Source organism: Nymphaea colorata, chromosome 13 (genome assembly GCF_008831285.2).
Source record: "Nymphaea colorata isolate Beijing-Zhang1983 chromosome 13, ASM883128v2, whole genome shotgun sequence".
Lineage (NCBI taxonomy): Eukaryota > Viridiplantae > Streptophyta > Magnoliopsida > Nymphaeales > Nymphaeaceae > Nymphaea > Nymphaea colorata.
In genome coordinates, this window is record NC_045150.1 from 2,199,374 (window position 1) to 2,324,168 (window position 124,795).

The 124,795-nt window shown below is 37.4% G+C and overlaps 6 protein-coding genes across 8 annotated transcripts in view; 3 read left to right on the forward strand and 3 right to left on the reverse strand.

Annotated features, from left to right (window-relative positions):
* Positions 1–9,424: 9,424 nt before the first annotated feature.
* Positions 9,425–12,392, reverse strand: LOC116266649 (uncharacterized). Its single transcript, XM_031647956.2, has 4 exons — positions 12,248–12,392; positions 11,448–11,510; positions 10,241–10,332; positions 9,425–10,085 (listed from the first exon to the last, which is right to left on the reverse strand). The coding sequence occupies exons 1-4, from the start codon at positions 12,338–12,340 to the stop codon at positions 10,064–10,066; spliced, it is 270 nt and encodes an 89-aa protein (XP_031503816.1). The 5' UTR covers positions 12,341–12,392; the 3' UTR covers positions 9,425–10,063.
* A 10,376-nt stretch (positions 12,393–22,768) lies between these two features.
* On the forward strand, positions 22,769–27,221 carry LOC116266969 (BTB/POZ domain-containing protein At2g13690). The gene is made up of 2 exons (XM_031648518.2): positions 22,769–23,660; positions 26,049–27,221. The coding sequence occupies exons 1-2, from the start codon at positions 22,869–22,871 to the stop codon at positions 26,985–26,987; spliced, it is 1,731 nt and encodes a 576-aa protein (XP_031504378.1). The 5' UTR covers positions 22,769–22,868; the 3' UTR covers positions 26,988–27,221.
* Positions 27,222–40,874: 13,653 nt separating this feature from the next.
* Positions 40,875–53,400, forward strand: LOC116267322 (transcriptional corepressor SEUSS-like). Its single transcript, XM_031649006.2, has 10 exons — positions 40,875–41,192; positions 41,868–43,706; positions 43,801–43,920; positions 44,147–44,195; positions 44,433–44,647; positions 44,744–44,812; positions 45,909–46,006; positions 48,300–48,393; positions 50,106–50,175; positions 52,020–53,400. The coding sequence occupies exons 2-10, from the start codon at positions 42,447–42,449 to the stop codon at positions 52,952–52,954; spliced, it is 2,910 nt and encodes a 969-aa protein (XP_031504866.1). The 5' UTR covers positions 40,875–41,192; positions 41,868–42,446; the 3' UTR covers positions 52,955–53,400.
* A 459-nt stretch (positions 53,401–53,859) lies between these two features.
* LOC116266885 (phosphatidylserine decarboxylase proenzyme 2-like) lies at positions 53,860–93,694 on the reverse strand. The gene is made up of 21 exons (XM_031648337.2): positions 93,284–93,694; positions 93,119–93,198; positions 90,586–90,610; positions 83,779–83,838; positions 83,530–83,598; positions 82,401–82,493; positions 82,238–82,288; positions 74,320–74,403; positions 73,736–73,827; positions 72,580–72,735; positions 72,377–72,461; positions 70,463–70,574; positions 69,679–69,779; positions 69,497–69,544; positions 68,218–68,364; positions 56,656–56,751; positions 56,467–56,541; positions 55,708–55,800; positions 54,503–54,589; positions 54,371–54,421; positions 53,860–54,146 (listed from the first exon to the last, which is right to left on the reverse strand). Exons 1-21 carry the CDS (start codon positions 93,500–93,502, stop codon positions 54,030–54,032), a joined length of 1,941 nt encoding a protein of 646 aa, XP_031504197.1. The 5' UTR covers positions 93,503–93,694; the 3' UTR covers positions 53,860–54,029.
* A 3,857-nt stretch (positions 93,695–97,551) lies between these two features.
* On the reverse strand, positions 97,552–107,941 carry LOC116267335 (GDP-mannose transporter GONST1-like). Of its 2 annotated transcripts, XR_004175570.2 has the most exons (12): positions 107,752–107,941; positions 107,524–107,633; positions 106,238–106,414; positions 104,662–104,893; positions 104,308–104,447; positions 102,160–102,289; positions 101,183–101,281; positions 99,948–100,102; positions 98,547–98,663; positions 98,159–98,256; positions 97,873–98,060; positions 97,552–97,803 (listed from the first exon to the last, which is right to left on the reverse strand). XR_004175570.2 is itself a non-coding variant. In XM_031649021.2 (11 exons), the coding sequence occupies exons 2-11, from the start codon at positions 107,532–107,534 to the stop codon at positions 98,002–98,004; spliced, it is 1,218 nt and encodes a 405-aa protein (XP_031504881.1). In that variant the 5' UTR covers positions 107,535–107,633; positions 107,752–107,941; the 3' UTR covers positions 97,552–98,001. The 2 variants fall into 2 exon arrangements, 1 of the variants encoding a protein (XP_031504881.1); XM_031649021.2 differs by having other exon boundaries at positions 97,552–98,060.
* A 12,483-nt stretch (positions 107,942–120,424) lies between these two features.
* The window catches only part of LOC116266582 (uncharacterized), a 5,743-nt gene continuing 1,372 nt past the window's right edge, over positions 120,425–124,795 (forward strand). The window contains exons 1-5 of one of the 2 annotated variants that reach the window (XM_031647842.2): positions 120,425–120,546; positions 121,100–121,262; positions 123,136–123,265; positions 123,845–124,045; positions 124,397–124,564. In XM_031647842.2, the coding sequence (XP_031503702.1) occupies positions 121,129–121,262; positions 123,136–123,265; positions 123,845–124,045; positions 124,397–124,564 (633 nt within the window). In that variant the 5' untranslated portion in view covers positions 120,425–120,546; positions 121,100–121,128. Of the gene's footprint in view, positions 120,547–120,575; positions 120,670–121,099; positions 121,263–123,135; positions 123,266–123,844; positions 124,046–124,396; positions 124,565–124,795 lie in introns of those variants that run through there. The other variant, XM_031647843.2, reaches the window with a different exon arrangement.

The window sequence follows — 124,795 nt, forward strand, 5'->3', positions numbered from 1 at the left end:
AATGTTAAAGGGCACCACTATATATAAATGAGAAAATCGTTTAAATCATAGTCACAAAAAACGTGTTTTAAAAAAAAAACGTGATAAATTAAATGGCCATTTAAAACTGAAAAAAACACATTTTTTACAAAAAAAATGTTAAAAACAAAAAAACACATTTTTTTACGTGGTTTTAACACGTTTTTTTGCATTTTTCCCTTTTTTTTACTTGTTTCATTTTTTTCAATTTTTTTAATGCCAAACAGTTTTTTTTTTTATTTTCCATTTTTTATTTGTTACAAATCTACTTATTGTTATTAGTTTCTCACTTATTTTATTTTTTTCTCATTTTTAGTTTTAAATTTTTTTAAAAAATTTACTGTATTATTCTCGTTTTTTTCAAGCTCGTCGTAATATACCCGATGAAAACATTGTCGTTTAAAAACTCCGAGACATTATTTGTGACTATGGATTAAAGTACCAACATAAAAATAAACATTTTTTGTGAATCTAATATCCGCAAGCTTGCTCTATTAAACCAAGCAGTTAATGGTTGAGGTAGTTGGATCAGTGGTTTAATTCTCACGGGCGGTGACCCGTGCATAAGCCTAAGCAAGCATACCCAAGGGCGGTAAGGTGGTAAAGATACTAGCCTTAGGGTTTTATACTGCTAGAGACAAACTCTCTGGGCCCAAATGTGGGTTTTTCTAATTCAAATAGAACAAACAGAGTTATTCACATATGTATATATTCTGACTATTGTACATACAACTTTTTGTTTGTTGTGTTTGTGAATAATGAGAAGAATGGAAAATGTGCCTATTACCATATAGGTGACACTATGCACCCTTAGTTAACTAACAGCACTAGATAACTACTTTTGTAAAGCGTTATACAATGTACTTAGATTAGATGTGAAGAATAATCGAGAAAGGAGACCATGATTAACAACAGATTGGAATCATATACCTAGTCATCGTTATCCTTGAAAGATATGAGTTCTACAACTCGAATCAAGTACCCCAAGTATAATTCTTCTCTCCTTTGGAACACAGCAATATATGCTCGCGATGGTGCCGCATTTTGCCAGCTTTTTGTCCAATACTTGGGTATTCAAGACAACCTTTTTTGAACCATTATTTTCGGGTGAGCAGGAGGTTAACTTTAAACCACTCTTCCCCGAGTTGCCTTATATCTATGGAATTCGACATTTTGCAAAGGAAGTATGTGACCTCTCATTATATAAAAGTTTAATCTCCTATTAAAGACTCTTAGTTGAACGATTAATTATTTTGGTACCTAGGTTTCTTAGGGCTGAAACCGAAGCTGCTAGGCCAGGTCCGAAAGTGTTAACTAATGAGCCCAAGCTTTGAGTGAAAGTGTGACACATAGTTATTACGAGAACTTTTAATTGTGCGTCAAATGTTCTTGGACAGGAGCAGGAGCAGAGGGAGGGGGGGCCCGCCTTGGCCGTGGCCCCACCCCCAACTAATTGAAAAAAAAAATTACATTACAAAAATTGAAAATTTTTAATTGCATAATGTATTTTTTACATTCGGGTTTAGTTTGGCCCTACCCGAATAAGTTCGTTGGACCATTTGGCTCGACCTTAAAAGGAATCCTGGCTTCGCCCCTGTTCTTGGAAATCTTCTAAGGTTTATAAGGGGTTGAGTAAATGATTAGTTATTCTGCAAAATTTTCGAGCTCGGTGCATGGAGAGTTGCTGGAAAGTGAATTTCGTGGAGCATATTTGGTTGTTCGGTATACTTTATTTCACGTAAAAGTACATTATTAAGAACAATCAGATACATGGCGTGAAAGCTTAGAATTTCCTTCAATAGGGTTGAGGAGAGATCCTACTTTTCAATTCCAATGAATGGAATGGTTGATGGAGGTAGGCTCCCCCACCTTTATTGCCAAGGAAAGAGGATGTACAGAGAAAAACTATTTAGAGCAAAGCAAAAGGAAAAGAGGGATACAAAAAGCCAGGCAGCTTGAACAATGCCCACTCAAGCCCAAAAACCATACCAAAGCAAAGATATTTCCCACATCATTCAACATGGCAAACTAGACTCAGCACAATATGTGACTATCTTCACAATGCCAACTAAGATTTCATCAATTTGGATGTTCCAGCTGTTAGATTCTTATGCTATTTCCTTCCAGGTATGCCAACGGAACGGGTTCAAATAAGATATACGTTTTACCATATCCGCTTTTCCAGATACCTAGATTTGAATTTATATTTCAATTTGGATGATGAAAAATCTATTCCGTATCTCAATCCGATCTGATTTTTAATTAGAATCCAAATACTAATATAAACAATGAGTATTGGATATTTATTGAAAACAATATCCAAATGTCATTTCTTAAATCTAAATCCAATATGAGTTCCTAACCCGATGTCAAAACTTTTTTCATATCTTTTTTTATTTTATGTGGTTCCTTTGAATGTCATTTCAGATTTATTGACATTCCTTCCACCTGAATGACCATTTTTTGTCTTCCCTTCTACTGGTTTTTAATTTTTGTGTAATCAACTAGAGTTTGTTTGACAACAATAACAATTTGTTACTATTCCATAAATTTACTCCAAAGATGATAAAACTCCGTAATACATTGTTCCATAAACATGGTACACAAACGCACATTTTGATACCGAATCAGGGGCGGAGTGAGGCGTGGTCATTCTGTAGGCAATTGCCTAATAGGCTCACAAAAAATGGTTATTTTTATATTGAAAGTTTGTAGCTGTTTTTTAAATTTACATACAAGTGCCCATTAAAAATCTAAAATTATATAACTAGTGCCCTTATGTTGAAATTTTCTGACTCCGCCTTATGCCGAATACAAATTGATCAACTGATACATGCATGTTGAACCCAATACAAATTGAGTTGATATAGATTGAACCGGTGTTGTAAAAACTGGCCGAGAAGATAGGTGCAGGGAAGAAGGCTGGCCTACAAAAGTTTATATCCATATTGATGCATCAGGGTAATTTTTCACATTTAAAAGTTCAAAAACTTAGTAATAGTGCCCCTAGCCACAAATTTCTTGCTTCGCCATTAAATAGGAGGCAAATCCTTTAGATTCACTAATAAGAACACAATTGTCATGTGTCGTGCATGATTATTTTTTATTTTTTTAGATATAACTAAGGTTTTTTTTATTGTTAACTATTTTTTTTTGTTCTTATTTAATTTATTTCAAATATAGTTATTGATATTTAATAAATTTAGCAAACAGCTGAAGCAACCAATTCTATTCAACATTCAATTTTCATATATATATAAATATATAATGATAAGTTAGCTATCCAAAGTCACCCAACCATTTAAATCTAAAGCCGATGGATGGATGGTTGAGAGAAAAATAAGAAGAAAAATATGTAAACGAATACTAAATGATGAAAATATCGATTATTTGTTTCTTTTTTTTTTAATTGTCCATCTTATTGGATTTGACAACTCTGATTAAATGGTTGGGTGACTTTGAAAAGTTAAAGTGGAAATTAATTATATATATATATATATATATATATATATATATATATATATATATATATATATATATATATATATATATATATATATAATATATATATATATATATATAAGAGTTAAAATAGTAGACGAAATTTTTGGTTACTATGAAAATACTTAGAAAAGAAAACCTTTTGTGAATACAAAAAATGGAAATCAAACAAAAAAGAAAAAGACTATAAAGGACGTTTACTTTTAGAAAATTACCAAAATGTCTCTCTGCTCTTACTGGGTATATGGGTGGCGTGTGGCGCACACAACTGCTGTGGCTGTTGTAAGTAAACACCAAAGCTGGAAATCATGGCTAATAGTTTAGGTAAACTATTGGGCATCAACCAATGAATGATTTAAACTTAAGCCCTGGCAGCTAGAGGTAAAAGTTTGTGGGGATTTCAATTGTGTGGCATCCGTGGGTGCAGGCAGGGGTAGTGCCAAAAAATTCTAGTTAACTGGCATTAATTATAAAATTTTAAATTTTGAAGGGCACCAATATGTAAATAAAAAAAAAAAGACTCAGAAATGTCAATATATAAAGTTTTCTAGAATCCGTGCGGGCAGTAGCCCACACTTTTTTCCTCCCAAGCAAAGTCAAGAAAAAAGAAAAGGAAAAAAGAAAACCTTAATCTAAACATGCAGATACATCCAATCACTAAAATTTTTTGCTTTTTGGAAACTCTGTATTTGCTTTAGTCTTACAGTTAATGCACTCTCTTTGAATCAAATTCCTTGAGCAATATGATTCAATTACTTTATGATTGATCCACAAACTTCGCAAAACTAAATAATTTATGAAAAAAGATGGGCGCCCATGATTGGCATGCTTTTAATGCAAATAAATCAATTAGGATGGCATCTTCCAACTCCAAATGGGACAAAACAAGTATAGTTTGTGAGATGTTCCTAGAAAGTTTGTGATATAAAGCGCCAAAAAAGCACATTTTCTTGTGATCATGGAAGTTTTTGCTTGTCCTTCTCTTATTTTGGAGTCCAGAGACCTTGGTGCAACTTTCCACAATCAATCATTGATCTGTCATTTTGACGGCCAAAGGAATGTCGGCTGAAAAAGTTAATTAGTTTAGACAAGTAACTCTTAACCTTTCTTAACCTTTCTTTCATGACACTGTTTTGGGTTCTATTTTGGAAATATAAAAGTAAAGAAATAGTTGGAGAGCATAGAGATATCTCAAAGAGGCCGAAGCTCCTCTTCTCTTGTCTTTAAGGCCAAGGGCGGCTTCTCGATCATGGTTGGAAGCAAACACTTGTTAACTAGAGTATTGTACATTGAGTGTTTGCAATTTAGAGAAATAGTATGTGCAGAAATCAAATTGATGATTGGACTTTCACTGACTCGTCAGTCAAATCAATTGTGTTATGCCTCTCATGACAAATAATTAGGGAGGAGAGAGAAATGATTTCAAACATCAGCTAGTTGTAACTACTCTCCAACCGAAGTTAGCTACATAATACAGACATCAAATGGAGGGCATAACATAAAAAGGCTCACTCGTAGGCGTGTATTGATGACCTTAAATCTCCTATCCGATGCTGATATGGAATCCTCTACTCAGGAGTGGAGCCAGAAACTTTTCATTAGGGGAACCGAATTAAAGTTTCTAAATTTTAACTAGAGCCAAAATATCATTTTTCAAAAATTTTATATAGAAAAAGTGAAATTTTTTAAAATTTAGATGTAATTTTTAAAAAAAAAAAAAATTATGTGAAAAGGCGGATTTGAGATTCTCAGTTTATAACCAAAACCTCAAATTTGAGGTCAGACAAGAAGCGGAGTCTGACCCCAAATCCTCTGATCTGAGATTATCAATCAGCTTAAATTACTCCGGGTGCCGAATCCAAGGTAAATAAACACTGCCATATGCCTCCTATGTGTGATGCATGCACACCCAGATAGGTCTTATCTTAACAGTTCCTTGGTTTTGTCATTTTTACTGACGTTTTCAGCCCGTCAGTAAAATTAATGTGTTTTTGTAGTATGAATTTAGTAGTAATACATAGGCCCCAACATTGTCTTTTGTTTGATAAAAGGACCACTCAAATATGGATGTGAGATTCTTGTTTAGTAAAATAATACTAATATTGAAAGCAATATCAAGGGATGGTTAGCCTAGATCGAGTCAGGTTTCAGATCTTAGATTTGAGGGTCCCATTTAATGTGGGTCTTAGCTTAAATCTGTGGTTCATAAATTATCAATGCGGATTACAAATTTGAACATGGATTGATGTGAAATAAGGGGGACATCTCCTCCCATTGAGCCATGTGAGTATGATCGGAGTCCAATTGGTAGAGCCAGGGCAAGTCAGGTCAAACTGAAACTGGTTTAGTAGGCTCAAGTCTACTAGGTTAAAAATGAACATAGATTGAAGCTCGACTGAGCTTAGACTCAGGATTGGGTTTATATTAGGCAGGTTCTACAAATTTAAGATACTTATTTAGCCTTAGATCTATTTCATGTAAAAAGGTCTGGATAGGGCTGCACAACGAGTCGAGCCAGCTTGAGTTTGACTCAAATTCATTAATCAAAACTCGACTCGTGTATAAATGAGTCGCGCGAGTTCAAATGTATGTTTGAAATGTTAAACGAGTCGAGTTCGAGTTGTAAGAACTTGATTCATTTAAATTTGACTCAGCTCAACTATATAATCAATGTTGAATTATAATGAGAGAATAGTTAAATGAGTTAACAAGTTAAAAAAAAAATAAGACATGTCATGTTCTATCGAGCTCGACTCTCAGCTTCCAGCTCAAATTTTATGAGTTGAGTCAAGCTCGAGCTGGCCCAACTCTGGCTTGACTGAGGTCGTGTGCAGCCATAAGTCTAGGTGATGGAACTGAGATCATGACATAATTTTTGTACCTCTCAAACAAATGATATTTAATCCTTAACTATAAAACAAGGACTAAATATTAAAATTCAAGATCCTGAGATCTCATGTTACATCAGATCTAAGATCTATTGTAATGAAATGCCGTCATTAGATAAATCAAAATATTCGACTACCTAATTGATTTGGTATCCATTTATTATTGTTCGGAAAAAACAAAAGTCGACTTGGTTTGCTAATCAGATTTGGATTCACTGTGCACTTTCAAAGTCTACCTTACCTTGGATTCAGGTCATGACATTCGACTAATGTCAGGTAAAACTTAGCCTTATGCTCCCCATGATTTCTGGGCATATTAACCGGTTTAGATCCATGATTCCACCGGTTTCTCCGCTTGTGGAAATATGCGTAAACATCATCTTCTCACGTAAGGCATATATTCGTTTGCTTTCTTATTTTGTCATCTTACATCATTTCCATAAAAAACAGAAAATTGTTTGACTATGGGTCAATTTTAGTAATTAAACATCGATAATCTCTCTCTCGTCCTTCCTTCCAAATGTCCTTTTCATGGGGTCGTCTTTGAAGGTTGTGGCTCATTTCTTTTTGGTGGCGCACTTGGAAGGAGCGCAACAACAGAATCTTCAGGTTATTTGGCTATGGTGCCATCTTTCGTCTACTATTGGGTGATTCTGCTGCTCTATCTATCCACTCTCTCTCCACCCCTCTTATTATGTTTTATCGTGCTGCTAACTTGTATATTATGTTCTTCTATTTTAATTTTACGGTTTGTTCTGTAGTTAGGAGACTTTTTGTCCTCAAATTTTATTTTATATTTTCATTTTATTGACTCTCTCTCTTCATGCTTTGCTATTAAGAATAGTCCAAACTCATTGACACCCTTGGGGGATGAATATACAAGTGGCGACTCACTTCCAGGCACAGAAAGCATGCTGGTATTATGCTGGTATTGTAACACATGGAAAAAGGTGGGATCTCTCTTATCACCAGCAAAGAAGAAGTATGATGAAATACTTCTCCTATCCACCCAAAATGTATTTAAAAAAATGGTTGATGTAATTATGCACTTTATTTCATATATTGTTCCAAGCGTAGACCCTTTTCATTATCCTCAATCCCTCGTGAGTTTTTAAATTACATTGGGACTCTCTCTCTCTTTCTATCTATATATATATATATAGAAAGAGAGAGAGAGAGATAAAATTTGAGCTGTCCTACTGGATGATACATATTTGATATTTCCCTTCCCCTCTCTCTCTCATCTTGTTGCAACGGGAAGCCCCGAGGGAGCCCTAAGCCGGGGCTTCCCCTCGCAGCAAGAGAGAAAGAGGAGAGGAAAAGGGAGTTCAAGCCAGAAAGAGATGAAGATAGAGGAGATTTAGCCCCTTTGAGCATGAGTTGGATGGTTAGGATTTGATATTTTCAAATGTTCAATTACAACTAGAGTCCACATAAATATTTTTTTATGATTATTAAAAGGACGTATGAAATTACATACACAAAAACAACCAGTATTGGGAAGGAGGAGGTGGATGCCTCTCCCTCCTGTTGGACACTCCGTCTCTGGCGGGCTGCTGTCACCCAGCCAGTGAGTAGAGTCGCGGTGGAGGGCAGTAGAGGATGACTGCGGCTCCCCCTCTTTAAAACAACGGTGCAAAGGTGAGTGTATATATTTATATATAATAAACTCCAATCGGCATATTCATTGTAGCGTGCAGGAAGGTTCGTATGTTCCACAATGTCTCAACATCCATAATTAGATGTCAACTGATCGGATTCGAGTCATATATACTCACAATTATGTTCATTTTTTCAAACATTCATATACTTGAATTTGAATTTGGGTTTCGAATATGAATGAAGTAAAGTTATGTCTGAATCAGAAACCAAACTTCGATTTCAAAGTCTGGATCTGATTTGTACATTCATATATGAATTCGGAATTTTTGTATTTTGAACCGAATCCGGCCGATTTTAAAGTGTAAGAGCACTGGAAGTAGAACGTTTGTTAAAACTAAATCTGATTTATTTTTCGCCATTGTGACCATGAGTGGGCTGCGGGCCGGGAACGACAGGCTTTTAGATCCCGGCGCAAAGTTTCAGTTTATATTCGTGATGTTTTGTTTTGACTGGACCCAAGATCTGAATTTGAATGCAAAGTTCCATGTATTAGGATCCATTTCTACGTAACTGGATCTAAATAGATCTAGATGCATACAACTGCAACTAGATCCATAGATTCATTTTTTTGTCTATATAAAGGTTCCAAAGGTTCATTTTGTATTGGGGGTCCGAGTTTGAGACATGAGATCCTTTGAGTCTTTGACAACAACTAGTTTTGTGAAGAAATAGGGAAGAAGAATAAGCATGCATATCATGAAATATATTATGAGAAACCCTGGATTTTGAGGAATGGACCTTTCTTTCAATCTATGTTACATGTTGGTCTCGAATACGAGTCTGCTCATCGGATCTGAAAATAATTAGTGATCAGATCCAAGCTTCTTTACTACTCAATACTCAAGTTGGCTAGGTAATAACTTGTTGGTCGTATTGAAAACATATAAATTTAACATATAAACATATATTTTTAATGAAAAATATGTTAAAATGCAATAAATATAGTTTTCATATGTTATAGTTTGGATTCAACTTGAATCCAGATTTTACCAATTTAACTAGTTGATTCTATATTATCAGATCTGAATGGGCACTGAAGTTTCAACCTTTTTTGCCTTCTGAATCAAAGTTAAATTTAACTTGCATAAGATATGACATTTATATGTGATCAGATTGGACCTTCATCTCAGTCCAATGCCTAAGCTTAAGCGCAGATCCCTAATTTTTTGTTAATAAAGGTCGGGAGCCTAAAACCTATTGATATTGAATCTCAATATCCGGTAAAACAAAATATGGTAAATGGTATGTCTGATTCCACATTCTAATGTGAATAAAGAAAATCATTTTAAAAGTAACTAAGAAAATCTTAAAACATGAAAAGGCTAATTAAACTTGACATGTAAATTGACCAAATTTGATTCAAATTAATCTGGCAATTCCGGTGACATTGGTAGAGACACCACGGGAAGGATGAGCAATATATTCAATCTTGTAACATGCGAAATTCCAATTTACATGCTCTCAAAAAAAAAAAGCTTACAAAATAAGCCATGTTCTATGAAGAAAATAAATAAAATCTAACTACCGATGTAGGGCACTCACTATCTCTACATATTTACATGCCGTTTCCGTCTGTATTTCCGAAAGGATCGGATCTATAAAGGTTGTAACACTTTTATTGTACTAGATCCAATCAGGCTCCAACCTAACTAGGATCTCTTCCATCTGTATAACTTTTCTCATGGTGACCAACCTAACACTAGACCTCTTGCATCTACTATATACTTTTTATCGGTGCAGCGGAATGGCGTGCGTCTGTGTCTGTGCAGCAAGTTCACCAGTGGCATCTCCAGGCAAACCCTTGAATCTGTTTTTTCTTCTTCTTCTTCCCCTTTTCCTGTTGCTGGTGCGTGAAGAAGGCAAACCCTTGAATCTGTTTTTTCTTCTTCTTCTTCCCCTTTTCCTGTTGCTGGTGCGTGAAGAAGGCAAACCCTTGAATCTGTTTTTTCTTCTTCTTCTTCCCCTTTTCCTGTTGCTGGTGCGTCTGTCGCTTGTTAGACGCTGTCGGTGATGGTGCTGCGCAGAAAAGAAGGTGATCAAAGGTGCCGTTCCGCTGCCAAGACTGCAATATCGCTAATTGAAAGACAAGGCAAAAACGGATCGCCTCCTAAAAGGGTGCGGTGCAAATATCTCTGGCTGGATGTACATCAATTGTAAGTTTGGAGGACAACCCCAGCTCGTATATTCTCATATGTCTGTCCTTCTTCTTGTTCTTCTTCTTTTTCTTCTCATTTTCCGCAATCGGCCCCACCGGCAATAAACCCTGCACCAGCAAATGCCCCCATTATAAACTATACAAGTACACATACACACACAAACGTTCATAGTACATGAAGCGCATAAACATAGAGCTCAAACTTAGATCAACACACACATGCATGCATGCATGCATGCATAGATATGTGCCGCTCTGTTTGATTGCAGCATCAACAAAATTTGGGCCGACAAAAAGACTAACTGTTAGCCTCAGTTCTGTAATATCATCAGTTCTCAACTAAAAATGAAATACAAGATAGCTCGACCGAACAAGAATGAAGATGCAATAGCAAGCATGTTAATCTCACTGTAGCTTGAGTTGAATCTCTTGAAAACTTAAAAAAAATCTGAAATAGTGTTCAATCGCTAGCAAAAGTGTAGCCTAAGTGGCCATTTTTTCTCCATCCTCTAGCTTCCCTCCCCTTGTTCTTTCTACCCTGAGGCCACCACCGCCATAGTCACAAACTTCGAAACTGTCCGTATCAGCATCAATGACGGACCAAACCATCCTCCATCTACAAGATGGAGTGTTGTCTGCGTTATTCAAAAGCTCTCTTAATATTCATTTATACTTTTTTCCTCTTATTTTTCTTTCAATCATCCATCATAATCAATGGAACAGACTCATAAATATCTTTCAATCATCCATGATGAATGGAACAGTCTGGTAACTAAACTGGATGAGTTTAGATAATCAGAATCACCAAAATCATACAATAAATTACTTAAAAACAGATTCGATTTGAGTTGGCCGATTCAAGTGATTTTGAGCCGACTCTAATAACACTGCCAACATTATGTATGTCTAACTATCCCATAGTAGATCCCTTCAAAACTGAAAGAAAAAACCTGATGAATGTACAGCAAAAAGTTAAGTGCATTTCTTATGTCCTTTTATAAGAAAAAATGTTGTTTTTTGAACTAATTAGGTAGCTATTTGATGAAAGATGAACTATTGGGACTATTTCTAAATTGACCATGTGAAAATTAGTGTGTATTTAAGGATATCAATTCTTTATGTGGGTTTTACTGTTATTGCCAAAATTTCTTTCTGAAATTCTTAATAGATCAATAATTAATAATGATAAAATAATGACAATAACAACAATAATAGTAATATACCTCTGTGAAAATCCTGACTGCTTCCTCCGAACTCTTGGTCTGTATAACACGCAGTGCTTCTTCCTGCAATAAGTCAAGTTCAGCAAACACAGTCACCATCCCCGACTGAACCACCGGACAAACGAAATCTGGATCTGGATCCGGATTCTTCGGTTCACATTAAGGCAGTAAGCCCAAACTAATCGGCACTATCGGGTCCATGACCCCAAACCAGATCCATAACTCATGCAGCTTTTCAAGATTCCCACATGAGGATTCAAAAGACAAACCAAACGGGCATGAGGATCCGAAAAACAAACAAAACACGTCAAGGCAAAATTTTCTCAAAACGGGAAAACTGTCAGAATCGTAAACTACCGAGACTTTCTTAGTTCCCGCTATTTCCAGAATACCAGTTGAGTTCCTAATTCCCACTCGAGGATTCAAAGCACAAACAAACACCAACATCGTCAAGGCAACATTTTCTACGAACAAGGAACTCACAGACTATATAGTAACCTAACCAGATTTTCTTAGTTCCCGCTATTTCCAGAATTCCAGGAACCGCCAAAATCTTAATTTGCCTGGGTTCCAAATTCCCGCTTGAGGATTCGAAACACAAAACGACATGCATTTTCCTTGCATCGCCGTGGCAGATTTTTCCGAAACAGGGATCAAACTTCCTAGACTTTCCAAGCTCCCACTATTTTCCCGAATCCCTGTTCTCCAGGGTCGAGCCCTCGGGACCCCAAGGAATGGAGCCCGAGCAGCGGGGGAGAGAGGGACGTAGAAAAGTCAAAGGCCAAGATTGTCATACTCACCCGAGCGCGCCTCATCTGATGGACGTGGAGCGTCCGTGGCTCCCTATCGATCGACGACATCCGTTGGATGGTTGCCGCCGTTGACTGCGTCATCGCCGGAATCTCGATGCTTGAGGAGAAAGGAGCCCTCTGCCGTCGATGCGAGTCGCCGTCGAGGGCTTCGTTCCGATGGTCACCTCTGCCCCCATAAATAACGGGAGAGGACCCGGTGGAGGTCCAACTTTCAACCGGCACGTGGCAAGAGAAGCAGGTATACGCGTTAAGAGTCGACTGGAGCAACCTACACGTGTCTGCCACGGGAGTCCTATGCCACCACGATACGCTGTGTTTTGGTGTGCAGTCGTCCGGCGCAAACTGTTTCTAAGAAGTATCAATGCGGTGGTTATTGGTAAAAATATAAAAAGTTGAGCAGTTATTAATAATTTTTTTTTACCCAGTGAACTCCATGAGTACGAGGCTCGATCTTTTTTTATCCCTGAGAATTTTAATCATTATATGAAAAAAAAAAAATGATTTCAAATCATCAGTTTATAACTTAGCACAGTTTATAACTTAACACAGTTGGTCAATTTTTTTTGGCAGATGAAGGTAGAATGTTTAATGTGATTCCATCTTTTTCTTGGGATTCTATATGTAAATATATTATTTCTTATTAATAAAGGTTGAGGGTCTAACCCTTGGCGGGCAAGTGGTCGCATTTGTGATTCATGCTGATTTGAGATTCATAGATTTAAGATCGGACCCATCCTTCCCCCTTCCTATCTAACTTTAAATTTATTCACTATATTATTTTTCATGTGTCTTGCACCTAAGGTTAAGTACCTACCACTACATATATTCTAATTTGCTAAATGTTACTAGATGCCTACAAATTTTGAAAAGAACCACAAACTATTGCGTAAAGAACTAATTAGGTTTCTAATGTTTAACCATCCGACAACATCTAATATATATATATATATATATATGACAAAAGAAAAAGAATGGTGAAGAAATATCTGAGTTATAGATTAGGAAGAAGCTACATGTGTCAGAAGTTGTATGGTGCGTGAATGATATTTTTGTAGGCTAAGAGTGAAACCTAATAAGCAAAGGAGTCAAATGTTTGACCCTTTGCTCAGTTGTGTCGTTTTCTTCCTTGGAATCAAGGAGTGGGCTGCAGAAACTTGGACCTTGTGAGGTGGTAGATTTGATGACAACTTGAATTTCGAAAGCAATTTCTGGTTGCCAAATCGTGCACGATCAATAATGTATCTAGAAAGTACTCCTAAATGCTTCGTAAAAAACCCCACATAATCTTTGCACGCAGAAACAAATATAGTGAATAAATGATTACTCTAACTATTCAGATCTTTTTTTTTCTAGTTTTTTTTCTCAATTGTCTATCATCATAGATTGAACAGTTTTCATGAGTAAGCTATGTAACTCTGGCTATGTAGAGTCACGATTCGATTTTCTTATATATATATATATATATAGGCATTTGTGTAGAAGGCCTCTTTTTAGTCTTGTCCCTTAAACAATGTGAACTAGCTCCAAAAGCTGGATAAAAAAATAAAATTTTACAAACCTGATTTAAGTCAAAATGTTTTTTTGAGAATAGAATATGAAATACTCTTCAAAGGAGGCAAAGGTCTGAATTTTTATTTTTTTTAAAAAAATTAAAAAGATCATTTCTAACTAAATGAGAAAGAGAAGAAGTGAAACAAATGGATTTTCTTAACCAGACTCCTTGCCTCCTTTCCTTGAGAGAAGAATAGTAAGTGGAATATAATATAAGCGCTCCTGAACATAAGTACTTAGGTCCATTGATTTTAAGTGCTTAACTTACGGATGAAATGGCTCCAAGAAACTCAGGAATTCGAGGAAAAAAAGCATCAGCTAGGCAGCAACTATGTAAAGTTTTCGATCTTAGACTTGTCCAATTGTGATCTATTTTATCACATTGCCAGAAGATTGAAATTAGTACGCAAAAAAAAAGTCACATTAATTTGTGTTTACATTTTATCAGTAATTAATTAATGATTTTTTTTTCATTGATGTTCTTTTAGCCTTCCATGTTGTTAAAATCGACGGTCAAGATAACTCTTTATGTGTTTCGAATTTCCTTTACATCAACCTTTTTTGCTGCACAAGGATGGCCACCGACGTGCAAGGTGAAGAATAGCGGAGGCACCTTGAGGCGAAATCAGACTCAAAAATTGGGTGGAAGCTTCAGTTTTTTTGTTAGGCAGTTGGAGACCCCGCTCACCTGATTATATGTGCACATATACATGATCTTTAACACTGGACTAAATAACACTAGTATGTTTTTTTGGAACTCTCACAATTAAATATTTAAAAGTAAACATTTATATGTTAAAATATTTTATATAGTCGCCATGTTTTATTACTTATATGGAATGGTGTAGAAAGTTATGGTGATAAAATTTTTGGAAGTTATTTAAAAAAACAAAAATAAATGAAATAAAAATTAAGTTTCATATAAAATAGTTTTTCATAATAATTCAGTTTCTTTCCTTTCCTTGCTATCCAAACAATCATTTACAATAAATGATCGAATTCAGATTCAGATTTGGATTGAATTTAGTTTTAATTAAGTGTCATATATCCATTAATATCCACATTTTCTGAAAGTCGGTTCTTAACCTATTTTACTATATTTTGGATTCAATTTTTAAAAAACAGATTCGGACATAGATGTGAAATTCAAAAATATATCCAAATTGTAAATTCATTTTGGACATGGTATAATATAGTACGTTTCTCCATGCATATTTTTCCAACATATGCATATTCAAAAAGTAATTCAAATATGTTTTCGTATCAAAGGCAAAAATATATATATATATATATTGTTTTGACCACAATACGAGTAGGGATGTCAATGTATCCGATTTGAATCGGATGTCTGACCGATCCGATCCGAAAAAATTGGATATGAAAAAAAAAAGATCCGATTAAGAAATCAGATCGGATTCGGATATACATAAATATCTAATCAGATTCAGATACGGATTCATTTTTAGACAAAATATCATGTATCTAATGCTATTAAATTTTGAAAATTAGCAAAATCCGATTCAAATTATGGATTGAGATATGACTTTTCTTTATTCGAATTTAAATTTGAATCTGAATATGTGAATATCCAAAAAATCATATATGATTAAGGATATATCTTACCCGAATATGATCCGTTGACATCTCTACACCAGATTACTCATGTTCAACAACTTGGAAACGATCCCGCATTCGGAAAGCGGTCTGCTGGAGATTTGGTAGACAAACATCAAGTATTTTTATATGGCAAATACTCAAGTACATATGATCATCAATTGCCGTTAAATCTATGGAAATAATAAAGTTTTTAATAAATATACTTTGCACATGGGCACTTATTATAATAGTGCTTAGTTTTTTAATTCAAAAATTAATTTAAATTAATTTAAAAATAAAACCTGTAAATCAAAAAACTTATATTAGCCCTATACATCTTGAGTCTGTCTTTTCAATTTACTTGGGGGGAGATCACCTCCGGGCAATGTAAAGGAAAGGAAATGGTGGAAAAAGAAGCAAAAGATCAATGTAAATTCAATCCCTCCGAACTTGTAATTTAGCATCTCTAAAGATTTCTCAAATCCAATCTTTGAGGCTTAATAGCACTCTCCGTTGCCTTATACCTCGAGACTGGCACTGTTGTTGCCCGCACCAACCTACAAAAAATTATTTTATTTATACATTGATACTTTTATTAATTCATATGTAATTACCCCTTAAAATTTAAAATTTAAACTATTTATGCTCCTTATCTAAAAATTTATGGATCCACAACTATGTTGCTCTTAAAGCCTAAGCATTGTGAATCTCAAATCTTGTGCTAGGGAAAACTGTAACACCTCATACATCCCACGTCCCATTATTATAGAATTTTAAAGATAATTATCATCAGTATGGAGTAGATAGACCAGAACTGCTCACATTTGCTCTTTAAAATTCTTTCATTTTTAAATAAATGACATCTGTAAATATTCACCTATATATATATATATATAAGTGCCCCCATATATGAATATTTATAAACTGAGTGCCTAGAAATTTTTGTGGCTCCACCAATGCATTGCCCAGTAGTTGGTTTTTAGTGCAGTTGTCACGATGAATAATGCATAAGACAAAGGAAAATTTGCTTTCATTATATAAAAAGCAAATCGGTGGTTGAGTTTTGTGAGGTGGGGAAGATATTGCTAGATATGATGGCAACTTACATTTCAAAAGCATTTAAACATTTGGTAGAAAACCCCACATTATCTTTTTGCACTCTAATATATAGATAACCAGCCATCCAAGCAGCGCTGTCCCTATGGGTGGTTGAAAAAAAAAAAAAAAAATATTGTAAACTAATTTTGCATGACAAAAAATGTCCATTACATTTTTTTCTTGTTTTTCTTTTAGTCATCTATAATGTTGGGCTGACATCTACCAGTTCCATAGTCACTATATATATATATATATATATATATATATATATATATATATATATATAGAGAGAGAGAGAGAGAGAGAGAGAGAGATGCAACCTGCAGGGGAAAGGAAAGGGTCCCCCAACCCTTTTATTGCCAAGAAAAATACAGAGCACAGGTACAAGAGATGGATATACAATCAAAGGAAATCAAAATTGGTCACCAACTGAGCAGGAAGAGAGATCGACCAGAAGGTGTTGGTGGCCACAAAACAAAGTCATGACCTGTTTTCTACTGCACACAACCGTGTAAAGTATCAATAGAGGAGTTGCTTCGGAGAAACACAAATCTAGAACTATGGAAAATGCAACAAGGAGAGGCCATATCTAGCTTGAATGTGATTTTCGAACGTTCTCAGCATGCTTCCTTTCTTTCCATCTGCATGGAGCGGATCGTTGCAAGGGAAGGTATAAATATAATTAATTGTAATAAAACATAAATCGATAAAAGATATATTAAAAAAATATTGTCGGGCCCATCCGAGCCAGCCCAATGTCCTTTTTTTCAGGCCGGAGCCAGGCCGGGTACGGGGTACCCATCGGGTACCCGGCTTGACGCCCAACCTTACCTACCAATAGATGTGTCTTTTGTGAGCAACAGGAGGAACCGATAAATCCCATGGGATTCAGATTGAATAACTAATGATGCCTACACCTAATATTCAATTTAATTGAATTCCTTTTTGTTATGAAGAAAAAAAAAATTGGTAGGTTGGAGCTGGTGAGGACCCTCTTAGTCTATTTTGATTGAATAACTAATGATATCTGAAGGATAATATAACTGGTTGGGTTGGGGACGCGTCAAGGGCACATCTCTATTTTGATTGATTTATGTGGATATTATGTTTTTGGCTTCTGCCTCTACTTCAGGCTTCCACACAATCCTAAGGGGCCCTACCATCGCTTGGGTGCAGGGGGCGGAGACAGAAAATTTTAACAAAAGTACATTAGTTATATAATTTTAAATTTTTAAAGGGCACCTGTACGTAAAATTCAAAAAACAACCATAAAATTTCAACATAAAAATAACCATTTTTGAGGGCTTGTGTGGGCAATTGACCACACTATGCCCACACCTTCCTCCACCCCTGCTTGGGTGGCCTTCAAGCTCACTGATAAATGTACTTTTGGTGACAATGCTTTTTAAAACGAAGCTCATAGGAAATGCCACATTTTGTCTTCTCATCATTTGTACTTGAAATTAGGTGTAAGTTTGGAGACTAAACAATCTTAATGAAGTTGGTGCAACATGGAGGTTGGTAGGCAGCCGATCTCAGTTACAAAATCACATGACATTGGTAGCTTGTGCTACAAAAGAGTGGAGTACCAATATGTAAGTTGAAGCATAACAGGAGCATCATCCTAAGACACCATAAGTTGGAAGCTTCGGCTCTCAGCAGAGCATTAGACATTTAAAGAATAAACTGGCACGGTAGCTCTCCCTCATGTTGCATCTAAAGTTTAGAGAAGAGAAAGGCAACATAACACTTTAAATATAGGACTTATTCATCTTAAATACTTGAAAATTAAAGTCGATAGACATCTTTCATCTTACAAAGTTAGTTGGTGCTTACAAAATAATTGTGCTTGTCCAATATGAACATTTATTTTTTTTTGGTGATGTTAGAGCTACACCATAATGAACTTTCTCATTAACGGTTGCATAGTTTTATCAAAACATTGAAAATGCAGTCAAGTTTGATAGTAAAAATGTATTCACTAACCTTACTGTGTGAAGCATACATTGATTCAACCAATAAAACAAAAGATATTCAACCATGACTGTGGGTTTTTATGTGTTTAAAAGTTAAAAAGTTTCTCCAAAATATCATGCATCTTAACTGAATTATACAAAGTAGAACTCAAATTTATCTCCATACATAATATTGGCTGCAAATGGTTTGCTTGTCCCATGAGAGTGACTTGTGTGAGGCTAAGTTGGTGGGACACTATAAATTCAAAAACAACATGGAGTGTCTCTCGCCATAAATATAGAGCTAGATGTAAGGGAAGCAAATATATATTCTAAGAGGGCATTTGATAAGGAAACTCATTTTTTAGAGCATATGTTTCTTTAATACATGTCTCGAGAGCACCAAACTCTCGTTTGAAGCAATATGATGTGATTTAGATAAGTAGTTGGCAAACTTGTGACTCAAACTCCGATAAGTAGATGACCGGGTCACTGGATCAACGAGCTGACTCGTCGACACGGTTTAGTATTCAAAAAACCAAAATTAACTTGTTGCGATCAATTTTTACAACTTGATTTGTCAGTTTGGATGGCAGATTGAACGGTAGATTTTTGCCGCATCCAAAATTAATCAGATGTTTGTATATTTTGAATTTAAATTCAGATTTGAATGCAAACCGATCAAAAGAGTTCTTATACCGTATCTGAATCCAGATTTAAAAACTGAACTCTCAATCTAACTTTTAAGTCCAATCCGAGTCCATCCTTTTTTAAAAAAAAAAAACAAACAAACTGCAGTATTATGTACTAAAAATCTGCTTTCAAAATGCTTAGATATTGGATATGCAATATTCATCGAAAACCAAATTTTATTTCATTTCTAATTAGAATCCGATCCAACATTTATTGAAATCTGAATCTGACCATATGCCATTTCTTATATCTCTAAATCTGATTCAATTTCATAATTGAATTGTAAATGTTTTTTCATATCTGACTTCTTTTAAGCAATTCGATCCAATTTCTGCTCCAAATTTGATCCATTGGCAATATTCCCGGATATGGAAGGTATAGTTGGATGTTAGAAATTCTTTTTTTTTTTTTTTAATGTCATTGGCTTAAAAATTTCTTCGTCGAACATCATTCTGTTCCCCATTTGTTTTTCTTGTTGTGTTTGGTCTTTTCTTATGCTTCTCATGCCACCAATTTTTTTCCTCTCCACAATGATTATCTTTCTTGGGTGGGCTCTGGCAAGTACTGGACAAATGGTCTAACCCACTACCCAATTGAGCCGGGCCGCGGCTGGACCTTAGGGAGCCAAGAGCCGGGCTAGGTCCACCCCCATTGGCCGGACCTTAGGGAGCCAAGAGCCGGGTTAGGTCCATGCCCATTGGCGACGTTTGTGCATTGGCAGACAAACTGGTCCGGTCCGGCCTGATAATTAGTCGCTGATTCGCCCAACTTGATGGGCAACCCTATGCACAAACAGCGACTTACACGTGCCAAACTCACTCTCAATGAATAATGCCAACATGTAGGGTTTTGTCAAGGGATAGTGTCAAAAAAGTTCTGGTCAAGAAGTATTAGTTAAAGGAATACCAATATCTACATAAAAGTAAGCATTTTTTTTGTTTAGCTATGTGGGCAATTGCCCACACAATTCCAACATCTGCCTCTGCCCCTGATTTTATCAATCAGGAAGAGAGAGAGAGAGTATATTATATATATATATATATATATATATATATATATATATATATATATATATAGCATATTAGATGCAAAAATTTATATCAACTTTGAATCTGTTTGATAATTAGATTTGGGTGTAGCTGGCGATGCAAGGAAAGATGTATGGAGCAAGAAGAAAAAGAGTCAACGCTCATAAATTTATTGTAACATGGAAGATACTATATAGCATGTAAAAGGTTTAAGCAAGAGCAATTAAGAAATAAAGGAGATGTGAATTGAACTTAAAACTTACGCTATTGCCAATACCAAAGTTTAGTTTTCAAGCAATATTTTGCATTAAACACGGTTTTAGTTTTGTTTAAGCAAAATACTCGATCAAATTTGGATTTAATTAAATATCTTATATTCAATATCCATACATTTTAGAAGTCCGTTTTTAACACATGTTTGTGTAATTAGGATTCTATTGTATATTTAAACGTTGGATTCATATTCAATTATGAATTTACAAGTCAGATTTTGCATCTTGTCCGGATTTTCTTGATTTGGAGTGTGGGATCCAAATTCAGAGCCAAACATATGATAAATTGGATGTGGTAAAAGGTATATATAATTCAAATCCAATCAATCATCACCCATACTCACAACTAAAGCGCAACTAGATGGCAAGGCAGCTCATGAAAAAAAGGGTCTGATTTTGAATCTCTATAGTCGTTGTCATGTACTACTTTCTTGAACTGCAAACTATGTATTCATTGGTCCGGAAGTGAACGTAAGTTTTCCTAGATCTTGAAATAGCTTTGAACTCCAAGGGAAAAGGGGAAGAGGGGTTTTGGTAGGGCTGAACAACAAGTCGAGCTAGCTCGACTCGTTAAAGCTCGGCTTGTAAACAAGTTCGAGCCGAATCATTTAGTTAACGAGTTGAGCTCGACGACTCATTCAAATAATCGAGTTGAGTTCGACCTCAACACGTAATTGCCGAGTCAGGCTCGAGCATTAATGGCGTTTGTCGAGCCTTAATCAAGTCTATATATTCAAACGAGTTTACGAGTTTGTCGAGCCTTAATTGAGTCGAGCTCGAGCTCAACACGTAACAGTGAATATCAATTATATTCTTACGAGTTTGTCGAGCTCGATGTGACTGAATTCGGGCTGGTGTTCACCTCTAGGTTTTGGCCTCTCATTGGGGCGATGAGACCCACTCAACAACATGTTTGCCAGAGCAAGCAATTGACACCTGTGATATTTGGACCACTGGCTGCTAGCACTTCTTTCTGATATTTCTAAAAGCTAAGTTAAGTTTATTCCTTTAAATATCCAGCTTTAAATTCATTCTCAAAGTACAGCCACAAACTCTAAAGTAAAAGGTGAGATTCAATCGATCAAACTTTGGTGGTTTCATCTTAAGCATGAGAGAGGAGGAGGAGCACATGGTTTCACACCCTGGAAGTGAGATTCTTGGGAAGCAAGCTGTCAAAGATTTTAGAACCTTGCCTTTGGCAAGCATTAGAATGGCTTCATTACCAATTTTGGGACAATAAATCCATGTTTGACTGGAATTTTTAAGTCCAAATCACGATGTTTATTAACAATGGAAGACTTTTTTTTCTTTTCTTGTCGGACTAAATGTTGTGAATGAGGTTTCGATCTCCTATGCATTGGCCTCTATGGCATCTTGTGTATCAAATTTTTAATTTAATAACTAATTAATTAATTAATATTTTAAAATATTTACTCAAATATAGAAAGCCTTTAGTGTTAAAAAACTATATCATTTTTTAGAGGGATTTAAACAATAGGGCCCCAGAACTAAACCCACCTTAAATTGGCGAATTCAATTGGAACGAGTGGCAAACCAATTCGATCTAAAGGGTGCTTTTACTTTTTTTAATTGATTTTTTGAATATTTTTAAAAATTCTAGCAAATTTCATTAATGTTTAATACATTGAAATATTTTTTTTAATATTTATTTATAGGAAACTACTTTTGATGTAAAAACTCATGACAGCAACTAAACTTAGGATTCCATAAGCCGTCCAATTTATAACATATTTGATATTTACAAAATTAGTTTTATATATAAAATATAATGTAAGAGTGGACGCTGGCAAGAGATCAAATGGCGCTGAGGGTAAGGCATCGTTGCCAGAGTGATACCCTCGAGGCAAGCGTGGGGCCCCCCGTGAATGGATCCAAAAAAGAGAGTGGGACCACGCACGAGGCCCCGCCTGACCCGCTTCCAACCGGATCGAGCCAAGACAGAAACCCCACGACTCGCTCTCGCTCTCCCTACCCGACCCAAAGGTAAAACAAAATATTTCAGTTACGGTCCTACTTCTCTATCATATTTATAAATAAATGCCTTATCTTCCCTAGTTTTCCCATCACCGACTTCTCTTTCTTACGGTAGCCAGAGAAATGAGATATCTCAGCTTAAGTAGTTTGTTGAAGTAAGATGGGAAAAAAATTACATAACATAAGAGTGGTAAAGCAAGAAATTTCTGGAGTTGAAGCTCGTACGTGGAGTTTTAGGTGAAATGATCTGGGTTAAATTGAAACAGTTCCTTAATAATAATAAAATGTAAATACTAATATTAGTTACTAATAATTGGGGGAAGGATGAAATGTGAAATAGCGGGGGAAGACGGAGTGGGGAGGCAAGATCGGAGTGGAGATCCGCGAGCGCAGCTGCTCCGGCGCACTGCCTGCCGCTCCGATGTCGGACTCCGGCGTGCGGCGGAAGTCGCCCGGCGGACGGGCCAAGCGGGGGTTTCGGCATAACTGGTGCTGCTCATCGATGGCCCCCGCTAGCCCGGATGACCATTACCACCATCCGTCCCGCAACCTCCACAGCCACCGGCGGCAACAGAGCCGTCGCCCAAAATCACCCTCCAGCAGCAGGAAGTCCGGTTCCAATCCGCCGGAATCGCCGGTATCCAGCCGACTGGGCCTGGGGTTCATCGACCGCCGCCGGATCCTTTCCCCCGGTAGGGTTTCGCCCATCGAGTCGGCCTCCACGGGTTTCGATCTCGAGCAGGAGCAAGGGTCCCCTACTGCTCCACCTGTTCCGCCGCCTCCTCCTCCTCCTCCTCTCCCTTCTCCTTCTCACCCGCCTGCACCTCCTCAGCCGGTGCTTCCGCCTGTGCCAAGCTTGGATGCCGGGGACGCCTTGGTGCCCCCGACCGCAACCGGCGGGGAGAGCAGCGGAGATGCGTCTGCGCGAGGTTGCGACGTGAGACTCAGCCTGAGAGGGAAGGGTGGGCAGAGGATCCTCATGGATCTGCATTCTGAGATTCTTTGCTCAAGGAGCTCGGTGTTTGCTGCGAAGATCTCGGAGTCGAGAGCGGCGGCGTCCGGCCCGGACAGTGGGCCGAGGAGGTGCTGGGTTGAGGTCGTTGACGTGAGCGACGTGGAGGCTTACAGGGAAACCATCGAGCTCATGTACGAGAGGAACGTTCCTGGGCGGCTAATGAAGGCTGGTGTCTCGCGATGCATCCGCATGCTTGAGGTGATCATCGATTAGGTTTCTTCCTTCTGTTAAGTGATTTTGGTTCTTTGTTGTTGCTGATTCCGTTTCTTCTTCTGATTTTGTTTTGTGGGTTAATTTTTCCTACTTCCATTAATCGTACCTTTTTTCTTTTCGTCTCAATTTCTGTTTCTCTTTACTCTTTGAATTCATTTTGAGCTTATCTAATTAATAAATGGGAAAGGTTTCAACTTCAAGCACGAGTCTTTGCTCAAGCACGGGAACGCGTGGCGATAATATGACTTAGAATAATATCATCCAGTTTTATCTGTTTTGGACGAAATTTTTCCTGTGTTTTCCTCTATCTCCCTCTACTTTGTGTCTTTTAAGTCCCGTTCGTGTCTGCGATCGATAACCTTTTAGCTAACATGGTGGGATGTTCTCAACTGAGCTGCCTTTCATGGTACAATAGGGAATTATGGTACAATAGGGAATTTGCACATCTCAAGAGCAAGTGGAAATCTGTCTTGGCTGCTTCTTCTAGCATTTCGGTCTAGTCAACTAGTCAGCCTAATCATATGGACACACACCCAAAAAACATGGTAATATGTATCGTCATTTTTTTCAAAAATAATGGAAAAGCACAAGAAAATAAAGGAAATCATAACAAGGAGAAATCACAATATTGTGAAACAAAAGCCCAAATGAAAATATCACTTTTTTCCTTTGTCTCAAATTTCTAAAAATATATTTGAAACACTTTATATTTTATTAACTAGCTTGAATTTTTTGCCAAGTTTTTAGGAAAAACAAATAGAAAACTTAATTTTTTCTATTATATTTTTAATTTTTAATTTCCTAGATCCTCATGAGAAAACATGAACTTCCCAATTAATACCTGAGAATAACTTCTTTGGTAAAGAATCTGATAATATAGTCAATCAACTTGGACAGTGACTAGTCCTTACTAATTCTTTTAGGGCCTTGAACAACGGTGCCCATTGTCCAGCGTCAAATATTCACAACTTAGAATAAGACGCAGGTTTCATATACATCTAACTTTTACAAGATAGGGAAATGGCTGAGCATATATTGTATAAATTAATCAATAAGAAGGGAGCAGGAATTGGAGGAAAGGGTTCTTTCCCCTTTTCATAGACAACTGTTGGAGAATGGAGACTGGTTCCTGAATCAGAAGGATCAGATTCTCACGATAACTAGCTTGCACTTGTAAATTCTATCACTTGATGTCAATTCCTTCACATGCATTTAGATGTATTACCTGAGGCTTCTATATTCTGTAATCTGAGGAAGATGTTTAAATTGTTTCGGGCAATCTGTTTAGTCCTTAGTGTATGTTGCTATGAGGACCTATGCAAACATCTTCACTAGGATCCTTCACATTATCTTACACTCCTTTATGGTACTGTCCTTGGACCATTAGTTGTTTCTATGCTACTTTTTCAATTTGCTACTTTATCAAGTTTTCATGTAAAAGGTGAACGGTCTAGATATCTAGACGAAGATGGTATCAGACATATGGGTTTGTCCATTTTCATTATGGAATCAATGAGTAGAGCATGGGGGCCTCTTTTTTGTCATTCATGATTGATTTATTGCTTATGACCTTCTGGACGTCCCTGAAAACTCAAAAATAGCAAAACCTTGAAGCATGCATTAAGGCCTCCTTTGATTCATGCGTGTTTGATATTATTGCCTATGACATTCTGGGCATCATCAACAGCTCAAAAGTAAGAAAACCTAGAAGCATGTTTGAGTAATTGACTCCTTATCTTCAACATTTGTTTCCTACTCTTTCCTAGCCACATTCATCACAATGGTGCTGGTTTCTTTTGTCCCATTCCCAGTTCCCAAACTGTTTCCTTGCACTTTTTCGTCACACTGCATATAGATTGTATGATTCTGTTATTAAGCATGTGTACTGTAGTTGGTGTCTTTCCTTTCCTCTTTTTATAGCTTCTGTCAGCAGCAACATCCCATCCTTTTCATGGTAGCAACTGGCGATGCTCTCTTCATTATTCCATACTTTATACGTTATTTGGAGGATATGAGGCATGATACATCAGCACATGGCTTTTGAGGCCAGTGGGTATTCCTACCGTTCAAACCTTGATTTTAGGAGGTCAAAAAAAATTTCATTGCAATTTGTGAACACAAAGATTTTTCCTTTTTCAAGTTGGCAACTTGGTGCCGTTGTTAATGTGATGAAAAGAAAGTGATCCCCATGCCATTGTTGGTTTCGTTCCCTTTACTTGATGGTGCTTTGTTTTTCCTCTTATCCATCTTCCTTTATTTTCTGTCTTGGCACTTGCTGTATTCACGAAATACACTCTTTCTGTTGCCAAAGTATCCTTTGCACATTTTGTATGTAAGACTTGCTAAAAGTGGCTCTGTTGGGGCTGGCGTTAGGTGTCATTCTCCATCATGTTTGAGCTGGGTGTGAGGTCATGCCTTCAATATCTTGAAGCCGTCCCATGGACTGAGGAGGAAGAAGAAGCACTGCGCAACCTTTTCACTAAACACAAGTTTGACAAAGTGATTGCACAAGAGGTGCTAGCCAGGCTCCATCCACAAGAACCCCCCTCTTGTCAAAAACTTACGATGCGTCTGATTCAGTCCGTTGCAAGTGGAACAGACGACAAAGCAAGAAGGGAACTCAAATCCCTAGTTCAGGGGCTTCTGTCCAAGAGCTCAGTATACCAAAAGGATCCACATGACCTCAACAAGGATGAGATCTACAGCATGTGCAATTCCTGTCTTCAGTCATTGACTGCACTTTTCCTAGAAGCCACCAACTCTTCCCCTGATGACCGAACAACTAAAGAGTCTATGCCCTTGATTGCAAGGATGTCATTGCAGGTTGACAATCTTACTTGGTTACTGGAGATTCTGATAGAAAAGCAAATGGCGGAGGAATTTGTGGGTATTTGGGCGGATCAGTCCAAGTTGCTGATGCTGTATAAAGAGACATCGGCAATGGTTCGGTATGAAGTTAGCCGAGTTTCAGCTTGTTTGTTTCTTGCCATGGGCAGGGGTCGCCTGCAATCTTCAGGTGCTGTCAGGTGCCGTTTTGTGGAGGTGTGGCTGGGGCCAATGCTGGTGGACTTTGGGTGGCTGCAGAGATGCAGCAAAGGGCTTGATATGAAACTCTTAGAGGAGGCAATTGGGCAGACGGTTCTCACGCTTCCGCTGAAGAACCAGCAGAGCCTGCTCATGTGCTGGTTTGAGTGCTTCACCAAGCATGGTAACGAGTGCCCAAACTTGAGCAAGGCGTTCCAGATCTGGTGGCGCAGGTCATTCTCTAAAGCATCAGATATTCAGAGTGGTGTTATGTACGCCCCATGTTAAAGACCCCCCAACCTCCTCTCTCTCTTCCCTCTCTGATATGTCCATGTTGTATCGTTGTGGTGATATGCCACTAAGAAGGTGCGGATTATTCGTGTGGCATCTCTCTCTCTCTTTCAGCCTTGCTGCAATTTCTCGTTGAAAATGCAATTAGCCGACTACCATGTTGTATTTGAACTTTCAGCTGCAATATGTTGTGCCACCTGTAAAGTTCTACATTCTCATGTTTTCCTACCAGTTCTTGGATTGCGCCCGTGAAATGTGTGCACATATCAAGAAATCCATAGAGTTCCTTTTCCAAAATTAGAGGCAAGGCTTGGGCTGCTACAAGGGAATTTCTGTTCCAATGAAAAGATGCTAGGAAGTTTCTGTTATTTTGAACGCTGCTAGACTAGAAAATGAATTCCTGAGCAACTGAATCTCAACAGGAACCGGTGGATGTTCAGTTGTCAAGCTTGCGACTCATTGTTCTTGGTGCTTCTTTACTAGCCTGTTCGGTCCTTCGTTATTTCACAGGTTTATGTCCTCCTCTCAAGACAGGAGCAAGGAGATGATCAGTTCAAGACCACTAGGTGGAGTTTCGGAGCCCGAGCAACAGGAGTGACGGCAAAGCGGCAATCAACCTCGCAGGGGCTTCTGTAATTTGACAGAATCAAATTTCTATCGAGGGGCATTTTCATCTTTAAAAAAAAAACCTTCCCTGCTTGTCCTTATGGGTGCGTTAGTTCTTTTTGCTTTTTAGAAGGGCAATTCTGTCATTTACATACATAGATTTAGAATTCTGATATTAACTTTTTTTTTATTCGTACTTGATTCCGAATATGTTTATATCCGAAAAAGTAGATGAGTTAAGGGCAGTGTCCAAGGGTTGTGAAGCATTTGAACGTCCTTCTAACAAGTTGTGAAGAAAATATTCACCAATTTAGGAACAGAGAATGCAGGACAAAGCTTCAGTTTAGAAAGATGTAGGCAACCTAAGACAGGTTTCAGTAACAGAGATGGTAATAGATGCATACTTGGAGCTTCACCGTGGCAAAGCGTTCCACTCATGAATTTGAAACCACCAAGTATTCTAAGTTTTGGTTCTGGCGAGGAACAAAAAGCCAAGGCTTCCCCTCATTTCCTTGCCCCAGGGTTTAGGACTGCGCCGAGGGGAATCGAAGCACAGACTGGCCTTTTACAAGTCATTGGTCCACCAAACCCCTTGAGACCCAACGCTCTTTAAGTTTTCGTTGAATTTGGAAATGTGCACTTCATGGCAATCAAAAACACTTGAATTTGCAAGTTGCAACCATTATTTTAAAGATGCATTTCCGCAAATCTAATCATTTGATAAGTACTTTCTGGAATCTGTATATAATATCTTTCCGATGTATATTCCAAACTTTATGTGTTTTTATAAATTGATGGTGATGAATCTTTTTTGCTTATGTCTAAGTTAGATATTTTCGCTTCTTAAAGTTTTTTGGGCTGAGAATGACACTCATATTTTGATTTTTCAAGAAACAGTACGTCTATGCTAAAACAACGAATGACGTAATCACAGCATGATCTAAAGACCCTACATCTAAATGGACCATACTCCAAAAAAGAATTTACTATTGCCTAAGTTTTAATTTTAATTTTTGAGAGAGAAAGAGACCACTCATACTTTATTTACTCAAGCTCAACCTTCCAAGAAGAGTAGCCTGTAGCGCCCTATGGAAACCGAACAAGTTAACAGCAGATGTGATACCTTACATGCCCTTCACCCGACCAGTTACAATATGCCCCTTGCTGCACGCACGCAATAGAGAGAGATAGAGAGAGAGAGAGAGAGTTTTAGAAAGTTACAGAAGGCGCTTAACATTTAGGCAAATAACATGTCAATGTGTTTAAAAGCTAACAAATAGGCGACCCTAACTCTTTCAAAGAAATTTACAGCAATAAAAACATTATTTTTTGATATGAAATGGCAAAGTACATCTTATAAATTATGAATCCCCATTCCTTTGGCCAATGAAAGCATATTTTTTATTTTTTTGTTAAAAATTAATAGTTTTGTCAATAGCAGCTCTTCTAAGAATTTCTTTTGAGTGCCTGTTTATTAACTTCTCATCATAAATTCTGATTTGTTATTTGCCCAAACATTAGGTGCCTTTTTGCAATTTTTCAGAAAGAAAAAGTTCACTAAATACAAGGCTGGCCAACAAGCCACTCAAATCTGCAATTTGGTCTGAAATTCTCTCTCCCTCTTTTATATATATATATATATATATATATATATATATATATATATATATATATAAAAGATACGTAATTGGACCTGAGAGTGAATTATGGTTACTTCTTTCAATTTGAGAGCAGTGCTGTCACCTTTTGTCAATCAGCGTCCATGAGAATGGAGCTGATGAACGGCTTCGCATCAGCTTTACCAGCCTTTTGTCATTCAAATGAGTAGTGTCCATGAAAATCGAACTAACGACCCGCTTATCACCAACCTACCAGCCGGATTTGATTAACTCGGTTGATAATTCACGAGATTTTACATTTTGAAGTTGTGGACAGCGGATTTGCTTGTATCGCGGACTTTGTACGTGTACCTGTAGTGACTATGCGCCTTGTAGGAGAGGAGTCGTGCGGTCAAAGTAACTTTGTTTGAAGCATGCAGCAACCGTCTAAATATTAAACGCTCTTTGCTTGTCAAAGTCTGCAATCCTATCGTAGTTAGCAAGTAACTGCCCAACATTAATTATATATATACCAATTAGAATATTCTTCTCTTTTTTCTGTTGGCCGTCCTCGCCCTCCGTTTCTTCTTCTTCTTATTTATTGTCAAAAACTGCATCATAATCGGTGAACCGGCCAGATTGATTGGCCTAATATGAGTTTCTTTGGAGGCCGTTTGGTAATAATAAGACAGTATTCCGTAAGTTGTGTCCAAGTTTTCACTAGTTTTTAGTATGTTTTTATTTTTTATTTTTAATTATTTTGTATGCATTGTTTCACTTAATTCTCTTTTAAACCGACTTTCTATGATTCGGGGAATCGGCATCCTCGCCGATTTGGTTTGTAAACTAACGAATCGGTTTTGTAATATTGCTCAAAATCAAATCATACTTTGGCCACATTTAACTTGAAGACGTTAATATAATCCACCTCGCAGGACACTCAGCACCATTCACGTCCATTAATGAGAGCTATATGACAATAATTTGATTATTGATCGGGATTTGAAATCTACGAATTGGATGTGGATATGATGTGACATGCTTTTACTGATATGGCAAAAATCCGTAGTTCATCAAACTAGGGTCAAACCTAAGCTCCACATTGGATATCTTTATTTTACTTCTTTGCATTGAAAAAAGGTTGGATAGAGGGTTCGATCTTAAATCTATAGATTTCAAATCATGGGGATCTCAACTCCAAAGCTATCAAACACTCTAAAGGTTTTTTTACATATTTTTGTAATTAATAATAAGTTGTTATTCTTTTGAAAAGAAAAAAGGGATACATAATATAGGGCCCATAAAAAGTTCAAATCATATAGTGAAAGACCGTATGCGGTATGCACATATTTGTACCAATGTTGTAAAAATGGGTTTCCAAAACCGAGTCAGTGGTGCTGCCGATTTAGTGAACCGGCCAAAAGATTCAAGAAATCATTTTAAAAAACTTAAATGAAAATATACAATATAAACTACTAAAAATACCCAAAAAAAACTTAAAATTTCTCTTAAAATGGTTTAAAGTTAATATTATGTAAAATACAAATAGAATCAAGTTGAATCATGATACAATGTCCAGACCAAAGTAGGAAGAAGGTACTAAAATTGATGGGAGTTATTGGGCTTAATAAGTCAAGACGATAAGGTTTGATTTTGAAGAAGACCATTATTTTAATCAGCGTAAAACATGTAAACTAAGCCGATTTGTTCATGATCAAATTTGAATACCATTGGAGCCAATGCGTTTTAGTGTATAAATTTTCTATAGTACACATTTTTAATTAAAATCAAACATTGTTGTTTATAAAGATGATCTTTAAATTAAGCCTTTGAAGTCAAATTGATGCATTAAAAAATAATTGCTTGAAACTATATTCAAACTTAAGAATGAAAAATAATGTGACTTGAATTCGACTTGTACAGCTCCGAGTTTTTAAATTATATATGCGACAAATCGAGCACTAGAATAGCTGCGTCTCAACTTCTTGCTTTTCTTTTCAGCAAAATCGATTGAAAGATAAAATTGTCCAGTGGTCATAGTGTTAGTGTGGCTGATCGGGCCGATATTGGTGAAATTTAATGTCATCAATTTGATTTTCATGAGCGTTACACTCATATGTAGAGATGTCAAAAGATCGGATTTGGATTGGATATATCTTTAATCATATCCGTTTTTTCATATATTTACATATTCGGATTCAAATTCGAATTTGAATAAAGAAAAAGCATATCTGAATCCGAATCGGCATTTTTGGATTCTGATCACTAACATTAAGAGTTGTATTTTGATTTTGATTTGCCAACTTCGGTGTGAATTGCATACCTGACCCAATAACCAACTTTTTCATGTGTAAGCCATGGAGCAGGATTTTGTTCAGATCCACTCAAACCTTATACATTTTTAATGGTTTTAGATCCATATTCAGATCTAGATCCAAGAGAGACATGAAGAAAAGAAACTCATCAGGAATTTACGAACTAAAAAATATACCAAATAGTTACTTTAATTGTCATGTACTTGACAAGGAGGAAAACTAAGGTTTTCAGACAAAAAAAAAATGCTCTTTCTTGAGATTGCCCCAGAAAAGTAGGATCTTCAATGAAAATTTTCTCCCAAATGATTTAAAGACGAAGACAAGGTCGCATACTTAAAGGGCGATTGCTGGCATCTTATGAGCATCACGGCGTCCACGGCGATGACTGATGATGATGATGATGATGATGATGATGATGATGATGATGATGATGATGATGGGACCTTGATGAAGGATGATGTCGATGGTGACTTCATGGTCATGAAGGTTAATGTTGCCAATATTGGTTTCCATATCATTTTGAATATCCATATGTTGAAAAATAGTTAAATAGTACTTTTAAAAATTTTGAATTTGAAGAATATTCTCTCAATTGGGTATTGGCCAATATAAATAAGAAGCTTTGAAAAAAAAAAAAAACACATAAGAACTCTAGAATGAAAAATGAAAAGATTCATTAGGTGCATGTTACTTCTTAGGATCCCAGTGTTACAAGTGTACAACTTTAAAGACGAGGAGATGGTTTGGGTCCTAAAAGAAGTCACACCCAGGTTGAGAGGCCACGTTGTTAATTAGCTCAGTGGCATAAAACTTTTGAGGTTATGGCTCTTGCTGAGGGCTGTTCATGAGTGAGTTCGACCCGAGTTGAACCAGCTCAAACTCGGCTCGAGTGTCTTGAAAGAAACTCGAATTCGGCTCGAGCTCAAGTCGAGTTTGATTTCATTAGCATGGGCTCGACTCGGCTCGAGTTCTTAAAACTCAGCTCGACTATGCTTCACATGCATACCAATTTGAAAATTTACTTTTTTTTTTAATAATTTTATGAAACACTTTTTATATATTTTCTTTCTTGTGCTTAAACGAGTTCAACCGAGGGGAACCCACTTAACTCGAGCTCGACTCCTTTAGGTTGTCGAGTTCATTTCTTAACTCGAACTCAACTCATTTAATAAACGAGTCGAGTTCGAGTCAAGTTTATCGAGTGAGTTCAAGTCGAGCTCGAGTTAGCTCGCTGAACAGCCCTACTCTTGCTCCTATGACCTGTGCTTACTTAAAACTTATGCAGGGGTCTGTGCATATGGGAATTGAACCAACGATTGGCCTTTTATCAGTTGACCCAACCAACTAAATCAAACCCCTTTATCGATGATGTGTGTACAGTTATAATGTCGGTATGTCGGGGTGCATAAAGAATAACATATGAGACATTTTGAACTATGGCTGTCCGAGGGGCATAACATAGGTGGTTGGGTAGGCTATCACGTAATGCATGTTGTTAGTTCAATTTTCATAGATACTACTCCTTCGGACTCCAAATAGTAAGTAGGGGAATAGACGGCTCCTCCAATTGGAACGACGCTGGCCACTTGAGTACAACTATGGCAGAAGCAGAGCCAGAAATTTTTCATGAGGCGGGCCGAACTAAAGTTTCTAAATTTTGAGTAGGGTCAAAATCTCATCTCATTTTTCAAAATTTTTATATAGAACAAGTAATTTTTTAAAATTTTTTTTTAAGGTGGGGCGAGGGCCCATGCGGGCCTTACCTTGCCTTCACCCCTGAACTATGGCCTACTCCCACTATGTCAACCCCCTTTGACTTTGGTTATGTATGTTCCGAGAATATATCGGTCTTGTGACGGGCACTTTCTTACTGAATCCCCAAAAAAAAATTTGTCAAGTGGTGAAAATAGTATCTTGAGGCTTCCTTCATTGTCATTCATTAATTTCAAAACATGGGTGAAACCAAGTTTCTAGAGGTGAAAAGAAATGCAACATGGAACTTCAAAGATAGTTGACAAATAGCAAAAACATCTTGAGGCTTCCTATTACCTGGAGTCGCAAAGTGTGCAGATCAGGTGGTCACTAGGGGAGTAGAAGATTGATAGAGTTCAATGATATGATCAACTGTGTGATCTCATGGAAATTCCCTCTCATACTGCAGACAATTCCAAACTGCCAAAGTTGATCAAAATGATCCATTTGTTGATTACCAGAGTGAATATTCCACTCTGAAATCAAACCTTTCTTCAGCAAACATTGCAAATGACTGTGACTAGACATGCTAGAGTTGCCTGACTGGAAGTTCTCCAATGGTGATAAAGTGCAGCACTAGGGTGGTCATTTGTATCATCATCATCATGATCATCAGCATCATGATCATCAGTGGTACTGTTGGTATTCATCAATGCTATTAAATTCAAATCTTTAATATTCTTATCTCTTCGATTAGCGGCCATAACAAATCTTTAGTAGTCTCTTATCTCTGGATTGGCCTGTCATGTCTATAGAAATACCTCAATTTCAGGCTGCCATTATGAATATGTAGCAAATCATACATAATTTTTTCAGTATGATACTTAAGGGTTCGACTTGTTTGATACCAGGGATACTTTGTGAGTGTCCCATGAATCTTTCACAAGCTTTGGGCCATATTCATGGAACACTTATATGTCTCAGGTTCCAAACAATACCTAAGTGATCATGATATTGTTCTAAGTCAAACATAGCTGCTCTAAGCACAGTATCTATCTCTCTTCATTAACTGCTGAAGATAAAAATTTTGATAAGAAAAGATGACATAGTAGTCAAAGTCATAAAGAATAATTAGAAGCTTAAATATGTTTTATGATGAGTCTATTTGGAATAATCAACAAGATTTTGTGACTCAAGTCATTTTAGACATTTTATATTATCAAATCTTCCTCTAAGCACAGTATCCACCTCTCTTCATTAACTGCTGAAAATAAAATTTTCATAAAAAAAGATGACATGGTAGTCAGAGTCATTAAAGAATAATTAGAAGCTCAAATATGTTTTATGATAAGTCTATTTGGACTAACCATCAAGACTTTGTGACTCAGGTCATTTCAGACATTTTATATTATCAAACTTTCTTTTGTTCAAGGTGGCAATACCAAATCTTTTCTGTTCCCAAACTGATTAGACTTGCCAAGGGCTAAATCATACTTTATCTTGGTTTGTACATTCCACCCCTAATTAGCAGGAAAAGAAAATGTAAGCTTTGACCTTGCTCATGTTTGGTACAATTTTCTTTCCATCATGGATGATAATTTTATCAGATTTTATATGTCCAAACTGAAAAATTAGATGGACCTCATTGAATATTATTAAATTGAGGGACCATCCTGATTCATTATGCATTTAGGGATGTCAATGCTTCAAACCCCTCACCATTTATTGCATTCAGCATAGTCAAATCTCCTTAAATTGGACTTTGGTGTGGAGCTCAAATTTGAATTTCTGATAACAAGATTTGTGCCTGACATGAGAAGACAGAAATTTCCCATGTTTTTGTTAGAGGGGTGTTTTTGTAATTTTATAGAAAAAATTCTCCCACAATTGAGGGGTTTTTATTCAAACAACAGGGGTATTTTGGTCATTTTAAGATCATTAAAAATAAATAAATGTTATCTATTTTCATAAATAGATGATTTCAAAGAATGGGCCTTTTGTAAGCCACTCAAGTTCAACCAACTTATTGACTTGTAGGGTTTGGTAGGTCCACATGTGAGTTAGTTAGAACATTCTACATAAATAAATGAATAAATAAATAAAATAAAGTTTTTCCTTATTTCGTCATTATCATGAGGAGTATAATCCTTGTTAAGATTTGTTTTTCATTATTTCATTTTTTTTTCATGAAATAGGCTTGTTTTTATTGTTTTTACGTTCTTTATCTTTTCTTTGATCGCTATTCTTTGTATTCTTTCTCTGATCTTAAATGGAAGGGATAATCTCCGCCCGCTTTGACAGAAAAAACTATACGCAAATGTAGACTCAAAAAATGAACTCTCCTAACTAAAAGTGCAACAAATATGTCTTTTATATATATATATATATATATATATATATATATATATATATATATATATATATATATATATATATATATAGAGAGAGAGAGAGAGAGAGAGAGAGCAACCCGATGCAGCGGGGAGGCCATTGCCTCCCCTCCGTGATGCCAGCGACGCCCGGTGAGGCATCACCGGCAACGCCTTGCTGGCTGTCGTAGGAGCGGGGGAGGGGAGGCGATAGCCTCCCCCCAAAAAAAATTTACCCTGCTTGGTTTTGTCTTTGGAACACAACCTTGAGCCCAAATTACTAAAACCAGGACACAGGCTAGCTAGCACAGTCAACGGCCAAGCCAGGCTCGGCCTGCCTATGTTCCGCCCGAGCCAAGACGAAAGCTATGTGTCCTATTTGGTCTGAGCCCACCCTCACGTCTTGGCATGCTGAGCATTCTCTAAATGTGGAACTTGGTTCGATCTAATGAGATCTTAACTGGGTCCCCCATGCCAGTGTTCGAATTGGACCCAACAAAAGTCAACAGCCTTTGTTTGGACCTGTTCTATGCATGTTTTGAACAGGACGCAAACATCACGGTCAAAGTCAAAATGGGTCCTTTTCAATCTTGGACAATATCAAATTGGTGCACTTTCCGGTCTACAAGGCTGCGGCCTTAGCTGTCGTGGCCTTCTATCGCTTGAGTCATGTCTTTAGAGATGTCAATGGATCGGATTCTAATCATGTTTATTATTTTACCATGTTTGATTTATATGGTATTTGCATATATGGATTCAAATTCAGATTTGAATACCAATGAAGAAAGATGTATACAAACATTTGAACCAATTTTTAAATTCACAATTTAAATCCGATCCAAATCTGATTTTTATACGACAGACTTGCTTCCAAACAACCATGTCTCTATAGACCCAGTTGATTGTATGTCCAACGTACCTTGAGATGAACAAAAAATAGTTTGGAGTTTTGTGTTTTGGATCACGGATCCAAAACACAAAAACATCTTGGTCTAGGTTTGACCCACATTTGGTTCAATTCAGATTCAGATTTTGGATGGGTCTAGGTGCTTTCTCTGATCCGGTTTGAGGATGAATTTGAATTTTGTTGTTAATTGGATTTGAATTTGTTGCCGAATTTTGAGAAAAAAAAATTGAAGCCAATAAATTTCTGGTGTACAACCATTAACTTAAAAGTAACCACAATTGTATTACGAAAAAAAAAAATCAACAACGAATAACTGGCAGGCGCATTTATCACATGGTATGATGTCTGAGTGTTTGATTGCTTTGGATTAGAGATCTATGAATCTGATGTGGTTTGCTCTTGCTGATACGGTAAACGGTTCAAAGTAAAATTCATAGTTCATCAAACTAAGATTTTAAGTCAGACAAAAAATCTACACATAAAATTCTCATTGTACATTTTTGCTCTGGGAAAGAAAAAATCGAATGATAGGCAAAGCAGTGGCGGAGTTAGGATTTTTTTTTATCAAGCGGCACTGGAGCCGCACACTCAGGTCCGGTGTGGGCGCCACATAAACTTTTTGAGTCATTTCAATGTGATCATGAGCCATCTTAGTGAAACATTTTATGGACCCACACCAGCCCATTTGTAGCTCAGAGGCAAAAAGTTTAAAATTAAATCAACGGATCTCAAAAATCGTGACATGTTTGATCAAAGGCGAGTTTGCAACAACTTAGCTCCCACTTTTATGTTTGTCTTAAATTATTTCCTTCAAACATTTGAACATCTGCAACATATTTTTGCTAATGAGGCAAGATATATTCACGCTAAAATCTACGTTCATCATACCACGATCTTGTATCGGGCATTTGAAATCCACTTTTTTTTTTTTTTTTCCATCATAGAAGGTGTGATTCAAATTAGTGGGACAAGGGTCTAATCTTAGATCAATGGATTTGAAATTTTGAAGATGTTAGATAAGAAAATCAAAGGCAATCAAATGTTCGCTAAGATCCTTAGCTTAAAGAAACTGGCTAGGGATCTCAATAGTATAGATTAAAATCCATGCTATATAAAAGAAATCGTGGATTTAAGGTCGGACCAGGGAGAGAGGGAGAGGGAGGTCGACCTTAAATACATAGATATGAGATCCTCAGTGATCTCAAATCTGCAATAAACAAACTCAACCTGAGGTTGTATTTGATTGCTTCAGATCCGATGCTGCATAAAAAGGTGTATTTTGAAAGACATCATCAATTTAAACAAACTGAAGGTGCCAGTACTATGGATTTGAAATCCATGCTATATGTTAAAAACCATGGATTGAAAGTTGTATGGAGGGATGGATTCGATCTTAAATCCATAGACCCGAGATTCTAAGGATCTTAGATCACTACGGATCTCAGATCCACGATGAAACAAACAAAACTTAAAAGTCATAATTCAAAGACTTTAAGTCATTTATGGGCTACATTTTGCATGTCAACTCCTTATTTATAATTTTGTTGTTTTCAAAATTTGGGTCCATGACATGAATTGTGGTCACTTTCTTTCTCTAAATCTATGAGCGGATTCATTGATGATGCTCAAACTAAAATTTTCAATTTCAGCCTTTGAGTTGGTAGACAATGTCACTCAAGCTACCACGAGCAACTCTTTCAAAAGAAAGAAAAATATTAAAACTTAATTTGCCTCAAAGGGTATAGTATAGTCGGTTGGAGTAAGAGACACATAAATGGAACATTCCCACTATGCATCGTCGCTTTGATTCCTATAGGTGCTACTCCCGTAGACTTTAAAAGGTGGGGGGTGCCCCGCCGAGCTAAAGGCAGCGCTCTTCCCACCCAGGTCCCGACGTAACCTCAATAGATCGAATTCAAATCAGATGTATCATATAATTAATCTAATGGTCACATATGCAAGATTTTCAGGTTTGAATTTAAACATAGAAAACAGTTAGACCACATTGGGCTCCGACTTTAAAACTACAACTGAATTGGTACTTTGAAATTCTAGATCTGAATATGATTTTGTATGTGATGATAAAGTTAAGATCGGGCTTGTAAACTCGAGATAGAGATGAACATGCAAAAGATAGCTGGGCATCAACACGAAATCCATTATTTGATCCATTGTATAATCGAATTAGCATTATCAATGTGATTGGTACTTATCAAGTTGACGACACATTAAAACAGTATGACATATTACATCTTTATAGGTCTTAGTGTTTTCTATAATATATTAATTTAATATAGTTTGCTTTATGGTTAACATTCACTTACCTAAGTGGGCTTTAAATTATTTGCGTTAGCTAATTGTCCATTTCATTGATTTAATATTTCTTTGGTTTTGAAACTTGAATCAACCTCATCTAGGGCTTACAAAGTGAGGATCCAGATTTTTCTTTTTTTTTTTGGTTCAATAACGATAAAGATCTAATAAATTCTGTTTTAAGGTATGTTTGTTTAATCTAAAGTATTTAACTTTAAAAATCTGAATATAAAATTAAAAACCACTTTGTGGGTCCCACAAACAATGGATTTCACATCAACTTTGAGTTACCCAACATACTCTTTGAGGTGCATAGCATATAGCATAGATGGTCGGACCGTCATATTCTTGTAAGAATCAACTTTTTTTTTTTTTCTCTTTTTGCCTTTTCAAAATAAAATTTGCATTTTCAATATATATGTGTGCATAGTTTTATATTTATACATTTGAAAGCACGTTTGGATCTGGTGGGGCTGAAATTGGAAGCCTGTTCGGATCCAGTTAAGCCCGAACCGTGGGGTGGGGACGGTGGATCTGGATCAGCCAATTTTATACCCGAGCCGAATTGCGGGGTTATCTCCAGGTGGGGTCCAGCTCATGGCACGTTTGGCTCGTGCGAGTCGCCGGAACGAAGAACGCGAGGGTTGACTTTTCGTTTTTTGGTTTTCTTTTTTGGAAATTTCATTAAAACGAACTTACCTTTTAATTAATGCATATAAATGTGCTTTAGAATTTACAGATACCCACCTCAATTTTGAAATAATTTTAAAAAGGCACTGCTTCTGCCAGCGTTTCGTAAAAGTTGTTACTTTTTCATAGAAAACAGGTTATATGTTATGGTCTCATGTATAATAATAGATTTAAAAACGATTAAAATTTTTTGATAATTAAATAGAAAGTTTTTTTATGACAGTAAAAAAATTAGAAAATTTAATATCCTAACTTACTAAAATGCCCGTCAATTAAATTGCAGGACCTCCTCATTTTAAAGGCATAACATGGAAAGTGTCACACTTTTTAGTGTACCAATTCTTTTTTTGGACAATTCTTGTTACGTATTAAATTCAATTCTAGTTCAACCTTTAGCGCAATTTGTCATACATTTTTTATTTATTCCCAACTTATGTCTTCTTCCCTTTCTCCAAGCTTCAATTGTGTATTGAGAATTTTCTATACTTTAGTCACTCATTAACAAACGAAACAACTTTGCAATCTTTCAAAATGTGAGAGAACAAAAAAATCAACATACCGTGTTAGACACTTGTTAAATTATTTTTTAATATATTGTTTTCCCAAAAAAAAAAGAAAATCAACTGCACTCGTTTCTCATTTGTTGGCCGAGCGAGGTTTGGGTTGCCCCAAAATTTTAGTTTATTTCGTATTATTATTGCTTACATATTGTACAATACATGTGAAATGTCCAATATTTTTTGAAATGTTTAAAGTTTAATTATAATGATGTACAAGTGCTCTTTAACAAGCTACAGCTTAAAAACTAATTGCTTGTTATGGAATTCTATTCATGACGGTGCCACATTTTGACGTGTGCATTTTATTATACCAAAGCTATGTTTCATAACTTGTATTTTTTTTAATAATGGATACCTTCATTCCATGCATTATGTTTTATATACATTTAAAATAAATTTAATTATTACCAAACATTCTCATATTTATTTCTTCTTGAATCTATATCTAAAGAGATCTAAAACTGGCACTGCATGAGATCAACTATTTAAGTAAACATTAGATTTCACATCCATGTTGACAACTCTAATTGTGTCCTCTAAGCAAAAGCAGGGAGTCACACCTTAAATCCATGGAATTGAGATCCATGATGATAACTGGGGAATTTGGCTTTGGCTTGGTACCCACTTGAAAAAGAGCATATGCCCCCCACTTGTAAGTTGAAACAGGGGTTTATTGGAAAGTTATCGTTTAAATAAGGTGTCTGTTTGTAAATTTTAAAATTACAGGCAACTTTAGGAAATGAATAGAAACAAGGGTGTATGTCTGTAATTTTCTTGTCCAAGGGAAGGAGAGGGCGGAAGGCGAATGAGCTCGATCGAATGGAATTTTGACGTCCGCAAGGACCGCCTTCCTGTAGTGAGAGAAACAACGTCGCAGTAGAGAGAGAGAGAGAGGGAGAAGGGGCGCAGTTTTAGTGAGAGATTCTGCTGTCGTCTAGAGAGGGAAAGAGGAGGATCGGTGGTTGAGAGAGCGAGAGGGATGGTGTGCTGAGGGAGAACGAAGTTGGAATACAGAGGGAAGGCGAAGACGTAGTTGGATTTGGGAGAGAGGGAGAGACGGCGGGTTAGAAAGAGAAAGGGAAAGAGAGAGGATGAAGAGAAGGAAGAACAGCGCAGCAGAGTGTGGAGAGGGAGGAGAAGAAACGAGGAGAGGTGAGACTTCATAGGGTTTCTTCGTGCCTTCTGGAAGTTTCCCAAATGATGCCCTCAATTCCTGCCTAGCTACACAGTGCGCGCGCGCGAGCGAGAGAGAGAGAGAGAGAGAGAGAGAGAGTCGTGTTGTAGTTGTTGTTTCAGCCTGGTGTGGTCTTTCGGAGTCGCACTCTATCAGAACAGCGCTTCTCGTTTTCCTTTGTCCCCTTCTTTGGAGCTTGGAAACCCTAGAATTCCGGCGACGGCCGAGGTGTTGCTGGATACTGCTTGCGGGTAGATCTCGGCTAATCGTCGGTTTCTTCGCCGTGAATTCCGTCAGCATTAGGGCGGCGGCGGAACCCCGTGGTTTCGTTCTTCATAGGATTGGCGGGCGTGGTTGGGTTTGGGGGTGAAGGTGGTCCAATTTTCCCTGCTTCGGCTACGTGATGGTTTTTCTAAGAGGGTTTTAGTGATTCTTGGATCAGGAAAAGTCTTTTTTTTTTTTTTTTTTTGGGTTAGCGTTTTTCGTGGGGGTTTTTGATCATTTGGTCGTGTTTGTTTCCTCTCTTCAGGAATTTGAATGGCTTTGCTGCTTGGAGTTTGGTCTCTTAGAACTGCCTCTGGCGATCTCGCCGAGTTTCTCTAGACTTTTGTTCTGTTTGTTATGATAATACCATTTTCTTTTCCACTGATTAGGAAGTCGGATCAAAGGATCAGGATTCATGATTCTTATGACGTTCTCATCCGTGGGGACTATGGCGTGATAGCTGCTTGAACGTCTCTCCTTTTCTTTAAAGTTTGAACTATCAGTTTGGCTGTGGATCTGCTGACCGGGGATGGAGTGGTTGCGTCTTCTTGGTGTTCACAGGCGATTGATGGTGTGAAGATCGATTTGGGTTCTGTTATTACAAGTGTAGTGATTGCTTGCCTTCGTCGATATTTGTCTACGTTGAGCCTTCTAGAAAATTGTTTCGACTCGGGGATTCTGATTTTTGGATTAGATTTGTTGCCGAGGATGAAGCGAAGGTATTCGGAGTTGAAAGTCATGTTGTTTGGATCGTGCTGGTTGTCTCAGTCTTCATCATTGAATAGTTAATTCTCTAAGACATCATCCACCACCTATTCAATTGTTCAGAATTGTAGACAAAGTATCACCATAGGAGATGTCTGAGTTATCAGTTTGCAAGTTAGGCTCACATCTGTGCTAGATTTATTGCTGAAACTGGGATATTCAGCTACCTGTTTGCTGCGGCGCGAAACACATAGGTGTCAAAAATGGTGCCGTCAGGGCCTCCGACACCCGTCGGGGGTGCTCAAACAGTTAACGCGTCGGCTCTTCTACGATCGAATTCTGGCCTTTTGGGAGGCCAGGGTGGATCCCTTCCTGCACAGCCTGCGTTTCCATCCCTTGTTTCACCACGTTCGCCATATGGAAATATGAATTTAGCTGGCAACTTGTCCAATGCGTCCTCTCTTCTTATTGGTGGGGGTAGCTCAGGCATTGGTGTTAACCAGCCTCTAAATGGGGGAAATGGACCGCTCCCTGGTGGTTCAAATCCTGGCCTTTCTGCATCAGGAAACATTCAGAGGGGAGGTATCGGCATGACTGCAGAATCCGACATACTATCTGGCATCAGCAGCGGATTGGGATTTAATCCTTCACCTCTGTCGATCACGTCTTCAAATGCTTCTGGTGCCATTTCCCCTGGCATAAACGGATCTCTCATGGGCGTTGGTGGTGCCCATTTCCCAAATTCCGGTAATCAGCTTCCGCAAGAACCCAACCATTCCCAACGGCTCGAGATGCAGAACTTTCATCATGGTCAACAAGTGCCGGACTCATCTACCAACATGCAAATTCAGTCTCCTCATATGCTTGGGGTTAGAGGGTTGCAGCAGTTTTCTGCTCAGAACAGTATCGGGTTGGGGGCAAGTGGTCAGCAGCAGCACCTGCAGACGCTGAGGGCACTCACCAATGACCAAAATGGACCACAGACATTGACATCATCGCGTGCCCTGCTGCCTGTAAAAATGGAGCCTTCAGTGGCTAACGAGCAATCTGCACAGCAACAATTGCAAACTTTGCGAACCATGGCTCCTGTGAAGTTAGAGACCCAACAGCAGCAGCAGCAGCAACAACAACAACAGCAACCACAGATTGCATCTTTTAGAAGTATTGCGGGAATTAAAAGTGAGCCACAGAGTTCAGACCAGTCATTATTCTTCCAACAGCAGCAACAACAACAGCAGCAGCAGCTTCTGCAAATGTCTCGGCAACCTTCGCAGCAAATGCAATTGCAGGTTGCACAGATGAATCTTTTGCAGCAGCAGCGTCTCTTGCAACAGCAGCAGCAACAGCAGCAGATGTTTAAGACATTGCCTCTGCAACGGTCACAATTACAGCAGCAAACTATGCAGCAGTTTCAACCGCACAATTTGCCTCTTAGATCTGCGATAAAACCAATTATGTATGAGCCAGGAATGTGTGCTCGGCGGTTGACTCAGTATATTTATCACCAACAACATAGACCTGCTGTAATCTTTCTTGCCTTTCCTTGCATGTTTGACCTGGCTGCATTTATGGTTTTTTTTTTTTAATTACCATTGTTTAATCTTTACTATTTTACAGGATAACAGCATTGAGTTTTGGCGCAAGTTTGTCTCTGAGTTTTTTGCTCCACATGCCAAGAAACGGTGGTGTGTTTCTTTATATGGGAATGGGCGGCAGACTACTGGGGTTTTCCCTCAGGCATGCTTTTTTTTTTTCCCTCTTTCTTCATTTATCATGTGCTTCGTCCTGTCATTCGCCTACTGTATTCTCTTCCAGTTTGATGCTTACAAAAATATAGGAGGCAGTTAAGTTCTTGGTGCCTTTTTATTTTATGGAAATGGTAGTATATGCTTTCTAGAATCATTCTCAAAGCAGATTTTATGAAACTTGTACTTTCTGGTGTTGATTTATGCTACTTTTGCAGGATGTCTGGCACTGTGAAATATGCAATATAAAACCTGGACGTGGTTTCGGTAAGTGCTATACTTTTTATCCTTTACGTTTGCAGATTTGTTTCCTTCATTTCACGTATTGCTGATGTGTGATATTTTTTGTTCATGCCCTTCCCTGGTATTCTTTTGGAAGAGCACTGTTAGATGCTAAATATAGTACTGGGTTCATGTGTCATTGATGTAGATGAAAGCATGCCTCCTGGAGTAGCTTTTCTTTGGTTTTTTGTTGAGCTTTTTATTTTTTTTTTCTTCGTTCAGAGACAACAGTGGAGGTGTTGCCAAGACTCTGTAAGATCAAGTATGACAGTGGGACTTTGGAAGAACTGCTGTTTGTGGACATGCCTCGTGAATATCAAACACCATCTGGTCATATTGTCTTGGATTATGGGAAAGCAATCCAGGAAAGCGTGTTTGAGCAATTACGTGTAGTACGTGATGGTCAACTTAGGGTTGTTTTCAATATGGATCTAAAGGTATGGATTATTCTAACGGGTTGTATTCTATTTTTAATTGTGAACAAAAAAATTCTTAAGAGATTTCATTGCCTTGTTGTTGTTGTTGCTGCACAGATATGCTCCTGGGAGTTTTGTGCAAGACGGCATGAGGAGTTTATCCCTCGAAAGCTAATACTATCTCCGGTATTGCATCTTTACGTTGTTAAGATTCCTTTGGTAGTTCTTTTGTTGCCCATGTTCAGAACATTGACAGAAATTTCAACCACATGTTTAACAAGGGAAATCTTATAATGGCATTACCAGTGAAAGTGGGAACTGAGAATCACATTCTAGTGATCAAGTGCCTTGAAACATGGCACTGTCTCCCATGCAACGAGTTGTTAATTTTTCACAGCTTAATTATGGTCTGGGTCAAAGCATGCACCACTATTTATACCTTGCTATTTTAAGTATCATCTTCCACAGATACAGCATTGAAGTTTTGCTCTTTCCCACCGCCAGTCATCATCTAATGTGGAACAACGCCGGTCGGGGTCGAGCTGAAGAGCTTGACCTGTTTCGTAACATAAAAACAATGGGTTTTTATAGTTTAGATCAGGGTCTGACCCAAACCCAATCCAACCCGTACCCAACACTCTCGCGGTACCTGGTTCCACATGCCCGCATACCGGAGCGGGTACGTGGGGTAATCCCACGTATCCATGTCACATAGGGTGAGGGCATTTTGACATCATAATTAACGGTTACTAATAGTTCAGTGGCTTTATGCTGTTTTATTAGCCGACTCTTGATATGCCAGCTATTTCAAGATCAACTTTGTGTTTCTATGTTTAGCCCTTCTCTATTTGTATATTTCGATATTGAATTCATGAAAGTTTGAGAAATTAGTCTCTATTATTCCTTTTCTGGGTTATTTATTGTCTATGTTACATGGATACTGGCACTAGAATTGGTATCCGATGCTTTGTGTGATTGTTGAACACAGCAAAAAGGAGCAGAGGAGGTAGCACCTCTGCCTCTATCTTCTCTTTTCTCTAATTTGATATAAAAGGGAGAGCCTTTCCTTCTATTAAATAAGGAAAAAAGAAACAAGCACAACCATTAGGTAGGTTCAGTGTCTGGAAATGATGGTCCCGGTCACCTCATGCTTATAGAAGTTTTATGTAAGATTGCTTATTTTGGTATTAACTAGCCAAGTATCTGCTCATATTGATGTTCACTATCATGACAGTTTTGCCAGGTTTGTCTTTGAATTATTGATGTTTGACATCATGTACAGGTTAGCCAGCTAGGTGCAGTGGCCCATAAATACCAGGCTTCTACTCAAAATGGATCATCCAATCTTTCAGCCCAAGAGTTGCCGAATACTTGTAACATGTATGGCATATTTCTCTCTAGTAGTTTTGCGGAACTATCTTTTAATAGTTTTTCCTCGTATTATGACAGCACTCTCTCTCTTGCTATCTCTCTGTTTCTGCCTCTCTCTCTGATTTTACTGAATCTAAAACCAGCAAACTCATAAATTTCCTTTATTATCATCAATAAGCAACATTAGTGTTCTTTCTACTTTTTGTGATGTAGACTCAGTTTGATGCATGTGCAAGCATGCAATACATGGACATCCATCAGTCTCTTGTACCTGTTCATACTACGCACTCTTTCTGACTTGATGTTGTTGGTTCCCAGCAGTGTCACAAATACTAAAATATCACAGTATTAATGAGAAAAATGAAAAAAAATAGAAAAAATTGCTTTTTTGGAAAAACGCGAAAAATAAATTGATCGCATGCTTTTCATGTATTTTCTAGTTTTTTGTTTTTCCTCTTTTTAATGCTGATATATCATGGATTCAAGTTTGAACTTTAACTAAATTATTTATCATCATTAAAAACATATTTTTTACTGTTTTATCGAGTGTTTCTTATGCCTTCTTATCAGTTTCTTATTTATTTTACCTTACCTAATTTTTGCAACTCTTTTCATTTTTTTAAAACTTTGCCAAGATTTTCCCAAGAAAAAGAACTTTGCTGAGAAGTACCCGAGAAAAATCTTGCATTTAAAAAACCGAGAATGATATTTGTGACTATGTTCCTAGTTGATCTGGTGGGTCTATCATTAACACTTCTAGCAGATGGATGGTGAGTTCAAGAAACTTTTAGATGTTGTACTTCAACTTTATTAAATGATAAGAAAAAATGACTTTCTGTAGTTGACTCTTTAATATTTTATCCAGGTATTGTAAGATTGATTTCCACAAACTTTTTGCTTATTCTTAGCTTTTGAACATGGTTTCTTTTCTAATCTTTTATTCTCCTTTTTGACAACACATTACCTTTGTGTTTTTCTTTCCTTGTTTGATTTGTTTGTGTCTTATGATTTTGGTTATTCTGTCCTCAAATGAAGAATTTGAAAAGTATCACCTTCATCGTACTTGAGGTATGTCCACCAAATGAACTAGATTTTCTGCTTTGCGAAGGAAATTGTTTTGAGACTTGAGTTGGGTACTTGTTTTATTGAGGACTTATGTTCTCTTATTGGAAATTTATCCTTTGTGGAATATTTCAATGTTCACCAGGCAATTGTAAGTGCTATTATGAAGTTGTACAATTACCTGCCATCAACACCTTTTACCCTTTATTCATTTCGTAGGAAGGGGATGAGAATTTTCTGCATCTTGTAAGAGTTAAAAGCAGATAGATAAACCTATTGGATCAATAAGCAAATCATATCACATCTATGGAATCTTTCAACCTTGCTGGTGGCATTTAATGTTTGTAAATTTGTATTACTTTGAATTTCTAGATATCTGACAGAACCAAATTTTGTTGTTGGGTTGGTAAGAAAAACCAGGCCCAAGGATGGATGGGAATTGACTTCATTATGACATACTTAGAAAGCAAATTTAAAACCAATATTTTGTCCAACTAATTCATGTCAATAATTTGGATAGATTAAAATATGGTGATCTTTAAGTGTAGATTTTGACTGGGGTATTTATACCGATTTAGTTTTGGTATGATATGAGAATATATGTCTGACCTGCATTCAATGATGAACCCAATTAAATAACTTTAACCTTAATCTAATCCATTGAATCCCTTGCTGTATTGTAAGTGCATATATTTCTTAGCTATTTGCATGCAAGTTCATTGCAGATGCCTTGTTCATACGCTCTAAAGCTACTGTGCTTTAGATGTTCAACTGGATCTATTGCTATTGTCTGTGATGTCGTCGTGTTTTTCTGTTTCCTAGCATGCTGAAGTAGGAAATTGTTGGACTCGACCTTGTTTGCTCTTTGAATGCATTGGGAAGAGGAAAGAGTTTCCTAGACTGGTGCATTAAGACAAGCTGGTGATAGATATATTTGGCTTTAGATACATCTATAAATGTGCAAAGGTAAGGACTGAGTGTGTGTGAAACAATAGAAATCTGTCCTAATTGTCCCCTGCATCATTATGTACCAATTATATACCCACCTGAAACATCTACTGCATCATTCCAGTGGTCTTTATTGCTGTCTGTTTTATAACATACTATTTGTTTTCCTGTTTTGGAAAGTAATCATTGTTATTGTTGCTATTATAAGTGTTTCAATTCACCAGAGTAAATTGCAAAATACACATGGAATGGTGATTGACGAGCTGCCCTTGCCCTTGCACTTGCTTTTTAGGTTTGTTGAAACAGCTCGTCGTTTAGTGAAAGCTATGGAGGTTCCCTTGGTAAATGATTTGGGGTACACAAAGAGATATGTTCGCTGCCTGCAGGTTTGCTTTTTTCTATAAATCAAATTGTTATAAGAAATTCTAGAATTGAAACTTTTTTGGCTGTTTCACATGATAGGCCTTTTTTGCCTTCCCTGTTTTTGGTATCACTTGAAAGACATTTAATTGCAATTGTTTTTATCTTGTACTTTCCTTTTGGTACCAAATGTACCTTTGGAACTTAATATAGCAGAGGTTTTCTTCATTTTCTCATATTTTCTGGTATTAGGTATAAACTATTTCACATGGGTGTGGAATGTATACAGGGGTGCAAAGCAATTTCAAAAGTTTTAGAGTGCGGGGACATGACTATATAAAAGATCTGGCCAAATTTAGAAATTTTACATACCAAAACAAAAAATAAGTTGTTTGTTGGACTGAACTGACAAATGTGTGAATTTCTGACTCATTTAACATCACCAAATTGAAATTGAAGTGAAGGTTAATATTCATATATGAGTTGGCTGCCCAACAACCATGGTTTGCGAGTGATTGCATAAAGTTGCTCAGGCAATTAGAGCACGTGGCTATGAACCACGATGTCGGGGTTTCAAATCCCTCCTTGCTCACTTGTTACAGCTGACAATTGTATTTGCTGTGTTGGAGCCGCATTGCCACCTGGTTTGGTATGATATGGGTGCAGTGGCCTCATCGAAGCATTAAGTAACATGCACACAATAGTTTCAATGCGGGTGTACCTGCTGGCGCAGGTGCTCTTTACGAGCAGGACTGACCCGAAAACGAAAAAAAAGGGAGTAAGGAGGAAAGAAGAAAAAGAAGAGAAGAAAAAGAGGAAAGCTACCTGACAGCATGAATGAGAATTTGCAGACGCTTAGGGTTATATATATATATATATATTGTTTTAACCTTTCTTTTATTACCATTTCCAAAAAATTGGCCCATTTTTTAACTTTCAACCATCTTTCTTTAGAATTGTCTTTTTAAGATAAGAGGCTTATTACAAAACATTCCGTATGCATGCACACAGAGACACACACATATATATAGTCGCACCTGCAGCCAAGTTTTCTCAAAAGTGCTGCACCTGTACTTGACACACATATATATAGTCGTAGGCCCACATATAAAAATAGAACACATTGAGACACACACATATATACATATAACAAAAGTGCTGCACCTGCACCTGCGCCCCACAGTACAACATAGTTGAAGCGTCTGTGTTACTTCTTGTAAACATTAAGAGTTGTATGGTAAAGTGTAAGGAAATGCTTTTGTTATAATCTATAATGCCTGTAATTGTTTCAAATCCGAATGCTGTTGGATGGCTAAAAATAAAAAATTTGTCATCAAAAGAAGTCGCCAATGCCATAAGGATGGTTATGGTGCACAATGGTTGAAGGTGCGCTTAGCAACGGTTGATGGTGCTTTAAGGATGGATTTTTAGTTTTTAGCCACCCGGCAACATTCGGAATCTGGTAGATTTGAATCATCCCACACACACACATATGTCGCACCAAAAGTGCTGCACCTGCACCCAACATCCAGGTGACATGGTTTACTTCCTATAAACATTATGAATTGCATGTTCAATTGATCTTCAAGGATAAAGTGTAAGGAAATGCCTTTCATATCATCTTTGATCCCTGTAACTCTTATTGAACTTAATGTTGCAGACTAATCAAAATGCTTGCACAGTATGTATTTTTATCAAATATATGGGCTTGATGAAGTTTCGGATATACAATGTGCAGATATCAGAGGTAGTAAACAGTATGAAAGATTTGATTGATTATAGCAGAGAAACTGGGACAGGTCCTATGGGTGAGCAATGAGCATGTCTTCTCTTTGTATATATTGTATGGTCTATTAGAATGTAAAATCCTATCTGCTTGCAATGCTTATTGGTAGTTTTCTTTGGGTTTTGACACACATGATTTGTACATGCTGCTGTGGTGAAGATGAGGCAGCTTGTTGATTTGGTCTTGTTGTGTATTGATTTTGTGTGTGTGCTTTACTGGATGATTCTTTGGTACTAAAGATTGAAGGTAAGAAAATATTTAGGTGGCATGGTATAAGTGCAAGTTGCACTAGCTCTATATATATAAATCGAACGTAGATGGTTTACTTAGTATTAATCCTTTGATCACTTTTTGCTAATGTCAGGGCATGTTGTACTTGATCATAAATGTCCTGTGGGCCATCTATTTGTGAAGTGCTTAAAAAACCTACTTGTTGGAATCACGTTAGTAGATTCTTTTCCTGCTAAATAAATAGTGAAAAGAAAATCACATTAATAGTGTTAACGTTTCAAACTGGAAACAGAACAAGAGAAAAATGTCCTAATGATTGACTTATTCAATAGCAAATTTACCAATTTGAGAAACAGAAGCAAAAAAAAAGGTGGGAAGCAGGGCATTTTGATTTATTTGGGCAGTGGAAAGCAACAAAGAAATTACAAGCAAATTGTGGATATTATCTAGAATGAGTTAAGAGCAATGATTACGAGCAAATGATTATGAGCAAATGAGAGATGAAGAAAGCAAGAGCGTAGAAGGGTTGGAAGGAAAAAAGGGGAAAAAAAAAGAAGAATCCCCTTAAATGGAATCAAACTTCCTCTATCCCCTATAAGTAAGGAGGTAGGAAGCTTAATCACATTTGCAGATATTGATAATCTTCTGTAAGTTTATTGTAAAAGTTTCAAATGTTGGTATAATGCATAGAGAAAATACAATCAGAAAAGAAATATCATTTGTTTGAGACAATGTCAATGCCATACGAATAATTTTAATTTTTTTTTTTTTACTATTGATGTTTTTGCTCATATTATATTTAATCTGTTTGTATTTCCATACTTTGCCTAACAAAATCAAAATACTATTGTGAATCTTCGCATTCGACCAGATTCCTTTAGAAGATTTTTCATCCATGAACATCGTATGGTTAAGGATCTTTTGAGCAGGAAAAATGGAAAGGTTTATCCAGGCCATTCACAGTTTTTAGTGGTGTCAACTTGCAAATGGGTCTCATTTTTAGGATTTTGGTTGTTACACGGCTCTTCCTTTTTTCCCTTTTTAAGTGAAAATGTTTGCAAGCGTCATTATAAATTATAGCTTCAATGTAGATAAGACACATTGAGCTGAATTTGAAGTCCATATATTCGGAACTATCACTGTGACAACCAGGACGTCATGATGGTTCAGTTGACCAACCAAACAACGAGCAGTGAAAGTGAATCATATCAAGACTGCATGGTTCTTTATTTCAATATGATGGAATTCTGTAAGGTAGTTTATTCTTACAAAAGTTAAGTTATTTGTTGCAAAATGGCTCGCATTGGAGTTCTTCCTGAAACTAGTATGTTGTATTACTAACAATGCCTTTCACTGACAGTCTAAGCATGTTGTTGTTTTCGTATTACTTTCTTATTTCTTTATTTAAAATCCATGTCTTCCCTTTTTTTAAACATGATAATGGTCACTGTGACAATGCTCGTTACTGAGGTGTTATGCAATGATCACTAGGATTACCTGGTCAATTTGGTGTGGTTTGATGCTACTTGTTAGAACGATTATCTAATTGTCCTTTGAATGGTACTCAATGCCTCTAATTGATGGCCCTATATGAGCACACCAATGTCAGTAATTCACTTTCATTTTCCTCTGTAGCAAGCCTGATCAACTTCCCAAGGAGAACCACAGGATCAGGTGGAACGAGTAATGGCCAACAGCAACATCAAGAACAGTCAAGGTCCCAAAACGGTGAGGACTCTGTTCCGGCTGTTCAGCACGTTGCACAAGGTAATGGGGCAGTTGGGCTCACCAACTCACTGAATACGTCTCCCACATCCACCATTACTGCTGGAAGCACCATAGGAGGCCTTGTCCACCAGAACAATGCAAATGGTAGACCAGAAAATCCATTAAATAATGGCAGCACTGCTTTTGGAAGCGCAGTTCAGATATCGTCAGCAGGCTCTTCAACGTCACTGCAACCATCACATCCCAATCCATCATCACCCTTTCCCAGTACGTCTGCTCCACCAAACTCTCTGGCTCAATCTTCTATTCCACCCGCTGCACACTCGAGCTCTGCAAATTCTCCTGCTAATATTGCCCCACCACAGTCCTCACACTCAGGTGATGTTGATCCAGATGATTCTCAAAGCTCTGTTCAGCAAATAATAGAAGAAATAATGATGTCCTCCCAACTGAACAATGGGGGTAACATGGTGGGCCATAGTCCCTTAGGAAACGAGATGAAAAGTTTAAATACAATCAATATGCAGGCAGGAAATACATCTCTAAAAGGAGCCAATTGTCTGGTTGGTAATGGAATTTCAAGTGGCATGGGCGTCAGCAACGTTGGCTTTGGTAGCGTTGGAGGAATCAACCCAATATCAGCAGCCACAGTGAGTGGAATGCGATCAACTGCGTCTGACAGCTCGCTGCCAGCTTTAAATGGTAGAATCAGCATGCCATCGTTGTCTCAGCAGGTCCCCGGTCTCAACTCTCCGCAGGATATGGGGAACAGAATGTTGAATGGACTGGGATCTGTGAACAACTTCAGTAATCTTCAATTTGACTGGAAGCCATCTCCATAACAGGAAACTGCCAATGACCTATATGTATCATGTGTATCTGATTTAGTGTGCGGGATGACCCTTTGGCTGCAAGAAGAGGACCGATAATCGGTATCAGCATACTGTGTGGCAGCATACCTTCCCTTGGTTTGCGTCTTTTGTAAATTTATAGTGGTTTCAGAAGGAAATTGTTGTACTACTAAGTTTCATTTTTGAACCGTTTCCTTCTCATTCCTTTTTCCCATCTGGATAACAATGTAATAGGAGCCGTGTTCGTGTCGAAGTACGGCGCAGCATGGTTTCTCCTCCACTCACATACTTCACAGGGCAGCGACTGAATTCGATTCATAAGCAGGGAACTCGTTCCCGTGGCTTTCTGTCCATTGTAACGTCATTAACAACTGTAGAGCTGCTTTCTCTTGGAAAGGAATGTCAGATCTTGACCCTGGTTCGAGGGCTTTGTATTCTTTCCGTTTCATGTGGCTTGCTTTCGCTTGCCATGTTTGATAAGCTTATGAAACTGTTGTTTTCCTTGTCGTTCATGTTGGTTTCCCCTCGGAAGGGTTGAAATGCTAAATCTTGAAATCGGTACTTGTAGAGTTTAGAGTAATGCCCTAAACATCATCATATTGGTTATAAATATCGGTTTCGAGCGAATGTACTGTCAGGAGGCGACTATGGCATAATCAGATATTTCATTTTTTGTCTAAGTTGAAAAAGCAAACCCAGGGGCTTTCCAATGAACAACTTCTTTGGGCCGGTTTCATTTGCCATACACCGGGTTTCCTGCATCCTTTTTCTAAGGTTCATCCGACGCATGTGTTTCGGAAATAATTAATAGAGGTGTGAGTATCTGTTGATTGCGCTGGTCCTATTGATGCACGGTGTCTTAAATATACCAGCCAGAGTTCATATTACAACGGATGTAATGCAAAAGCAACAACAATAATAATCATACAATGATGAGACAAAATGTAAAATGTACAACAACGATTAACCAGTGAAAGTGGCCAGGAAATAGAAAAAAGGGAGACAGCGGCATGAAATGTTTCAAATCAGTGATTAAGAAACTATTTAGGCTTCTAAGATGCTGTCTTCAGAATGTGGTACATGAATTTTTGCTGGCTTTCCCCAGAATTGTTCCCATGGAAACTAGAGTCTCGAGTGACCTTGCACTGTTTGCGAGTAGGTCCTCCTCTATGTCAATCTTACCCTGTTAAAAGCAGACCAATGAAACAGACGGGTTCATTCACAAATAACAGAAGAGAAGCATATACAGCTGAATATCTGTTGATCATCAGAACTGTTCATTTATGCAAATTAAGGAAAACTAGGCATGAAGGTATCTATTGAGCTTTAACTGCCTGCTTAATTCTGTTCAGAAATAACACTTTACAGACAATGGATCTTTTTACGCAGTTTCAGAAGACAACACACCTTCTCAAAAACGCAAATAACAGTGCTTCCACCAAAACTGAAATACCCAAACTGCAAAATGACCAAACAGTCACGTATAGTTTCCAGAATATCTATTAGCAGCAAAAGAAAAAAGTGCGAAGAGCAGGAGACCTCTTCCCCTTTCCTGACGTATTCTCCCTTCTTCTTTGAAAAATGAATGCTGCCAACCATCGTGGCTCCAATGGCAACAAATGCCACCTGCAATAATTAAAGACCACAGAGAAGTAAAGTTTAACTAAAATATCTGTTTCAGCACCTCTGAATCGGTACTACAAAGTGAATACATTAGAAATAAGTAGATCACATTCCTACTGGTTGGGCGAAGTCAGTACCAAGCAAGAACGCATATAATTGTTTAATTTAAATTGATATGCAAGCATCTTGGTTTACCCAGTATAGAGCAGGGAACATCTACTAGGTTAAGTACTTCTCAGACATAGATATATCCCTTTTGAGGTGAAAGTATGTGTTTGTGTGTGTACAGCATGGACGAAGGTGCAAACGAAAGTAACAACTACGACTCAAAGCTATCTGTCAGATTTTTGGTCATCTAAACAGAGCGTTTCTGACTTTCATATTCATCATCAGGTCAACCTGAGACTCAAAAAGAAGGGGGACACGGTGAATATCTATTTATGAAAGCCACAAATACTTTGGTTTAAATAAATTATGACCATCAAATTTGACGGTCAGATTCAGAGCGTAGAATATATATATATATATATATATATAGGAATTGGTAAATGCTAGACCACATGGGTAAGAGACAAAAACCAGATCTCTTAAATTTGTGTTAAGAGGTATTTTAAACAAAACGTGAACCTGTTAATATGTTTATAAACACTAATTAATAGATCAATGATCATGTTTCAGTTCTAGTTATTTTCGTAAAAAATTGAATTTTGTACTATGAAAATTTTGATGATATAAAGCGTTTTTTTTTAATTAAAAGTTCAAGTAAAAAATGACTAACATAATATATGTTTCTCACCAAATTACTCTTGAGATCATATCTTTAAGGTTAGATTGTTAAAAAAAATGCTTTAATAATTAATTTTAATGGGTCAGGTTTTTGTTTCTTACCTAAGTGGTCAGGTTTTAATAACTTTCCTATATATATTATGCATGTTTGTAGAAAGGAGCAGCATGCCAACAACCTAATCTCTTAAAGCTCCAAACAAGAAAGATTGACAATGAATCAACAAATAACTCCCAAAGCTGCAAAAGCAAAAGAAGATGCATCCAGAGAACACAACGGAATGGAAGCATAATATTATGACATGAATCAGAAATTTTAAGCTGAAAAATGAACCAACCTTTCCAAAACATAATGTTGAAATTATTGACACCACTCTCTTGTTTTCTGTAAAGACGTTGCAGTATTTGCTGTTAACTGCTATGGGGTTGACCTGTTAGACAAACAATGTAATGTGGCACACTCAGCCATTAATTTCAAAGATTTACACACGGATACACACAATATGACACAACAATCACACAGCAACCACACCCAAATGCATCTGACTTCGGCACTGGAAAGGTCAACATTCAGGATTGGAAGGTTCATATCCAGATCCATGTCTAGACCGTAAAATTAATCAGACAAATACGCTCTTTTATGCAACATAAATGAGAAATTGCTGGATCTAAGTTAAGGCTCCAGTACGACACGGTTTACACACTTCCTAATCAATATCTGAACTGTATATTTATCATGACCGACATAACCGGGCAAGCTAATGAAGCCTGCCTTGATTTATACAAGCTCCAATTCTCTTGGGATCAGCATCAAGAAAAGTTTGGAAGTGTACCTGACTCAATGGCATTGGCAGCTATTCAAGATCACAAAACACGTAAACATGGTCACACGGACGACAGTTTATGGAAACAGAAAGGATCACAAACAAGAATATTGGAATTTGTTTGGAAAGACCAATATAACAAATCCATGACATGGTATTCAACACGCCATTGAATTTTGGTCCTTCAAGTGTTGTGACCATTTTCAGTTCCAAATGTCAAGTATTCATGCTACATTGCTACGAAGATAACGAGGTAAAGTCCTTGATATTTACTGTATACAAGTATCCTGGAATTTCAACGAACTGCTCAACGTTTCCAGACACTGGCATGTGGAAGTGATGGTAATCCTACAAGTATCGAAAATCAGAGCAAGTCATTAAATTATCAATAACACTTTGATAAAGAACCACTAAAATAGCATTATTTGCTATTGAAAATCAGAATATACATGTGCATCGTACCTGTGGCGCCAACCTGAATATCACAAGAGAACCCTTATCAAAAATATCATAGCATACATCAGTGCCCAAAAGGCCTTTGATGGAGAACTTACGGCCCTGGAACATAAATAATGGCAGTGCAAGTTAATGTATTGTGAAGGTAAATTATTGTTTCAACAGGACCAACAGTGACAAGGTACGGATGAGCACTACCGATCATTGTTGCATTTAAAGTTTCAAATTTCTGAGTTCATAAAAGGGACTAGCTAGATGTACTTGGAAATGTAGATAATAATCCAGTCACATTATGCACTATGTGGTTAAATTTTAAATTACCAACTTTAATGAAAGATCCAATCATATTTGATGTGCTATCTCATTGCACAACATACAATTTGCACATATTTTACAAAGCTTCATACATTCAACTGTAGGCCACGCTTAAACATGTTTATCCGTCACATACAACAAGAATCTGGCCGGATATTTCAGTGACTTCCTTAGTGCTTGAGAGAGGGTCCTATATATATCCACAATATAAAGAAAGATGACTCAGATTCCTTCTTGAATAGTCTCTAGAGACATGGATTTTATTTGATACATATAATCTGCCTCGCACTGGCATCCTTCTCCTCTGCAAACGCATCCTTCTAAATGCTTTAAGTATATAAAGAAGTCATTCTCAGGGAATTTGTAAAAGATACGTCAAACAATTGGGGCGATATATTTCTCTAAATATCTGAAAACACATGATACTTCGACTATGCTACCAGCTGCTTCTGAAAATCATTGATAGGACAGGAATACTTTCAGTAATTTGGTTTGAGTGATTGTACTGGTCTCAGTTTTCAAATTTTTAGATTAAGAAAAAAGAGTTTTGGTTTAAAAACTAGAAATTGATTGGGACCTGACGGACAGGTTACAGGGCTCAGAACATTGTTAGTGATGTAAACGGAACATGAGCTTTGTGTTTGCTTCGGATTTTAAAAAAGGCTTAGCATTTAACATCACTGCCGGTTGTAAAATACAAAAAATATCGATGTCAGTCCCAATCTAAAGTTCAAACCAGAGCATAGCTATCTTTTCAACATAAAAAGATCTAAACCATCAAAGACAAACATAAGCATAACCCATTACAGCCTCTCAAACCAAAAGAAGAATAGGCACGAAAACAATCAAGATAGTTCTTAAGGGATCTGCAAAACTAGAACTCAATAATCGCTGTCCTTATCAAGCCTTACCTTAATTGAGTAACTGCTTAGGTTTCAAAATACATAATGCAACTTGTTAAAGAGGGTTTTTGCAATATTAGAAAGTTAGAGAGTAGGTCTTTAAATATTTTCTTATACTTGTTGGACTGTTTTCTGTACCACCAGCCCTAAATCTCTTTAACTTGAGATTAGGGTTACGTTAATAAGGATTCTTTTGGGCTCTCTCTCTCTCATCGTAACATGGTATCAGAGCCTTCTCCGGAGTCTACAGCCAAGTGAGTTCTCCACCGACCACCTTCCTCCGGCGACCTCTTCCTCCCTCTTCTCATCACCCATCTTTATTCCCTCTTATCACCCAATAAGGAGACGGTAAGAGAATAGAGGTTGGGTGGGCTGTGCGGAGAAGGGCCTGATCACGCTGATGTGGAAGGCGTGATCAGATCCCTAAGTGGATCTCGTGGATGTTACTGCTGCTCAGATTTTTACGTTGACCGTGAAGGGCTGAGTCAAACGTTGACATGAGGAGCTGTTGTCTGTGGAGTCAATTTGCTTGTTATGGATGAAGTTTGACGTGAGGAGTAGGATGATCTATAGATTGTGGATGTGAAACCTCAGATCGTGTGGAGCAGAGTTGATCTACTGATCTTGGAGGCTGTTTTAGCCTTGTTCTTGTCGTGGATGGTGCGACTGAAGGCAGAGCAGCAACAGTTTTCTGTAATATGCAGAAATCAGCAGCAGTCTTTTGGAAGTTTGTACGTGGGCCAGCAACAATCTTCTGGAATCAACAGTCTGTTGTAATATGCAGAAATCAGCAGCAGTCTCTCTGGTCGTGGATGCAGTTTCTGGCGTGATCAGAGTATGTTGGTCATGTGTGATGATTAGAACTTTGTTGCAGAATTGATATGCCATATGTGAAGTCATCGGCTGTTTATGTGGAGCAAAATTGTGTTGTGCTAGGTGTGTGTGTGCTGTCGTATGTGAGACAAATAGAAGTGGAGCTGCTACAATCATCAGCTAAAAGTGGAGTAAGCTGGTATCTTACCGTGACTTAGATCTAGTGATTACAGATCCCTGTTTGTTGCCCATCCTATAATTTTTTTTTCTCCTGCGGTGGTGCGTGAAGTTACTTTTCTCCATTGTTGCTGCTACTGCATCTTATACCTACATATATTGTGCGTCAAATTCTGTTTGGGAGTTTACTATGGCTGGAAATCCCGTCTCATATGGAAATCCCTCAAGGGCGACAAGATCTATAGTTGAGTCTTCTACTACTCCTCCTATATCCATGTCATATTCCCTTAACTTAAAGAAGGATGAATATGATCTTGTTCTTGCTCTACATTTGCCAATACTGCTGTAATAGACTCAGCCCTCTCTGTTGGTGTTCCCATTGATAATATGATGTGGATAATAGATTCTGGCACCTCCAGGCACTGTTGTAATCAACCACAAAAGTTTTCATCATTAATCAGATTCTCTACACCACAACATGTCAGACTGGCTGATGGCAAGTTGTCTCATATTTTGGGCAGCAGTGATATCTACCTCCCACACTTAAGCACTATTACACATGTGCTATATGCTCCTCAGTTTCCTGTTAATTTTTTATCTGTTAAGCAGCTGACTATTGACTTACAGTGTAGAGTCATTTTTTTTTATCCTGGTTCATGTTCTTTTCAGGACTTACCAACTGGGAAGATGATTGGTGGCGGTTATGAGCGTGAGGGTATCTACTTCCTGTTTGTCCGAGTAGATGTTGCTGCATCTTCACTCCCTTCGAAGACTTCTCCTTTCCAGTGGCATCTTAGACTGGGTCATCCATCAGTGTCCAAACTTCGTCGCATGTTTCCAGATATCTCTGCATCAAAATCCTTCTTATGTGATGCTTGTCAGTTAGGTAAGCATACACAGAGTAGCTTTCCTTCGAGTCAGAATTCTTCTAGTCAAAGTCCGTTTGATCTCCTTCATGTGGATGTGTGGGGTCCTAGTCGTGTTCCTTCTCACTCGCGTTTTTGATATTATCTTGTTTTAATTGATGATTTTACCAGAGTCAGTTGAGTATTTTTGTTATGGGAAAGATCTGAAGTCATATGTATTATTCAAAAATTTGTCAAGGAAATAAAAACTCAATTTAGCTTTCTTGTCAAAAATATTCGCACTGATAATGCTCTTGAATTCAAGTCTTCTGCTCTACTTCAATTTTATGCCAATCATGGAATTCGACCTCAATTTACTTGTCCCCACATGTCCCAACAAAATGGTGTCGCCGAACGCAAACATCAGCAACTCCTAAATGTGGCCCGCACCCTCATGCTACATTCTCACATACCTGCCTACTTTTGGGGTGATGCTATTGTTACTGCATGCTATCTCATTAACAGATTACACTCATCAGCCATCCAAGAATGTATCCCCATTCAAATTTTATATTCAGATCGATCATTATTTCATATACCTCCCAAAGTATTTGGATGCACCTGCTTTGCGCAGGTCCTAGGCCCAGACAAAAACAAACTTGCTGCCAAAGCTGTCAAATGTGTATTTATTGGCTATTCTGCTAATAAAAAAGGATATAAGTATTTTGATCCCCAGACCAAGAAAGAGATTATTTGAGTCTTGTCCTGAGATGCATGTATTTGTTCCTCTTCCTATTCCACCTGTGTCACTTGAGTAGATTCCTCTCTCTCAACCTATGCCCCGTGAAGTTTCCATGATCCTCCATAGTTTACACTCGTCGTCTCAATCCCCCTCCCAACCGCCCACTAGAGTCTTTTCAAGAGGTAAGTTCCACAAATAAGCCTGACTCATGTATAAATGATGACTACTCCACAGATGATCTCCCTATTGCTATTCGCAAGGGCAAGCGACAGTGCACACTACATCCGATTTCTAATTCTCTCTGTTGACTATCTGAGTACAAGTTTGGTGCAGTTTGACCGAGCTATGTCTAGTCACATTATCCCGTCTTCTCACCATCAAGCCATGTTAGATTCACGGTGGAGGCAAGTCATGCAGGAGGAAATGGATGCTCTTATCTCTCGGGAGACTTGGGACTTGGTGGATCCACCGATGCACTGTGATGTGGTTGGCTCCAAATGGGTGTTTACCATCAAGTATCATTATGATGGCTCAGTTGAAAGGTTCAAAACACGTCTTGTCGCAAAAGGATATACACAAACTTATGAAGTTGATTTCTTTGAGACCTTTTCGCCAATGGCTCGGTTGGGCACTATTCGACTGATTATATCTCTTGTTGTCCAGTGGGAATGACTTCTATTTCAGCTAGATGTAAAAAATGTCTTTCTATATAGAGATCTTTCTGAAACAGTCTATATGTAGCAACCACCGGGTTTTGAACGACAGGGAGAGTGTGCTAAGGTATGCAAACTAAAGAAGGTCATTCATGGACTTAAACAGAGTCCCCGTGCTTGGTTCCATAAGCTGACTGAGGTTTTATCTAAGTGTGGATTTCGAAGATCCCAACTTGATCACTCATTGTTTATCAAGCGAGACACATCTGGTATAGTGATATTGATTGTATACGTTGATGATATTGTTCTCCAAGAGATAGCTCAGACAAAGGAGTTTCTATAAAAACACTTTATCACAAAAGACCTTGGACAACTCCGTTATTTTCTTGGTATTGAGGAGGCCCGTAGTAGTAAAGGAGTTGTAGCGTCTCAAAAAAAATATGTGCTTGATCTTCTGCAGGAAACGGGTTTATTGGGAGCTAAACCTGCGACACTTCCCATGAATCCCCGTATTCATATACATGATGATGAATCAAAGCCTTTTGACTCTAGATCTTACAGATCTCTGATAGGGAAACTGTTGTATTTGACGGTCACTCGCCCTGACATTAGCTTTGCTATGAATAAGCTAAGTCAATTCATGGAAAAACTTCGAAATGTTCATTGGGATGCTGCTCTAATGATTGTCAGATACTTGAAATCAGCCCCCGAGAAAAGGGTTATGGTTTAAAAAGGGAGAAGGTGTTGACATCGAAGCGTATAGTGATGCTGATTATGCAGGATCTGTAGATGACAGGAAGTCTACCACAGGTTTTGGTGTCTTTGTGGGAGGTAATCTTATTTCTTGGAGGAACAAGAAGTAGAATGTGGTAGCTCGATCTAGTGCTGAGTCAGAATATAGGGCTATGGCTCAAACTACGGATGAAATGTCATGGGCCAGATCAGTGCTTGTAGAGTTAGGTGTTTTGGTGAATCTCCCAATGAAGATATATTGTGACAACAAGGCAGCGACTTATATTGCAAACAATCCTGTCTTTCATGAGAGGACGAAACACATTGAAGTGGATTGTCATTATGTTCGGGACCTAGTTCAAGAAGAAATTATTAGCACTATTCATGTTTCTTCGGAAGATCAGGCAACTAATATCTTCACCAAAGCTCTTCCCATAGGCGATTTCCTGAGAGGTTGTAACAAGCTGAGCATGATTGACATATATGCTCCAGCTTGAGGGGGAGTGTTAAAGAGGGTTTTTGCAATATTAGAAAGTTAGAGAGTAGGTCTTTAAATAGTTTCTTATACTTGTTGGACTGTTTTTGCTATTTCCGTACCACCAGCCCTAATCTCTTTAACTTGAGATTAGGGTTACGTTAATTGAAGATTCTTTTGGACTCTCTCTCTCTCATCGTAACACAACTGTTGCATAAAGGATCAAAAACTCTAACTACAAGAAAATGACTATTCACGTTTCAGTAAAGATAGCACAAAGAGGAGCTTAGCTAAGCAAGAAAACAACCTCAAACGTTATAACCATCCTGCAAGAGAAAAAGAGATTCACATCCACATACACACACAAGAAACACACAAGAAACATATATAAACACACGAGCCAGCACGGGCAATGCAGGCTGGTACTGATAATTGAAGTGATGCTTAGTTGGAAAACATGGGTGCAGGCAGTGTCAACTATATTTGGCTTCTATAGGTTTTTGTGTCTTCTGTACAGGTAATTTTTTGGTTGAATAAAGTGGGGACCTTACCCCAGAGGGTTTGAAACTTTGAACCTATAAGGATTGACATTCCAGGAGGAAGAAGCATGAAAAGAAAATATATGGAAGCAAAGAGAGAGTACCGAAGGTATCGTTTCACAAGAAAGCCTTTATGACTCATTCATCTCAACTGAAGCACATCAACATCAAGGATATTCGCTAGCACTAAAAAGTATGCTACACTAGCAAGCCTTAATGGTACGGTATGCTCTTGGAGATTCTCACCTATTCGTATGCCATTGAATTGGGGCATGGGGAAGCAATCTTGCTCACGTACCTCTTAATTACTGTTTCAATGGGCCTCGAAATCGAGGAAAGGGGCTAGTTGGAGGTCTTTATGTGTATACACACACAGGTCAATATTACCAGATGCCATTGCCAACTAGACTAAAATTAAAAAAAAAATCGTTACTAAGAAGTCATATTGCTAATATATATATATATATATATATATATATATATATATATATATATATATGTTGAAGTATGTTAGATGGGTCTCGGGACCGGGTCCGGATCCGTATCCGATCCAACTTGTAGCCCTTGTTGGGCATTATTTAAGTTGTGTAACCCTAATCCTTATTGTGTGAATGAAAGACAAAGGAGAGAGAGAGTCTGGCGGCTAGTGGGCACCGGCTCCTCCTCATTCGTGGTTTTTTTCCTCTTGTTGAGGGTTTTTCCACGTTACATCGTGATCGTTGTTTCTCTTCCTCTTCTTGTTCGTGTTTCTACATGGTATCAGAGCCGACGAGTTTGGGAAATTTTTAGGGTTTGTGAAGTTCCAACCCTAATATCTCTCACCGCTACCATCGCCACCACTGCAGTCACCGCCGCCGCTGCCGCTGCCACTACCGCCGCCGCCGCCGCCGCCGCTGCCACTGCCGCCGCCGCCGCCGCTGCCGCCGCCGCCGCCGCCGCTGCCGCCGCCGCCACCGCCGCTGCCGCCGCCGTCGTTGCTGCAGCAGCCACCGCCGCTGCCACCACCGTTGCTGCAGCAGCCACCGCCGCCGGTGTACCCAATACCACTGTCGCTGTTTCCGCCGCCGCCGGTGTCACTCTTTGCGCCATCGCCATCGCAGCCACTCTTGCAGCGTCGCTCTTGCGCCGTCGCTCTTGTGTTGTTGACCGTCGCCGTCACCGTTGTCCCTTGCGCCACTGCCTTTTGCGCCGTAGTCTTGCTTCCCGAAGAAGATAGAAGATATGCGTGCTTAGGCGCTTCCTAAGCTTGCCTCCCCCTATTCATGTCACTTCCTAGGGGTCTTTTGCAAATCCGGTGAAGTGCATCCGCCTCTTACCTGCAATATATTGCTTTGTTGATCTTTGATTCCATCTTCTTGTTTTTTGTTTGGCGCCCACCGTGCAAGAAGAGGTGGCTGGTCCGTGACTTGGTAGAGGACGTAAAGGAGGAGAGGAGCGTAACTTGAGGATTGCCTCAACGTCTGCCGGCGCTCCGACGATCGTTTCCCCCAATCGACATTCTGTTCACTCTTGGGGCTGATTGGGAATCCGGATATTACTGCCCGTTGGTGCTCTCTGTTGTCATCGGTGCCTCTCTTGTTGCCTCCTGTTGGACTATCTGTGATTATGGCAGCTTCTTCATCTATAGACGTTATGGCGGATTGCCGTATGGGAGAGTGGATCATTGATAGTGGCGCTACTCACCACATGACCGGCGATCCTAAGGTCTTTCATGGGTATAAGCTTTCATCAGGAAAGGATCGTGTTTCCCTTGCCGATGGTTCATCTATCTCTGTGGCTGGAAAAGGGAGTCTCCCACTTTTGAACAAGTTCTTAGTCCACAATGCTCTACATGTTCCTCATATTCCCTTGAATCTCTTGTCGGTTAGCAAGATCACGAAGGAGTTAAATTGCGAACTTATATTTTCCGCTGATCGCTGTGTTATGCAGGACTTGGTGACAGGGAAGAGGATTGGGATTGGCCTAGCTTCTGACGGGCTCTATCGTTTACCTATGCGTGCTGCTCAGGCTCTCATGACGGCAGTCAGCCAAGCCACGAAGAATAGAGAGGACTCCCTTCAGTTGCTTCTACGGTGGCATGAGCGCCTTGGACACTTGCCTTTTGGCCTTCTTAGACAGTTGTTTCCTGATATATGTTCCAGGTTAGATATGACTATGGTGTCTTGTGATGTCTGTCACCTGGCCAAACATGTTAGGGCTTCGTACCCATTGTCTAGCCATCGGTCTAATGAGGTATTTGCCATGATTCATTCTGATGTGTGGGGGCCTGCAGGGATTCCTTCTTGTCATGGTTTTCAATATTTTATCACCTTTATAGATGATTATTCTCGTAACACTATTGTCTACTTGCTAAAAGACCGTAGTGAAGTTCCTACTGTCATAGAGACTTTCATTGCCTATGTGGAAACTCAATATGGAGCATCTGTTAAGACATTTCGATCTGACAATGCTCGAGAGTATATGTGCCAGTCTGTTGATAGCTTCTTTCGAAAAAAGGGAATTGTTCATGAGACTTCCTGTAGTTATACCCCTCCTCAAAATGGAGTTGCTGAACGAAAAAATCGTCAGTTATTGAATATGACTCGGGCTCTTCTTTTTCAACGTCATGTTCCAAAAAAGTATTGGGGGATGCTGTGTTGACCAGTGCGTATCTTATAAACCGGTTGCCTAGTCGCGTGTTGAATGGGAAGACGCCTCACTCTCTGTTACCGGGGACTCGTGAACCTTTCTCTCTTCCACTCAGAGTTTTTGGTTGTGTTTGCTTTATTCACAACCATAGTCCTCACATTAAAAAGCTTGATCCAAGATCTATTAAGGGCATTTTTTTAGGGTATTCTCCCACTCAAAAAGGGTACAAGTGTCGAGACCCTTCCACTGGTCGGGCCTATGTTACCAAAGATGTCACTTTCCTTGAACATGTTTCCTATTTTGGTGAGAATCCTCTTCAGGGGGAGTACTCTATGTCACGGGAAGAGTATTCTCCGAGTCAGGAAATTCAGTTTACAGATTTTTTGGACTACAGGCGTGACTCCGTTGGTCCATCTAGTGAGGTGCATGAACAAGAGAAAAATGGTCCATCTAGTGAGGTGCATGAACAGGAGAAAAATGGAGAGTGTTCCACTGAGGCAGAAGAGAAGTGCAATCGTTTATTTGGGCAAGTTTACTCTAGGCGAAGAGTTTGTACAGATGAGGTGACAGGTGGTGAGAATTCTACTCCCAATCCAATTAGTCCTTCCCTGGATGACCCAAGTCGTGCGCAGAAGCAACCTGTTGAAGAAGAGATTCAGACTGTTGCTGCTAGTGAAGAGCTTCCCATCGCCCTGCGAAAGGGTGTCAGGTCATGTACTCAACATCCTATTGGTAACTTTGTTTCATATTCTAGACTGAGCAAGGACTACAAATGCTTTGTATCTTCTCTTTCTTTGACTATGATTCCCAGGAATGTTGCTGAGGCTCAGAGTGATCCTAAGTGGACCTATGCTATGCAAGAAGAGATGGAAGCCTTGCGAAGAAACATGACATGGGAAGTTGTAAAGATTCCTGAGGCGGCTCACTTGGTTGGATCTAAGTGGGTCTACACCATCAAGTACAAACCAGATGGGAGTGTTGAAAGATACAAAGCTCGTCTTGTGGCCAAGGGGTTTAGTCAGAAATATGGGATTGATTATTTGGAGACCTTTGCTCCTGTTGCGAAGATGAAGACGGTCAGAGTCATTATCTCTTTAGCTGTGATGAAGGAGTGGAAGATGTACCAACTTGATGTCAAGAACGCATTTCTCAATGGAGACCTTGAAGAGGAAGTATATATGTGTATGCCTCCAGGATATGAGGAACCTGGAAAATGTTGCAAGCTAAGGAAGGCTTTATATGGGCTCAAGCAATGTCCTCGAGCATGGTTTGAACGACTCAGACTTGTCATGAGACAATGTGGATACCATCAAGGGAATGGAGATCATACACTTTTTGTGAAGAGAAATAAGCAAAAGGTTACTATTCTGTTGGTATATGTTGATGATATGATTGTCACAGGTGATGATGAAGATGAAATAATGAAGTTAAAGAAACTGTTGGCGATCGAGTTTGATCTTAAGGACCTTGGTAAGTTGAAATACTTCCTTGGCATAGAAATTGCTAGGTCTGGGACTAGCCTTGTGCTAAATCAACGAAAGTACACTCTAGATTTGTTAAAGGAGACTGGGAAACTAGGGTGTAGACCAGCTTCTACTCCTCTAGATGCTGGCCATAAGCTAAGTCTGAGAGACGGGGAGCCACTCTGTGAAGAGGCAAAAAGAAGATATCAATGTCTTGTAGGGAAGTTAATTTACCTTACTCTCACTAGACCTGATATTACCTTTGCTGTGAATGTGATGAGCCAGTTCATGCATGTTCCCACGGATGCCCACTTGAAGGCTGTTGACAGGATCTTGTGCTACTTGAAGAGGAATCCTGGCAAAGGTCTCTTATATGTCAAGCAAGACACTCTTGGGATTGAAGGTTATTCAGATGCAGACTGGGCAGGCTGTATTGACACTAGGAGGTCCACCTCTAGCTATTGTATTTATTTGGGAGGGAATCTCATAGTGTGGAGAAGTAAAAGGCAAGATGTTTGTTCGCGTTCCAGTGCTGAAGCAGAATACAGAGCTGTTGCTATGGGAGTTTCTGAGCTTTTGTGGCTGAAAGTATTGTTGACTGATATTGGTATAAAAGTTGAAGAACCAATGAAGATGTATTGCGATAACAAGTCTGCAATTAACTTGGCCAACAACCCTGTGCTTCATGACAGAACAAAGCATGTTGAGATTGACCGACATTTCATTCGAGAGAGAATTGATGCTAAAGAACTTATACTTCCTTACATGAGATCTGAAGACCAAACGGCTGATGTTCTGACGAAGGCTTTATCTTCGACCTCATTTGAGAGAAATGTATCCAAGTTGGGCATGTTTGATATGTATGCCCAACTTGAGGGGGAGTGTTGAAGTATGTTAGATGGGTCTCGGGACCGGGTCCGGATCCGTATCCGATCCAACTTGTAGCCCTTGTTGGGCATTATTTAAGTTGTGTAACCCTAATCCTTATTGTGTGAATGAAAGACAAAGGAGAGAGAGAGTCTGGCGGCTAGTGGGCACCGGCTCCTCCTCATTCGTGGTTTTTTTCCTCTTGTTGAGGGTTTTTCCACGTTACATCGTGATCGTTGTTTCTCTTCCTCTTCTTGTTCGTGTTTCTACAATATATATATATATTGTTTATTAATAACCAGAAAAGGATACCCTCCAAAGGCTAGACTACACCTGCAATAAGTTAACCCAAGAACCACGTAGATTTACTTTTTTTTTCTTTTACTGAACTCCAAAGCCCCAGTTAAGAGGTTTCACCTTGATCCATAATCTTAGGCTGTCATCAATTGACTTGAATGCCATCAGACGAGAATCAGCAGCACAAACAGCTATTCTATCATTATCTTTCTCTGCGATTTGACGAGCACCAGGCTTCAACTCACGAATGAAGAACTCATTGAAAGTCTGCACATACATAGTTAAACAGAAGTTTACGTAAGTACAGTGAAGCACTGCTAGACTTCCATGCGCCATTATGCATTGACTATTTAACATGAAGCAAGAACCGGCGCAGGAAGATGCCTAACTTCAGCTATTTGCCTTCCAGTATATGAAGGGCAAGCGCATGTTTGCATCTTCTGCAAAACTGATTACTAGGGATGTCCATGGATTGGCCCTGGATTAGATATCGAACCAGGTTGGGTACCAAAAAAAAAAAAAAAAAGAGAAAAACAATGTCCAGCTAAAATTTAGTCAGGTTGATTCAGTTTTAATAAACGACATCCAGGCAGATATAGAATTGAGTTTGTTTTTTCATAAATATCTAGTCGGATAATAAGCATCAATATACTAGCTAACACATTGTGAAAGTTAGTTGTCAACCTATCGTAATGTGAATTCAGATCCAGATATGAATTTAAATATGGATGCAGATTAGAGTCAACTGTGAATTTAAAAGTTAGATTAGATATGATACCTTGGCAAATATTTTCCCACATAGGGAAGTGTGATCTTCTACTTCACTAACTACACGTGCTGCATACGGGTCACGCATTTCCCATTTTATCCACGACTCGACATCCGAGAGGTGTCGGTCATGCTCGATCTAGGAACCAACACTTGAAAAAAAAATTTATGGCAAAATACAATCATTTTGAGGCTTGAATATTCAAAATTTTGATCCACTGATTTCGCGTTTTACAGAAACGTGCTCAACATATCTTAAATGCACAAATCTCAAAACTGTTTTTGGCACCCTAAGACAGTTGCTATTTGCTAATTCAGTTTGGTGTCTTCTTTCTGTTAACAGGTTGTGACTCAATTTAGCAAGATTGAGATTGAGAACGAATTTGGTGTAACTTCTTTTTGTGCACATTTCAATATTTCTTTCCTTTTCATGTGTTCGCTTGTAACCGTGTTTTATTTTCAAAATGCACTTCACACAGAAATATGTTGTATTTTACTTTCATTTCCTTGCGTTTGTGTTGTATTTTAGGAATTCCAGATAATTTGTTTCAGATTTATATGTAATTCAAACTGCTCAATCTACTGCAGTTGACGGTACTCTCTCGCACCAAGAAATTAAAAAGCAACATACCTTAAAGTGATCAATACTGTATTTAATTTCATCCAAGTTGATTTGATCCTGAAATAACAAAAGGTCAGCAATTCAATTTTCAGTAGCAACAAAATAAGAAGATCAATCTATCATATACTATTAGGTACAAGACTGCTTCCAACAAAAAATTCCAACGAAGCAATTGTATAGTTTGTTCATGCCTTGAAGAACTCAACAAATTTAGGTATGTCTTTGGCAGATTCAGGAGAATCCATCTTTCTTCCTTGCTTCTCAGACATATTTTGCAAGAGATCTTTTACTCCTGCACCCAGAAGAATTGTCATGCTCTGAGAAATAACTTTTTTGAAGAAAATTGTAGGGCATATCAGATTATCAGAGAAAGTCACTCCAAACAAGTTACATTTCAGTATTCAGAAAAGCAGAAAAAATCAATTAGTATCTAAATGACTTTTTTTTCTAAATGGAGAGGGTAATAATAAACTTCATGTGGATGACACACTCCTTTTAAGCGATTGATCTGTCAAAATTCACTTTCAGGGCTTGGGAACAGATTCCTCATCAACGAGGCTTGGCTTGCTAGGGGCATCAGTACGCTATACTGATAAAAGAATCTAGTCCAGATGATACTGAGAAAGCCAATGCGAGATAACCCCCATCTAAGCCTTGAGCAGACTCGGAGGTGAACATCAATAGGCCTTTTGTGGATACACATCCAGTTATTGTTATAAGCACTTCCACATGTAAAACGACAAGCAAGAGGAATAAAGTCCAATGTAGATGAAGATTACAGTTAGCAGGTTGTGAAGTCCTGAGATAGATATCTGCGTGTGCTCAGCTTATGTGTCCAAATAAATTTTACTAAGTCAAGGAGTCTACAGACAAGAAAATGTGAAAAAAAAAAAAAAATCTTGGTGTTCACTCCTCCGTCATTGTGTGAGTGCATCTACACGCATCGCATAAATATGTAAAGAATTTAACTTTTACCTAGATTAACAAGAGTGAGCCCTACTTTTGATTGATAAATAGCACGCATAGACAGTATAATTTTGCCGTCAATGAGTTCCTCAACGAGTCTTTTTGTCCTCCGGTCAAAAACCTGTATCGCAAATTTGCAAGATAAAGCTATTGAAAAAGGGTCCAGCATAAGGTCTTGCAATAAATACTTATGATGGTTTATCCGAACGGGAAAGCTAACACAACTGGTTTTGGAAGAAAAGGACTGACAATTCTTGAGCTTAAACTGATCATATGTTTTTTTACTAGTGCTGCTATTATAAAGCAAATATCCTTGATTGCATGCCATCGTGGAACCACCCAACACCATGTATTACCAGTTCAATCATAAAAGAAAATTAACCTGCCACGCCCGTAAAGGAAAAAGTTTTCTCGACAGTCATACAGAGCTCCTGCATTATCTAGGCGCTAGAAGAATGTCCTTGATTCAAAATAACCTTGTGAGAGATTTCCTTCCCGAACTATTTTTTGTACATATCAAACTAGATAATTCATGAGGTTTTGACCTTTCCGGTTTGTCACCGTCGGTTGATTTTTGAAATTTATATTAAGCCCTATGAATTACCTTTTACTTCTTTCAGAATTTCAATATTATATATTTTAATTGACTCAAGTAAAGAGTATCTTTTTATTTACACATAAAGAATAAGTGAAGACTAAAAATAAAAGTAACAGAACGTGGTCATTTAACGTTAAATCTAAATAAACTCAAAATGAACGTCAAACCTGATAACACATGGTCTCATGAAGGGAAAAATAATCTTTTGGCTGAAACTGACCCACCTTAATCAACTGAGAACTCCTCCTTCACACCATTTCCCATCCTATGCACAGCCCAAGTTTTGCGTGGCCTAGTTAAGAACAAGGTTTTTATGAAAACTTCTTTAGAATGCCAGGTTTTGCATCACCTGGCCGACATAGAACATAGCTCTTTTTGGGCAAAAGCAGGTTTGTGCCCAAGGCATAGCATTTTGACCAAGTTTTGGCTCTTCCAATCAAGGAACCAACGTTTAATGAAGACGCTTCTTGATTGTAGTGGACATGTTCCATCAGCCAAGCTACCCTCTCAAGCCGGCAACCACAACATAACCTCCCGTTTCATGCCCGTGAGGGAACTGGCACAGATAGAATTAAACCATGTAAATCCTTGTGACGTTACTGTAACCTGTGTTGTTGGCAACAGATATTCTTTTCAATCCCAATGTGTTTGTAAAGTGAGCCATATATAGTGATAGAAAAACAGACTATCATCAGTCATCAGAAAGAGAAAATGGAACAATGGCGAAATTATGGACGCCTTCTAGACCATTGAATCACAAGATTCATAACCCCATCTGAGGCAGAGATTTTATGCTTGAATGATGGGTATTTACTACCAAGGAAATTTAAATTATAGCTTGATACTCAGGATGATACGCTAGTGAAATTGTAATCCATAATGCACTTAAAACCCAGTGTGATGCTTCTAAATTCTCCCAGGGTTGAGGACTTCCGCAACAATGAAAATCTAATCTTCAAGCATTTATGATGAAACTTATCCTATGTCATGAGATTTCGGATGTTCTGCACATCCTCCCTCCTTAGTTTCATTCTTTTCATTCGACCATATGTTTGGCCATATCCTTCCTAGCTCCCATTCCATTTACTTTCTGTCTCATTTAGTAGGAAACTCCATGATCAAAGAGAACATGAGATGTTTAAACCAATTACGCGATATATTACAGAATAGAGAGAAAAGAGAAGAAAAAAAGATGCAAAACGGATACAATATAGCCAATCCACTACAGAATTTTAGCTCACAAGTTTACTCGAAGTATATATGGAAGGCTTCAGTTGAACGTTAAGAGTGTCCGTATAACCAAACAGTATGAGAAAGTGGCGTACCAAAATGTGTGAAGCACTAGATCCAGATTTCAGGCCAACATCGTACGATGAAAAGTGAGCCCATTCACTTAATTTAAACATCCACCTGGACATTGCCAACATACAATTAAAAATATCTCCAGAGTTGACATACTTATGAATAAGAAGCTTATGCGGCAATATAATAAGAATTACAGTACATTAAAAGACTTGGTGCATCATACCCATACGAAGCCTGTTTATCAGTAAGAAAACCGCCAGTCATAACCTCATCTCCGGTTCCCTCATTGAAACACAATGTCAAGTGAACAATATCACTTAGCCTGTCACGAGCTCCCAGACTCTCACCACAAACAGGGCAGCAATTTATAAGTGAATCCCTGCAATAGTTGTTAATAACATCAAGATTCTTTATGTTGCATTATGCCTGAATTCAATTGGCGATAGAAGAAATTTGTCATACAGTAAATTCAGGTTTCATTCTATGATTGTTCACGTTCCAAGCAAAATTTACATCAAAACAAATGTCATAGAGTCATCTAACAATAAAGGAAAAGGAGACCTCATGGAACAATCATATTAAACGAGAATTCAATCTAAAAAATGACTATAAAAATATAGCCACTAAGTAATGATACTAACAATTGCAAATAAGGACCTCACTGGGCAAAAACCAGTAAATTCCATCTTATATATACACACACACACACACCGTGATAGATACAGTTGGTCCCATTATTATTATACTTTTTACTAATTTAATGCCTCGAAGCTTGTGCCTCATTTGATAATAGGCTCAACGCTTCAGTTCACCTAGATGCCTCTTAACGGAATGGGTCCTTTCATATTAAACACTTTTGTAATATTAGCAAGACCTAAGGAGGAGGATTGCAAAAAACAAACAATTTTTTTTGGAAGGTAAAACTTGAACAGAAAAATTTACCATCCTTCTATTTGTAAATGGACCTACGCTTCTTATTTCTATAATATCCATGTAACATCCAAATGGATGCACCATAAGGATCCAGCCTATGACACTTTCTTTTCTTCATGTCATGGCAACGTCAAATCACTGTGTCAAGCACTACTGACCTGTAGGAGTGTCAAGGTAATGATGGTCTGTTTCAAAAAGCATGGTAAAGAAAATAGGACAAATAAGAAACTGTAAATATAGAAAACCAGATGACGGACGAACTTTTGTAACTGAAACGCCCAAAGAAAGAACTGTATCATGACTCTAAAATACAATTATATACTCTTGCCCGGCATTTTGTTTCTATGAACAATTGTCAAATGTAACTCCACTTGACTCACAATTCACCCTTCATGTAACATCAAATTTACTGGATCAAATTAACTAAGGTGCAAGGAGAGCGTTACATTTCCTGTTCACTAGCCAGAAGATCTGTCAGTTCATCGATGCTGACGACACCATCACCATTACGATCCACTTTACTGAAAAGCTCCTTTATCTGGCTCAAACATGGACATGAGTTACTAAAGCGATCGATTGAGGGCCAAACTTTTTCTTATGAATGCAAGTCGAATTGTTTTGAGGCATTTCCTGGCAACAATTTCTACCTTGCCGGGGATCCAAATTCGAAGATCTCATATTCGGCACAGTACTTTAAAGAAACTTTAAAAGGGTTAAGAAAAGAACTCCAAGAGTGCCAGAGAAAAGGGAAAAGGCTTTGTCTTTATATTTCTAGCCCATTTTCTGGTTTGTCTTTATAATTCTAGTCTATTTGTCATAGTTTGGTGTAATTGGTTGTCAAGAGATCATGAAGCTAAGTTAGAACTTAGAACCATTTGGATCTTAAGCCTGCCTGCTGGTAACTCAAACCATGATAGAGCCTTGAAGTTGACATGGTTCCACCAAGAACCGGGCTTCATTTTCGGAACTGAAGGGAAGGAATAATCCCTATCTGAAACCAATATGCTAGAAGGCGTAGCAGCATGCTCACCTTTTTGTTGGCCACTTCATTTCCAAATGCCTTCACCAAGTCAGAGAACTCGTCAAAAGATAGTTGGCCATCTTCATTAACGTCCTACATATAGAACAACAAAGATAGAACAACTTATTCAAGCTAAAAACTGACCAAACATCATAATGCCCAAGGTAATCACTTCCCACATTTGCTTACAAAAATACCTAGCAGAAGTCCACCAGAAATATAAGGTACGATCATTACAACCAAAAGCCTCATTCCATAGGTTGCACAGCGAAAATGAACATACACATGAACTTAGACATGCATATACATGCATATGCAATGAACAGAAAAAGGACAAGAACAGAGTTTCCAGGCAGTCGTACATGCATACTACCGCACAAACATGAACAAGCACACTTTCAGACATACATAATAATTCATATAGACATCTAGCGTCCAAAATTTCTCAAAGTTAATGTATTTATCATTGAACGCCACATATGAGTTTTTCTGATTTTCTTACAGAAACGATGTATATGCCGAGAAAGTTGCTGGCGTGTGTGAGGCACACATATGTGGACCTTCAAATAGGCGAGGGAGGGAGTGGAAGGTGGGAGTACGGCCATAATCATTGAACCAATAATCTGCTTGGTGTTTATTGCTTAACGTCTTTATTTCTCTTTGGTCCACGTATCTTGTTCAAAATATTGGCAGTAGCTTGAAAAGACAGAGAGCTTTTTCTCATGGTCCTAATTAAGAAGCAAATGACACAACTTGGCAATGTTTAAAACAAGATAGAAGCCATTTTAAGAATATGGCAGGTAATGCAGCAGTCAGAGTTGTAGCCATCCCAATGTTAGCTGTTTAATTGCTATTTTTTAGTTCAATATATGCTCCGGTAACACCTTACGCATATGGAAGGACTTGAAAAATAATCATGTGTCAAACATTTTGGATTTTTCAGGGGCTTTATATGCTCATCACGCTTCCTAGTTCTAGCTGTTATTAAGGCACAAACCAAGCCAGTTATGGCGGGTGTCGGAATCCACCATACTGAACATTTGGATTAGTTCAGAATCAAGCCATTATAGCACCGAGTTCAATACTGTTGACTTAGAGTCTGACAGTGTCAAGATGAAAGGAAATCACGATCAAATCTCTCGTGATAAACTTGACAAAAATAGTGATGAACAAGATAAAGAAAGAAGAGATATGCTTGCCAAATCAAAAGCTGAAAATCAGCCATTATGTAGGCAACCATATCAATTCAAATGTAATCCCACATGATTAAATAGTGGAACCTGCATTTCTCGAAATAGAGAAGTTGCAGAGTCGTGGATGTAAGCGTAAGGCTGAACCACGTTAAAAAATTGTTCTTCCTTCTTCTTCTAAATTTTAACATGGTATCAGAGCTTGGGTTCCTCTATACCATCGTTGCAGAGACATCTTTTCTCTAGAAAGTTCTGGTCGCTACTTTGTTCAGCCACAAAGAACTTGACGTCCCTGTTCTTTTGCACATCGTCGCCGGTGCCAATGTTCGTTAGCCTTCATGCTGCTCAGGAGATACCTTCGTGTTCTGAGTAAACTGTGAACTGCTGAAGACCAAAACCTTCAACGAATGGGCTCTGGAGATCAGCTTTGGGCCTGGTCTTTTGTGCGTCCAATCTAGAGTGTCTCAGCTATCTACAGACCAATTTCCACAATTTTTGGAGATCGGAGTGAGCCGTTGTGAATTTTTGAAGATCGCCTGGTCCTGAAACGCGCAGACAGCTTTCCTGAGCCTGAACAGAACCTGAAACCTGCGACAATCCAGCACCTTCAAAGCTCAACGAATCCCTGTAGGAAGCTCGGTTGGAGCTGATCTTTGGAGTGTTTCTGAATATATATCCAAGGGTGTTGTGGACCAAATTTCAGCCCATTCCGAGCTCTGGTTGATTTTTGGCGGATTTTAGAGTGTTTGCCAAGCCTGAGAAGACAGAATCCAGACCAGCGAGAGGGATCTCGCCTGCTTCCCAAATCCTTCTTTTGCAGACTACCGATTCCCATCATGGTATTCTGATATCTGTGTCTCCATGGCGGCAGCAAATACAGGTTCCATCTCTCTTTCATCTCAATCCATGTTTCAATGGAATGCCTTTTCTAGTCTTGTTTCAGTCAAGCTAGATAGTTCCAACTATTTGTTATGGAGATCGCAAATAGAATCTGTCATGTTCAGCCAAGATCTGATTAAATTTGTGGATGGTTCTTGTTCTGCTCCAAATCAATTTATCGATGAAGGAACAAACAAAGTAGTTAACCCTGAGTTTATTATTTGGAAGCGAGCAGATCAGTTAGCCTTGAGCTGGATCAAGGCTAGTGTAGATAACTCTGTTTTGGGTCAAATCATTAGATCCCCAACGTGTAAAGATGCATGGATTCAATTGGAAAAATCTTATGCATCACAATCCAGTATGCAGATTTTACAGCTAAAACAAGATCTTCAAGACGTGCGGAAGGGAGATCTCACCATGGTAGAATACTTGAATAAAGTCAGATTTCTTGCTGATGCTCTATGTGCTGCAAATGAATTTATTTCTAATGACACTATTGTACACCATACTCTTAATGGGTTATCCACTGAATATGAGAGTTTCATAACTTTGATCACTACTATGAAGAATCAGCCCACATTTGCTGAGATATATGATCTATTGTTAAATTATGAGAAAAGGCTTTAAAACATGAATCACCATTCTTCTCAACAAGTTGAAAACTCTGTGGCCTTCTTTAGCCAGCAAGGACGTGGGCGTAGTCGTTTTTATAGAGGCCGAGGTAAGGGCAGACAGCAATTTAATGGAAATCAGCCAAAAAGTTCTTATCAAAATCAAGGTAATCGTGGGTTTAGGACTCTAACTCGACGAATCAGCCTGTAGTATGTCAATTCTGTGGCAGGAAAAATCACACAGCGCGCCAATGTTATGATATTCCCAAGGCATTTGCTGCTATTGCCCTGGGACAGCAACCTACGAACACGGCGTGGTACCCGGATACAGGCGCTTCTCATCATATGACTGCACAAGACCTTCTCTCAAATAAATCAGATTATATGGGTACGAATGGTGTGATGGTCGCAAATGGATCTAATGCTCGTATCTCCAACATTGGTAATGCCTCTATCTCTACTACGGAGACAAAATTCAATTTGCCTCAAGTTTTCTATGTTCCTGGAATTGCTTAAAATCTGCTATCTGTAGCAAAATTCACTAGAGACAATCACTGCTTTTTTGAATTTTATCCTCATCAATTCTTGGTTAAGGATATGCAGACCAGACACACACTTCATCAATGACTGAATAGGCATGGGCTTTATGTCTGGACCTCATCGTTGGACTCTCAAAGTGGGAAACGGACTGGTGTGCAGCATACACGAAAACAATCCTCAAGATATCAAGCATTGTCTACTTTAGCAAGGAATAAAGATGCCACGGTTTAGCACTATCGTCTTGGACATCCTAGCTCTAGAATATTGAATCTTTTGAATCAGACATCTTCTTTGTTTAAACATTTTCAGCATGCTGATTTTTGTTCTAGTTGTGTGGTTGGAAAAATGCATTGCTTACCATTTGCTAGTTCCAATAAAGTTGCTAATTTTCCTCTTGAAATTGTGGATGCTGGTCTATGGGGACCAGCTCCTCAGGTCTCTAGAGAGGGATATTGGTATTATTTGTTGCTTGTTGATGATTATTCCAAATTCCCATGGATCTTTCCTCTCACCAAGAAGTCGGATACTTTCCAATGTTTCAAAAACTTCAAAAACATAGTTGAAAATCAGATTGGATGGAAATTAAAAATTTTTCAGGGTGATGATGGGGGAGAGTTCATGAGCCATGAGTTCTCTCAATTTCTCAATGATCATGGAATTAAAAGGAGAATATCTTGCCCACATACCCATCAACAGAACGGTGTTGTCGAGCGTAAATCGACATGTGCTTGAAACTGGCCTTACCATGATGTCTCATGCTTCACTAAAGGATTTTTTATGGTATGACACTTTCAAGACTGTCGTACATGTTATCAATCGACTTCCTTCTTTTCAACTTGGGAAGAAGTCTCCGTATGAAATGTTATTGAAACACAAACCGGATTTAAACATCTCCATGTGTTTGGATGTACATGCTATCCTGCCTTAGAGACTTATCGGTTGAACAAGCTAGCTCCAAAATCCAAGGCGTGTGTTTTTATTGGATATGGCATTTGCTACAAAGGCTATCTCTGTTATGATCCAATATCTAGAAAGACTATCATCTCTCGTCATGTAGTATTTGATGAAGATCATTTTCTATTTCCAAAGAAGAATTTTTGTGCCCCAAGATAGCTAAATGACTGCTAGAGGAAAAATCATCTCCAACAAACGTGTCACATAATGAAATCATTGAGCTGCCAAATCCTCTTGACGGCACACTACCTAGACAAGAAGATGACCAAGTGATCCCTCAACAAGATTTGCATGAGACATCCAATGGTGCAGAAATTGAGAATCAAGTGACATCCAATGGTGCAGAAGTTGAGAATCAAGTGCCTCAACGCACTCACCACATCGTGACCAGAACACAAGATGGCACAAGACGTCCAAAAGTTCCTTTCTCTTTTCTAGCATCTCATTCTCCTGGAGCAAGTCAAGTAGACGAAGATTTGCTGCAAGGTAGGTTGCACCCAAGTTGTCACACCATATTTCTGGGGTGAATCAATTAGGCATGTGCAACTCTTGAAGGATTTGTTGTGGCCAACTAATTTTAGCAACGACTTCCGCCAGGGCTTTATATTCAGCCTCCCTACTAGATTTAGCCACTGTTCGTTGTTTGGATGAACTCCATGAGATAAGATTAGATCTAAGAAAGGTAAGATACCCACCAGTGGATCGACGGTCATCTGGTCACCCTGCCCAATCAACATCAGCATACCCAGATAACTTAAAGTCACTCTTAGTAATATGAAGGCCAAGATTTAAAGTGCCTTTAAGATATCTCAAGATTCGTTTGACATAGCTCCAACGCTCCTCAGTCGGATCATGCATAAATTGGCAAGCTTTATTTACTACAAAAGAGATGTCAGGCCTTGTAAATGTGGCATATAACAGCCCCCCAACTATACTCCTATAAGTAGAGGGTTCTTTGAAAGGATGTCTGTTGGACTTTGATGGTGTGGAGTTAACCATGGCAGGGGTAACCATTGGTTTTGCTTCTTCCATATTGGATCGGTGAAGTAAATCTTTAATATATTGGCACTGAGATAGAACTAAGCCCTTTTCTGTTGTACCAATTTCAATACCGAGGAAGTAGTGAATGCATCCAAGATCTTTAATAGAAAACTCTGATGCAAAGGCAGATATAAGATTTGTGAACATAATTATTGGAGCTTCCTGTGATAATAACATCATCAACATAAATTAGTACAAGCGTAGTTTGATTATTGCCATTAGCAATAAATAAGGAGGAATCTGCCTTGGAGTTATGAAATCCTAATTTTTTCAAATATATCCTCAATCTGTCATACCATGCTCGTGGAGCCTGCTTAAGACCATATAACGCTTTCTGTAATTTGCATACATAATGTGGTATATGTTTATCTTCAAATCCTGAAGGTTGCATCATATATACATCCTCTTGCAATGTTCCATGATGAAAGGCGTTGTTGACGTTTAGTTGTCGAATGGTCCACCCACGACTTACAGCAATAGAGAGAACTAGTCGAATGGTAGTAGGTTTGACCACAGGACTATATGTCTCAAAGTAGTCTACCCCTTCTTGTTGACTATAGCCCTTGGCGACCAATCTAGCCTTGTGACGAACAATTGATCCATCGGCATTGCGTTTGAGTTTATAGATCCATTTGCAGCCAATAATATTTTTGTCGATTGGTGGTGGAACTAAGTCCCAAGTTTGATTTCGATGTAGAGGAGACATCTCCTCATTCATGGCACTCATCCATGTGGCATTGTGTTGAGCTTGCTGAAAAGTGTGGCTCATACAAAGCATATAGAAGTTGATTTTCATTTCGTTCGGGAGAACGTCGCAAGGAAAGAAATTCAAATCAACTTCATTCCTTCTAATGAACAGCTTGCAGACATTTTAACCAAGTCTCTGCCAGGACCTCAATTCACATTTCTTCGGGACAAGCTCAATCTCCTTCCCATAGAGATTAGCTTGTCGGGGCGTGTTAAGATGAAAGGAAATCACGATCAAATCTCTCGTGATAAACTTGACAAAAATAGTGATGAACAAGATAAAGAAAGAAGAGATATGCTTGCCAAATCAAAAGCTGAAAATCAGCCATTATGTAGGCAACCATATCAATTCAAATGTAATCCCACATGATTAAATAGTGGAACTTGCATCTCTCAAAATAGAGAAGTTGCAGAGTTGTGGATGTAAGCGTAAGGCTGAACCACGTTAAAAAATTGTTCTTCCTTCTTCTTCTAAATTTTAACAGACAGGTGACTATACATGTCTTATACAGCCACATGTTATCAATCTACATAGGAAACAAGTCCTCATGTGTTGGACCCCACGTTCAAGTTGGCTGTAATACCAACTATAACAACTCAATTGAAAACTAACCTGTATACCTCGTATGATAGATCACTCACCCTTAGCGATTTAAGTTTGAACCCAACAAGGCTATAAACCAAGACAACCCAGTTGTGCAAGACAAAAAATACAACCATATCAAGGTTTTCCAAAGCTTTTGCTATTGGATTACTTTCAAGTATTTCCACACAATATAGGGTGCTATAGTTTAGTGAAAAAACAAGTATTTCTGTAACAGCTCTACCAAGAAAGGAAGAGCTACACTGCTTTTCTATTTCTTTTGCTGTGGCCCTGTTAGCTGGAATTTTTATAGCCAACATCAGTACTACAGAACTAGGATGTTAAGAAGCCTGGTCAACTTAGTCAGCCTGAATCAGACGGCCTAATTGTTCCACTTGTCATTGTATGTTTTATTTAATTAAGTTAAAAAATAGTTCATGCTTCAGTTTAATTTGATTCTCATTCAAATTAAATGCATGTTGTAACTTGTACGTGTCCAGATTTGTGTCTTTTCTCTCTTAGTGTGTCTGCCTCTACGTAACACACACACACACACACATATATATATATATATATATGTATATATGCACAATGCCAAATATAAGTTTTTATATGCAGTGATTGCGACAGTATGAGCATGTTGATCAGAAATTACAGGGACTTACAACTAAAACAGAAGTTATCAACTCAAAAAAACAAAAAAAAACTACCATATGCCTTTCTTCCAAAAGGTTCTTTATACATTTATTTGCTAACCATCAAGCCATATTGGTCAAAAGGATGATGTCAATGCATACTAAATGCTTATATTTTTTCTTGTGCGCACACACACACACACATAGAGAGAGAGAGAGAGAGAGAGAGAGAGAGAGAAACAACAAAAAGTGTCGTATACATAGACTTATTGAATGGTTGGAGACAAAAATTCGTGGAAATTCATGAAATATGTAAAAACTAGATTTCTATTTCATAAGGTGTCATGTATAAAGTTACATTTTTAATTTTTTAAAGTAATAAATGTCAACTTTTGTGAAAAATAATTTTATACATGGCACCTTATCAATCAACAATTAAGTTGGTCAAATGGCTCCTCAATTTTTATTTAGTCCACACCTTTCATTAACCTTATATATAGGAGAACTTGGTATTGACTTCTAAGAACCCTAACAACTAAGTCTACTTCTCTTTTCATTGCATATCCAACAATAAATATTCAATGAAGGGTACAAAGGGTTGTCAAGGTTACTAGGATCGTAATTCTCAGGATCTAATTTCTCTAAATATATGTACATGTGTGTGAGAACAAAAAAAATGCAGAAATGAAGGGGAGAAGAAAGTTGAAGCAACTTCTTCGACTTAAAAGATCAAGAATTGATACGTACCCCTACAGCCAACAGGCGCTTTACAAAGCTCTTCTCCGTCACAGATGGATTCTACCATAAAATTGAATAATGATGAAAAAAGACAATGAGACACTAAATATTCTGCAAAACAAATATAAGTCTATAAAGAAACTAACTTGATAAAGCAAGAACATAAATGTACCTCGATATCATATGAAAGGGAGACAGTACCGACAACTTTTGTGGGACAGGATGGATCAACCAAATCAACTACTTCAAACTCATGATAAGAATTCTATGCAGGCAAGACATGATTAGTAGCATGGTCAAGAAGAGCAACATAAGAAAAAACAGTAATAAAAGTGATACTAAAATATTTATAGTAATATCCTAAAAGCAAAGCAAAGGAAAGAATCACAGATAGCGCGACGAAAGAATTTAAAAATACTAAAATAAAATAAATACCAACTAAAACCACAAAACTAGGGAATGCTGTTCAGAAAGAACTTCAAATAATAAAATTGCAAATGACTTCAACAACTAGTAGCAGCTCAGTATAATTTAGAAGTTCGAGGCAGAGAAGATAAGAGAAAACAATGTTATCTGCATGCATTTTCAGGAAAAGCACCACAACAGAGAATATGCAATTGAAACGGCACACAGCAATATTTTGAGTAGAAGACATGGAATCATTGATGATATTATCATGCTGAGAATTTGGCAAATCATCTAATGGCACAACTTTGTAGAAACTAAAATTAATAATATAGTGAAGCTATATCATATGGGTGCTTCTAAATGGCTGAGTGAAGCTATGTCACATGGGTGCTAAATGGCTGCCGCAGCTGTGTTGCACCCATGTCGATGCTGGTGCTTATCCGGCACAGCACGTTCGCAACTGGGTCAAAACTGACCATTTCAAATGTGCATATAACTAAATTATCTTTAATACAAAAAAGTTATATATAAATATAAATAAATAAGGCTACTAAACAGTTAAATAACTATGTAACAAATTATTTATATATATATACACACACACATATATATACACCCGTGCTGCACCCGCACGCAAATGTTTTTGAAAAATTGCAGCATCCGCATCCGCACCCGCGCCCCCAACTCAGGTGACATAGCAGTGAAGTAACAATTTAAATCATGTAAGATATGTTCCTTCACAGAAAAATGAAGCAACAACATGAACCGAGAAGTGACCAATGGTTCAAACTCCAAAGCAGTATAAAATATAAATAACAAAATAGTCAAACAGTTGAAGGAAAAAAATATCAAAAAGAGCCGTAAAAAAAATTGGGAGAAAGAAAGAAACTTACACGATTGAAAACATCTAGAAGGTCAAACTCACAATAACCAATAAGATTATTTCTGGAAAGTCTGTTTGTCTGCACAATCACCATAATAATGCAATAAATTAGCTCCACTACTTGGAGAAGGAATGCATGGATAATGAGGTGTGGGACAAGAAACAACAATCAAGATGGTGTTTTGCAGGCTGTACACAGTTAATAACCTGTCCAGAGTCAGGCCATCATACAGGTTAGTGAGAGTCAACAATCACATACCTCAAACACTGAGACTCGAGCTATATGAGCACCATGCTTTTCCAGTGCAATTTTCTTCACCTGAAAATATATCATAAGCAACAACAGCTAAATCTTCATCAAGAAACAACAGCAGGATCAGAACCATCAACGTATGTGACCTTGTAAGCATGATTAGCAAATCCATGGCAGACAAATAGAGATCGTGAACTAACAAGAAATGAAAGGAAAACAAGAGAAAAACATGTGCTTGTTGGTGCAATAAAATCTTGAACCATGATCTCTCCAAACATATAACTTCATAAGCAATCTTGAATAAACCATGTACCTAATTCTCATAAGCACCAAGCCATAACAACGACCCAGCTATGTCATACGGATACTGCTCAAATGGAACAGTACCCATACTGACCTGGTACGCTGCTAGATATGGTCTGCATAAAGTCAAAATTGTATCAGGTACAATCAACATACCCTGGATCGTTTCCATCCATTTTAAGAGTTAGTCAAAGCTGACCGAGTCTTTTTTGTTTTTTCCTCCGAAATTTAGGGTTTTTTTTTACTGTTACCATGCATATGCCATGGCCATACATACTATTTAATACTATAATAGTGAAGGTTCATGTCTATTTAGAGCTGTAATAATGAAGGTTAACTCTATATGTAACGTTGTAATAATGAAGATAACCAAAAAGAGGCATAACAAAGGAGAGAGAAAGAGAGAGATGAGAGATCACCCAACTACCAAACTTTAAGCCACAGTGCATAAAGACTGGACTAATGAGGGGATTTAGTGAGAAATTCATGTATCTTGATTTCTAAGTAACTTCAATATAACTTCTAAATAAAATTTTCATCATATTCTCGTAGGTCATAAATAACTAAGCAAGTAAAAATCAAGATACAAAAAAAAACAAAAAGAACACTAACAGTATGTTGAAGTTATATATGAATGTAGATACGGCCAAACTCCTGTACCGGGTACCCAAGTTTTTTTGAAAATGCACCATAGCCAATGCCTATGTGACATAGCGTTTGGATTTCTATAATTTCTTAGTGACAAATTTGTCATCCAGCACAACAGACCATGTTTTTGTATAATTTCATAAAGATGGAAATTTTCATGTTCAACATGTCAAATTCTTAGCAGTAGCCGTTTTTATTTTAAAAAATTGTGTGGCATTGAAATGCAAACAGACAGGCAGACATTTTTACCAGCTTATTTACAGCCTAATCAGTTTGATGTGTCAAAAAAATCACCTTTAATTAATCCTCTGACATCATAATCACAACTACTTAAAGTTGAACACTCACTTATGGTTACTCATGCCCCATCCGAGTGAGTGCAGCTTGGATCATAAAGCATAATCTACCCCCATGCATGTCTAGGCAGCATGCCATAAACAAATTGTATGGATGTATATCTCCACAAGAATTATTTACTGTAAGACAACCTCACAAATAAGAAGGGACAGAGCTTCACAAGCTCAAACAATCTGTGTTCACAGCATGCACATTCTAGATACAATGATTTTAGTAATCAAATGCTTGAAAAGGGGAAACTTTAGAACAAAAATGGATGTCTTATGTACACAAAGATTGAGGAGAGGGCTAACCACTGGGTGAGCTTCCAATGGACAGAAAACTCGCCATTGGAGCTAGCTAAAACAGCTAGTTCTTTGGTCATTTTGTAATGAAGCAACAGCCCTCCATTGTAAAAGGGAAATTGAAAAGAAAAAAAAAAAGAGGAGATGTACATGTTGGAATGTATGTGTCCAGATTTATATATTATATTATATTTTATATTTATATATATATATATATATATTTCATATATTAGTCAGCTAATATATGTCTTACTTACATATATATATATATATATATATATATATACATATATATATATATTTATATATTTATATAAATATATAATTCTTGTACTTAGGATCTTTATGTAATTTTTCCTTTTGTTTACGTATTTTCTTTGTTATTTTCTGTTTTCTTTTTTGTTTTGACCTTTTTGACTTTGACTGTGAGTTGACTAGCCCCAACGGCTAGATTTCTAGCCGTTGGAACTAGTCCAACGTCTAGTTCTAAGGCTTCTTGTGTAGCCCCCCTCTACATAAAGGGTGACTATTCACATGCTTTTCATGGGCTTTGAGGCCTGTTTTTCTGTTGTCCTTTAAGATTCAGCAATATAAATTTGTGCACTTCTAGTTTGAGGTTTTTCTTGTGTGAGTTCTTGGTGAGGCTAGTGCCCTCAAGTTTATTATATTGAAGCATCTGTAGCCACTGTCCAGCTCTGGTTTTCATTGTATCAGAGCCATTGTTTTGGCTTTAGGTTTTCGGACTTTTGAAGGCTTTGGAAAATCAGATCTTGCTGCCTGTGACCGAGGAGTTCACCAACTGTTTGGTGAAATTTCTGAGAAGATGACTTACTATTTCTTGCGGCTAAAAACCTGCCTTCTTGCCGGAAAAACTGCTAATACAAGCACCTGTTTAGTGGCTTTGATACTGTCACAAGATTCTTTTGCTGCTGATTTCATGGATATCTTTCTCCTTGAAGCTCAACAACTTGATCACATCATATAAGACTGAATTCTTATCTCCTACCGCTTGGGGGGCTGTGGATTATTTTTGCTGCTGAGATCATTTCTTCTTCACCTGGCTAGCAAACTTTATTTGTCCAAGTAAAAGATCTCTCCAAGGAAATTCTATAATTGTAAGTAGATTACCTTTGTTGACCTTGTTCAATGGATGAAAAAGTTTCCCCTCTTCCCTTTCCTAAACTTGCATCAGCAAACTATATCCAATCGGCTAGAACTATGGAGCATTTCATCTGTAGTAAAAACCTTTGCGGACTAGTTGATGGGACGAAAATTGAACATTAATTAGTCTTGACCAAAGTTGTTGATGGAAAGGCTAAAGAATTGGATGGAACGGAAAGGGAAAAGGTTGTGACTGAGTATAATAAGAAGTGGGACGAGTGGAAGGTAGGCCATCACAAAATTATTACATGGATATTGACTTGTGTAGACAATGCTACTAGTGGGCAGATTTCAAAATTAAATTTTGCTCAAGAAGCATGAGAATACTTAAAGAAAACTTACACTATGAGGGACATAGTATATATGCATAACATTCAACTCAAGATTCACAATCTCCAACAAGGAGACAGATCCATTAAAGACTATGTGGCTGAAACGGATCAATTGTATGATGAGTTGAGCATGTTTGAACCACATTGGGTTGATGGACAAGATCTTGTTTTAAGGGAAAAGCAAATCCAACGTGATAAATTTTATAAGTTTGTCATTGGTCTAAGCCCGAATTTGATGATGTTAAAACTTCCTTGCTTCATTGTCCTAAAACATCATCTATGAATGATGCTATTACTGAACTTCAAATGGAGGAGAATCGGCTAAACCATGATAGAAAAAACTAGCAATGTTCTTGCTATATATAGGCCGGGGGGCTACTTAAAGCCTTGTCGACCTCCACATTTCAAACGATCAAATCAAGGAGAAAAGAAAAAGATTATTTGTTACCATTGTGAAGAAGAATGACATATTAAACATAAATGTTCAAAGTTAAGAAGTGTTGACAAAAAAAGCAATGTGGCTGCTTCCATCCAAGAAGAAAAGAAAGAATCAAGTTCTTTTCAACTTGATAAACTCATAAGTGTTCTCCAACCAAAAACTCATTGAAGCCATTCAACCATTGCTAAAGGGAAGAGGTATACCTTCAACATTGGGAGCTACTATTGTGTCTGCTTTATCAAGTAAGTCTTCTTGGATTATTGATTCAGGTGCATCCTTTCATATGGCTCCTTGTGGATCCCTTCTCACCGAATGCACAAAAAATAATTCATATTCCTTTGTGAAAACAACTGATGAAACTCCTCTTGAAATTAACTTTATTGAAAATCTTGATCAAACACTTGAATCAAAGTTTTAAAATTGCCCCCAGTTAGATGTATTCTTAAACTGAACTTCAATTTGCCCAAATAGCTGACCTTGGTTTTGATATAGTTTTCTCACAATATAAATGTTTGATACAAGACCATTTATCCAAGAAGACGATTGCGGAAGGTTTTAGGACAAACGATCTCTACTACATTGATTTTTTGGACCTTTCAAGACCTTCATGCAATACCATCAAGAAATGTGATATTCAAACTTGGCACCAAAGGCTTGAACATTCAAATTTACATAAAATGTTTCATCTTCCTTTCTTGGAAAAACATTGTCAAAAGACTTTTTGTTGTAATGATTGTATCAAGGCAAAAATGAAGGTCTTACCTTTTGATAATTGAAATTTTGTTGCCCAAATATCTTTTGAATTGGTGCATTCGGATGTGTGGGGACCCACACCTATTATGTCTAAAGGAGGACTATTATATTATGTAATTTTTGTTGATAATTTCTCAATGTATGTTTGGGTTTACTTTCTCAAAACACAAATCAGAGGTATTTGTAAATTTCAAGAATTTCTATAACATGATTAAGACCCAATTTGACACCAACATTAAAATCTTTAGAAGTGATTTGGGAGGTGAATTTATTTCAAATGAATTTAAACAATTCCTAAAAGACAAAGGCATCGTACATCAAAAATTTTGCCCAAAGACTCCACAACAAAATGGAGTGGCTGAACGAAAACATACACATTATTGAAACCGCAAGAGCACTTCTTTTATCCAAAAATGTTCCTAAAAATTTTTGGGTTGAATATGTTTTAACATCAACCTACTTAATTAATAGAATGCCAACCAAAATCTTGAAAAATATCTCTCCATTTGAAAGATTATACAATATTAAGCCAAATTATAATAGACTTAAAGTTTTTAGCTACAAATTTTATGTTTTAAGTGACAAAAATGAAAAACTTTCCTCAAAAGCTATTAATTGTGTGTTCATTGGATACTAGGAAACACAAAAGGGGAAGATTTTATTGTTGATGATGCTTTTTTGCCAGCAATCACACGTTCTATAAAAGGATAAAGCATGTACAGATGGATTGTCACTGTTCGTGAAGAGTTTCTTCAGAAAAACATTGACCTCTCCTATGTTCCATCTAAATATCAACTAGGAAATTCCTTTATAAGGCTTTTGTTGTTGCCAAGTTTCAATTTCTTCTCGACAAACTTTCGGTCATTGCACCGTAAGTTTGAGGGGGGTGTTAGAATGTCTGTGTCCAGATTTATATTATATTATATTATATTATATATATATATATATATATATTGGTACTTAGAATCTTTATGTAATTTTTCCTTTTTTTAAGTATTTTATTTGTTTCTTGTTTTATGTTTTCTTTTTTGTTTTGACCTTTTTGACTTTGACTGGGAGTTGACTAGTCCCAACCGGCTAGATTTCTAGCCACTGGAAGTAGTCCAACGTCTAGTTCTATGGCATCTTGTGTAGTCCCCCTCTATATAAAAGGTGACTATTCACATGCTTTCCATGGGCTTTGAAGCCTGTTTTTCTGTTGGACTCTAAAGATTCAGCAATACAAGTTTGTGCACCTCTAGTTTGAGGTTTTTCTTGTATGAGTTCTTGGTAAAGCTGGTGCCCTCAAGTTTATGATATTGACGCATATCTAGCCGCTGTCCAGCTTTGGTTTTCAGTACATAAATGCGATGACATTAAATGGAACATTGTTCTTAAATCTACTAAAAGCTAAATGGGATCCTTTGTTGACGCTGGTTCAAAAGCTATATAGCAACATTTCATACTTTGCAAACTGGAAAACTTTTCTTCTAAACCTAATAATGCTAAGGTTGGGCATTGGGCCAGATACTCTGGCCGGGCCTGAGCACTGCAGTCATCCTGACGGGCCAAGACTTTTCTGATTGAGCCCAGCCCAACGAGTTAACGAGTCAGGCCCAGGTGCTAAATTTGGGTGATAAGAGTTTTTTTTTTTTTTTTTCATTTTGGTTGTTCAATGGTCACTTGTTTACCAGCCAACCCGGTTTCTATAAGTGTCTTTTTAACTGGCTTTCCTAAAACTTTTCAGATGCAGGACTAAAATGGCATGCATTTAAGTGCCTTGGAAAAATAGACAAAAAGAACTACAAAAGGACTACAAGTTTAGCCATGCACTGCATGTTTTTGAGAAGATGAATGAGGAAATGCATTATAAAAAGAGGACTTGCTTCTACCTTTTCTCCATGTGCTCCTCTAACAAGCATGTTAGAGAAAAATATAAATATATCGGGCAGGGTACATGGACCCCATGCCTATTGAACCATGGGCCCGGCCCAACAAAACTGTTGGTCTTTTATGAAAATCATGCGGGCCTGATGCCCAGCTCTAATGCCAGTTTTAAATTTCCAGGATAAACATTAGATCATCTTTTTGAGTGTTGCTTGTGATGTGGGAGGTATTTGTTAAAGCATGCTTTGGTCATTCCAACAGAAGATTCCTCAGATGAGCACTTATGTGCAGCTGATGAAGATGAAACAAATTGCTTCCTTCATTTGTATATTTCCCATTAGAAAATTACCTGTTTGCAATCATCTTCCTGTTTATTTTTCTGGTGATTTTCATGGTAAACGTGTCCTGCAGTCTGTGCTTGCAAGTCCAGTTACTTTCCTTTAACAGTGGCAGGAAGAGGCTTATATTCCAACCACAGACACCATATTGCATCAGGGGATGATATGATAGGGACACCACATCGCATCAGGGGATGATTGTCACAACAAACCAACTATAATAATTTGGCAAAAACTAAATCTTTTTGTGGTTAATCATAATGTAAAGTTACATGAAGCATTCCTTGTAGATACTCTTATTTCTAAAAACTTAACGCTACTGAAATACTTACAGAATTCCAAACCGGCCGAGCCGTCCTGCACCATTGGAACATCGCCATCCATATACATGAAAACCAGCAGAAAAGATGATAAAAGGTTAAACATTTGACATATAAGATCATTACAATTTGGACCAAATAACTTCAAGGCTACCAGTATCACTAGATGGAAATTCAGCATGTTAGATACTCACAAAATCACATCTGCATTACAGCATGCTATACAGAGAGACAGTTGCCCCAAAAGAAAACAGAGAAACAAAAATGCTGATACGAGTCAGAGGCAAGATAAAATGCCCAAAAAACTCATTGAGGAGCCCAATCAAGTTTTAATTGAAAACTGTGGAAACTAATAAAATGGGAAGACAATTGCACAAGGAATCAACAATCAAAAGATATCACAACCATTAAACTATGTCACATGGGTGTGGGTGAGGGTGCTGGTGCTGGTGCCAGTACCGGTGCTGGTGCTGGTGTGGGATGCAGCAAGTTCCAAATAAAAATAGGTACGGATGTAGCGAGGGCATATATATATATTATATAAGTAAGTTTATTTGTCTATATTTTTAAACTTTTTTTTATCAAGGTTACCTTAATCTCATACAAAAATTCAAAATTTTTATTAAATAAAATAGTGGAGAAGAGAGAGAAGAGGGAAAAAGGAAGAGGGAAGGCCTAAAAGGATAAGAGAAGGAAAAAAACGAGAGAAAAAAAGAACGAGTGTGGTCAGCAGCACCCAACTTGGTGCCATGTCGGGCCACAACCACACCCAAGTCGACTCGGTGCACCACCATACTTGGCGCACCCATGTGAGTCTGTGACTTAGTGAAACTGAAAGATTGAAGCTGAAAAAACTCTATTCTAGGTGCTCAAATTCATTAGACAACCTGCTCCGATGAACAATCAAAAGATATCACAACTATTAAACTGAAAAAAAATTGAAAGCTCAAAAATTCTATTTTAGGTGCTCAAATTCATTAGATAACCTCAATAAGCCATTTCTTCATTGAACAGCGAAGCAAATCAAGCTGAATCATCAAACATCAGAGGATTTATAGTCATCATACGTCGCCCATTTTTACAACATCATTACTTGTGCAAAAACAAACCATCTTCAAATGTTTTCTCACATTCACCCATCATGCCAAGAAAAAGATACACCTGAAGATCCTTAAGATCTGAACCAGACTGAACCCAGAAGTCTTGGTGTGGCAAACTGAACGAAGAAATAGGTTAATCACTGGCGTAACCAGAAAAGAGAGAGCTAATCCCTATTCCCCATAAATGTAGCATAGGGAAGAAAACCATCTTCTTCATGCCAATGTTACCAAACCTTTCATGCCACCATGTCCTTTTCAAGGAAACAAAAAAAATGAAATGAGCCAGAAACCTTTCTACTTGTTTCTGTCCGTGATTAAGTAGAAAGAAAAAGGGGCCGCGTAGTGTACCCATGAGCACATACTTCATTGAAGCCATCAGACCTGGTGGCTGATAGAACGGCTTAACTTTCAAAAACTATGGCCACTTGAAGAGTTATCCTCTTCCCATATGACTCCCTTGAAAAACCTTGTGAGAGGTGAGATACTAGGTAATCCACGAGGCCTCCTACTGCAATATTCCACCCAGAAAGGAATATCAAGTATAATACTTTTGTCATCTGTATGTCATATATGAAGTTGTCACAACAACTCACAAGTATCCAAAAATAAAAGTTGTTTCCTAGATTCTCTTAGCCGAGTACTCTTAAAAAATTAAGATACCATTCACCCAGAAAAATTAAGATATCATTAGAAACTGACATGCTAGGTTTGAATATAAATTTCTGACCAGCCTTAATACCTTGTATCAAAGGTTTGGAACACATCCAATAGAGTCAAATAATTCCCTATGCACCTCCAATAGATGCCTTAGTTCTATTAGTGCATTGTATTTCATTATTAATGTAGTAGGTAAAAAGCAGAGGGAATACAGTTTTATTAATTGCTTTTCTATATCTCATTGCCAATAATTCAGCCAATTAAAACACATTTTATCAACAAGTTTGGCTTACGATGAGGTTTGGCTTACATAAGCAACTAATCTGAAAGGTGGACAACAAAAATGCTTTTACTTTTGAAGCTGTTTTCACATGGCACTTATGAAAACCTATGAAATTTGATTGGCCAGCTAATAATTGTTTGCCATAGTTTTTGTATCTTCTGTTGCTTACATATAGAATATGGTGATGAGCACAAGTAACGCTAAGACTTTATATAAGTTTACATGATAACTGCACCATAACAGCTTATAAGAGTAAAAAACAATTTCTCCCAGCAAGTGTATGAAAAAAATTGACCAAAACAATCACTGTTTACAGTTGGCCCCAAAAATATTCTAAATTCGCCATCTGTGCCCACTTAGTGAAATGAAGATCCACAACCAACTCAAGGATCATGAAAATGGAGAAAAGAACAAGGAATGCCAGTAGCGATCACACAACAGAAGAGCAGCAGCAACGGCATCAACAACCTAAAGTGAACTCAGACGGAGACAAGGTTTAACTAACTGTTCAGAGTTCACCGTCCGAAAAGTTTGTTCGCCAACAGAGAGGCACGCAAACCACTTGTCCTCAAACCCCATGTCCGCCTGCAACCTCCAGCACCAAAGGCACATTAAAACCGAGCAAGAGATCATCAGAGAATTCAAGGCGACAGCAAAAACGTTTCTTCACCTCTCTTATCTCGATGCAGGCGATGCCAAAGAGATCATCAACGGTGAGTTTCGCGTGTTGGGAGGAAGGAGGGGCCTCCTCGTCTCCATGGCCGTGGCGGCCGAGGCGGTTTTTCAGCCTCCTATATAGGCCAGATATATGCCGGCGACGCGACTTCTCTCCGTCCGAAGACCCCGATTCCTGAACGTACCCCGTCGATCGGCACTGATTGTTTCCCATCTCTCTCAAATTGGAAGGTAAGAACAGAAGAGAGAAGCAGAGGAGCTGTGCTCTCTCTCGACTTGCAGGGAAAGAAGGAAGAAGCACGACTTGCAGGGAAAGAAGGAAGGAGGAGAGGAGGCAGGCTAATGGCGGAAGTTGACGTGGCGTTGACAGTTCTCTGGTAGTAGGAGAGCGCTCGGACTCCCGCGCAATAAGAAGCCCTGGGGGCCAATCAGCCCCCCTAGTCACTCGTTTGCGTCCATCAAATCTTTTTGGACGAAAATAGCCCTGGTCGTTAAGAAGATTCAAGCAGATGCCACTATATGTTAACGGTATTAGGTAAATCATCATTTTCCAAATTCATCCTTATTGTTCCCGTTTTTCAGATTCGTGCACTTTCTTTAGAAATAATTGATACAAGTCGTGCATACCTATAGTTGAATGTCAAAAGTCGTACTTGATTAATGGTGCAAGACTTAGATGTATTTTTAACAGTATGAAAATGATAGGAGTTGTTTTTTGCTATCACAATTTTTTTGGGATACTTTTTGAAATTTTTCTTTGCAATTTATACCTAAATTCATCCCCAAGGGAAAGATGAGATTCCTTCCTTTGTTACATTTGAGAGTCTCTTTTTGAAACTATAAAAATGGATTCATTTTCCTTAATTACAGATGGTGAAAGGTATTTAACATATTTCAACTACAATCAACTAGGTAGGGACTTTCATTAAAGTAATAACAAATACAATTTTTCATTTTTTTTCTGCCCAATCTTTTCAAACAAGGTTATAGGTGGTGTTACGACTTTTTACCTGCGACGATGAAAGAGCTTAACCATCTAGGATCTAGCCACACATGATACATATGTGTCGTAAGGTTGTTGAAATATTTTAGTAGGAAAAAAAAATCATAACAAACAACCTCTCATATATTTATGTTCTCTCACAAAATGTCCTTGGATGTGAGAAAAAAAAAAACCATTTTCTAAAGGCAAAAATGAATAAACCCAAAAAATTTATTTATTTTATAACAATAAGCAAGTATCCATTTCATTATCAAAAATATATTCTCTCAAAAAGTATAACCTGCTTTGGTATCTTTGTCTCCTATCACTAAAATGCCCAACCACTTTCTAAAGGCAAAAATAGATAAGCCCAAAAAGGTTCTTTTTATAAAATAAACAATTATCCATCCCATGTATCGCGCTTTCTACCTCTCTACCATGTTAAGACATTGTCATAAATATTGTTATTGGATAAAATGTCTGTAAAATTTTGCAAAAGCAAAGTTCTTCGTTTTGTAAACTTCAAGAAAATGTTGACAATTTTAAAAAATTAACAATCATAAAAACATTTTTAAAATTTAAAAAAAATTAAAAATATTAACAGCTTAAGAAAAAACAATGAGATTTTCATTATTGGCAAGATTTTCAAATGCTATTGATTTTTTCCTTCCTTGCATTTTCTATAAAAATTACAAAGTTTTTGAAAATCTTGCAATCTCTATGACACTGTTTTGGAAACATCAAATAAGCATTATTAGGGAATATTTGGTGATAAGAATACTATATTAGTGTTGTGTGGATCCAGATTGAGACAAATTTTTGGTAGAAAACACTCATTTATGTGTCATTTGACAATGGAATGAGTAAAAAATTGTTTTATGAATCATTAAACCAAATCTATGAAACACTTATAGTATTTTATAAGCCTACTACAATTTTTAAAATAATTTGTCACTATATTTGCATTTTACATGCAACGAACTCATTTTTACAACACGGTTCGGCGTATAGTTCATGTGTGCGATTGTTGATTGGAACCCGCAAAGAATCCCAAGGAACACAAGAATCGAAGGAAAGAATGTTCCTTTTCCTGTTTGACGGGTTTTGACCTCTCAGGTCTACGAAGACGAGACGGGGTGAAGTGGTGGGAGCCCACGGCAATAATGTCGTTGGCGACGAACGACAATCTTGACGGACATTGGCCACCAAACCTTAACAAATTAGTCCATGATATTTCTCAATCCAGCCAAACCGAGTTTGTATATTTTATCCTTTCTTGCTTTTTAAATATCAAATTATATGTAAGAGTCCATGATTTTTCTCTGTCCATCCAAACCTTCTACTAATTTGTATATTTTATCCACACTTTGTTAATATCAAATTGTATGTAAGAGAGAAATACGTTAAGAGACATGGGTCATATATATGAATTGTTAGAATTTTAAATTTTTATCACAAAAAAATTCACTGAATTGACATTAGCCACAGTTTATGAAGGACAACTGTTAATAGTAACTTTAATGTCAATTTATGCTATTTTTACTGACCAACTTTTATATTTTAACCATCCAACAACTATCTATCATACAACAACATTGACTTTATATATATATATATATATATATATATATATAAGGTTGTTTTCAATGGTTAAAAGTTAGAAATTTGTAGTCAGATGGTTTAAAATTAAAAAGATATAGTCATTAAACGCATTACAAATGATTGCTAAAAACATCATGAACAATTGCTTACATCATAAAACGTAGCTACTGCTATAGTGGCGACAATTCTATCGCACAAAAATAGTCGCCACAATTCTTTCAAAAGATAAATTTTTGAGAAACTGAGCGCTTGTTTGTTAATTTGTAGAATTTGTAGAAGTTGAGTGATATGACTTATTATCTGCCCAAATGTTATGTAGGTCCTTTTGTGATTTTTTCTAAAATGCACAGCCTGCTTTTTGTTTACTTTAAAAAAAAAAAAAGTAGCACAGTTTAAGATTCGTACGAACTTTTTGGTCCGTGACGATTTTACAGAACAAAAGTTTGTAAATGTTTCTCAAAGTTTATTTCTCCGACATAGTTTTAAATATATTAATTTTTAGTGAAAAGGCTCAAGGTTTTTAATACAATATAAAGTGTTCTCATTCAAGGGCACCATAGCTCGTCCGACTGGTGAATGGGGAATCGATGAAAGACTAGTTGACGGTGTCTCCTTTCCACTCAGATCATGAGAGAGCCCTCAACTCCAAGAAGAGGAGGATCTTCCACTTTTTAGAAGCATCCCAACCATTAGCAACACAAATGCCCTCTGAACTATTAGTTCTTTTTTGCCTTTTATGCTCAATGCATTTCTCTCCCACTTTCTCCATTCCTGCTTTTTTTTAATCATTTCAATTATATTTAAATAATCTCTCCCTCTCTCTCTCTCTCTCTCTCTATATATATATATATATATATATATATATATATATATATCCACCCCTCTGCTACCCCACTGCCACTGCCACCGGAGCCGATCGCTAGCTGGTGGGCCTGCCGAGATCCGCCGGGCCCACTGGCGAGGCGATGGGAGCCGGCGGTGGTGATGGTTGAAGAAATCCACCTACCACAGAGGGCTGGGTGGCCCGCCGGCACCGGGGAATGCCGCTGCCTGGCCTGCCGGCATTGGAGAATGGCGCCGGTGGTGCACTGTGGGCAAGATAGCAGAGGGAGGGAATGGTTAAAAAAATGTGAAAAAAGACTGTTGAGATCGACCGGCTCTAATGAGCAGTAATTTTGACACAAAATACCCACAGTCATGGTGTTATATATATATATATATATAGAGAGAGAGAGAGAGAGAGAGAGAAAGAGAGAGAGAGAGAGAGAGAGAGGTGACATTGAAACGGAGGAAAATATATCACTATGGTGTACGAACAAACCATGGGCTTGTTCAACTAATGAACAATATAAAAACAGGAAAAGATGGTTAAAATATAATATATGAGCGTGTAACGTACTAAATATTAACGCCACCAATCACATATTTTAGGTCCTTTTTAAAGCGCCTGTGCACGATCTTCATATTTCCAGAAACAAAAAAATGACATAAAATTAATAGTTTTAACGTACAAAAATTTTACGAACAAAAAAATTTAGATTGTTGGTTCTTAAATTACTTGTGCAATCTTAATTTATACATTAGAGGACATCATTTTTATACGAATTTGTAATGTCATGTATGTCAAAATCACATCTACACGGTTAATCCAACCTATGAAAGAATCAAACTTCGCCTGATCTTCTTAAACAATGTTTCCAAATTTATTAAATGAAAATTGCAATGTAATTTGTTACAGGGTAAAAGCTTGTGTAATCACAAATAAGAATTAGGTGTACTGGCACGAAAGAATAAACAATGGGGCGAAAATCTCACAGCGAGCTCAGATGAAAAGAATATAATGACAAATTACTGTAACACCTGCTGTCTGCGCTCAACCGTGTTGAATATTTCACAAAGAATCATCTTCTGCCGTGTGTTGTCAACTCACCCTGCCACCAAAAGAAAGAGCCATGAAGTTCGCTCTTTTTCTTCAAAAAGATTCTCTATTAGACTATTACCACTCTGACCCTTGAAATGTGGTCGCTGGAAAAATCATGAACTCCTATCGAGTTGAGACAATTATAAAACCAGCCATCAGAACGTGTGCCAGAAGGACATACATTAGACCTCCTGCTGTTTTTCACACCTCATGACTGGGTCTTCTGCGACATTTTTGCTTTTGCAAAGAACACACCAGCCATAAGACCTGCATAATGCAATTCAAATGTAACTCCATGGATCATGCAATTACCGAGTTTGTCAAGAAAACAATTACACTAGTTTGGCTCTGGCACGAGAACCTACCAAAAAGAATGCTGAAGAAGTTTTCAAGTGTCGTTGGAACGTTGAAGAGCAAAATTCCAGCAATGGAGAGAGGAATCTTGTTCAGTGACCCCACCAAACTGTAAAGGAAGCAAATAATTGGCCATCCATTTCAATTGAATAGTACATGTGACAGCACAAGGTTGCTTCAATCAACTTTCAACATATTCTCGATAAGGTGATGAGCACATTTGATAACATGTGGATGAATAACAAGCCCCAAGGATAAACGTTATGATGCAAACAACCATTCAAGAAACATCACTATCATCGGGCATCTTTGCTTTTTCCATGGATTAATCTTTCAGTACCAGTGATAAACTTTTGTTCTCATGGTAACATGTGCAGAAGAGAAATATTCAGGTCTTACCTATAGGTGGTAGCACCAGTCTGATGCAGGAACCACATTGAAGTGAAGCTGATGGCCATGCCCAACAGTCCACTTGCTGTCATCACCAACCAGAACGTAGGCATCCTTAAAAGCGGTCTGTTAATAAGTAGCATGTAAATTGATATTCACGAAAGATAATGAATATTAAAAGAAACAAAATTAACATCAACATATTTGCTATTTATGCAGCCTTGTGCTATTCAGATTTAGCAGAAATACTTTTATCTAAGGGCAAAGCTTTTGACATCCAACTGACAATTATGCCACGTTGAGCCCATGCTACAGATACTGATGTAGTATGTTATGCTCTTCTTCATTCAAATCATGAGAATGAATCTGAATTCTGAAGTAGTTTCAACTCTCTTTGAACACAGAGACATGAGAATGCCTGTGCATCCAACTTATAAACAGACAAAACTTCCTAAACTCAGTAAATCCATATCTATATCGGAAAAAATTGGATGATCTTTATCATATTCAATCTCTACTCATGCTGGACAAGCCCCTGACAGATCCATCTCAAACCTACTTTCAGCTTCTAATTATTGGTAATTTTTTTTTCCTTTTCTAGCAATAGAACACTCAAATGAACAACCCCTTCCTTTAGATTATGACTCACAGCTCAATTACCTGGATACTTGTACAAGTGTTGGTCTGAGACACATGACACAAAAAGCTAGATACAGGAACATGAATGAGATTCATGCTTCTATTTCCTCTGTAGTCCCCTGTTTAATGAGTACTGAATTGTACAATCTATGAAGATATAGATTTTCAAACTATTAAAAACATGCTCACGATTTTAGGTAAAGAGTTAATGAAAGGAACCAGAAAAGATATAGTGAAGTTGACCAAAGGAACCCAAGGATTTGGTATATTCAAATGAGAAAAACAACAAAGATGTTTAAATCCTGGTTTCCAAATAGCAATGGTTTGGAATCTTTGGATACTTCTGCAAAGTGCAATACTGCAATTTATATGAGTCTGACCCTAATATAAGATAAGTCTAGAGATATTAACAGATGTTGAAAACCTGATTTCTAGATAACAATGGTTTCAATGCTTCTGCAGAGTGCAATTTATATATGTCTGACTGATAATATCGTGAGAGAGAGAGAGAGAGAAAGGGTGGGGAGGAGGGAGGGAGGAAGGAAGAGAGCGAGCTATTTCACACAGTTTATTTTTTGCAGAATTTGTGTCCCTTTGTGCTTTCCAGTTCATCGTAAAACTTTTATACATAAGAGTACATAGAACAAAGGCAAATAAATGAATTATAATCCAAGAATGAAGAGTGTCAGCACACACACAAGACAGATAAGAGAAATGCCCCTTCCAAAAAGTATTGGATGCTAATCAAGAAAGAGAAGCAAAAGAACTCACGTCTTGGAAAGGTAATCAATCTCATTGAAGCCAACAATAAGCAGCACTCCCAAAGGTAAGGAGAGGGCATTGTTTAGGAGCACCATTGAAAATTCATTCAAATTTCCAGATTTTGTTACTTGTTTTGCTGAATCCATTACTCTCCTCAGTGTTAACTGGCATGAGAGACATCAGTGCAAGGTTAAATTACTTAATCTGGTACTGGAAGAACAAAAAATAATCACTGAACTTGATTTGAACTTTGCAGCATATAAACAATTCATGCAGAACAGCAATAAAATTGGCATAGCAGCTCAGTACTACTTTGGACACAGTGATCTGGGAGCCCTTAACTACCTCATTAAGATATCTAGCAAAGAAATTACAGCTAAGCATCTTATAGTTTTATTTACCTATAGTGATTCACATGCCAACAGACACACTTCTAGTTACTGGTAATAATGGTTGCTCCAATGCTGGCCCCTGGTTACTATGAAAACCATTTTCACAAATACTGTTCTTGAGTTTTTATCCTCAAGGTATTCCTCGGGAACTAGTCAGGAAGTTTGTTATCTCAAGAAAATCTCAGGTAAAAACAACTAAAACATACAAAAAAAGGAACATCTGAAAATTTGAGTTTTTTTATTAGTTTCCTACAAAAACGTTGATTAAATATTAAAAATATTTCTCTGTTTCCTTTTTTTTACTTGCTCATTTTTTTCGTGTTTTTATAAAATACCAATATTTCTGACGGATGGACAGTGCTATAAACAAGAATACAAGAAAATTTTGGTTATAATAAAAATTCAAAGTATTAAGGACACATCATTTTATGCACTTGAGCTACCAATGATGTCTCTTGACTCAGGCTGTGGTTTAAGCATGTAAAATAGAAAAGAAATATCATACCAAATAGTGTGTGAACCTAGATTCTTTCATAAATATAACTTCTTTGAGCCTTTCACTAATTTCACGAATAAGACAAGATCAAGGCATAGCCACAATTACTAGCCTGCTGACTCTTAAGTCTTAACTAAGACAAGATCAAGGTGTACCCACAGTTAGAAGCTTGCTGACTCTTCACTGTAAGGCCACAAAATCCAAGTAGTAAAAGACCTACAGTTCTTGAGTAGGCAACTTCTTGTTTGTCATGCATACCACTGTCTTGTCCCCTAAGACAGACCATTAATCGAGCTCTAAATTTGTCACATGCCTTGGATTACAAGACCAGAATGCACAGCAGAGAAAAGGATTACCGAATATGAAGCCGTTAGAAGACAGTTCACACCCTGCCATGCGTAGCCGACTGCATGAAATGTAAGATCAGTAATCCCACCAGAAATTGCTGATACGATCTGCATAAACAAAGAGGATAGATGCACTTATCCATATAAGTTTTGGTTCATACACTGTACTATTACAAGGATGGATAAATAACTAGAGATGAAGGACCTTAGCAGCACACTCAGTTAGCCTATTTGAGTAAAGCCCATGAGAACAATAAGGAAATTATCATCAACATTAAGAAAATACCTGGACATTGTTTAATATAAGAAAAGGGAAAAGCTGAAAGATAATGAAGGAATAGATTTAACCTTATTGAAACTCATTCATGTTGAAAGATATAAAATGTCAGAGACATAAGGTTTTAATTTTTGTCAAATGCTGAACAAGGAGTGCAGATCAGGGGTGAAGAAAGGATTATGATAAGTGCTTTCCATGAAAGAAAAAAAGTTATCTTTCTCATGAGCTGTGAAAAATGAAATTCATAAGCTTGTCTGCCTAGCATTAATTTATTGCATGACACATCCAGCTCCACCATTAAAAGGCATACATTCACAAGAGAGTGTCTGGTTGAGAGAGAATGAGACGAGAGAGAGGGAGATGCAGATGTCATATGCTTGGTTGTCCACCCACCGCTATTTACCCGATTAGATGACTGGACGTTTAAAAAGCCTAATGTGATACATGCTTATTTCTCTTACATCCCAAGAATAGCTCAAATATATCTGTGGCATGTGTTGGATGGATTTTCAGAGGTGCTGAAAAAACGACTCATAATTTTCCAAAACTTCATTGCCTTAAAAAAATCACAATTTACTCTGCAAGATAGTAAACAGAACAGTGTCATGCAAACAAACTACACAGAACATCTCCACGGTTTAGATTGAGTAAAATGGATAGTTCACTTCAAGAGAAAACACTTGAACTGCAAGCACATGGTTGACCATACCATTAAGAAAAGCGCAGCCCACACTTTAGTCTCATGATGCTTATGGAAAATGTACATCTCACCAACTGCAGTTATCACATTGGTGACATTCTTAAGAACTGTCACCATTGCAACATTAATGTACTTAAGGCTGCAAGAGAAACAGCTATAGTCATTCAATAAGAAGGCACAAGTGTAAAAAATAGTCTGATGAAACTGAATAAAAGGAAAGCATCCTCAAGCTCATTACGGTACTTGAGCATGACAGCAGCAAAAGTCCTACAGTTCCTTTAAATCATAACCTTTATTTTTTCTTTCATGATCAATAATTAGTAATTTTGTTCAAATGTTGTGAATTGCAGTTCATGAGAATCAACACAATACATGTACTCAAGCAAGCTCAACAGGCCTAGTGAAAAATCAAGGACTGTCTAGGATAATCAGTCATGGAAATGGGAACATATATGGAAGCTGAAAACTGGAAGAAGGACACTTGAAACCTTCCCATGCACTATAAAGAGGGGCCTAAGTGACAAACTGAAAAAGGATACAGACAATAAATGTAACAAAAATAAAAATATGAATGAGAAAAAATGAAATAGAGCAGTGAAGAAAGTACATCTAATAACTACAAATATGTCAAATGAAATACATTCAAGAACGACTATAGGCATATGAACCAAAGAAAGGAATATCACAGAGCATGACAGCAAATTTGTGCAGTCATGGAAATTTCTACCAGGAGTTCCAATTGATGAGAAGATCCACAACTGCCAGAACGTGTGCAAGCAAAATGGTATCTGTTGATGGCTAGAAAGGGCAAAGCATGGTTTAGGAACAAATTTCTGAAAAATTTCATCCAGAATGTGTACTATCTGTGAAATCCATTTTGTTGAGTTGCACATACATCACTAATGCAGATCTCTACCAAAGGAAGTAAGTTCATTTTTCCAATCAAAATAATATCTATAGCCTAATGGAATGAGGTAGGAAGTGGACATAGGAGTCTTCCATTTCACTGGAAAGGTCCATTGCTTAATTCGACAAAGATATGTTGCCAGAAATGAAAGCCCCAAGGCATGTTGCACATCTAAAGTTCTGTTTCAAGAAACTGAAATTATATGTGGAAGCAGCTATTTTCCATGGAGAAGAAACACAATGGAACATTAGACTCTACATAGTGTGTCCTCCATCATGCGTACCAAGCATGACCAGTCCCATATAACTTTTGTACACCAAATACAAACAGTCCCTGACAGTATATTTCAGACATGGGAGATGGATATATCTTGTTTTCTGTACTCAGACACTGTATTGGTTGCTAATACAATATTTTTGTTGGTGAGAGAGTTAACAGCTTCCCTCTGGGTTGCATCTAGTAATCATGTTAGTGCAAACTGCTCCCTCTCATTATCTATTATCAGTGGGTTAGCATCTTTCATTTTTTTCCTTCATTGACTTATGCATCTAATATGCTTTTTGGGAATACATTATTATGCTACTAATTCATGTCCAATAGTTAAATTGTTACAGTCCTAACTTACGGATTGAATCAAAAAATAACATTTCTTCAATTATCCATCAGGCTTGAGGTCAGATGATATATAGTTGATTATAAGAGTTTCAAGGGTTATATATAAGTTAAGGGCAAACAAAAAATCAAAGGGGACTAACCATCATCAGAAACCACATGATTCGTTTTTAACATTATTCCCCTAATCCCCTTAGATGCAGGCAAGGGCATGACCATAGGAAGATTGATGATGTAATTAGTTGAAAGTCATATACAGTAACTCTAGAAACACTGTCTAGTGGAATTACTCCTGCAACCACACTGTCAAGAATATATGAGTGTAACCATAATTAAATATTTTTATGGTCTTAATATATACTCATTGGTCATTGCCACTCACTACATGCATCAAATTGCAACCTAGGAATTGAAAAGAAGATGGGATATTTACCATATTAACCTCAAACAAGAACTTTCCATAATTCATTCAATAAGATTAATGAACTGCTTAGCAGTGTAAGAGCACGACAAAAGTAAAAGAAACTTAAATATAGAAAACATAAGAGTATTGAAGATCATGAGAAAATGTCAAAGCACAAGACAGACTTGCAGCAAACTACTTCGCAAGATAAACAAACACAAATTAGACTGCTTACCTAAATATGCTTGTAATAAGCATCCCAACAAATATCACATTCACAGGTAACCAGACCTTAACCAATCTCCAGGTAAGGGGCTCTGTGGAGATTATGCCAAAAAAACTCAGAAGGGAAACAATAATTACAGCAACGAGATTCTGCAAACAAAAATATAGATGTCAAATCAAAATAGACAAACCATCTATAATACTTCATGTAAATGCAACTTTAATACAGTTACCACATGCAAATATCATGAAAAAGTATGATACAGGGCAGTTGCAGCATTCCCTATGCGGAAAATGCATAAAAAATTACTGATAGCAATTCCTAATGAATCAGTTCAGCAGTGAAAAAGGACCAGAAATTCACCTGGTATGCCATTAGAAATATTCCAGCATTAAAATCATAGCCCGATAGGACAAATTTATTGACCAGTATCATGCTGCATGATGAAATGCAATACGCAATCCCTGACAGTAGAGCTTTGTTGTAAAGTTTTCCAAACACATGGCGATGTGCACTTCTATCTCTATCTTTCTCCACTTTACCGTCTTCTAAGTCAGCACCATCATTCCAGAAAGCTTTCACCTCAGGATACGTTCTATATAAAAGAAGCGTACAAAAGAAAAAGAAACTGTGAATAACTCTAAGGCATTAAGATGAAAAACACTCTGCAGATAACAACGTGAAGATCTGGTATATTTTCATTACCGGAATCATACCTCCCAAAGGGAAAAGAGAGAACAGTTAAATTGCATCACCACCCCCCACCCCCCCCCCCCCCCCCCCCCCCCGGCAAATGAGAAGCCACATATAAGAATTATAGAAGTTTGCAATTTTAGACAATTAACAAAAGCATAATTTATGCATGTGTGTTCATGATATGCATCTTTTTTGTTGACATTGTTATGTTAGGGGCATTTAAAATAAACATCACCATTTATTATTTATGTATTAGTTAATAGTTAATTTTCTTAAGCTACAACCTATGGTTTTCCACACTGTCAAGTGCAGTATGACAACCTTCTGACACTAAATGCTTTATGGTTCAATCATCAAAAACATTGGTCATGGATAACGACTTTCTTACTAAAGCTTCACTTCCCTAATGATTTTCCTCTTGATTCCAATGCTAAAAGCATCAACGAGGGGATTGCAGACTAGGAGAAAAAGATACAAACTTGACAGGTAAACATGTGCATCCTCTGAATCTGGACCATTTAGTGACTCCATCTTTCACCAAATAATATTTTATACCCATGAAGTGCTTGTGATGTGCATATAAGTGAAATGTTAGATGAGGAAGGTATTTCATATCTCATGCCCATATTTTTTTCTAAGCCTTGTCTCATAGTATCCTCATTTTAAGGATCTAGACTTGGTTACCCCCCCTTTTTGTACCCATTCCTCATAATTAGATGGACTTGAAATTCATTTTGGATGGACTCAATTTTCAATTTTTCATTTAAATGGTAAGTGATTATCCTTTCGAATTAATATCATGTTCTTTTCCTTTCCTTGGACTCTTTCGTGCATGAATCTGACACTTCAAGAACATTTGAATAGCAGAACATTTAGGAACCTTAATTAACTGTCAGAAACCATGCCATGCATATGATCCTTATGGCCGTAATGCTCATTATCCAAATGCAAAATGATACTTATAACTAGTTAAGCTTGTAACAGAATTGGAACAACAAACCACCAACCCACGTCAAAACAAAATTTTGAAAAACATCAGTCTGCTTCCTATCCTTGTCAAGGCATGCCCATATGAATGCATATGGAGCATCAACAGATGTATCAGTTTCCTTACGAGTTAGATATTGTATATGCTTAAGTTGAGTGCATGCTGGAGTTCCTTATGAAATATAATTAAATGCCATTGTCTCGCTACTGCATTGAAAATGATTTGCTCCTCAAATTACTAAAATATAACACATGCCTGCTGAGTAAAGCTTTCTTTGTTCCTGGGCTCAAAATTTGACTGACAGCTCCATTTTGCTCACGATCAATCAGACCACGCCATTCACCATGAACAGAGACTTCATGTTTGCCATCTATGTGTTTTCTTTCATGAGTTGGATCAGGAACGTCAAGGGCTGTCATTGCCGGCATGATTCTGGAACACAATTTGATTCACTTGTTATGGCTAGTGTGCTTCATATAAACAGAAAAATATTAATATCAACTAATAGTTTTATAATGGCAGCATTCATTTCTTATATACACACAAAGTAATATCAGATGATCATTTTCAAAAGGAAAATAAAAATCAATGCCTAAACAAATTTTCACAGTTACAACTTACGAATGGAATTTTATTCTTGTTGTGAATGTAAATAAATATACTATCATGTGGCAAAGGATAACTTCATCAAAATGGCATAGGGATGTCATAAGGGTAAGGTATATTTCCAAAGTATCAGGTCAGGATACAGAATAACCAGGATGCTTTCTCATAAGAAAACCAGCAGATGATCTTTCATTTAAAAATGGAGATTCTGATAAAGCTTTGTAAATATGAAGAAAGTATATGGTTTACACTTCTGGACTTCCTAGAAGTTTCCTTTTACGGATGTCTGGGTTGCAGTAATCATGAGTTCAATCTTATGCAAGCTTAAAACAAGGAAAAGATTGAACTTGTTTAACAAAGATTGGCTTCCACGCATACAACCAAAAAAGATCATCGGATAAACTCTTAGCAAGCGCGTGAACATCTATTTGAACATGTTAAAAAAAGAAAAGACAAAGCAAATAACACCATAGTCAGTTTCTTCACCTACCAGATGGCATAAAAGCAGGAACAGGAGCTCCAATACTTAGAAGCGTGAATTGATTCCTAAGAAGAAGATAGAGCATCCGATTCTCTTCTCTTTTCTTTAACTTTAACAGAAGTACTACTTCAGGTAACTAAAATTAAACTTCCAAAATCGCAATAACTGCCTGTTCACAAAATTGAAAAAGGAAGATTTTTCATGCAAAAGGGAAGTTCTTCTACCGGCAAGATTACAACAAATCAGCCGCGAGCATAAAAAAGGAAAATGTTATCCCATGAGGAAAGATCCTGCAAGAGAGGATTGCTTCCCAAACTAAGAATCAGAATACAACTGCTAGAGACCACTTGAAATCAGCCTCCTACTTCATGATTTCAAAAAGGAAAAACAAAAAAGCAAAAGTAAAGACAACAACCCAGAAAGCAAAGATGTCAAAAGCCAACTTTCTACGTACCTCGAACCCATGAGAGCAGTTGTGACGAGAAGCTCGTTGCAGTAAAACGGCTGCGGCACAGAAACAAGTTCAAAGAAAACTCTGTTTCTTCGTTGACAATCCCCAACAAACTAAAAGTTCAAACAAATTGGAAACCCAATCAGGAGAACCTAGTGCATATCATGAAAACAAACCAAAAGCAAAAGATCGTGAAAAACTAGAGCAATCTGAGTAATTGCGGGGCATTACCTCTTCAGTGCCGAGAGAGAGATGACATCAACATTGGAGAGCACTATTTTGAAGCATTGAACGAACACAAAGAGGAACTGAATGCACGCTCATGGCAAAGAATCGCAACGTGTATATTTATATATATGAAAACATAGAAACGTATCAGTTTATTCCAAGTAATTTTTCCATCAGCTCACTAAGAACTTTAAAGAGACAGGTAATGAAGCAAGTTCCTTTCAAATGGATGTCTGTCTGGGGCAGAAGAAATATGAAAGGACAAAACTATCCCTAACACTTTGCCATGAAAATGGCTCTAAGGCAGGAAAATGACCTTTTCCTCTGTTGGCCACTCATTGCCTGCTTTGAATTCCCTTGTTTGGTCGGAAAACTTGTAAAGCAAACGAGGCTTAGACCCCCTTCGGTTCACCATCTTTGCTTAGAAAATTTATTGCTTTGCCAGAAAAAAGAGTTGACCTTTCTTAGCTAAGGGAAACAGCCACCAATGGTCTCCTTGTCAATGGATCTCCACTGTAAAGCACTCGAATTTTTTTTTTTACAGTTCAGTTTTTCCTGTAATGGTAGTGTCACACTTTCGCTTCTGATAACCTTTTCGAAAAAGCTTTCATAATTTTCTCAGCTTTGGTTTCCTCACGTCAAAATCTTTTCTCCACTCTCACGATAAAGCAAACGAAGGTCTACTTGACCAAAACGGACGGAAATTGATTCCCCAGTCGAAGCCGCATTCTTGCGGATAACAATCTCACAAAGATAAGCGAATTTTCTGAAACAATTTTGACGTGCAGACTTGAGGAAAAAAGTTGTGCATATTAGGATAGAAGGAAAAAGTTTTTTTCGTCTTCGAACTCGTAATGAATGTTTTGAAGTTTTTTAATATTGAGATCCATTTTTTGCATGAAAGAATTTGAAATCGGTAAAAATTATGAGGAATACGTCTGATACTTGTCGACGCCCACGTTGGCATGTCCAAGACAGAAATGCAGAAAATGATATTCCCTGATTGTTGCCTCAAACAAACCTACGGATCAGATTCATGCTAGAGGTTCTGAAGCTTTTGGCTGTACCAAATTTGATCGGAATTGAACATACACTTTCTATGAAACTGTCCCAAAAAATGAAGTGAATTCATAGAATACTTGGAAGGCTGCTTCATGAATCTATCTCAATTTTGTAACAATAACAATGTACTACTATTGCCAAAAGACCCTTCAGTATGCAACCATGAATTTCTCAACATCTGACAAACTGTGCCCATTATTTTTTACAGGATATTAAGATATAAGACATTTCATACTTACAGTAGAATCACATGTTCAAAAACTTGCTTTCTGTTAAAAAAAAATCATATTTATAAGGTTTTATAAAAGAAAAAAACGTGTTGTTCATAAAGAACAGCATTTTGGTCAATGGGTACTTGGCGCTTATAGTAAAATCTTTCTCAGGAAAATTTTCCCTAGGTGTTGTGACATGAAACAAAAACCCTTGCAACAGTGATACCACATGGGAACAATTATGGCCCAGGAAATTGAGTCCTAACAATTTGGTATGGTAGAGATCTGATATGCCAAACCTGCCGAACCCAATATGGCATTTTCTGAGAACTTTTGAGGGTCAACCCTCCTTTTCTCCCCAAGTGGGTTGGGCAAAAACACATTTAAGATAAAAAAAAAAGGAATTGTATAAATAAATAACAAAATGAGGAGCCCCATTAAATTCAACAAAGAGGAAAGTGGGTGCATCACCAGCCAGCCAATGTTGAACCATCGGCTGCACTGACCAAACCATGTTAGTTAAGAAAAACCTCACTTGAGTTTCTATCTCCAAGCAAGGAAAGAGCCTCCAGAGGAGTTTCACACACCAGTTTGAGTAGGCAGTGGGTCAGTGGTTCGAACGTCATGGGCGTTAACTCTTCTTAAATCAATGGGATGACATGTACTCAACTCACACCAGCAGCTCTTGAATATGAGGAAAGAGAGACATGGGTATTAACTTTTCTTGAATCAATGCACCAGGCACTGATGCAACATCTCTTGAATATGAGGAAAGAGAGAGAGAGAGAGAGGGTTTCTGCTCTTACTTTACAATGAGATATCACCCACTATGTAATAATGTTTCATGAAGTCTAAACCGAAGATGCATAAAATAGTTTGTTACTTTTTTTTTTTTTTTTTTTTTTTGACAAACACCCTCTAAGAAATACATGTCTCATATTAAGATTCTAAAAAAATAGCACTAATAACATAGTAGCAGCACTAATAAAATAGTGAAAAAAAGTCGTTAAAACATTTTACCTTTTTCCAAGGCCATGTGTACAATTTCTCCAAAAATTCAGTCCTCAAAATTAGGTTAGTTTTTTTTTTCTAAATAACTTTTTCAGGAAAAAAGCATCTGAAGTTTTTTTAAGGTTGAGGAAAAAAGCATCTGAAGTTTTTTCAAGGCCCTCAAGCGCCCAAAAAAAAATTATGATATGATAAGTTCCACCACCAGCAACAACAACACTAATAATAATAATAACAATAATAATAATAATAATTTATGAAGGTGACAAGCAGCACCGACCACAGAGTTGTGTGGGAGGGAATTTTTTGGGTGGAAACTGATGGCGACTCCCACTGCACGTGATAAAGTTAGGCAGACCAGCATGTTCAAAAGAGAAAAGAAATCGAGCAACTTCCATAGACGCTGCTCCCTTCTTCTTTTTCCTTTTCTCCTTACCTGTCAACTTGATCAGTTTCTCCACCATTAATAAGTCTAAAATTCTTCAATATGATGTATATATTTCAAAATAATTTAAGAAAAAGAAAGCACAGTCGACATTCTTTTTCTTTCTTAGGTGAGCGAGATAATTACAACCCATCACCTGAAAAAGTGAGCGGGATGAAGACCGTCTTTCCCATGCCTTCTGGGTCCAAAGCTAGCCTTGTATCGGCCTTTAAGTAAAGTCAAGACACGCGTAATGCACATTAAATTATTGACACCCATAGAAATCAAATTGGCAAAGTGTCGTTAATGCATTACTAATCAGAATAGCTACACTATGCCCCTTGAAGCAAACATTCATATTTTATGGGTAATCCATTACAAGCACGCGCATGTAAAGTATTAAACATAAACAAATGCATGAAATTCATATGTATATAATATAATACATTTCATGTATTGTCGATATCTGATAGTGATCCTCAAATATTGGCTAATATGGGGCTGACTAGGGTCATATTATCAGCTAATTCGGCTTCTTATAGACAGGACGTCTTGTCTATCACATTGATGTTCATTGTCCACTGTTTGATGATTTTATAAACATGATTATCAAAAAACAATTTTTTGTCTTAATCCCGAAACGATTTAAAATGGCCGACATTACATTTTGTTAAGATTTTCGAGACGATTCGATGACCGATACTGTTTAGCCCAACAGATCTGAAACAATTTTGAGTAGAATTTATGGAGATATAATCGGGTGCTTAATTGAAATAATCGAATCCATTTGACTTGTGGCTTAAGGAGAAGAAGACAACAGCATGTTTTGGCACGTTCCTCCTTCGATCTGAGAGGGCCGTCGTTGTTGGTTGACTAATTGATGGAAGAAGAAGAAGACCCCGTTGGTCTGCGCTCCTCCTTTGGTTCACACCACTCTGTGGCCACCCCCTTCTCTCCAGGTCAGAAACAAACCAGTTTTTTAGGCGCACATCTTGGCACTTTGTCCTTTTTCTCTCTCTTCTCATTCAATATCTTAACTTAACTTTATGGTTTGGTATATCTCCATCTTATACATAAATATATCCATATATATATATATATATATATATATACACAATCATAAGGTCATATTGCTTAAAAACATTTTAATGGGTCTGGTTTTTGGTTCTTACCTAATTGGACTGGTATTTATCAATATATAAGAAGCAAAAACCAGACCCATTAAAATGTTTTTATGCAATATGATCTTAAGAGTGATTTGATGGGGAACATACGTTAAGTTAGCCATTTGTTTTTTACTTTAATCTTGTTTTTTAATAATAAAAAAATGACAGGTTCTTGGAGTATCTAAATTTTGATATTAGAAAAATCAATTTTTTTTACAAAAATAACATGAATTAGATCATGATATACATTGAATTACTGTTTATCGATATATTACGATGCTCACATTTGTCCAGTTCTTATCTCTTATCTCAATGGCCTGGTTTCCAATTTATCTCTCTCTCTCTCTCTCTCTCTCTCTCTATATATATATATATATATATATATATATATATATATATATATATATATATATTGTTGTCACTAAAAAAATTGATTGTTTTAATTGAGCTTTAATGGAGAAATTCAGGTAGTAAAATCCAAAGAAGATACGACCTGTTAGGGGGATCTTGTCATGAATTTGTGACCGAACTTTTGTGTAGGCTTTAGGAATGAGTCCATACAGCCTAACAAGTAATAACATATTCCAAATATAAAAGGGCCGTTGATGGGTAGGTTGCCTCTTTGTTTGTGACATTCTTCATTTTTGCAAGGGTAAATTTGTCATCCAGAAAAGGGGTTCTTCTGTTTTTACCATTTTACCCTTATGTTTGGGGCTTATTTTGGAGCTTGGATTTTTTTTTTTTAGGGTGAGTGGTTCATTCCACCGCCCTAAGAGAGGCCACAGGCCCCCCCTTGTCACCCTGGGGTGAACTGAGCTTGCTTCGGGCCCTTTTATGGGCCAGGGACTGAAGCACGTTTGGGGACTCGACCCGAGTTCTTAGCGGACAGAGCACTTCCCCCGCGCCAGTGTGCTACAACCCCTTGGGGTTGGAGCTTGGACTTTGGACAGGAAGATTGTGCGGTCTCAACTCTCGATGGCCGAAATGATCAAGAAGCCGTTGGGTGTAAAAGAGGAAACCACCCTCCTGTAAGGGTGAAAAGGAAAAGAGTTAAAAGTTACTATTCTATATCAAATATTCTTACCTTTTGGAAGCCGGTTAGATTTGGTTCGAAATTTGGATTCAGATTTGGATATGGATGTAAAATTGGACTTGCATCGGATTCAGATTTTGAAATCAGATTTCGGATTCCCAAATAAATGTGACTTTCCTTTGTTCACATTTATTTGAATCTAACATCCCTACAAAACTCATTTTTGAGGGAAATGTCAGCAATTTCCTTTTTCTCACGAAAGAAAGAAAAAACTTTCTGACTATGGCTTTCTTTTAAATAGAGCATTTCTTTTTCTAATCATTAATCTTCATATTTTGCCAACCATGCATATTTCCAAACACATATTTCAATGTCCTCTATTTATCAGAGTACATAATAAGATGAACCAACTCTCAAAAAATTGAGATTCGATAAGTTGTTCTGCTTATTTTCCTATTTATCGATTTTCTAATCAAACTATCTGCTGTGAAGATATACCAAATTAGCTCATGAAAAGTTTTATTTTTTAGCTTTTGATTTTGGCAGTTTAATATATCATGTTTTTCTTACAAGAAGCATTGTACTTGTACAAGCGATGGTTGAGAAAAGTTGAAAGAAGAAAAGGTTAATATAGGGAAAGAAAAACCTTGTGGTCCAGGTAAGTTTCATTTAATGTATCTTTTGATGCTGTACCTGCCTTTTCTTTCATAAATCTGGGAATAATTATGAAATTTATATTTTATTGTATGTAACAGGTTGCATCAAAATTTTCATATTTCCAATTCATTTTATTTTGCCAGTTGCCACTTTTTATCAGCTTTATTTTGGCTGCATATATATATATATATATATATATATGGATGTCCTCAACAAATCGGATTCGAATCCAATATCAAACCAAACCACTTCAAAAGATCTAGATACCGAAAAAATTTTAGCATACAATTGTTTTACAAATGCTATCATAAAGTAGCTTGGACACACTTTTTTTTTTGTTTGATGATTCTCGAGATGCATCAACTAAAGAGTAAATGACCATTGTTCTACGGTTTGCTAATGAAAAAGGCCAAATAGTTGAATTTTTCTTGCAATTATACACATTTTTGGAATAAGTGTAAGTTCACTTAAAGTTGCCTTTGAAGTCATATTTTGTAAGCATGGTTGAGCATGTCTAAATATGTATGAACATGGTTTTGATGGAGCAAACAATAAGAAAGGAGCATTTAATGAGTTTGAAATTCTTATATTAAAAGAAAATGGGTCTGCATATTATATACACTGTTCTGCCCATAAACTCCAATTAACACTAGTTGCAGTTGCACATAACCATTGAATACCTAAGTTTTTTTTTTATAAATTAGATGAATTACCAAGTTCCTTTTCTACTTCATGCAAGAGGTATGAGTTCATTCGAGAAACATAATATATTAGAACGATTGAAGTACTTGAGTGAGGTGAACTTGAAATATGATGAAGATTAAGTCAATAAATGAATTTTAGATGACTTAGTGATACTTGTTAGTCTTTTCATTATGATGCTACACTTAGTTTAACGGATATGTATCATTCTATAATTAAGGCATTAGAGTTTGTTATAGACAACACAAATAGAGGAAGACTTGAAACAGTTGAATTGCTAAGTAGATTATAAGATTTTAAAAGTTGTATTTGGCTTGCATTTGATGAGTAAAGTTTTGGAGATAACTGAAATACTTTCGCAAGCATTTTAACATAAAGATCAAGATATTGTTATTGTTATGAATTAATTGCTAGAACAAAATAATGTCTTCAAGATTTGAGAGATGATGACTAAGAGTCTCTTATAAATAAAATTTTTATATTTTGTAATAAATTTGACATTCTAATACCTTGATTAAGTAACATATAGACACCTCAAAGATGGCCAAGACTTAAAGCTGAAAAGATAACATGTTTATATTGTTATTGTGTTGAAGTGTTCTATGTTATCATTGATCTCCAAATTCAAGAGTTGAATAATTGTTTGATTGGGACAAATACAAAGCTTCTTCTTTCAGTGACATTTTAAAGCCGAAAAAAATATTTTGCTTCTTTTGATATAAACAAGTTGATTCGTTTTGTTGAGTTTTATCCTAAAGACTTCTAGAAAATAGATATGAAAAGACTTATAAGTCAATTAGAAGTATATATTAAAGACTTAGCTTTTCAAATTTAATTTTTTTGGTAGAACTTTTAGAAATGATGGTGACAATGAAAAAGCACACAATATCTCATTTAGTTTACTTGCTGATGAACCTCAACAACAAGTATTCAAAAGGCATTTTCAACCATGAACAATATCAAAACTCAGGCTTCATAATAAAATGAGAATTGAATGAGTTAATGATGTAGTTACTTACATTGATAATGATACATTCGACAACGTCACTAATGAAGCAATTATGCATTGTTTCCAGAATATGAAGGGTCAAATATGAATTTGTTTATAATTATAGTTTTTGTTTCGCCTTTTTGTGAATAATAGATATTTGATCTTTTTGGGTCAAAATTGTAAATATGTACAGAACTATAGCTATTTTATTTGTTCTTTATGGTAAATTGTAAATCTGTACAACTATATTTAATTGAATTGCTTTTTGAAGTCAATTGTAATTTTGTTTGTAACTATAGTTACGTATTTTGTTTTTTAAGGTCAATTGAAAATCTGTTAACTATATATTTAGTGCTCCATGAAAAAAGAAAATTTTGGCTTCACCCCTACTTGAAACATATCGAACTTGATTATCATTATGTCGACAGGCAAGTTGCTTCAAAGGCATTGGGAACAAGGCACATTTTGTTTTCCGAGTAGATTATCGATCTTTACACTAAACCATTAGGGAGAGCATGATTTTTGTATTTCAGAAACAAACTTGGACTCATGTTTGAATCAAGTTTGGGGGGGAGGGGGGGGGGATATTAAAGATAATGTAAACCAAAGAGATAAAAGACGAGGTTGTGCATGGCATCAATCGGTTCACCAAATCAAGATCAATTACTCAAAACTAAAATTCAAAAAGGAAGATGTTAGATGTTGATAGACATTTCATAAAAGCCAAGAGAGAGATAAGGATATTAAAGTTTTGAGTTGCATATAATGTTGTATTTCACATTTTTTTCACCTTAAGGGTGTGTTTGTTTCACCATAGATCTCAAATCTGTAGTGATATGAAATCACTAGGATTGCATATCCACGAATTTATGGTTGGAGCCCCCAATGCAACCTTAAATCCACTATTTTTTACATGTAACGTGGATTTAACTTAAACTGAGAATCATTCAAAACACACCTGTTAATGTAGCCTCAGATCGAACACAACCTAAATAGACTCCAGTTTATGCTTCAAGGGATGCAATGCAAGTCCAACTAAAATTAGTGCTAACAAAAGCATGGCATTTACCCCGTAGTAGGCACCTGCATGCAGTAGTTCACACCAGCCCCATAAAATTTCTTTATTTTCATACTATGCATTCAATTTTTCTCATTTATATGTACTAATGCCCCTAATGTTATTGAATTGGTGCCTCTTAGCTTAAATTTTCTGGCTTTAACAGGGTGCTTACTAATCTCTGCACATTATAAGGATATCTGACCATTTCTTACATGTGGGGCAGGTTGATCAATTTTCCTCTAAACAAAGGTCAAGGCGGGTTTTGTTATTTGCTTCTAGTTTATGGTGGGGCTCTTTAATTTGGAGATCTCTTGGTATATTCTCTTCATAGTGATCTTATCTTAGTGGAGATCCACTTTTTGTAGCATATATTAATTCCTTTTGCTAATAAAGGTCAGTGGTCTTTCCCCCAACAAGTGTTTCAAGTTTCAATGGATGCCAATGCCCTCAAAAACATTTAAATGAGTGAACAACTCCAAACACTCATTGTTAGCCCCTCAGAAAGGGGGTTTAATGTAGTTCATGCACCCTTGGGCCACGGTAGAAATGCACTACAATTCAAGCTTGTAGTCCAGCTGAGTTCGAGTAGCATCAACTTAATCAATGACTTCAACTCGATTAGTCTCTACATTTCACATCAAATGATGAAGCTTCAGTTTAAATTAAATGAAACCTTACACACACACACTCTCTCTCTCTCTCTCTCTCTCTCTCTCTCTCTAGCTGCACACACACACACACACACACACACACACATATATATATATATATGACCTTATCAAACTTGGAATTGGCTCATGTTAATTGATTCAAGCTGTGGTCAAGTTCTAGGTGTTGGAGCTGGGTTCGAGCTCACAAAGCTCCAATCGGAATTAGCAGGTAGGCCAAAGACGTGTTATGTTCAGAACAATACTTTCTTAACTTTTTTAATAGATCAGGCGTTGATTGTCGTTCCCCAAAGATGGCTGTCAAACAGATGACAGCATGGGACTACGTGTTCAGGCCCCAAAGCATTAGAACGCCCTCTTTAAGAGCAAAAGTAGAGAGAATTTTTTTAAACACCTCTCACACAGTGTGCTATCAGAATTAAACACGCTGGTGGCTATGCTGTTTTAAAAATTTAGCCATCACATAGGCATTAGCAATGGTTTATAAAGCAACAATGATTCATTTTATGGTGCGTTGAATATATATATATATATATTATGTTTGTAGTTTTTTCAGATTCACCTAGCCATCTAACCAGGTTCATCTGATCTTTCCATGATTGATAGTTAAGAGAAAAAAAAAACAGAAAAAAATGATGGGTGTTTTCATTTTGTGGTATTAGTTCATATATTTTATTTTATTCTTTCAACCATCTATTTGCTTCATATGAACCGTTCCAGTTAGATAGCTATGATTTTGAATAACCAAAGTCATTATATATATAAAAGAAAATTGAATGATAATTTAGCTATCCAAAGTCACTCATTTCATTTATGAGGGTTGTCTGATCCATAGAATGAACAATCGAGAGAAAAATAAAATAAATATTTTGTCATGTAATATTAGTTCATACTTTTTTTTCTTTACTTTTGTCTCATTTGTTTATCATAGTGAATTAGACTGTCCTCATAAGCGAGTTTAATGACTATGACATCATTATAAAGTCAATACCATCATGTGCTAATTAAATTTTGAAAAGTCATTACTAAAAAAGCATAAACCATCGTCACATTATAAATTGTAGCTAATATCAATTTAGTAACTAATTTTTAATGACAAATTTTTTAATTTTAATCATATGAAAACATCTACACACAACAATATATATATATATATAATATCAATCTGACCCTTGAAAGAAAAACAATGAAAAAGGCAATAAGCATTTTTTTCATTCACATCTTTTTCACTTTGTTTTTCTATTAAGTGGACTGCTCTTACTCTACATACTGTTCACTCACTTTATATTTTTAATTGAATCGGGCAACTTTTGTGAGAAAATGGTTTTCTAATTTTATAGCGCGAAAACCACAGTACAAGATGCATTTGCTACGACCAATTGCTTAACGTTTTCAATGATGAAATACACTCTTGGCAACAATTTTTAATGATATAAAAATAAAAAATTACCATCTGGTTTCAAGGATAGCCGGGTGATTTCAATTTTCTTATATATACATATACCACCGACACATCCTTATATATATATATATATATATGACGGACATCAGGAAACAAGAGTTACTCGGCTCGTTAAAACTCGACTCGAAATCGAGTTTGAGCCGCCTATTCTAATAAACGAGCCAAACTCGAGCTCATTCTTCAACTTGTTTTTTTAGTCGAGCCGAGTTCGAATTCATTGAACTCGAATGTTTTAAGCTCAACTCGGCTCCAGTAAAAAGTAAAGGTTATTTTGCCTTTCTCCATTTGTCATCCCGTCCATTCTCTCTCCTCTCCTCCTCCTTCTTCTTCAATGCTTCATCAAGTGAAAAGCATCTTCATGCAAATGTTCGACACTATCATTGCCCTTCTCTGCAAAGCCTATCAAGGTATGCCTCTCTCTCTCTCTCTCCCTCTCTCTAACTCTAAGTTGAGGGTCGCTCACTGGAGCGAGGGTTTCTTAAATCCCTTGCTCCAACAAGTGTGGGTTTCAAAACACCCGCACTCGCAGCCATTGAGGGATAAACCCTCGTTCGCTGGAGCTTTAGAATCCGAAACCCTCTCGCTGGAGCAAGGGTTTCTTTTTTCAAATCCCTTGCTCCAACGAGCGAGGGTTTCAAAACACCCTCCCTCGCAGCAAGGGTGGTGCTGGAGCGAGGGAGTTTCAGATCAATCTGAAACCCTCACTCAACAAGGGGTTTAGATCAATCAAAAACCCTCGCTCACCAAAGGGTGGTGTTGGAGCAAGGGCTTTCAGGTTCATCAAACCCTCATTCCAGCAAGGGATCTGAAGCCTTCATTCAGCGCTGAACATTAGCTAGGGTTTTTCGAAAACCCAAAACTTAAAAATCCAAATATCTCATTTGATACCTCTTTTTTTTTTGCAGATCCTCTGCTGTCATCTCTTCCACAGCAGCAGCACCCTCGCTGCCATCTTTTTTTTTTTGTACAAAGGAGCGGTTTAGAACCGCATTAACTAACTATAGCACGAGGTCGAGCTACACCAATCAGATCTTCCTCAATCAATCGATACAAATGACCATGTAGATTTGTAAGAATGGTCACTCCAAAAGATCATTGAAAAGCCCATGAGGCAAGAAAATCCGCACACATATTAGCTTCTCTGTACGTATGACATAAGAAACACTCCCAATCACGTTTCAGCAATTTGCTTCACTATCTGGAATAAAGGATCACGAGGCTGCAAGTCTTTAAAAACCTTATTCACAGCTAACAAGGAATCTGATTCAACAATAACTTTACGAAAGCCACGTAACCAGGCCAATTTCAAACCATGAAGAATAGCAACAAGTTCAGCCTTAGTAGTTATATGACCATAACCCGCACGACAAGGGAAGCCAAATAACCATTCTCCATTATCATTGCGAAATAAACCACCAGCCGCCAAGTCTCCAGGATTTGTTCTAGCAGCCGCATCAACGTTCAACTTAACAAAACCCAAGGAAGGTGACATCCATGCAATGAAGGTTTGAACTTTTCGTTGGGATAAACGAAGTTGGGCCATATGGTTTCTGAACTCACCAATAGAAGCAACTATGTGAAATAAAACATCATCAGGCCAAGAAAACCCTTCTTCAAATACAACTCGATTTCGCCACTGCCAAATATGCCAACAAGCGAAACAAAAGAAAATAGACCAAGGAATCATGTGGTTAACCAAAAAGCGATGCCTAGAAATATTATTCCTCAGCCAAACCTTCAAAGTAGCCGTATTAAACTCCAACAATTTAGCCCCATAAAGATAATCAGCCCATATAACTTGAGAAGAACTACAATCTCGGAAGACATGCAGAGTATTTTCCTCAAGAGCACCACACCGAGGACAAAATCTTTTGCCATAGCCATACTGCAACACACCCGAAAACGACAGGCTTTAAACGAGCTAAACGAGCTCGAGTTCGAGCTCTGACACGCTTGATCGAGCCGAGCTCGAGTTAACATTATATAACTGGATTCGAACTTGAGCCGAGCTCGAGTTGTGCAATATAAAAGGCGAGCCGAGTTTGAGCCGACCAAGCTCAGGCTCGACTCGGCTCGTGTTCACCCCTTCAAACACCCTGCTGCAAAATAAACGGGAGGAAGCCGGACACAATATGTGAAATCACAAAAAGCAGAAACACTTTTGAAAATTTCCAAGTCACTCCAGGGGGCGGGTGCTGTTTTGCAAGGCCCTTCCTTACTATTCTGGAAATTTCCTAAATTGCCGAGTTCTCTCTCCCTCCCTGTTTGTGGCGGCGAAGCTCGTAGGAACGATCTGTTGTTTCAACGGTCACCAAGTTCCGTTGTCCTCCTCGGCAAGAGCAACACCCATTCGGTGAGTTCCCGGACATCTCGGCCAATGTTTTCCGATTCCATCTGCTTCGCTTCTTTTAATCTCCTTATTTCCAAGAACATGTTGAAGTACGAGGGTTCCTTCAAGGATGTCACGACAACCGAAGTCCGTACCTTTTCTATTATGTGCATATTTTCAAGTCTTTTAATTTGCAATAGTGTGATAGGATGGAAATGAAGAATTTTTCAAGTTGGTGGTGCTGAAAATTAAATACCAGAAGGAATTCTGGATGTTTGATCATTTGATTGTCGATTTTGGAATGAAAGGGAGATTCCCCTTTTACAAATTGGTGTGTGCAGTGCAGTGTATGTCCTGCTTCTTTTAAGTTGATGACCGCGGTCTGGTGGATTTTGAACGATGTACCACTACCAGACCTTACATTTGGTGTACCATTTTCACGAAGATAAAGTGGTGTACTGCCCTTGTGGATCGCCTTCTGTTTATCTTTATTTTTTGGCTGCATATGTATCTCATGGTTTATTCTATTCGAACCCTATACAAGCTATTTTTATCCTTGTATTCTTCTCTAACGCAGGACATTGAACGTAGTCGACAACTGAAGATATGTCAAAAACATTGGTCCAGCCAATTGGCCAAAAGAGATTAACGAATGTTGCAGTTGTTCGTCTAAAGAATCATGGGATCCGTTTTGAGATTGCTTGTTACAAGAACAAAGTCCTTTCGTGGCGTTCTGGAGTGTATGTGATCCTTGTATTTAGATTTGTTTTGTTCATCTTGTGCTATTTAGTCGTCCATAATGTTGTCTGCAAGAATTTGTTAGTTATGATCTACTTGTAGTGGGCGCTTGTATTTCCTGCGAATCTGATGGCCTCTTATTTTTTTGCGTTTTTTTTTTCTGATATTTGTGCATTTTCTGTTTTATATTTTTCAACTGTCAGTTTTTGTTAATCACTTTTCCATGTCTTTGTTATGTATTTTGCGGTTATGTATTTTGTGTCCAATTGTTGAGCGAGCTGAAATTGACCTATTGTTTATTTGTTGTGTAATGATCATTTCTACAATTCATTATTTCTCGTCTTAGTTCATTTAGGTATTGTGTTTCTTTGGTCACCATCCATGATTGGTTTGCTTGCCTGATTGTTCATACATGCTCGTTGTGTCTCGACTCTCATCATTTGTGCACTATTGACCTTCTCATTTCAAGCATGTCTGGAAGTTCCCTCCAGTAAATGATACAAAGTCCTTGTTACTACATCTATGTACTTATTTAGCAACCATTTTCTCAAATAATCCTACTTTCCAGAGAGTGATACATGGTTTGTCAGTGATGCCTTAGATAATTTCATACATGGAATGAGACTGATAAAACGCATTTGATTGCTACAGTATGTTGAACATGGATGCGGCTGAATATGTTCTAGGGAGTCCATTTGCAGGCTGTAGACTTGCCTAGGCAGTAGGTGGTGCAATAGTGGTATAAAAATTTTAACTGTTGCATGCTTTGTGGGTTTAACTGTTCATATAGTGAATAAAATTTTAAACCCTTTGTCTAGTGATTCAAGCAAACATATATTCTATGCTCTTGATAGATGTTGTGTGAATAAAAAAGTTAAAAACTTTTATGCCTCTAAAAGACTATGCTCTTGCAACAAAAAAATAGAAATTTAGAGAAGTAAAATGAAAAGAAAGAGATGAAGGAGGAAAGAGGTAAATAGAAGCGTAACACTCTGTAGCTTGCCTAGCTCTTGCCAAATTTTTGAGTTTTAAACTTTTGTAAGAAAGATTACAAGTTAATACACCTATATTTCAACATATACACATACCAGAAGAAAGTCAAAACATGAATGGGAAGACTGACCTTTAGTCTCCCCATGAATACAAAAGTCCTTGAGTCCAAGTGATGTCCTATCCAGCATACTGCTTTGATCAGGAGGTTATCAACCTTTATGTTGGTATTAAAAGCCTGCTCAAAACCTCCATGGTATCCATTAACAAAAATTTTCTTATTCACATGCTTACACATAATGCAAGTAAATGGCAGCAAGCTTGCTTTCTTAGTTAGAACAACTTGGAAGTTCAAGATATTCCGGAATCTGGGTTGCGGTGGGGCACTTTGTGCAACTGTGAGCACTGTTTTCGCTGCCTGTAATTACTCAATGACAGCTTCTTATGTTTTCTAATCATAAGCAGAAAAAGGGCTAGAGAAAACAAAATTAAAAAAGCAGATGTGATCATTGCTGAATCCAAGAGATTGAGGAGGTTCCATTCATCCACATAAGAAAAATCAGTGAAGGTGGAAAGTTTAGAAACTATGATTAGAAAGAAACAAAGAGAAAGCATGGAACCAATGTTCAGTTAATAACAAGCCTTCCAAATCTAGCTACATTTAAAACCAACGGGTATAATTTCTTATTGGAGGATAAAAAGGTTTTAAACCCAAATAGGTTAGTAGTAGCTGTAGCCAATTTTCTATAGGGTTTGTCTTTGGTCTAAACAAAAAGTTTCGTTCTCCTTTGAGATTTCCAAAACTTTAGAGCATGACATGTTGTGAATTTTTTGGTTGTTATCTGATCAATTTCTCCATTTCCTTGGTTTCTCTTGCTAATGCAGTGAGAAGGATTTGGATGAAGTATTACAGTCACAGACAGTTTATTCAAACGTATCAAAAGGAATTCTAGCCAAATCAAAGGACTTGATGATGGCATTTGGAACTGACGATAATTCAAAAATATGCTTGGAGGTAATTTCGTACACATTTTTATATAATGAAATCATTTTTTCTTACAAATCAATGTCATTGTTTGCAACCAGTTATCATCTTATTGGAGGAAATTTTTTGTTTTGTATTTTATTTGATAATGCACATTATAGCAGCTAGATGTGATTCATTGATCAACACTGGAGTTATCTTTCTTTCAGATAATTTACAGGATAAGAATCTAGAGTGAGTTAGTTTAAGTCAGATGGCCTAGCTGCTCAGAGATGGCAATATATTGTGGTGGGCCAGATGCCTGCTCTTTATGTATGAATAAACCTCTCTTTGTGTACATCCCATGCACGTACACACACATGTACAGCTACATTAAAAGAGAGTGTAGTTGATGGCACCTTATTACTGAAGGCCTAGAGAAAAGGTTTCATAGTTTTTATTCTTGTTTAATATGGTAATGTTTTTGTTGATGCTCTTCGCTTCTTTTAGGTAGTATATACTTTTGTATTGCAACTTGGGTTTTTATATGTGATGTGTGGCTTTGCATGTAATGTGAGTATATGACTTTCCAGTTTCTGTCTAAATTGGCATGCACATCCTTAATGCCAGATTCTGGAGAAAGGAGAGCTTCAGGTTGCAGGAAAGGAAAGAGAATCTCAGCTATCAAGTCAGTTTCGAGATGTTGCAACAATTGTTATGCAGAAAACAATCAATCCAGAGACACAGAGGCCTTACACGATTAGCATGATCGAGAGACTAATGCATGAAATACATTTTGCTGTAGATCCTCATAGCAGCTCCAAGAAACAGGTACTTTGGGTGCTTACTCGTTTTGCCCTTTTGGAGTTTCTTCTACTCCTGAAGGCTTTTATATGAAGTTAACATCAATAAAAAGAGAAATTTGATTGTATTATCTGCAATATACCATATTTCTGTTCATTTACCAATCTCATAAGCGCCTGTCTTGGGAATGCCACCTTGGTTTTTGGCCCTGTGCACGATAGGGGAATCTTCTAACTCATAATTGGCACAATCCAAATGGTTGTTTTGAGGATAAGTTGAAACATGATTGTTAGGATAAAGAGTTTTTAGTTTTTACTTCAGTATTGTGTGTTCCAGTACATGAAGTTTGATCATTTATGAAAAAACTTTCTTTTGAAGGCTTTAGAAGTGATCCGTGAGCTCCAGAAGCAGTTTCCCATAAAGCGCTCTCCTATGCGATTGCGACTCATTGTTCCTGAAAAGAATATGTCTCCACTAATGGAGAAACTTAATGCTTGGAATGCTTCAATTGCCTCAAAAGAAGTCTCTGGGAATCATCTCTCTGTGGTATGCATAAAATACAGCTGTTTCTGCTTTGTTCTTCTGCTATATATAGTGCAAATACTTGATAACTATTTTTATTGGTGCGTGCATGACAAGATTGCAGCAGTCATTGCAGCAATCAGACATGCAGGGAACAGCATGGACACCGATGTCTATTTGTTTTCTTTTTATGACTACAGCTGTTTCTGCTTTGTTCTTCTGCTATGTATAGTGCAAATACTTGATAACTATTTC

Bases quoted from the DNA above. Each gene is read 5' to 3' on its own strand.
- LOC116266649 (XM_031647956.2), bottom strand. From the start codon at position 12,340: ATGACGCAGTCAACGGCGGCAACCATCCAACGGATGTCGTCGATCGAT. The intron at 11,511-12,247 runs GTGAGTATGACA...GACTTATTGCAG, and splicing joins ATCAGATGAGGCGCGCTCGG to GAAGAAGCACTGCGTGTTAT. The intron at 10,086-10,240 runs GTTGTCCTCCAA...TTTTCTGCGCAG, and splicing joins ATGAGAATATACGAGCTGGG to CACCATCACCGACAGCGTCT.
- LOC116266969 (XM_031648518.2), top strand. From the start codon at position 22,869: ATGTCGGACTCCGGCGTGCGGCGGAAGTCGCCCGGCGGACGGGCCAAG. The intron at 23,661-26,048 runs GTGATCATCGAT...GGCTGGCGTTAG, and splicing joins GATGCATCCGCATGCTTGAG to GTGTCATTCTCCATCATGTT.
- LOC116267322 (XM_031649006.2), top strand. From the start codon at position 42,447: ATGGTGCCGTCAGGGCCTCCGACACCCGTCGGGGGTGCTCAAACAGTT. The intron at 44,196-44,432 runs GTAAGTGCTATA...TTCTTCGTTCAG, and splicing joins AAAACCTGGACGTGGTTTCG to AGACAACAGTGGAGGTGTTG. The intron at 50,176-52,019 runs GTGAGCAATGAG...TTTCCTCTGTAG, and splicing joins AACTGGGACAGGTCCTATGG to CAAGCCTGATCAACTTCCCA.
- LOC116266885 (XM_031648337.2), bottom strand. From the start codon at position 93,502: ATGGGAAACAATCAGTGCCGATCGACGGGGTACGTTCAGGAATCGGGG. The intron at 83,599-83,778 runs GTATGTGATTGT...GTGATTGTGCAG, and splicing joins CTCGAGTCTCAGTGTTTGAG to ACAAACAGACTTTCCAGAAA. The intron at 69,780-70,462 runs GTAAAAGTTAAA...TTCTGGGTGCAG, and splicing joins GCTCACTCTTGTTAATCTAG to GAGTAAAAGATCTCTTGCAA.
- LOC116267335 (XM_031649021.2), bottom strand. The intron at 104,448-104,661 runs GTGAATTTCTGG...TTTTGTTTGCAG, and splicing joins TATTTCTAATGGCATACCAG to AATCTCGTTGCTGTAATTAT. The intron at 100,103-101,182 runs GTAATCCTTTTC...CTCTCATGCCAG, and splicing joins TTCTAACGGCTTCATATTCG to TTAACACTGAGGAGAGTAAT.